At 48.6% G+C, this 143,536-nt stretch overlaps 1 protein-coding gene across 1 annotated transcript; it reads right to left on the reverse strand.

The window, feature by feature from the left end:
• Positions 1-65,405: 65,405 nt before the first annotated feature.
• On the reverse strand, positions 65,406-120,234 carry WNT9A (Wnt family member 9A). Its single transcript, XM_032131139.1, has 4 exons — positions 120,036-120,234; positions 83,401-83,660; positions 78,828-79,090; positions 65,406-68,822 (listed from the first exon to the last, which is right to left on the reverse strand). Exons 1-4 carry the CDS (start codon positions 120,128-120,130, stop codon positions 68,349-68,351), a joined length of 1,092 nt encoding a protein of 363 aa, XP_031987030.1. The 5' UTR covers positions 120,131-120,234; the 3' UTR covers positions 65,406-68,348.
• Positions 120,235-143,536: the final 23,302 nt, after the last annotated feature.

A 143,536-nucleotide genomic window follows, 5' to 3' on the forward strand; every position in this document is an offset into this window, starting at 1 on the left:
GGAGCCTCCCTGCACAGACTTGTTTTCATTCCAGGAACTGCCAGCAGCATCCTGGATTGCAAATTATTCCACACAGTCCCCTCTGGCACCCTGGGGAATTTGTCTTTGTCACTCTGGGACCTGCACTGCCATGCCCCGCGGTGCTCTCAGCCAGCTCCCTGCTTTTCCTCCAAGCTCTTGCTGGCCATGCCTGTATCTCATTCTCTCCCTGCCCTCCATAAATGGCTTTTTCCTAGGAATGCTTTGCTGCTTTCAGGAGGGTTATAATTTCCATTTCCTCTCCTCGGCCCAAAGGGGAGCATCTGATACAAGACAAACAAGCAGAGTTGTCTCCTGCTGCTCAGCTGCAAGTTTTGTGAAGAACTGTCAATTATAGCACATCTACAGTTCCACTCCCCCCTTTTTTTTATTAAAAAAAGTTTCATTTTCCAGCTGTCCTGTTCCCTTGAGTGGATTTATTTTAAGGCTGCTGCCTGACATTAGCAATGCAAGGGAGACAAGGGAACCTGTAGCCCTCAAGGGACACGATCGCACTCACCCGGGTCAGCCCGGGCTGATGGCGATCAGAACTTCAAGATCCAAATCTGTCCAAATTTTGTGCAAGGCCAAAATTCTCATGCCTTCCTTGGAAGAATCCAGGCTGGGAAGTTCAAGGTTTTGTTGGAAAAGTCGTGAAGACACCCTGAGCCACCTCAGTGCTGAACCACTTCCGAGTGCTGTTGACCAAACAAAAATAAAAACAAGATCCAGATTTTCCTTTATCCTTGGGGACAGTGAGGAACCCCATAAAATGGGCATGAGGAAACTCATGGAAACAGATTACAGGTGGAAATTTTGGCTGGAATTGCTGGGATTGGATTAGAGACAGTGAAATTATGGTACCTGCACATACCTGTAGCTGCAGCAAGGGAGAAGCTGGTTGCTACAGCAGTGATGTATGTTATGCCAAACCCTGTATGCTTGATAGAGAGTGCAGGGAAGGGCACAGATCTGGGAAAGGGAGAGATGTGGGAAGCCAGATGAAAAGTTTTATTAGGTGATTATTAAACTCTTCTGCAGTGCCAAGCGCAGCGCAAGGCTGCCAGCTCGTCTCACTGCAAACCCAAAATTAAAATAATGAGAGGGGCCCTAATCATGGGCTGGGTGGTGGCTGATTTTCTATCTGGGCTGGGTAAAAAAGCCGCACCTCCCTCCTCAATCCAAGAGGGAAACTTGGAAGTGGCAGAGAAGCTTCCCGCAAGGACGATGAATCTGTATCTGAGAAGGGAGCTGTGGTTCCTTTGTAGATACACACAACTAATCTGGTAATGGAAAGTGTGATAAGAACCCAGCCTATCCATCAGTCAGGGCTACTGGAATCTGGCTCCTTTCCCAGGGAATGGAGAAAGATGGGACTCTCTTGACCACCTACTCATGGAGCTGAATTCTTTCGTCGTGACTGCTTCATTCCACAGACATGGGGATGGCATTCAGGAGCCCTGCAGAGTGGGTGCTCTGAATGATTCATCCCTGTCACACCACGGAATCCCATCTGGGGCATCTTCATCCTCTTCATGCACTTTAACAGGTGAGCTAAATACCATCCGCTCTTCATGCATGAGATCCAGACATCTCCCATGGAAAGAGACAAGGATTTATGGAACCACAGAATGGTTTGGGTTGGAAAGGACCTTAAAAATTATCCCGTTCCACCACCAGGCCGTGGGCTGGGACACCTTCCACTAGAGCAGGTTGTTCCAAGCCCTATCCAGCCTGGTTTTGAACACCTCCAGCTGGGGTAGGTGCAAAGAGCATCAGTTGCAAACAGGGATTCCCAATGTTTGCATCCAGACCTAAGAGCTACCACAAGCAGCACATGAATATGGATATGGATATGGATATGGATATGGATATGGGTATGGATATGGATATGAATTAAAAGAGATCCAGGTCCTGGTTCAGCAAAGCGTTCTATGTCACATTTTGAACAGAACTCTAGCTGCTGGGTCACATTCAGCATTTGGCAGTGGCTTGTCAAACTGGGGTCTGAGATAAGACAAATCTGCTGTCATTCCGCAGCGATGAAGCCCAGGAGACTGATCCCAAGATGTCTGGGGCAGATGCACCCACCCATCCATCTGGAATCTCCTACAGAGCAGGGTGAGACCTTCTTCAGTGTGGGTCCCATCCCTCCAAAGGGCTGGAACAAGGTTCCCTTTCTCTGACCCCACCAACCTTAGGATTCTGCACAGTGGGACCAACCCAATTTTAAATAACACTGGCAATGCAACCCTGCCTACGTCACACCTCTGGGGACATTTCTGCTGTTTCAACTGAATTTCTCCTCTGCTGCAGGAAGAGTTCTCCACACCAAGATTTCACTTGCCTCAGCCTCCTGTTCATCTCATTACCCTGGTGGTGGTGACCTTCTCACATCCTTGGACCAGGTCCAGGGACAGGAGAAGGTCACCATCACCTCACCAGGTTGGCACAGAGAAGGCAGCACAAGCCACACTTCCTTGACCTATGATGCTGTCCACCCATGTGAGCACAAGTGTTCTGTGGGATGTGTGAACTGGCTTTAGGATCTGGAGGCAGCTTTCCATGCCTAGAACAGGCAGTCCTGGTAATTCTCCAGGAGATGAAAGGCAGGAATATATAGCGCCGAGCGGAAAGGCAGAGCCGCTCCTGGGGAACTGCGTGGGGCTGACGTAATGTTCTGTGCCGTGATATTCCCAGTAGGAACATCTGAGTTTGGGTCACAGGCTTGCAGGGAGCCATCTTGTTAACGTCATGGCAGCTTGGAGCAATCCAGCCTCCGTTTTTCCACTGCGTGCGTGTGTGTGTGTGTGTGTGTGAATCCGCGTGGTTTCGCCGGCGAGCACGGAATCAACGTGCCTGGTGCTGCCCCTCCTGAAATCCCTGCTTTGTCTTGGGCCCTTCCCAGTAAACTCCTGGCTCACCGTTAGTGGCTCTGCGTAGCTGTGCCTGTGCAATTCGTAGCTGGACGAGTTTGTGGGGTGGATGGAGAAAGAGACCTCAGGGCTTCAGCACTTGCAAATCCCACAGCAAGTTCCTATCTACTCCCACTCCTGCAGGAACTCCATGGAAACGAGCTCAAACTGTGCAAATTGGCTGCAAAGTGTTTTTCTTGAGTCAGTAACACAATACTTTTTCTTTCTCGACATCAAATATTCACTTCACCCCCAAACAGCCCTTGCCAGGTCCCAATGTGATAAGCAATTAGTTTGGTTAAGGCTTCTTTTTTTAGGAGCTAAAGCTGTGGGAATTGCTGGTCTTGGAGATGTGAAATCTGCTCTTTCCCCATCCAGACCATTCGTGCGGAACTCCACCACCTCACCTCCCGGACATGGAGATCCAAGGCAGCTGTTGGGCATGAAAAGCCTCTGGAACCTGCCATGCCTCAGACGCCTTTTCTGCTTCGAATGAAATTTCTACTCCTGATCTTTACAGCAGGAAAAGATTTGCCTTCTCAGGTCATTTAGACCCAAACCTACAAAACCCTTTTCTTTGAGGCCCTAACCCTGCAGATCTGTTTTCACCGAGATTCAAAATATCTATTTCTTAAGCAAAGGTGAAAAAGAAATCGTCAAAATGTGCTGTGAGTCAGAAATTTGAGGGCTGTCAAGGTGCTCTGAGGGCTGGAGCACCTCAGCTATAAAGAGAGCACCAGGCTGGGACAGTTGGGATTGCTCAGCCTGGAGCAGAGAAGGCTCCAGGGAGTACATGGTGCCCCTTCCAGTGTTTAAAGGACCTCCAAGAGAGCTGGAGAGGGACTTTGGACAAGGGATGAAGGGACAGGACAAGGGGGAATGACTCCAAGCTGAAAGAGGGCAGGGACAGATGGGATGTTGAGAAGAAAATATTCCCCATGAGGGTGGTGAGGTCCTGGAATGGATTTCCCCAAGAAGACATGGCTGCCCCTGGATCCCTGGAAGTGTCCAAGGCCAGCTTGGACAGGGATTGGAGCAACCTGGGATAGTGGGAGGTGTCCCTGCCCATGGCAGGGGGTGGAATATGATGACCTTTAAGGTCCTTTCCAACCCAAATCAGTCTGGGATTCCAGGATTCTATGAAAACACAGCAAAGGTTCTGAATTTCCCTCCTGGTGCTCCTATTCCATGCTCTCAGTGCAAATGCCGGACTCATCTTTAACTCGATGTCTGAAGTGGTCAGTCTTAAAATGATACTCAAATTCCACCATAGGGAAGGGAAGGGAAGGGAAGGGAAGGGAAGGGAAGGGAAGGGAAGGGAAGGGAAGGGAAGGGAAGGGAAGGGAAAAGGAAGGGAAGGGAAGGGAAGGGAAGGGAAAAGGAAGGGAAGGGAAGAGAAAGGGAAGGGAAGGGAAGGGAAGGGAAGGGAAGGGAAGGGAAGGGAAGGGAAGGGAAGGGAAGAGAAAAGGACAATTCCAGTTACAGCACTGAATAAACTATAAAGCCAAAAGGAACATCAAGGAAAAGAGCAAACAAAAGTATTAGGGCAGGTCAGCATCAATGGAGACATTATTTCCTCCATTATTCTGCCTCTAGGCAGAAAAACAAATCAAAAATTATGAAAGTCGTGTCAGCAGCAAAAAGTTGGCAGGCGCCAGTGCCTGCACGGAGTGGTGCTGGGCTGCACAAGAAAAGCTGCTTATCATGTGGAATCACTTACTAAGTCCTCAAATTTGACTCCCTCCCTCCTACTAGAGCAGCCTTTCCCTCAGCTGAAGGGGCGACGGTCCCATGATGGTTTTTTTTTCCCCCTACAGACTCCAAGATTCTCCACCTTGGATGCAAAATTGGTGCATCTAATCTGAATCAGGGAGGTCCTGTCATGAGCAGACTCGTTTATTTCTTCACTGGCAAAGCACAAAAAGCATCAAAGTAAATGGGACAAAGGAAAACCAAGTGGTTTGGGGGGAAAGTCCCTGAACTGGGAATTCTTGTGTGGCATTGGGCAGGTCTTTCACACGTGTCAGGAGTTACTCTGACTGTGCCTCACTCCTCGACACAGACATCAGGAATAAAGGCATTTCCATTTGTTTCGACAGCAAGAGTTGAGCGCGGATGAGTTCCCAGATGCTCTCCTGGATAAAACATTGACCTTTCTAGGAGACAGCAGTTATTTGGTTGTGTTCAAGGACAGCGTCCATTTTTTCTCCCTGGCCAGGAGCCTCCCTCTGCTCTCCTGCTCCTGGTGCTCACGTTCCTCCTCGTTCATTCCTCTCAGATAAAGTAACTTTTGCTTAAGGCTGGAAAATCCTTGTGAACCTTTTACTTCATGGCTAGGGTTTGGCTCGGCTGAAAAATTAGAGGCCACATCCTCAACAAGTATAAAACGGGAATCAGGCCAGCTTCCAGCAGGGAAGAATCCAACCTCCCCTGGCAAGAACCACTCGGATGGACCCGCGAGGGTTAAGGGGCTGTCACGCTTCTCTTTTAACATCATCCCCAACAAAAGGAGAACACAGAAAGGGAGCAAGAGATTTTTGGAGGGACCATAAACGTAATTACAATCCGAGGCCATTATTTTCCACGGTTTGCAGCGGAGCCATTCCCAAGCCTCGGCCATCAACAAATGCACCTTTAACTTGCCTCCCCTCCACACGGTGCTTTAATTACTTGGTGCCTAAGAAGCATTTGGGACAGCGAGGTCTGTCACCCCTTAAGCTGCCTGCCCGACTCTTCATTTCACGAACAAGATACACACAACTCCTTTAGCCAATGGCAGCCTGGTCACACAAGTATTATGTTTTTCCTCTCGCTGTCTACTGTTTCACCACTGGAGGAATTACACAGCCAAGAGCCCGCTAGGAATAATGGCTCTATTCATTTCCCCCTGGGACTAATTCTTACAGATGGCAAGCACTGTGATGGGGCAAATTAGCTTCTTATTTCATTGGGAGGCTTAAAGTTATAAGCTCATTTTGTTGTTGTTTACGGGATAGCTCACGGCAGGGCGGTGCAAGCCTGTACATTGCTGCCGGCAGGGAAGGAGGCAAATCCTGTGCCAACGGAGCTCAGAGGGTAGGGAAGGGGATGCTAGGAGGGCCCTGTCACTGCTGAGCCCCAACTCGGGCTGTGCTGGGCTCTGGAGCCAGAGCAAAGCTCTCTGGCTGCCGGGGCTCCCAGTCAGGTGCTGAGACCAACAGGAGGCTTAGCGCTGCTGCAATCCAGGATCACGGCCCTGGCACTTTGGGAAATCGGGATTTGCGAGGGTTACTGGGGAGAGGTGGTAGAAAAACAAGCACGGTTTCCAGTGCTTGGAATGATCTGGAAATGTGCTGCAGATGAGAAATGGGGAGATCCTTATTTACCTGAACAGATGGATCCGTGAATGTTTTCTTTCACAGTCATTTTCCTCTCGAGACAGTGGCAGTCTCAGGACTACAGACGATCCTTGGAAAGGGAAGGACATCTTTTTCCCTGTGGTCATCACCGTGTGGCTGTGATTGCCCACTGAATTAGGTGCTGCCGTACCTTTCCCAGATGGCATTTCCAGACGGGAAATTCCAGACTGAGCCTTCCCGTACATCGCTTGTCTGTTTTTCCAAACAGAAAATAGAGTCACGTATCCCCAGCTTGGAGTGAATCAGCATCTCCCTGGAGATTTCAATTGACACCAGTCACCAATCTGGCCCAAACTGTCACCTTTTATGGATTTCATAGTCAAAATCTCTTCTCATGAGTAGTGATGCAACATGAGGAGCAATAGGAGATGTTGGATGGGATTTTATTTGTTGGCAAAAGCCCTCACAAAAATATTTTAGACAGAAATTGTCAATGAAGCAAGCAACCATCATTCCTCAGTCATCATTCCCCATCCCTGGAAATGTCCAAGGCCAGGCTGGACGGGGCTTGGAGCAGCCTGGGATAGCGGAAGGTGTTCCAGGGTGGAACAAGTTGAGTTTTAAGGTCCCTTCCAGCCCAAACCCCAGAATTCCATGACCAATGATGTTGTTAAGAGCTGTTTTCCTGCAGCTGCTGGTCTGGATAAAGGATTTATTCCCTGCAGTGTCTCAGAAGATGATAAGGGATGTGAAACCTCTCCTTGGAGAAGCTTAAGGACAGTGAGCACAGGGAATCCTCCCAGTGAGATGGTCTCAAACGCAGGACAGACTCCAGATTCCCTGTCCTTTCTAGTGTTTCACCCATTTTTATTGGCCTGTTTTGGGGGATGAATTTCACCCTGGGTGTTCCCTCTTGTATTGACTCATTCCCTGATCATCATGAAAGTGTTTCCTTATAAACGGAGCGTCTTGCCCAGACCTGCACATCTACATCATAGATGATCTTCACCTCTCCTCAAGCATCCTCATGCACTGGGAATCCTTTGTTCCCTTCCCACCACATTCCTGATCCCCTTCCTATGCCCACCAGATACCTCTGGTCACAGCTCTGCACTCCTAACATCCATGGTAATTTCTCTTCCTTGTCTGCATCTGAGATGTTCCTAGGTCTGCATAAAAATGTGAACTTTTCTTTTCTGAAAGAGTTCCAAATATTCAAGGAGGAAATCTGTGTTGGCAATATGAAAATAACCTGAAAATGATTTTTTGAGGCAAGAGGTCACAAAAAACTTTAGATTAAATAGAAAACTCTCATATGTATGAAACAGATAAGGCCTATTATAATAATTTAAGGAATTATGATGGCTTTTACAGCACATAAAACTGTCCTCAAAATGGAAAGTCACGACAACATGAAAACTGGTATTTCTGTTTCCTGACAAAGGTTAACTCAGAATGTTTCCATCCCACAAAATGCTACATTTGCATATGCCCAGACACTCACATATGTTTGCAAAATGCAGCCTGCTCCAGACACAGCTTTTTTTCTGTAAGTGAAAAAAAAAATTTTTTTTCAAAATATCAACCCTATTTTCATCACAGAGCTGTCTCTTCAGGAAGCTGCCAGCCATAGGTGAAGACAGTGGTAGAAAAGTAAACCTGGCTGTTCCGTAAAGCCACCAGAGCTTGAGGTAACGAGCTGGATGGTGTAAACTACTCCAGACCTCCAGCTACTTGGAGTAAATACGGAAAATTAAAGGAATGTGTGGGGGCTACAGCTTCTTCACAGCTTTTCTAGGCACATCCACCACCAGCACCTTGGCTTTGGAGGAAAAGCATCCTACCTGTTCCTCAAACTCATGGTTTTTTGCTCTAATGTGCAAGTGGGATGTGTTTTCGAGCCATCCTGAGCTCAGCTGCCATCCTGCTGGAAGTCCCTGATGCTTTTCCTGCTGTGGCAGGTTTGCTCTTGGATCTGTGGAGGGATCTTGGTCTCTGTTGTAGGGAGACCACATCCATTTTCATCCAAGACAGAAGAGGAGAAGGGGAAGAAGAAGGAGAAGGGGAAGGGGAAGGAGAAGGGGAAGGGGAAGGAGAAGGAGAAGGAGAAGGGGAAGGGGAAGGAGAAGGAGAAGGAGAAGGAGAAGGAGAAGGAGAAGAGGAGAAAGAAGGAGAAGGAGGAGAAGGAGAAGGGGAAGAAGAAGGAGAAGGAGAAGGAGAAGGAGAAGGAGAAGGAGAAGGAGAAGGAGAAGAGGAGAAAGAAGGAGAAGGAGAAGAGGAGAAAGAAGGAGAAGGAGAAGGAGAAGGGGAAGGAGAAGGAGAAGGAGAAGAGGAGAAAGAAGGAGAAGGAGAAGGAGAAGGAGAAGGAGAAGGAGAAGAGGAGAAAGAAGGAGAAGGAGAAGGAGAAGGAGAAGGAGAAGGAGAAGGAGAAGGAGAAGGAGAAGGAGAAGAGGAGAAAGAAGGAGAAGGAGAAATAAAATCCCCACAAGTTGATTGTATTGAATCACAAAGCCAACATCACGCTGTGGTGGAAATTCCTCCCTCACCCCGATGCCTCCCCTCCTGGCTTTCTGTCTTTGCTTGGAGCCAGTGGTTACTGGAACCAGCAACTCCTACATTTCGTCGGGCCAAGTCCTCTCCTGTGTCCACCAGCACTGAGCCCCAAGCCCTGGAGGGGAAAGCCCAGGCTAGAAAAGTCCTCTGCTGAAAGCCCAAGTCAGCAACATTTGCATGGAGACCTCCCCACCTCGCCAGATTAACGATTCCTGCGGCGGCCTCGTGGCTGCTTTTACAAGCAGCAGAAAAAAGGGAGGAGGAGAGAGGAGGCATCGAAATTGAATGACAAAATCAAGGCTGGCTCTGCCAGGGCATTTCCTTACGTAAGTGGAGCAGTGGGATCATTTCCTACGCCCCTGTGACCAAAGGAATGTGGGAGCACGCGCTCGACCCCGCCAGGGAAATGGATCCCGATGGAGTCGGGAACACTCGTGGGCTGGCCCAGGCTCTGCCAGGGAAGGAACGAGCTGCTCCAGAGCTTCCCTAACTCCCGTCCAGGGGATTAAACAATTCACTCCAGGGTTTGCAGGGAAAAGCCTGGGGGAGCCAGCCAAAGGCAGAGCGCCGTAAGCAGGCAAGGAGTTCAACTCAGGATTCCTTGTTAAAGGGAGAGAAGGGAACAAAAATAAAGTCGAATTCCTGCATCTATAAAACAAAAGTCCCCATGTTTCTCCAGATTCCAGGATGAAGTGCTGGAAATGCGATGCTGCAGCTTTCGGTGTTATTTTATTTTTCCAAATCTCTCTCCCTCTCTCAATCTTCCTCAACCTAACCTTTTTCACTGAGGTCTCCAAAGATGAATTGCTGTTGTTACCTATCCATGTAATGCCCAGTGTCCTTAGTGAATGGAATTATAAATATATAAAGTGATAAAACAAATATTATCAGACTGACCAGCACCTATTTTCCTCCCCAGGGTAAGACAAGAGATTTATCAGCACTTCACTCCCCTAAAGTGCATCCCCAGGTAGGGGGATTGAGCACTGATGATCTCCAGGCATCTCTTCCTTTATTATTTCCATCTGATAAGGGCAGATATCACTGGCAATTCTGGCTTTAGGAAGTTCATTCTAGGAAATTAGTTCTCCTCAGCACCCATTAAAGAGGGAAATAAGGTGCTGAAATCAGCTGAGTGCACCTTGCACTGCTTGCTCACCACCTTCCAGATGTTTCCTCATGGAGTTTGCAAGATCTCCGCCCTTTGGGGAAAGACAATCTCGTTGCAACCAGCAGATACAGCAGGGAGAGGCAGGGTTTTATCAGACTGGACATGCAGAGGAAACACTAAAACCAGCTTTTTTTTTGAGGGTGAAACAGGACCAGCAAGTTTGAGCTTGGGTTCTAAAGTGCTCTTCACTTGAGCTGCTGGTTCCCATCCAAACTGCTGAAATGAAGTGTTTGGCATCACATCACGACCCATTAACTCTTCATGGGTGATGGGGCCAGAGCAGGGAAACACCGCTCCTGCTCCTGACACAAAGTTGGGAGGAACTAAACGGAGACATCTTGACTCAAGGAATCAGAGATCTACCATCAGTCCCTTTTATTTCTACATGAACCATTGGAAAAAGAATTTATTGAGCAGAGTATTCATTTGACAAAGCTATTTCTTTGGCAAAAGTTTGGATCTCAACAAAAGTTCTGCCCCCATCTCCCACACTCGGAGTCACAACAATCTCCAGACTCTTTAAATCACAGAATCAGGATCATGGAGTGGTTTGGATTGGAAGGGACCTTAAAACTCATCTTGTTCCACCCCCTGCCATGGGCAGGGACACCTCCCACTATCCCAGGGTGCTCCAAGCCCTGTCCAACCTGGCCTTGGACACTTCCAGGGGCAGCCACAGCTTCTCTGGGAAAACCAGTGATAATTTTCTATTACTTCATTCTCTGCCTTTGTAAGAGGAGCTGCCACATCAGCAGTGAAGGGCCGTGCATGAAAAAATATAAAGTCAGTTTTGGTCAATTTTTTCCATTTCAATAATTTTCCACTATTCCAATGAATAATCCTTCTCTGAGAGCTTCTATTCTAAAAACTGCACCTAACCCCAACATATTGCATCCTTCCTGGGGAAGCCTGGAGCACTCAGAGGCCTTTATTCCATATTCTTGCTGTTTCATGGAGTGTCACAGCCGCCAGTGAAGTCTGGCCATGGCTGCTGGTGAATAAATGTCCGAGGTAAGGGACACGCAGGATTTCTGCAGTGTCATGTTTCAGTTTATCCAACCTGGCTGCAGGGGCTGTTCTCAGATCAGCTGAAAATCAACTGCTCCTTTGTCGGATCCACATCCTGAAAATCCAAGTCCCTGTCTTCTTCTTCTCCGAGCCGAGTTCACGTTCCAGTGATTCCTCCACTCCGCTCTTTCACCTGGGTTTCAGAGGGAGAAAAGCGAGTTGTTTCCAGAGAAAGGGAATGACAATGGGCGGGCCAGCTTCAAGCTGGGATAGAAATGCAGCTCAATATGCTGTCAAAAATGATTTGAAACAGATCCCTCCATGCCAGCTGATAAAACTGAAATGTTCTGCTTCGGGCTGAGCCACCGCAGGTTGGAAGCTGACTTTTTAACCTTTTCCCATGGAAAAAAATCAGAAAAACACACTTTTGGGGGGAAAAGTTAAAAAAAAAGTTAATATTGAAGGCTTGCCTTAAAACATTTATAAAAGTCCTGCTGTGAGGCGAAGCAGTGGAGTGTTGGTGTCAGAGGGACGGGACAAGGCAGGGCTTGTCCTGAGGCCTTGGGTTGGATGCCAAAAGTCTGGGAGCAGAGTGCCACACATCCCAGAGATGGCTTTTAGGGATCATCCACCACAGCCTGGAGTGTTTGCAAGAGCAACTCATGGCCACCACAGCGCTGTTGTGCATCCAGCTCCTCCATCTGCCCTTCCCAAAAAGAAAGGTGAGCAGATCCCCTCATCTCACTTCTCTTAAGCCGGTAACTTATTCCACTCATGCTCCAACATCAAGGTTTAAAAAGAGCTGACCCAGCTGACATAACTGGCAAGGTTAGAAAACAAAGTTAATGTTGAAGCCTTGCCTTGAAGCATTTATAAAACTGCTGCTGTGGGATGAAGCAGTGGGGTGTGGAGTGTTGGTGTCAGAGAGGACAAGGCAGGACTTCTCTGCGGGACACTGCTGGTCCCAGTGCCTTGGCTGGGATGCCAAAACTCTGCCACACATCTCAGGGATGGCTTTTAGGAATCATCCACCGCAGCGTGGAGTGTTTGCAAGAGCAACTCATGGCCATCACAGCGCTGCTGCGCATCCAGCTCCTCCACTGGCCCAGCCCAAAGAGGAGGGTGAGCAGATCCCCGCGTTTGATTTCTCTTAAGCTGATAACTTATTCCAGTCATGCTCCAACATCAAGCTTTAAAAAGAGATGACCCAGCTGGCAAAGTTAAAAAAAAAAGTTAATACTGAAGTATTTATAAAACTCTTGCTGTGAGGTGAAGCAGTGGAGCGTGGGGTGCCGCTGTCCCGGACGGGACCCTGCTGGCCCCGATGCTGTGGCTGCGTGAGCAAATCCCCGAGTTAAGCTGATAACTTGTTCCACTCATGCTCCAACACCAAGGTTTAAAAAGAGCTGATCCAGCTGACCCCAGCAGCATCCCCCCAGCCCGTCCCTGCTGCCTCCCTCAAAGCCCTGCCTGTCAAGCCCTTGCAGAGTTGCAGCCCCTGCGATCGCGGGATCGCGGGCAGCAGGAGTTTGTGTACAAAGCTGTCACCACTCTCAGGAGTGGGTGGATTTTCCAGCTCATCTGTAACCTGAGTGGCACTTCAGCCCCGGGATCTTTCTTCCCAGTGTCAACAGCACGCCGCGGCCGAGCTATCCCCTTACACATTATCTTCGATCAAGTTGATGGGCAGGAGGGAACAGAGCCAGAAGTCATTGTGACAGGCTGGGTGTTTTTACAGGCACAATGGTTAATGGGCTGGTTAATGTAAAGGATTAGCCCCTTCAGCCCCGGGACATCTGAGAGGGGAGGAAGGGGGTGGTGCTGCTCAGCAAGCCCCGCTAGGAAATGCCACGATCGGCTCGTAACCAAATAGAAGCGAATCGGAAAAAAAATCCTTTCTGGTGTCTGGTGTTTGGCACGAGGGGTGGCATTTTGGGATGCTGATGCTCACGGCACCCAACACAAAACACAGAGCCCAAATACCACGGTCTGCAGCTTCCTCACGAGGGGAAGCAGAGGGGCAGCTCCGATCCCTCTGCGGCAGCGCCAGGACCCGAGGGAACGGCTGGAGCTGTGCCAGGGAGGTTTAGGTGGGATGTCAGGAACAGGTTCTTCCCTCAGAGGGTGGTAGGGCACTCCCATGGGAATGGTCACATTCCCAAAGCTGCCAGCGCTCCAGGAGTGTTTGGACAACGCTCTCAGGACCAGGGTGGGATTTCTGGGATCGTCCTGCGCAGGGTCAGGAGTTGGATTGGATGATCCCGGTGTGTCCCGTCCAACTCAGGATATTCTGTGATCCTCTGATCTTCTGAGCCACGCTTTGGAGGAGCAGGGAGGGATGAACAGACTCTCCGTCCTCAGCCAAGGGATAAGAGGGGAAGGCAAGGGGAAAGCTCATCTGTGCCCCGGGGACATCAGGACCGCTCTCCCCAAACCTCCTCCTGTCAGACGATGCCGAGAGCTCCGTCTCTGTGTCGGGGGCTCTAAAAAGCAGCTGCCCAGAGGAATTGCTGTGCGGAAAGCGGACATTTGCCACTTTTCCTGAGACAGCGAAGCCCGTGGAGCCGCCCCCGAGGCTCCAGCCCTTCCCTGCTGCATCCCCCTTCCATTAGAGCAGCATTATCCCGAGGAGCCCATCAAGTGCTATTGTATCACCACTAAGTGCCCAAGCTTATGGGATTTATGGCCATATGCTCGCATGGCTTACGCACTGAGGAGCTTAGAAACCCTTCCTCCGAATTCCTCAGGCAGCCTAAAACCTCCTGCCTGACTGGCTCAGCTTACAGCAGAGAGACGGTCCTGGAGAGACCCTCCCCGGGAAAGCTGCTGAGTTCCAGGAGGAAAGGGACTGGAGAGACCCTCCCCGGGAAAGCTGCCGAGTTCCAGGAGAAAAGGGACTGGCAGAAGTCTGGGATTGTTAGAGCTGCCTCATAACCTCCCAGTGAGGCAGGTAAATCACTCACAGGTGGAAATCTGGGGCAGACAGGGCTGGTTTCCCTCCTGTCACTAAGCCAGGGAGATACAAATCTGTCTGTGGCCAAGTAGTTTTCAGGTATGGTCTGGCCTATAATTATTTGGAGTTTGTGTCAGGCTATGGGATTTACCCATGTGCTCAGGCCAGATCCTGTCACCTGCACAACAAAGTGATGTTCAGCATCACCGTGCCTCATGCACGGTGCCTCATGGTACCAACTACTCAAAAAAAAATCAGTTTAAGTTGGTGAAAATTCACAGAAAAAAGTTATTTTCTTCCTTTCCTTCTCTCCCCGTATGGCGTCGTAATTTCGGCGGTAAGAAATCAGGAAGTAAAATGCAGTTTCTGCTTAGCTGCTTTTCTTTTCCTCGTTTCCATATATTTTAATTATTATTCCATATTCTGAAGGTGAAGAGAAAAATATAGGAAAATATTTTAAAAGCAAGCTGGCGATTTTTCTGTCTTTGGACAATTCACTTCAGCATCATTATGGGTCTGCCAGGCTCTGAAAAGCGAAAAAGAGATGGATCTGCACCAGAATATTTCATCTGAACCTTGGGATTTGATGGCAGCAGGGATTTGAGTGCAGGTAGTAGAGCTGATGGAACCTGGAGCATGATTTTGGAGCAGAAAAAGTCTTTTCTATTATTAAATTTATATTATTATTTTGTAATGATGACCTGTGGTGGCACCCACCCTTCGTTTCTCCATTGGGGGTCCTTCTTCCTCTATCCCAAACAGGATTTAAACTCCGCAGAAAAGCAAATTGATTTCTCCTTCTGGTTCACATGCACAAAAAAGATCCAAGTTAGCAGAGCTCAATTTTCTGCTGAAGGCAAGTCCCAGCCTCGGCAATTTTCTGTGTGTCCATCTGTGCAGAAAGGTTGAGACGTTGCTGTTGTGAAATATGAGTGTGGCAGAGAAGCCAGAAAGGAAAGGGGATCTTCTGTTCTCCAGCAGCTTTCAGAAAATTACCCAGCGGCGAAACCCCAAAGCGTGTCAGTAATATATAATTTTAATTGCCACTTCCTAAGAGGAGCCCATTGAGCTGTGGACAGTGAATGGGCCACGGGTGCTTCCAGCTCTACCTTACAGTGAGAGTTTCGACATCTGCTGTGTTTTAGGAAATAGGGAATGTTGTGGCAGGCCCAACAAAGAACAAAGTCCTCACTCAGCCAGGGGCTCCCAAAAGTGATGGAGCTGGAAATCTCCCTGGATCAAAGAGCTCAGGGACAAAGCAGGAATTCTCATGGTCATTACAGATCAAGGCACCAAGAGATGAAAGGCTGGATTCTTATAGATACAGAAATAGAAATGTATGCACTATTCTGCCTTCATAAAGGGACCCTTAAGTGACACTTAATTGCCCACAGTTATTATAAAACTTGTACGGATCAGTGCAGGATGGCCAGCGCAGAGCAATGAGACAAAGGCAGCGTTTTTCATATTTTCCATCAATTCATAAGTAAGGTAAAGAGGCAACATCACATTCCCAAGTTACAGAGGGAACTTGTGGCAAAGCTGTTAATGAAGCCCGAGGAACCAAATTTTGATCGAGGTCCTGTTGTTTTCGGGGGGTGTCTTTGTTATTTCTTTTTCTGTAGAAGTCATTTAAACAAATTTGTATTTTAGCAAAGCCTGGAGCTGTTTCAGCTGGAAGTGGCCTTTCCACAGAAAAATAATGTCCCAACTCTCAGCAGAAGTGGGGAAAAGAAAACAAATATCCTCAGGAAACTGTTCCAGCAAATTTGTCACCTTACTGATAAAGTAGTCAGGAGTTGAAATTAGACTCACCTCATTTGTAGATCTGAGTTGAATTCACCTGTGAGGGCAAAATACAAAAGAAATCACATGGAAATCTGAGTTTTCAGCAAACTTTGCAATATTTTACTTTGCCAAGCAAAACCCACCTCAGTTCTGTGTCAGCCTAAAAGCAAATTTAAACAGAGTGAACCAAGATAATGTTTTTATTTAACAAAGGAGCAACAGGTGGGGGGACAAAATGCAGGAGAACAGTTAAGAAGTAGAGTTAATTAATGTGAATTTGACTGGATCCATCCACATGTTGGTTTCAAGCCGCTGAGCTCCGGCTTTCTGCACCTGGATCTTTCGGGTTGCCTAAAACTCTAACAAAACAGCAAAACTGGTTCAACATGAACAATTATCCATAGCAAAGACAAATGACATCGATTTAGGGTTTATTTATACAAAACAAGGTGAGATTAGAAGGAGCAGATGAGGAAAGGGATGAGAAATGATGAGGGGGAAGCAGAAAAATAATTGATACCAAAGCTTTGGTTGGGCAAAGAATCTGAGGATGAGCTGCAGGTTAAGCCCACGCTTAAGGGCTCACATGGAAGTTAAGGGAGGTCCTTAATTACAGAAGAAAATGTCCCATTTATGCCAAAAGAACTGAAATATTTGTTGGTTTTGATTAACTAAATAATTAATTTAATTTTTTTGCAGCCATGTTGTTGAGACAATCATCGAATCATGGAATCTCCTGAGTTGGAAGGGACACACAAGGATCATAGAGGTTGGATTTTTACCCAGGTGAGTTATTAAACCCTGATAAATTCAACAATAAATTCAAACGTGTTTTTTAAAGCACTTCATCCCATGCATCCAACGAGCTCAGATTCCAAAAAAGCCAACAATCTCTCACAGGCTGAGCAGGACAACCTCCATGGTCTGAATTCCCTCCTTCCTCAGTGGGTGGAAAGGGATTTGATGGGATGGGAGTTCCAAATGGGTCATGACTGCAGAAATCCAGAACCAAATGCTGCCTTTAAAAACCACTTTTCACAGAATCCCAGAATGGTTTGGGTTGGAAGGGTCCTCAAAGATCATCTCATTCCACTTTCCACTATCCCAGCTTGCTCCAAGCCCCATCCAGCCTGGCCTTGGACACCTCCAGGGATGGGGATGCTGATGGCTGGGTGATGTTTCTTTTCTAAAGAAAACAATAAAATATTATTTTTTATTTTAGGTCAATGCAAAGATGATGGATAATGGTGGCCTTGCTTCTTGAAAAATTGGGTCAAACATAAAACTGTAATGCGAGGGATTTTTTATTTAATATTTTCTTTATTACATAAAATATTTATTTTCTTATTTTTTGCCTAGTAACTTTTTTTATTTAATGAAATGTCCGTTTACTCTCTTTTTAAAGCCTGAGGTTCACACCAAACAATCTCCTGGGTCCATCTGGGACAGAATTTGCTGTTTCCTGTGATTTCTGACTTCAGGAAACCATTGATTCCAGCACTGCTGGACGCTGGCTTCCCACTGCTGTGCCATTCCATCCATGGGACAGCCAGCTTGTGGTTCATCCACGATTCCAACTTCTCTCCTCCAAATTACTCCTCTATGTTTTGACATCAGTCACACAGTTCTACTCAAACCAGACCATGCTGGACATCCCCAGGCAATACAGGGAGGGAATGGATGGATGATTACCCGGATAGGTGAGGGTTGGCTTGTCAGGTCATGTGGATCCAAGTACGTTCTGATTTCATCCCAAGTAAAGATGTGTCCTGTAATTCAATCCAGTGCCTTCAAGCAGCAGAATTCCCCTAAAGGAAAAAATTCCATTGCTGAATGCTGGATGTGGAGGCTGTGTCTTCCTGTGGTGCAGGCATCTGCTCTGGACCTATGGAATAGGTGACAGCAAGGGGGACAAGGATTTCTTTATCTTTTTGCCTTCATGACCCCATTGTGGAGACTGAAATTAAAAATGAAATTAGCTGACTGTTAGCAGGGTGCTCCCATTGCCAGATAAGTTGCCTCCCAAGTTCTCCACTCCTTCTGCAAGAAGAAATACCCTTGATGTGAAGATTGTTTTCACACGTGAAAACTGGTTAAGGGACAGTGGTTTTAATCTTTTTTACTTGGGTGTGAAGGGGGAGAAGGGGTTGGTTGAGAGGGCAGAGCAGCAAAAGAGAGATGAGATGGAAAGGCAAAACGAGCAAAGCAGAGGAATTTGTGGGATTTGCTCAAGTTCATCCACCTATTAATAAAGGGCAAATGAGAAGTGACAGGGAGGTAACACTGAGCAGGCCTCAAACCATCGCCCATAATTTCAGGGAGTAGGAACTGCAGCTGACAGATTTTTGGAGCCAGCCACGGCGTTGTCATGGGACTGGGGAGAGGAAGAGGAGGGGGGAGCATGGCTGGGAGGGGGCAGAGCTTGTGGAGAGGAGCGGGAGCAAGGCTGAGGTCAAGGACGAGGTGTTGGGGGCAGCTCATATTCTGCGATCTCCCGTCCCAGGCAGAGTAAAATCCGCTGCTCGGTTGGGATGCACTGGGACAAGGAGCACGTCATAAACTCCAGGCTGGAGTGTGGCAGAGCTGGGAAAAGCTGAGTCCCCTCCAGGGTGGCTGCTGAGGCCGCATTACCTGACATTTCCCCCGCCCCAGCTCGACATGACTCAAGTGCCGGGGGTTGCATTAAGGAGGTGTGAACATCATGAGCCTGGAAAGCAGCCAAAGCTTGGAAGGGTCAAGAGACGAATTTTTCCACCAAGTTCAACTGGACTTTCAATCAATTCCAGCTTCACCCTGCGACTTTCCCTACGTGTACCCAAAAAAATGAGGTGATGTGCCACGTAACGAGTGAGACCACACAGAGCTGACTCACTCGAGGTTCCTCTCTCATGGAAAGTTTGCTGAGGACATCTGGGAACATTCCTGTTTGGGCTGCATGAAAAAGGGGTGTCCAAAAAGTTTTTTTTGTTATTTTTTCAAAGGAAGAAGTGGCCAAACATGGGCAGAAAGTTGTTCAAAATATGAAAACGGCACGGAAAATTAGGGCTGGAAAGATAAAATGGTGAGTAGCAAATCCTGGGATGAGTTTCTTGCCTTGGGGACACCAAAGGGAGATTGTCCAGACAACCAAACCTCAGCTGCTGCTCCCTCACTCAGAAATAAAAATTTCTAATGGCACAAAAGATGCTGGCAGGGTGACAACACCGAGGTCAGGGAGGGAATTCCACGCTGTGATGGAGAAGGAGTTGCTCCATTACCTTGGTAGGTCCTCGTCTGGTTCAGCTGCCTTTGCAGAGCTCACCCCAAGTGCTGAAATTCATCTTCAGCTTTGCCATCAGCCCTCCAATAAATTACCCTGGAGAGGTGTTTAGAGACCCCATAGTTCGCAACGTGTTTGGGGGAAAGCGCTAAAGAATGATGAAGAGCTGCTGAAATTTTATGTTACAAATATTTTTACAGCTTTAGCCCCTATTTTTAGTTAACAAATCATCTATGGACCAATTATAATTTCCTTCACACATATTAAGTACACAGAAGAATTCGCCAAACACACTGGTGCTAACCCCAAACATTCAAAAAACATGAGTCAGCCCCTCTCGCTGCCTTCTCCCCTCCCATCCTGGGCTTATTATGGACTTAAACTTCATCAGACTTCTGCAAAAATAAATGTAGGCTCTTTATTTGCCTTCTCATACTGGAATTTTCTGCCATTTTGCCTCTTTAAGGTTTCTTCTGCACCTCTGAGGATTGAGGCTTGATTTTCTTTTTAAAAGAAGCCTGATGTTTCCTCCTATTTACTTGTCTTCCACAGCAAGGGATGCCTAAAAATCCCTCCAGATAAAGACTGGGACAACAACTCCTGCAGTCCCTGGATTTCCCCATTCTGGCTGTATCCATGTGCTCTTACCTTGTTTTTCCTTCATTATGTGGAATATGCAAGTGAAAAAATCCTGTGATTACTGCTCCATCTTCCCAGTGGGATTGAGGGCATGGTCAGGCCCTCAAAATGTTGGAACAATTTTCAACCTTCCACCTTTTTTAAAGGGAGGCTTATTTCCCCTTTCTCCAAGCTGATCATGGTGATTAAAGGCCTTTATTCCCTTGCCCAAACAAAGGCGTTCAACACCATCTGAGATGCTCCTGAAAACCAAAGCACCCATGAAGTTTTATTTTTGTGCAGAGCTATCTTTAAACTTCAGCATTTGCTGATTTACCCACATCATACTTATTTCTCAATATCAAATATCCAGAAATTAATTCTCCGTGAGTTTCCATTTTGCTGATGGGGTCATGATGGAAAAAATGCTCAAGGAATCCTTGTTCCCCTGGATTTCACCTATTCCAGAGGATCACAGTCAATGCCTGTACGAGAGGAAAAGTCCCAACCCCTTCATGCAGCGCTCAGGGATGTGAAGCAAAATCCCACAAGGATCCCAACCCTCTTTATCAGTGCGCACCAAATTCCTTGGAGAAGCAGGAGCAGAGACCTGGATGAGTGCTCCTGGATAACCAGGCCCATGGACACCTGGAGAAGGTCCAGATGCTTCTCAGGAAGAGAAGAGCTTGAGAGAAAAGTGGAATGGGATGGGTTTCGCACCTCCCAAACCGATCCTTGTCTTTCCAAGGGATCTGGAGAGACTTGACTCTCATTTTAAGGTCATAACTTAAATATTTTTTTAACTGCCAGTATAGATAAAGACATCCACGGGCTGTGTCTGGCTTCCCACGTGGCTGGAACTTCTAAGAGGATTTTGGTGCTCTTTGCACTTGGGGACTTTCTTTTTATCTCTTCAACCAGGGCCACAGAAACGCTCAGCACACAGAGCATCATCTGCACAAAGCTTCTTTCTGGACCGGTGCGCTGCGGCAGACACTGCAGTCAATCCCTCCTGGCCTGTGCGGTTTTGTGAGAATCCAGGAAAGAAAAAAAATGAAAAAAAAGTAAAAAGCAAAATTCACCAGATCAGCTTTCTAAGCAGTGACTCTCCCTGAGCTTTCCTAGAAACCCTGCTCTGCTTTTCCCATCTCCTGCCAAGCTGTATAGAATTGGATGAGCATAATTTTTCTTTTGCTCCTTCTCCACGAGCTTGTGCCAGGGCGAGGAAGTTTATTTTTGTAACTTAACCCCCTCTTGCAAAGTGCACTTAAAGCACCTGGCTTTCCATTTTGAATTAAACCAGAACTGCCCCTACTTTGCTGAAAGTGTAGCTGCTCTTTATTTGACTTGCAGGGCTTGAAGTCAGCTGGAATGGGCTGGGGTTAAGAGAGTCTCTGGTGAGGAAAACTTAGGAGAGGAGAGAGCAGCTGGAAGTAAAATTGATTTTAAAAATCCCTGAGATGCCCAGAGACAGCCCTGTCTGACAGCCTTCAAAGTCTACCTGCTGCAAAGCAAAACCCATTTGGGGTGGTTTTGGTTGGTTTGCTTCTCTTTTATTTTTCTTTTAAACCGGTTTATAGAGGCCTTGAATGAAATCAAATCTGGAGGCTGGGGAGGGAAGGGGTGTCTGGAGGCTGTAAAGGCAGAACTGAGTGACTTGCACAGACCTCAATAATTTGCAGACATCTGATATTAAAATGAGAGAAATCCCACCCCCACGTCCATGGCCTGGGAACTGTGCCCTGCAGACACTTTTAATGGCTCGTGTGGCTCCATGCACCCCAACCTTCCAGGAATGCTGGGATATTTACTGATTCTTCTGGATCTAAACAAAAGCCCAGGAAAGCAGGGGTGGGGGAATATTAATAATAAAAAAATTGAAATGAGATGAAAACCAGCTGATAACTCAGCCTCAGAGAAATCTTAGGGCTCTGTGCAAAGACAGACATCCAAGGAGACGTGGCAGCTTCGTGGATCTGGGAGAAGCAGGTCAGGACGTCAAGTGGAGTTAACAGAGCTGGAAAAATCACTGAGCAGGAGTCATTAAGAGCACCCATCACACTAAGCCTGGTAACCAGTTCTGAAGCCTCATCTGCTCCCAGCAAGAAGCCTGTGATCAAGAGCAGAGAATAAAAATTACAGGCTTCAAAGGGGAAAATGAGTTTATATCAGAACCTGGAGCGTCCAAGGCCTAATAATTAACTAATTTGGAGGTTTCTGCCACTATTATCGCTGAGTAAATTATTGCTTTAATGTAGGAAAAAGAATTCTCAGCAAAACACGTTTGCAAATCAGAGGTAATATTCTGAAATGAAGTGTTCAGCTCACTTTGATTCACCCCTCTTCCATTCCTAATCCTCAGAAGGATGCTCTGATAAAGATTAATTTATGACAAGTTCCTGTGGAATCAGCTAATTTGCCCTCTAAAGGGAAAAATGAAACAATAGAATAGACTAATTTATGTAAGAGATCTCATTTAGATGGATATTATTGACTGAAATGAACATTACACCTCCTCTTTCCTTTATACCAGCCCCAGTTCCCACTTGGAGAATGAGGATGGTGCCATTGCACACTTCAGAGGGTGTAACAAGCCACAAAAACCCCATAATTTTGTAGCAGTGGAGACTTTGAAAACACTTCCTAGAGCACCCAGACTTACCCAGTGTTGTCTTCAGCACCAGCCCTGTCCTTTAACTCTAATTTAGGTCTGGATCTGTCATTCTGCTCCCAGAATTCCGCCTTTTGATTTCATCCCTGTCAGTGATGAGCGATGCTGAATTCAGAATCCCTGGAACAAGAGAAACAAGGGCTCTTCTTCACAGCTTTGGGTCATTTTGAAACCAGTGGCTTTTCCAGTGGTTCCAAGGAATTCTTCCAGCCTGACATCATTGCTTGTCCCAGGGCTGGCGGTCACAAGTGGGATGCCACCCGACTTGACTCATGAAAGGCTCTCCTTCATGTCAGATGATAAGATGATAAGAAATCTTTGTCCCTTTTCATCGTCCTTTCACAAAAACTGAGCATAAAGTTGGAGCTCATCCCACCCAACCTCTCACTGGCCATGAGTTCTCCTCATCTCTGACCCTGCTTTGAGCAAGAGGCTGGACGAGGTGAGCTGAAGCCTCCTCTGATGTGAATTTCCCTCCGCTATGTTCTGGCTTCCAGGGAAAGTGTTGTCTTGGCAGTGGGAAGAAAGGAAGACCACCAATACAGGTGACTGAGGATCCCACACGCAGGGATTTGGAGGGAGCCTGGCAAACCAAGCCAGCTCCCACCAGGAACCCAGGAAAACTCAGCTTGGAGGGGCTGAACCATGAGGAGACAACCACGAAATCATGAAGGGTGGACAGGACCTCTCAGATCGTCGAGTCCAACCATTGCCTCAGCACTGCCACGTCCACCAATAAACCATGTCTTGTCTACAGGTTTCTTGAACATTTCCAGAGACAGGAGTGATTCCACCACTTCCCTGGGCAGCCTGGTCCAATGCTTGACCACCCTTTCCATGGATACATTTTTCCTAATATCCGATCTAAACCCAAACTCCATCCCATGTCCTGCCGGGAAGAGTGCATGGATTAGTCACTCCAGACGTTGCGTTCGAGTCTTGCTCCTGAGGCTGTCTGATCCCTTTGCTACTTCCTAACCTTTGTCCTGCCTCCCAACGTTCCATTTGTGTCTGCGCCGCCGTTCCCGACCTTTGGCTGCTGTGCCAAATTTTTCTGCGACTGGATCACTCCATATCTGAGCTGCAAACCTCAACCACAGCGTGGTCCCCTGCTTCAAATCTATCACGAGAACATATGGAGAGCTGCTTTTTATATTTGGCCCCCAGCAATAACCTCAAAAGTTTCCCACATGCTGAGACGAGACAAGGTTCATTTTTAGAATCCGTCTTTTCTCTCCTTATTTAGAGATGTTTCACCATTGGCTCATTGGGTTTTTCGGTCAGCTCTGGAGTGGTTGGGTCACTTGGTGCCATCATGGGGCAAACAGAGCCATGAACATTTATTTCCACGTTATTAGTCAGATCTTTTTACAACCCCAAAGGTGCTGTGAACTGTGCTGCAAAGTTTGAATTGTTCACTGACCCTCAAAAACACAGCAGGGAAAGCTAAGATTGTCCTCTTTTTGTCTGTTTATTCATCAAGATTTAGGGTGAAAAAAAAGGAAGAGGGGGGAAGGAGTGAAAAGCATCTGTGACAATTTTGCTACGAATAGCACAGCGGAGGCAAAGGCCATGTTCAAAATTTGTAATTTATTTTCCTTTCTAAAAGATCAAAAGTGCAAGGCAGCTTCTCTCCAGAAGTTATCCATGGAGCAGGTTGAAGGGGACTCATGACAAAGATGATCCCAGTTTACTAAAATAAACGGGAAAATCAGGAAAACCAGGGCAGCTGCTCCTGAGTGAGGGGATGCACCTCTGGATGTGGATCCCTGAGAAGCAAAGGCAGATTTCCCACCCTGGGCACAGCTGAGCTTGTTTAAAATAGAGATAGAATTGACAGACAGACAGACAGACAGACTGTTCCTAGAGGGATCAGAGCTCTCCAGCCTCCTGCCAGAAATCCACGAGGCCAACATGTTCTAAGTTCTGCTGAGCAAGGCCATATGAAATAAGGAGAAATGACCACAAATATGCCTGTGTTTGAAATTCCTGAGGAGCTGGCAGTGCCTGGCAGGGCTGGTTGGAAGAGGAGAATCCTCAGCAAGGGGTGAATTTGCCCAGCATTGCCCGGCATCCAAACCAATCCTGCCCGGAGACATTTGGAAAAGGGATTTTCTTTTTTAAAAAACAAATTTCCAAAGCTGTGAATGGCCCTTCAAAGGAAGAACCCACTGCTGCGGGACTCGGGCACCTGAGGGGTCTCATGAACCTCTGCTCGCTCTCAACGGATCCAAACTCAAAGTTGGAGCCTTAATTCAGGGAAATCACAGCCCTGGGAGACAGAAAGTGAGGAAAGGCAGACAGTATTAACCAGAGTTTTCCAAGATCTAACAGCTTCCCTTTTCTTTAAAAATAAAGAATTTGGGGAAAAAGGGGCCACTTCTTTTGTGCTTTTTATTCTGAAGCTGACAACGAGGACACCAAGGAGGAAAATTCCACAGAGTACTGGGGGTTGAACAAACATATTCCAGAGAACAAACATATTCCAGAGAACAAACATTTTCCAGAGAATGAACATTTTCCAGAGAACAAACATTTTCCAGCCTCCAGCTGCAGCACGTAAGATAAACATAGGTGCCATAACCTCAGGGGAGCAATTTCCTGCTCCTTCAGTTGTCCCGGCCTTCCTCAGAACCTGGATTTAGAGTTGAGTCCCAAAAGGAGCCTCAAAGCCCTCGATAAGGTGTCTGTTCAAACACCAAACTGAACATAAAGTCTTCCTCCATCCTATTTTTACCAACACTCATGGATGCATCCTGCTTCCACACCATAAAGCCCATAGTTAACATCTCCAGTGGGTTGGCCAAATTCAGGGAAATTCTCCTCGTTCCTCGGCCACCATGGAGAGATGACGTGGGAGAAGTCACCAGGCTGAACTTTGGGGTTTCATTTTCACCAGCACTGAAAGACTTGAAGAAACTGCAGGTCTTTGATGGACACCTTGGACATGGAGCACCACTCCGTGCTCTTGTATTTCCATGAGGATTCAGGAAGAAATTCCAGTTTTCCACATGGGGGAAGGGTTGCATGGCCTTTCTCAATTTGGGAAATGGGCATTTTAGTCCTGACTAATATTTTTTCTTCTCTCTGCTTCCTGTCTCCTAAACTCCAGAGCATCAACCTTTTTCCTCGCTGTGGAAAGATCCAAACCCCCACTTGTCCCAGATAACATATTTTGGATGGTTTGATACCACACTGCTGTGTTTCCAATTAGGTTTCCTTGCTTTTATCTTTTTCTGTGTAATCTATTCAGTCCCTCCCCCTAATTAGAACCTTATTTGCCTTTTTCCCCCTTTCAACAGTGTTTATCCTCCACATTGTTCCCTCCATCTCTGCTCAGCGAGACTGACTTCTGTTATCTTTGTTTTTTAAATGTATGTTTAGGTTTTATTGGCACAGACATTTGTTCGAGCGATCCAACTATTCATTACAGACCTCATGATTTTCCACAGTAAATTTTCGAGACAATCAACACAGATCAACATTATTTCGTGTCTCATTCCACATTCTTTCGGAGAGTTATGTGTTATGAACAGCCCAATGCTTCAGATTATTACCTTCCATACACAAGATACCCTCGGAATCAGAGGATATCTGATGATATTCCGATGGCTAGACATCCAGATGTTTTATTTTATTTATCCTGCTTGGCTTGTTTTCTAGGCCTGAGTCCAAACCAGCCTCGAATCTCAGGGGTTGCTCAACAAATTCTGTGAGGGGCTGTGAAAAATTATTGGGGGTGGGGGGGGAAGGGGAGGGGGGGAAGTTTTGCACAACAAATAATTGTGCAAACTCCAGAACTGTCCTTCTGTATTTAAAGTAAATGTTGATTAATAACACTGTAAGAAGAGGAATGAGGAATTTTAACATGGACTTTTGGAAATTCCCAAAATAAACTGATTTCTTGCTGACACAAGTCAGCAAGAAACTTTCCAAGGGCAGCTTTCCTTAAGTGTTATTAGGAATTTTTTCCCTGTAGAAGATGGCACTTGTCTCTGGAAGTCAGGAGGGGTTCTGGATGTGTACTTGGGTATCAGGATATCAGGCCTCCATTCCCAGAAAATAAGTGGACCAAAGATGAGAGGAACAAATGTGCCACGTGCTGTGGTGGCCTCCTGCCCACATGGAGCCTCATGGAGCTCGGAGCCAGGAGCACCTTCCTGGAAGGAATTACCACATGTGCCTGAGCAAAGAGGCACATCCAGAGGTACACAAAGAGGTAGAAGAGGCCCAAGGGAATCAAAATTCAGCAGAATAAATGAGCATGCGAGTTCACAATTAAGAATTTCACCTCGGTGTGTAAAGACGTTGGCAGATTTCACTTATTGATAGGCAAGAGGGGTATTTCCATAAAATGATCTCTGGGAAGAAACCATTTCAGCTCACTCTACTTTCCCTGCAGTTCCTCCCTGGTTTTGGTTGCAAATGAGGAAATTCAGGGGCTTGGAATTAAGCATTTGCATTTAGATGGGGAGCTCTCACTTCCAGAAAAGCCTAATTCCACCAGAAAAATCACCAAATTAATGATGGACACCACCATGGTTTGCTTATCCCAAGAAAACCCACATTGCTTGGCAGCTATGGAGGCACCATCCCATTCCCTGGAGCTCATGGGCTGGGAACGTCCCCAGGTAGGAGAATTCTCTGATTCTCTGATCCTGGATCTGGGTTGGGAGGGGAGTTTGTGGTGGTGCTGGGTTACCAGTTGTTCAGACCCAGTAAATCCTGGTTTCATTTCTCACCGTGGTGAGATAAAAGCCATCCCTGGAAGTGTCCAAAGGTCTGTGCATGTGGCACTTGGGGACATGGGTTAGTGGTGGGTTTGGCACTGCTGGGTGACGACCTTAGAGGGCTTTGCCAACCTTAATGATTCCGTGATTCCACTCTTGTTTCCTCCAGTGGAAATCACAAGTTCAGTCACAGGTGAATCCCTGGTCACCTGCATTGTCTCTCCATGATTCCCATGGGTTTTCAGCTCCCAAGTCATGGATACAAGCTGAACTAACCACATAACCAAGCACACAGTCCAATATTGTCAAGTTTCTCTGGAATTCCTCTCATCGGGTTTTGTGGCCTTGGTTCCTTGCAGCAGGGCCCTCCAGCACCAGCAGGGCTCTTGGGAAAGGCAGCAAAATGAGACAAAAGAGACAAAAATAAACCAATTTTTGTGAGTGTTCAAGGAAATTTAGGAGCCTTTTTGCAATTTTTAGCCTTCCCCCCAGTTTCACGTAAATCTCTTTCTTTTCTTTCAAAGCAAGTTCAAAACTCGCAGGCTGAAATTCACAATACCAAAAAAAAAAAAAAAAAAAAGAAGAAGAAAAGGTAGGAAATTTGAGGATTTTCCCACCCCACCCCACCTTCAAGAACTTCCAAAGCTTTTTACTACGATGGCCTGAGAGGGCTCTTTATTTTTACAGCTGCTGCATACCTACTTCTCCTCGCTGGAAGACGCACACGCAGCTCCAGCGATCCTAATCTTTTCATTCCAGGAAAGGAACCAGCTGTAAATCCACTGAAGCAAGATCAGGATACAGCACCAGGGCTGTTGTTCTGCCCTCCCGCTGGTTAAGACTTCCCCTGAACCACTCTCACACTCAGCCCCGTCGTGGCTCCAGGAGCCTGTGTTTCAAGAATTCCTTCCCATCTCCCAGCCCAGCCCTTAAGGACACTGGAATTAGGATTTTCCAGATTTGGTGAGACACCCCTGGAAAGCAACATTGGAGTCAGGTTTGGACGGGAGGGGGGTGTTGGTTTCTTCCACCCTGAGAGCACCCGAGAGAGAGGCTTGGTTTGCATCCACTCCCCATTTCCAAACAAATGGCAGGGATAAATTCACTCCATGCCCCCTCCCTGTCCCTGGGTGATGCAAATGAATTTAGTTAATGATGTGCAGCACTTGAAAGCACAGCTTCTTCCCACTTTTACTCCAGGCAGGATTTTCCCTATCCCTGCTGGCATCTTTTCATAGAGCAGGCTGTAAGAACAACAAAAATATTGGCATTATCTGAAAAAAAATCCTATCAATGTTTGCAAAGAGCGAGAATTTCCCTGCACCCCTGGAAAACTGCTCAGGGAGTCACCTTGTATCCATGAAAATGTCACCTCCAGGGTGACTCCCAAATTTTCGCGGTAACCTGGTGCTGAGTGTGTACAAACACTCACAATGAGTGCTTAGCAACCCCTCCTGCCAACCCAGGCAGGGGCAGAGGGAACAAAAATGTTCGTGGAGCTCTCCAGCTCTTTCTGCAAGGAAAATAAAGCGGCAAGGAACAGTAAAACCTGGGCTGGGCTGACGGGGGGGAGGTGGAGCAGAACCTTTTTCCCTCTTTCCCTCTTTCCCTCTTTCCCTCTTTCCCTCTTTCCCTCTTTCTTTCCCTCTTTCCCTCTTTCTCTCTTTCCCTCTTTCCACGCTGTCAACATAAGCCTGGCTTTGTCTTCTTGGATTTGGCAAGTCTGATTTGGGATCCAGAGAACCTGGTGTCCTCAGTAAAAGTGGCACAAATGAAATATAAATATAAGTATAAATATAAATATAAATACAAATACAAATACAGATATATATAAACATAAATATAAAAATATAAATATAAATATAAATATAGATATAAATATATAAATATAAAAATAGATATATAAATAGATAATAAAAATAAAAATAATATAAATATAAATATAAATATAAATATAAATATAGGGGGTGGAGAGGTGCCTGTTGTGTGAAGGGATGGAGAAGGAGAAGGCAGCCCAAAGCTCAGGAGACCTGCAGGACTTTTCCACACGTCTGCTGTCCATTCTTATCCTGTCTGCATCCACGGTGTCCCAGCAAGGGGGAATGCGGCCCTTTGGCATGGAGAGGGATCATCCCTCTCAGGGCCAGGGAATGAAGAGATCCTGAGCCCAAAGGCCACCACACACCCCCCATGGAATCTGCTGGGTGTCCTCCAGTGCTGTCCGGGTGGGACAAGACCCCGCTGAAGGCTGGCCGTGCCATGGCCCAGGTTCCCCACCTTTGGGACACCCATTATAATGTCTGGTGGCAGGTTTGGAGATGGGGATTCCTATATTGACTCAGGAAGAATATCCTAACTTGGAGATGATCCAGTGCATCCACAGGATAAAATCCCATGTTACTTGAAGATATTCAAAGACACAGACTCCGGTCTAAGAGCTACTGGCCATCTGTGGGCAGCAGGGACACTCCTAACCCACCACACTGAAAGGAAATAGAGTCTTTTCCCAACCCCTGTTGGCAATGTCACCTCATTGCTGGCTTGGGGACAACAGTGCATTGCTGAATCCTTCACCCTCACATGGCAGAATAAAACCTGGTGGTTTGGTTTTCTGAGAGGCTGAGAAAATGGATTTCCTCACTGAGGGACAGTTATGGGAGATGGGCATGTGTGTCACTAGGATGATGTTCATTTGTCACCGGCTTCTCTTCTTTCCTGGAGTCTCCTCAGTACATTAAAACACCTTAAAATCCAGAGCCTGGAATGTGAGATGTTACGGAGTGGGTGTTAATGACTCCCAGTCAAAACTCAGGGATGAGGCACGGTGCAGTTCCTTAACGAGCGTTTAATAAGCACAGAAAACCTTGTGAGTTATGTTTGGAAAAATCCTTCAGATATTTGCGAGCTGGAATATATTTTAAATTACTACTCTTGGGTAGCTCCTCCTACACACATCCTCCTTTCTATTGCTGGAATTCTGCTGGTTTTCCTTCCCAGGTAATTTATCCAAATGGAGGGTGGGACTGCAGGAAACCCTCAGAGCTGGAGAACAGCAGAATCTCAGATATTCACCTGTTGGAAGGTGGACACCCTTAGCAGAGCCTCTCCGGTGTCCCTTGAAGGCTGATTTAGCTGAAGACATTTAAATTTACTCCCATCCCAGCACCATTTCAGCCTTGGGATTAATACCTGCTTTAACTTCACGCAGATAACATGACATAAACCCATAAAAAGGCAACCTGGACCACACAACACTGATTTCCTGCTCCTGCAGGAATTCCGTCCATGATCTGTCTTCCCAGCTCATGCCTGTGCTGTGTTCCAGCCGTACAAATGTCAGCTGAAAGGGACACCAGCTGCTCTGCAATCCTCAGAGGCAATTTCTAGGCACAGCTCATAAATACCAGTTCTTAAATTTGGCTACGTCTGAGCCTTTCTAGCCCTGCTCCGCTGCCCTGCTCTCCACGTCTGCAAGGATTAAAGCTCCCCCCAGCCCTGCCCCTCCCTGGCTTTGATCCTTTTGTCTGGCCTAAAGAAATCCAAGCTGAGATAGAAAGCATGTGGGATACATCAGCCTGGTAGAAAGCTCCTCCGTGTATTAGCCCTCTTCTGGAGGAGTGAGATTTTTGTGGTATGATGCACAGAGCCAAACCTGCCAGCATTCCCTGGAAAGCAAGGAGAAGGGGGGGGGAGAGAAAAATCTGAGCTCATTATTTGAGACCTGAACATGTCATTATACAAATATATCCTCATCATTAAACAAAACATCCACCCTGCTAATTTCCCCATTGCCACCCTGGTCAAGGGGCCCTGAGGAACGGGGCTTGGAAGCAGGGAATATTGATCCGTTTGGAGGATGAGGGCTGGGTTTGTCCGTGCCGGTGAGGAGGAACAGCTGGAGGGAGCATTCCCGAGCACAGCAACAGCTGGATGCCCCTGCATCCATCCCAGCCACATCTGGCAGAGGCACGGCAGCGCTGCCACAGCTCCTCAGCCTCTCCTTTCCAGCGCTGCTTCCATGGGCTCTCTCCCTCCCAAAAAATCCTCAGCCTCCCTTCTCCAGCGCTGCTTCCATGGGCTCTCTCCCTCCCAAAAAATCCTCAGCCTCCCCTTTCCAGCGCTGCTTCCATGGGTATTTCCCTCCCAAAAAATCCTCAGCCTCCCCTCTCCAGCGCTGCTTCCATGGGTATTTCCCTCCCAAAAAATCCTCAGCCTCCCCTCTCCAGCGCTGCTTCCATGGGTATTTCCCTCCCAAAAAATCCTCAGCCTCCCTTCTCCAGCGCTGCTTCCATGGTCTCTTTCCCTGCCATCAATCCTCAGCCTTTGGCTCCGTGTGCTGCTTGTCCCCAGAGTGTCCCCCCACGGCAGTGACACAGCACAGCCCCGCCCTCTGTCCCTCTGCAGGGATGACCGGGATCCAGGGATTACATCCCTTGCATCCCGCGGGAATGAGCTGCAGTCAGGGGCAGCAGGGCCATTCCCAGGAGCAGCAGATGACTCGTGGATTCTGTCACAGGACATTCTTAAAGCCGCTGGGTTCCCTCCCAAGTGGAATAACCTCCCGGCTGGAATACCAGCCCGGCTGGCATTTAACCACACAAAGGATCCCTCTCAACTCTCCCTTGTCCCAAGGCTCTGACAAATCACTTTGCCCTCCCCATTCATGTCACAAAGGGCTTGTCAACCTCCCTTGGTGACACCATCCCACCTCCCTTCATGACACCATCCCAGAAATCCTTCTCCCCCTCCCAGTCAGCCTCTGGTGATCAGAGCCAGACCACAAACCCCAGCGCCCTCGGGATGTGTGGATGATTTCTCCCTGAAAGCATCCCCATCCCACCACAGTGCCACAGAAGAGGGGTCTGGTCTCCAACCCCTGAACCAAGAACCTCCTGTACTTGCTGCAAAGCCACAGGGCTCTTTGACCATGTGAAGATGTCCTTAATTAAAACTAGAAATCAAATTCTCAAAATAGATACGACTCTATTTTGGGCTGAGTCCTGGGTTTGATTTTGTCCTGGTCAAACCGTCTCCTTTCTTCCACTGGAAATCTCTGGCTGGGAGCCTTTGGCACCCAGTGGGATGGGATTATTACAAAAGTGCTAAACAGCAGAGCAATGACTCCTGAAATCTGAAATAATGGGACAGGACACAGGAGTCAGCTAAATTGCTGGAATTTCAGTGCTCTTGCCCACCATGTGTTTGTCACCATGAAGTGTGGAGTGCTGAGGGCCTGAAATGCTTCTGGCACACCAGGTGAGCTGCTACGGACGACAAAGCAAAGGTCCTTAAAATCATGGATGTTAGAAAACCAGGAACGACAGACTTTTTATTCACATGGGGGAAACTGAGGCAAGACACCTGACTTGTCAGAAGGATGTGGTGCCAGCTTGAGAAGCGTAAAGCCTCTCCAGTGCACTAAATCCTTTATCTTCCTTATAAATCAAATTTTAAGTGGAAGAATGGGAATATTACTAACACTGACTTCAATTGTTTGGAAAAGCTCCTGGGAAAATCTGGGCCAAAGGAAAGATGTTCCCAACCTCTGTCTTTACAAGGCTGTAGGCTGAGGGGTGCAAAGCCTTCCAAGATGAATGCAATGCAAACATCATCTGCACCCGGAACAGAGCTTATGGATGCCCCATCCTTGGAAGTGCCCAAGGCCAGGTTGGACAGGGCTTGGAGTAAAGGAGTCAGGAGTTCTGGCAAAAAGCAACAAATCCCTCAACTCAGATCAGCGCTAAAGAAGAAATTCCTGCCTCCTTTCTACCTTTTTTTTTTTCCCTCTTTCTACTCTCCAGATCCTCCACATCCCAATCCACCTTTTACTTCCAGCTCCGCCATCGTGACGATTGAAACGCTGCTGCCAGTGAGGTGTTGTCACTGACCATGGCAGGAAATGGAACAAGATGACCTCTAAGGTCCCTTCCAACCCAAACCATTGATTCTATCATCTAAATCCTATGGTTTCCCTAAAACCCAATCACAATCCATAAGTGGCCTGGGGATACCAGCCATTAACTACACCCATCCAAAGAACCAGGGGATAAAATCCAACCTCAGCTGTCCTGGGGGGTAAATCTAGGGCAAATCTGGATGAGGATAAAACACTTACCCCAGACTGGGGTGATACCCAAAATCAGGCTTGAACAGCTACGTTCCACCTCTTCCCAGCCATGGGGTGGGAGAAGGGGAAAAGGAAGTTATTTAGCATATTGAGGGGCTGGAGCATGTACCGGGAAGGGAACGGAGCTGGGAAGGCTCTGGAGCACCAGGAGGGACTGAGGGAGCTGGGAAAGGGGCTCAGGCTGGAGCAAAGGAGGCTCAGGGGGGACCTTGTGGCTCTGCACAAGTCCCTGACAGGAGGGGGCAGCCGGGGGGGTCGGGCTCTGCTCGCAGGGAACAGGGACAGGAGGAGAGGGAACGGCCTCAGGCTGGGCCAGGGGAGGTGTAGATTGGATATCAGGGAAAATGCTTTCCCTGAAGGGGTTGTCAGGCACTGGAACAGGCTGCCCAGGCAAGTGGTTGAGCAGCCATTCCTGGAGGTATTTAAAATATGTGTGGATGCGGCACTTGGGGACTGGGTTTAGTCATGGCCTTGGCAGTGCTGGGGGAACGGTTGGACTTGATGATCTTGGAGCTCTTTTCCAGCTGAAAATGGTTCTGTGATTCTCTTTGCTTTCCTTTATTTGGTTTGCTTTGGTTTTCCTCGAGGTTCAGAAATGGGGATGGCCTTCTCCACAAATCCACACTTAATCAGGGTCAGAGCGCCGTGCCTCTTCCCACTTCCCAACCACTGCGTCTGCCCTGCAGAACACCATTAATTAACCCCCTGCACTAGAGCAGGGTTTGGCTTCTCTGCTGAATCCCTGGACAATTAAGGATGTTAAGGATGACACAGCCCCTGAGTGCCCTGGGAAATGGGCTGAGACCACAAATTCGTTTCACATCAGTCACCACCAACACTCTGGAGCCTTTTGCTACTGCAGCCAAAACAGGCTGCTCCAAACTAGAACAAAACAGGAGAAGGGTATTTTCTATTTTCCACAATAAAAGTGGATCCAGCTTCTTAGGTGGCACTGCTTGGTTGTCAATAGTGGGACCCTTTCTCAGAATCTCCACAGATGGAATAACAACAAACACTGACGTTTCCTTTCTTTCTAGCCAGGTGTAATCCAGACAAGTAACCCCTGGAAGACTCCATGCATTGCCTTCACAGCCATCTGTCCAAGGCAATTGCAAGTTAGAGGGAATTCTCTTAGCAGCCAGCTCCAACCCTGGAATTCCCAGCTGGATCCCAGCTCAGTGACACTGGGTGTGATCAGAAACACAAAAAAAAAACCAAAGCAGCAAAACAAGGAACCCAAAAGAAAGGCTGGAACTAGACTTAGAGCTGGTTCTTGAGAGTAATTTCTTAAATTCCACGTTTTATGGGGAGTGTGGGATCAGTTGGGATTAAAGCAAAGGTTACACCGCCCTCTTCCCATCATCCACGATGACACTGCTGAGCCTGTGCTGAGCTGCACGTAAAGTGATCAGAGAAGGATGCTAATTACTTCATTAAATTGCTTTGGGCTGTCTCTGGGTGATGATGCACCTGGGAATTGCTGTAGGATCAAAGACATGCAGAGTTTGGAGCCAACCTGGATGATGGAGAAGCAGAAGAGGCCCTTGATGGAAGCTGTGCCCCATGAGCCATTCCTGCTCATATTCTTGGACTTCTTCAAGGATCTTTCCACACCCTTTCCCTTCAAACACAAACCTTCAAAAGTACAAATACAACACTGGATGATTTTTAAGATCCCTTCCAACTTGAACCATTCTACAATTCCATTCCTAAAATCAGCCCAGCCAAAGCGCGTCCACCATCACCAGGATGTGCTGCACAAAGCCACCCTTTCTCAAGATCTCCTGGTGCTGGTAACACCATGACACACTCACTGTGCCCTCTGATCCTCTTTACACTCCCATAAAATTCCTGTATGCTGCAGTTTTAGGAGGATCAAGTCCAGATTCAAAAACGTCTCCTTAGAATCCATGAGCCATTCAGAAAAAAAACCACTGCAAAATCTGCTGTGAAGACCAAATATGGTGTATTCTGTTTCCTTCCTCTTCACCTTGGTCCATCACAGCTGGAATTATTTGTGCATCTTCAGTTGTCCCTTGGAAATTCCCAAGGAGAAAAACAGCGAATAACCCACATCAGGTCTTGCATAAAATCCAGGATTTGGAAGAGATGGAAGATCTGGGAGGAAGTTCTGCTGTCTGTAGATGAGCAGTAATTTTTTAGTTATTGCTCTCCCAATTAGTACCCCTGACAGGATTTGACTTATGCCCTTGCCAGGGGATCCAAGACAATAGAGGCAATAGAGAATAAACTAAGAAAAACAACGTCGGGGTTTTTTTCTTCCGTTCAGCACTGGATCAACCCGAGCAGGGGAGGATGGAGGAGATTCCTTCTTGCTGTGGTCTATTAGTGCTGGACTTAATCAGAGGCTTTAAGGTCTCCAAGCCACCAGTGCAGGACTTTAATCTCACATTCCCAACAGCATCCAGCTCACAGACGTGCTCTGTACGCAGCGCTCGTGGAAACGAGTCATTCTCCCAGACTAATCACCATTCCGCCATTCCTCCGGGTCCTGCCACGCCACGGCCTCAGGCTCAGGTTATTCCGTGTTCCTTTGGCTTCTCGGTGGCCCCGTGTGAGGTCTTGATGGAGTTGGAGCTGGAGGACAGCCAAAGTGTCAAAGGGACACCTTTCCTCGGAGCTGTTGAGTGGAATGTCCTCAGTTTATGAACACTGGAGCAATTCTGGCTCTACAGCCCTCGTGAGCACCATCAATCACGGATTTTCATTTCAAACTCTCCCTACTTTTTATGGCACTTCCCATGGCTGGGTAGGAGAAATGCTGTTACTCCCACCAGATCTCTGCAGTTCACTGGAGTTGCTGAGCTGGGTGCTAAACTTATTTTTAATAGAGTGGAGCCTCCAACAGATTGCTGAGGAGGATTTTGGAAATCTGAGCAAGAAAAAAGCCCTCTCGAATATTCCAGCTCAATCCAAACTTAGTGTAAAGCAGGACTCCTGAAACTCAGTGTTACTGTGGACTGTTTCTCATGGATAAAGTTACACAGATAGTCCCAAAAAAGCCAGGACAGTGATAGATGGGAGTCTGTGGGACATGTTCTTAATATCTCAGGTATTTCTAATATATTCATTTATTGATTTATTCAATATAAATCAAGATATTGATTTATTTATCTACTGCTTTATCGATCACTTGCACAGCTCTAGAAATCAGTGCTGAGATTATTAATTATAACCTCAGGGCATATTCTGCATTGTAAAATACCATAACCAAGAAAAGAAGCAAGCAAAAAAACCTGAAATATCAGCATAATTCCTTACAATTGCTCATTCTCACACTTTATGGGACATCTTTGGATATTAGAATTTTGAATTTTATAGGAATTCAAATAACGAGCACAAGGCTACCTAGTCCAGAGCAGGAGTGTTCCGGTTTTATGAAATTATTCATGAAATAACCTGAACAGACCAAAGCATTATAATGCTCTGGAGATTTGGGGTTCTTTTAAATTTTCCCTTCAAAAAATTTCTGACCCAGCAGAATCAAAACTTCTTATTAGAGCATGAAAATCCTGCTCGATTCACCTGTAAATGCCACTCAGATAAGACTGCTTGGGAATTTGCTTGGTTCCAAAGGGCTCCTGGATTATTGTTTTTGATGGAAAATATTTCCAATGGAAAAATGTCATTTCACCACAGAAAAACTCTTTGATTTTCAGGAAGATACTATCTTAGACCCTGTCAGGTTCAGGGTAAAAATTTCCCATCAGAGCTTAAAAAATATTCCCAAGCTATAGGTTGGTGCTTGGGAAAACAGATTGGATGAGCAAACCAGAGTCAGTGACCAATTTCTGGGATTTATGATGAAGCAGAAATTTTATTCTGAAGCCACCCCTCCCTCCTATCTCTTTGCCTTTGGAGCTCCTTGGCTTCCTGAAAAGTTCAGCTGACTTTAGACAAAGAAATACCAAATTTCTCAATTATCCAGGTAGAAAACAAAAAGTACCGACAGCATCTATTTATAGCTACGGATTTTAAGGGAAAATCTGAACTTGGCCCTGTATTCCATTTCCTATTGTTCAGACCCTCATGGTAATTCCAAATTCAACCTGTTTTGTTTTCCCGTGTGGCTCAGGCACAGGTATGAAGGACCTTGTTTTCCAAAGGGCGGTGGAAGTCCTCCTTCCTAGGAGAGGGCTCCTTTAGCAGAGTAAGGAGGAACAAGCAGAGGATGGCTAAGGAGCCATTCCAACCTTGGATGCAATCAGGACAAGACCACACATCCTTCCTGGGTGCTCAGGAGCCTCAGTCTTCCCAAAACCCCCAGGGAGCAGGAGAAAGGCCCTCAGCATGGACTCGCCTCCCCATGCCAACACCTGTCCTTGCCAGAGCTTCCAGAGCCAAAGCCCTGAGTTACAGTGCAAGGTTCTTTCATGGCTGTGGCACCTCCGCCTTCCCCACCCTCCTCTTTCCCAACAGGACTCATTCTCAAGCCTGCCTTGAACCGTGGCCAGTGGCAGATGAAACTGCAGAGGATTCATTCCCCTATCAGAGAGGGGGCCAAGGTGCACCCAGGAATTTCCCCCAAAAGCACCGTGACTCCGCCAGCCTTCCCAGCCATCCCAAGGCTCCGCGGCCTCCACCTCCCAAAGCCGCAGCCCAAAGAGCCCGAGGCTTTGTGCAGCCACTCCACTGCCCTGAGGGAAACAAGAAGGGTATTTTCTCTGCTCCTTCCCTAATTCAGTCGGCAAACATTCCCCACACAAAACAGCGGGGCCGGGAAGAATGGCTGGAGGCACCATCTTGCATTTGCCCAGTGGATTAGTTGGTAATTGCTGGGTGTCTCAAATGCAAAAGGGCTCCTCACTCCCGTGTGTGGCAGGACAAGGCTTGGTCTTTATTTAATTTATTGATCATTATTATTTTCCTCCCCCTTTCTCACCCTGACCTGCTCCCTAAATCCTTTTATTCAGGAGGGAGAGAGAAGCAGGGCAGGGAGGGTTATGGGGTTTTCATTAACAAAGCCTTGTGAGCCTAAGAGTGACTTTGGAAAGCAGGATATTGACCGTTATGGCTCCTAACACCACATTACAACACCTAATCCCACATTCCAGGCTGAAAAATGGGGAAAGGATGGGTAGAAGAGAAAATACCACTCATTGTGCAAAATGCCTTTGCTCCAAAGGAAACAGAGGTCACTGCAAGGGAGGTGCAGAGACGTGGCAAGAAAAAGGAACAAAATTAGATTTGGGTGGATTTTTTCTGGGGATGTACAGAAATTTCCAACAAACAGAGGAGAACTGGAGTGATTTATCATGATGAGAATTTCACCTCCTCTCCTTGGCTTCACATCACTCCCCACACCCTCCCAAAATTCATCTGCTTATGACTCTTATCGAGCATTTATCACCCAGGAGGTGGGGGCAGGGCAAAGGCTGCCCCAGCCAGAGCCAGGGAGGAGCTGGACATGAGGTGGGCAGTGATAAAAGACAGGCTGGGAAAGCTGGAGCTGCTCATCCTGGAGAAGGGAAGGCTCCCAGGACACCTTAGAGCCCCTTCCAGTGCCTAAAGGGAGCTTGCAAGAGAGATGGAGAGGGACTTTGGACAAGAGCCTGGAGTGACAGGAAAAGGGGGAATGATTTGAAGCCGGAGGTGGATAGGTTTAGATTAAATATGAAGAAGTTCTTCACTATAAAGACAAAGAAACCTGGCACAGGTTCCCAGAGAAGCTGTGGCTGCCCCTGGATCCCTGGAATTGTTCCAGGCTAGGCTGGACGGGGCTTGGAGCACCCTGGGTTGGTGGGAGGTATCCCTGCCCCACAGCAGGGGGTGGAATGGGATGATGTTTAAGGTCCCTTCCAACCCAAACCACTCTAACGTTGAATGAACAGCCCTTCCCTCTGGATGAAGAGTGGGAAAACCAAATTTATCCTTCTCTGTGGCACAACCAGTAATGCTGGAAGACAAGCAAACCTCTCCCTGTGTCCAGGGAGCAAACAGGCTCATCCCACCAATCCATCCCAAAGGGTGACAGTGTTCAGGACAAGCCAGTTCTGTCCCCATTATCTCGCTAAAATATTTCCCTCTGTGTACATTACACGGACGTTAGATTCTGATGAGTCCATGCATGTCTGAGCATTGGAAGTCTTGCTTCATGGTACTGTTGCACACATAAACAAGGAAATGGGAAAAAGAGGGATTTGGGCAGAGCAAGGAGAAACAGGCAACCCTAAATAAGCAATAAAACCTCAGCCAAAAAAAAAAAAAAAAAAAAAAAAAAAAAAAAAAAAAAAAAAAAAAGAAGAAGAAAGGAGGGACTTTATCACATTTGGGAGTCAACACTGATACCTGTGACCTGAAGAACATCTCAAGGTTTTGGTGCGTATAAAAAAAACTTTTTATAAAGTTTATAAAAAAAGCTTTTATAAAATAAAATATACATGTTATAAAATAAAAAATATATCTTATTAAAAAAAGTATTATAAAATAAATATATATTCTAAAATTAATATAATAATAATATAATAATATAATAATATAGAATAAAATACAAATAATTAATTATATTAATAATCATTATGATAATATAAAATATATATACTATAATAGTATAATAATATTTATTATATATATATTATAAAATAAAATGAAACTAGTGATGTTTCCAGCACAGCCTTTCCCAGTGGTGCAGACTGGGACATCACAACACTGACCATGGGTTGGTTGTTTTTTTACAGCTTTTATACCAGCAGCAGTGACAAAGCAAGGAACAGTGACACAATTTGTTAGAATCTTGGTGGCTGTTGAGCTCCTGAAAGGTTTTAATCTGGATGCTTGTTTTTCATGTAAAAAGATGGAAATATCATGTGGAAATAACTTGAGTTTGATAGCACTTTGTTCTAGGAAAAAAAAAAACCAGTAGAAAATTAATGCTTTAAGATGAAAATTTCCTCATCTGCCATGTGCAGGGTGAAATGATTCACGTTATTCAAGCAATGTGGGGGAGAGAGAGGGTAAGGAAGGGGATTAACTTCTTGGGAAAGTTTACGGTGTTTTTGAAGTTACAGAATTCTCTTCAAAGCCAGCGGCAGATCCCACACGTTTTGTGTGCCTTCCAGTCTGCCTCTCCGCAGATGACTGCACCGATACATCCCCATGCAGAAACCCAGACATCCAACTCATAATTAGAGTTCATTATTGCAGCCTCAAGAAGGCTCCTCGTGTCTTTCTTAGAGCCCTGACTCCCCATCATGTCTGGGGGCAAGTGAGAAAGCAGAGGTTGTGGCTGGAGATCCGAGAGCTGGGGATGAACACGCACCAAGAGATCGCCACCAGCTGCTGGAAAATCACTCCTTAGTCCCTTTCCTTGATCACATTCCGGCTCCTCTGCTCAGACACCCCACTTTTAAACCATTTTTGGTTTACGTTCATGCGAATGAAACAAAATAAACTGAAGCAAATCAGCCCTGACTAGATTTGGGTTTGCTCCCTTTCCGCAAGACGCACACCAGGGCTTTGCTCACAGCACAGCCAAAACCAAAGGACAATTAAACTCCAGATTCCCTTTTAAATTAAACATTCCCTTCCAGGTCGTGGGTTCTGCTCCAAACCAGACAGTGAATCCACCAATGGGTTGGTAAAAGAGTTCAGTGTTGTGGCACAGCTCCCTGAAAATCCCCCTCACGCCACGGATTGCAGGGATGCCGACCTGATGAACTCCTGCTTCGGGATGGGAACATCCTGATTTTTCACCAGGTCTGCAGAGGGGGAAGGATGTTTGTTATTCTTGAGGAATTTTATTATTTTTTCCTGGATTCACAACAGCACAGAGGCTTGGAGGAGCTCGCTGCTTTGCTAATGTGTGGTTTGCAACAAGAGCTGCGGAAAGGCTCCTTGAAGGAAAACCAAACTGGCTTCGGGAATGAGCCAAGCCCAAGTGTTTGGGAGGGATCCGGGGAAGAGGATGAAGAGTGGGGAGGGGGAGAGGTAACGGAGGGTAAGGAGAGCTGTGTGTGGTACTTCCACACAGAAAAAAACTCTTGAGGAACGGATTTGGGATGACTCCCTTTGGAAACAGTTGAAAAAAGGGAGCAGAAGGCTGCATTTAAGAAGAGGTTAGAAATGTTTAAAGAGCAAATAGACCCAAAAAACCCCAAACCATGTCCTTGAGGGCTCCTCTCCCATCAGCATTCCCATTCCAGGAGAGCACACTGGGTAAGGCTACGTGACCAGTGAATGCGTCCTGACCCCAGCTGCACCACAAGAATAATAGAACTCATATTGTGCTTTCCTCTGGTAGAGTTCAGAACACTTTATGGGAAAAGTTGTGTTTTCCACAAAAAAATGTTCTCCAACAGGAACTGGAACCAGGAAAACAAAACAAAACAAGCCCCGCCTTTTAGAAATTTTCCATCTGAAATATAAAAACGGGAGGGAGAAACATTTTAAAGAGGGGAAAACAGTTTTGCTTAAAATCAAAACATTTCATTTCTGAGAAAAAAAAACCCAAACAACCAGCCAAGGCACAGGGAGGTTCAAGTGGCTTGTCCAGAATCCCACTTGGGACTTGCACCTACATCTCCTAAGCCACAAGTGAGTCTGTCTTCAGTTAAACTGTAACGTCAACAGTGATTTCGGGCAAATATTGAAAAAATGAGTCCAGTTTTACCGCTAAAGGCGCCGAGCTCTAAACCAGCCTCTGGAAGAGCTCTCCATGCCCACACACGTTATCCAGCACTGGGGTGGAACAGCAGAGAAGGCAAGAAGGGCCCAGAGAGAACATTTACCCCTCTGAACACCCTGAACACACCCGCGCCTTTCCCAAGGCTCCACTCAGGCAACTCCTGGGAATGAATTCCCCTGAATGACACCGAGTTTCGGCCTCTCCAAGACCTCCAGGTTTTCTCCTGAGCAAACATGGAGTTTTCTCCTGCGTGGAGCTTTCCCAGAGCACATGGATCATGTGACACACGGAGACTCTCAAGATGTCCTCTGCCACTTCAGAGGGACTACGAGAGCCAAGAACAGCAGAAAGCCAGAGCAGCACATACCCCTGGGTGCTCCACAGCTGTGCTCCAGTCTCAGACCTGTAATTTTCACACCATTTCTCACCACCCTACATTCAGACAACTCCATTTTCCCAGCTCTGTGGTCTGAACACCCAGATCTCCACTTTTTACATTGCCTTCTCGTTCCAAAGAGTTGGCAGAGCCTGGAGGCAAAAAGCTTTCAGTGCACTGTGTTTCTTCTCGCGCTGATTTATAACGGCTTCTGGAACTAGTTCCTCTGATTAATAATTATTGGTCAAAAATAACCAAACAATGACATGGATGGGTTGATGGATGTTCCATGATGCTTTTACTGCACAACAGCTGGGAGTGAGGTGGGACACAGAACTGGAGATGAAACCACAGCAGGGTGAGGTAGAAAAAGTCCATTCTACCTCCTTCCCACCTCCTCCTTTTGGGGCATGAAGAAATCTTTGAAACATTCAGTCCTTACCCATCTTTTCAAGCTAAATATGCACACTCCTCCAGCTGACAGAGGTAGAGAGGTCCTTTGTGTAATCAAAAAAAAAAAAAAAAAATTAAAAAAGGAGGACTTGTTTATTTGAAAGGTAAATTTGTAGCTTGGCTGCTGGACCATCTGTGCAGTGATCAACGTAACTCATCTCTCAGCTGGAACCAGTCACATTCCAGCAATACCCTCACCCCAAATGAAGCAAATCTGTTCCAGATGGAGAGATTTTGAAAGAATTTTACACCTCAAACCAGCATGAGGTGTAACCAATCTAATCTTTCATCCAGTGGGACAGCAGAGGATACAGAAAAACACCTTGTAAGGTGGATTTCTTTTCCTGACTTGGTGGGAATTGGAGCAGAAGTGTTGGATCTGCCATGAGACCTTGACACAAACCCAAAGCTTGGTCTCTGCAGGAGGATATTGTTGCTTTGGATTGAGGATGTATTGTTCAGACATAACAGGGTGTGATCTCACCAGTAAATCCAATCTCCAAGGTTTTCAAACCAAACTGGGCTTGGATATTTAGATATTACTTTTTTTCTTAGTATCTAAGTGAGTTTAGGTGCTGGAGGCTCAGTGAATGCTCCTTCTAAACCTCCTGTGGACCTCTGGAAGTCCTGCTGAAACACAGCCTGGAGACAGAAGGGTTACCACAGCACCTAAGGCACGTCTCCAAAATGCAAACAGATTAAAAGTCAGACTTGTGTGTGATATACTGGCACATGCAGGCTCGGAGAAACATCATCCTTTACCAGTGCCAGTGGCCAATAACTCACTGCACTCAAATCCTCTCAGGTTCAGGAATTCCGTAGAGTAGATTCTTGGTGTGATAATCTGCAATTTTTTGCAGGATGGGTCTTTCATAGAAGCGTTTAAACAAGTTCCACATGAGGAAAAAAACCTGTCAGCAACTGAGAGCAAAGAGAAACTGCACATTGGTCAGGTCTGTCAGGGATGTCTTCAAACTCCAGGTGATCAGGGTCAAGGGAATCTGTCTCCCTGGATTACAACGAGGGGCCCATCCCAATCCTCCTCTGGGTGACAGCCTCCGTGAGATGAGGGATGAAGGTCAACTCCAAGGATTCCTCTATCAGAGGAGGATGTTGTTGTTGGTGGCACTCTGGCCGACAAAGTTCTTCTTGTGCTGGAGCCCTCTGTGCAGATCCAGGGCAGGGATCTGCTGGGGATCATCTCCTGCCTTTTTTCTCCTCCTTTTGGAGTGGGAATGCTGGCTGAGAGGGACTGCACATCCAACACTCATCCATCTCAGCAAGGCTCTTCCCAAAGGGCTCTCTTATCACCCTGAAGATGCCCATGGATATCCGTGCAAGAGCATCTGTTGAGCCAATAGATTTTGGGTCAAGATCTCAGAAATTCACTCTTCCAGGTGTTGTATCTATCCCTAAAGCACCATGATGAGCGTCCCGGAATATTTGGGGTAGAAGTGAAGAAAAATGTTTTTTGAGAGAGGGTCCCAGTGATTGGAATAAAAAGAAAACTGCGCTAATTTAAATTAGGATCAGACGTGCTCAGAAAATCAAATAAACACCAAAATCTGTCTATCCACATATGAACTTTTCTCTGACTCTTAAAAAAAAAAAAAAAAATTAAAGGAAAAAAATCCCCGTTTGGCTTGGATTGAACCAAGTTGAGTACGAAGACCAAAACGAGTCACTAATTAATGGTGTCTCGTTTTCTGGTATTTATGTGCCATAAAAATTAATAAGGGACTTCTCTGGGAAAATAAATGGTTAGCTGGAAAGCCAGCTTTGGCCTTTGATTTTTTCCTGTTACTCATAACTTCTCAGTGAGATTCCTTGAAACTTCGAGCTGGTTCCTTCCCAGGAACTTTTAGCAACTTCCCAGAGCCAACATTTCAAACGAGGAATTGATGCAGCCTTCCTGATATCAGTGGGAGTAAAATTTAACTGTTCATGCTGATTTCCAGACTGCATATCCTCAAAAAAAATCAGGAAGAACATGCATAAAATTTTCAGAAGCTGTGGATTTAGGTACATCTATATCTATAATTTTCTGCATTTTAAGATTTAGGCACCAAAGCTTCTATTTTTAACAGCGGTAATCACCTGTAGTGGTCATATGGAAGGCAGCAGGTGTTTTCTTTCCTAAAAAAGAAGGTCCAAAACTTGGGAACATCTCCAGTGAGTACTGGAATCTTACACTGATACTTAGTTTTGTCCAATTTCCTCATATAATCCATTTTGGCACAATATAAAGATGTCAGCTTAGTCCTTTAAACAACACAGTTGGGATTAAATGTTGTATCTGAGCTGAAAACTTCTGCTTTCCAGGAGGTTTAGCTGTGGAAGCAAGAGGAGAAAGCCACTGACACAGCAAACAGAAGATTTAGAGCGCAAGCTAAGATCAAAAACTGGGATATCAGGGATTACCCGCCTTGCTGGTGGAGTTCCCACACTCCTTATCAGCCTCTCAGTCCGTCAAGAAGCAAATCCATTCCACCACCACTGTTCCCACCCACGGAAGTGACCAACAGCAGCCTGGGTGGGCTGGAGAGGGGAGAGAGCACAGCAGACCTTGGGGTGGATCAGCAGAGCTCAGGGGATGTGGAGAAAATGAACGCAGGAGCTCATTTTTAGGGCTTCATGGGGAAAACCACCACTGACTCCACATCCTTGCATTGCAAACGGGAGCCTCAGATGGAATATCCCAGGTGAAATCTCCATCTGGATCAAACAGAGATAGCTTTGGACATTGTTAGAGCTTTGCTGGTTGACATCAGCCCAGAGGTGGCCCAGAATCTTCTTTGATTTTTGTTATGGTGTTGTTGTCATTATTTTTTTTCCCTCTGTACAATTCTCCTGGAATCTTTAATTCCAGCTTTTCCCCTTAACGAATCCTCTTCCTGCAGCAGCCCAGCACTGGAGAAGGAATCCTGCTTGGGCATTTCTAGGCAGCCAGGTCTTCTTTAAGGCCTGTGGAGAGCTGCGGGTGTTTGGCTGGGGATGAAAGCAGGAACGAACAATGCTGGTTTATTCCTGATATTTTGCTGCAATATTTCAGTGATGTCAGAGCCAAACCTTTGGAAAAAAATATATATGTAGTACACAGGGTTGGGTCCAGTGGCTGGATTAAAAGAACAGGATTATTTTGATTACCTTGATTTAGAGCACCAGCGGTGCTGAATCATGTTCAGCCAAAGAAATATCACGGAGGCAAAATTTACTCCTTTATACGGAGAAAAGCAGGAGAGGAGGAAGGCAGGAGGGAAAGAAAAATGACTCTGAATCAAAAGATGAAAATATACACCAGTTCAACGTTTTCTTCTTGTAATGATTTTCTTTCTTAAGCAGGCAACCACAAAAGACAGAGATGTTTAATCCATTAAAAGTGCAGATTTCTGGACAGAATAATCCGAGTTTTGTCAAGCCACCAGCCTGCTTCTCCCTGGGTGGGCCCAGGCTGGGGAGGGAATAGGCTTTCATTTGATTCCCTCGGAACAGGTCAGTGTGCACAGGCTTTAGGGATGGTATCTAATAACCTTTCCTGGCAGGTTGTCAACAGGAGCATGGGGGGAAAGTGGATTTTCATCAGGGAGTAGCGCAAATCCAAATTTCACCCAGTACCACAGTGGCAAGAGGGAGGATGACTTTGGGGAGAGGGATGAAGTTCTGCTTCTCTTTCGTTGGTTTCCTTCACCAGTCATTCCCGTTCTCTTCAAAGGTTGGAAAGGCAGAAGATCCCCCACTTCTTGTAACACATGGATTCATGGAGAGAGGTTTTGACAGCCTGGCTTGATTCAGAGCGGTGTAACTCACCTCTGGTGAAAGAGGGGTTTTCCTTGAGTATTAGCACAGGCAAGGGCAATGAATGGATGGAAATCTCTCCTGTCCCTTGATCCTCTTCTCTGGAATAGGGAGGACAACACCAGGACCACTGCACGGCACAGTTTACGTACAGACACGGAGGGCCTGATTGGAAAACATGAGTTATTGGAAGATAAGAGTTATTGGAAGATAAGAAAAGAGTTATTGGGAGATAAGATAAGAAAAGAGTTATTGGGAGGTAAGATAACCCAGGTTTTGTTGTCATGGCATGAGTACCACCAACCATCACTGTGCCTCCAGCACCTGCCCTGTGTGAGGCTGCATCTCATCTTGGACATGAGAGGTCTAAATTTGAATCTCAATTTCAATTTCAGCATATCCTTGGACACTCTTCTTGGTACCAGTTCTTGGGCTGCTCTCCCTTGGGCCTCCACGTCTCTGCTATTTTTTAACAAGTGCTCAGGGAGCTCAGTTTTGTCTTGAGGTAAGAAAAATGCATGAAGGCTCTTAAGAAAGTAGCATATTTACGTCACTTGAAAAGAAAATGTGTTTTCCTACTTGTATTCTTTATACCTTCTGCTTTCATTTGCACACAGGCTCACACAAATGTAGAATCACAAGACCACAGGATCATTTGGCTTGCAAAAGACCTTTGAGATCATAAAGTCCAACTGTTAACCTTGACAAAAGCAAAGAGGTTTCACCCCTCTCTCCTTTAGGAGAAAAAAAAACCCCAACAAAACAAAACCTCAAACAAACAAATAAAAAGAAAACCAAATTAAAAAAAAAACCAAAACAAAACCCCAGAAATACAAGTTTCATCTCTTCAGTTAAAACTTCAGTTAAAGAAGATTTCCATAGTAAAAATTAATTTTGTTCTCATCAAAATGATCATTTCTATTGCAACAAGCAGCAAAAGCAACACTGATATCCCTCAAACCCCCAGTACAGCAGAGGGCTGAGGAAATGTGGGCCAAAATAGAAATGTTCCATCTACAGAGCTGGACTCCGATGATCCTTGCAGATCCCTTCCAACTCAGGATATTCCATGATTCCCTGGTTCCCAAGAGGTCTCCACACTGAGTTCAGTGCTGCCATTTATCCCCATCTCTGGAGAGAGTAAACAGCAAAGCCCCTGTGCTGCCGCATCCCACTCTGGCAAGGGATAAGGGATCGGGGGGGAAAGTAGGAAGGATTGACTGACAAAGGTTGAAGGTTGGGATTCCCTGGAAGGAAACTCGAGGAAAATCCCTTCATGAAGCCCATCCTGGTTGCAGAAATCTGGCTGTGGGTCCTTCCTCACCAAAGTCATCCTACTCCTCTCCCCACATTTTCAGTCAATGTTGGGAGGAACCAGGTTTATCCCACCATGGAAATCACACAGAAAAACAACCAACTCCCTATTTCCAAGGATTTGAGGATCAGCATTGCCCCTCACCTTGGCTGCACTGATGCTCTGAATGAATGGACACATTCCTGGGCATTCCTGAGGGATAAAATACCCAGAAGGTTACGACTGCCATGTACAGGGACCAACCTTGCGATGTGGTCCCAAACCCACACCTGAACATGGGGCTTTGAGGGATGGAGCAGATCTTGCAATGTCCGGCCAGTCCCATGGGAAAGGGATCTTCATCGCTGAGGATTTTCCCAGAAAGGCTCCAACTGCCCCCAAAACCTCGTGCACTACCCAGGCACTAAACCACACACAAACTGAGCCCCTGAGGGCATGGAATTAATTGCTCATTTCCCAGAAACCTCAGGCAGTTTGTCACAGGCTAATAAAGAGAATAATGGATCATGGGGGAAAATCATAATTAGGTTGACCAAACATAGCCTAGGCTTCTGTTTTTGTTTCAAATATCAGTTCCACCAAAGTAGGAGTATTTTGTGTTTCTATGATTTCCTGAGTCAAATTGGGAGGAAATCGTAAAATGCTAAAAAACGCCCACAAATTAAAAGTTCTTATCTTGACATGAAAAATATTATTCAGAATCTCTGTGGATTGTTTTACTAATTTCCAAAATGGATGATCAAATACTGAGTGATCCCTCCATGGCTGCCAATATTTTTAATAGGCATCTTAGTCAATGTTAGTACAGCTGTCCTTTCAAATCAACTCTTCTGGTGACTCACACTTGGATTCGGAGATTTCCCGAGGTTTTATCTGCTCTTGGTGGGCCCGTCCTTGGATCCCATCACACGAGAGAGCAGGAGGTTCCTTCTCATCCAAAACACACAACCCACGGCACACTGAAAAGGACACACACAATTAAAAGAGGCAGGAAAAGAAGGGAAAAAGGGAAAAAAAAAGACCGGCAGGGTCATTTCATGCTCCAGCAGATCGGCATTTTTATGTAAAACTCTTGGAATGTCATATTCCTGCAGCCACCCTCCAGCCTTACTCATGGCGAGTTCACATCACCTGTTTCCCCTTGGAGTTGACATTTCCAAGGACTTTGGCTCCCTGACGTGCAGTTGGAAAACTGAAAGGCAAGAAAGTCTCCACATTCTGGAGAAAACACGGCTCCTTGCAAAGCCTCACGGAAACGCCAACAGCCAACGGAAACGGAGACGAGGAGGACATGAGACACTCGCCCTACTGCAGAAAACAACTATTAATGTTCATTTGAGGAATTAATATTCATTTCAGGAATTTTATTTCTCACAGATTGAACTTTTCCCAAGTCAATTTGACTGAAGGTTCCAGGAAATTTAATAGTGCAGTGACAGAAGGAGAAAACTTTGCCCTCTAAAACCTCATTCTTCAGGTAGAAAAGTGCTTTTTGACCCCAGCTGTGACACGAGAGAGGTTTTGTGTCGAGAGCTGGAGTTTTGTTACTGCCCAGATTGCTCTTAGTCCTGAAAAAAAAATAAAAACCTATGGAGAAGTCTCTGGGCTGAATAATTTTGAAGCCTCCAGTAGCTTGAAATATCTCCAAACCTATTAAACCCTGAAACCAAAATAAACATTTTGTCCTCCCTTCATGGAAGCATAAAGAATGTCTTAAGGCAACCCGTCCACTTGCCTGCCAATCCCAAATTGCCCTCAAGAACATATTCCCCAGGGCTTTGTCAAATCAGCTTTAACATTCCTCAAGCAACAGGGGGTTCTACCACGTTCCTGGAAAGGCTTTTCCACAATCTGGTCCCGTATCCTTTTTAAAAGGCACCGTAACGCGCCCGTTACCTGCGAGCGCCGGAGCTGGAGCGGAATCCAGCTTTCCATTCTGTGGTAAATCCCATGCTTTCAAATATCTTTCCAGTCTGGATGCAAAGGAAAGCACAATGTTTTCAAGATTTCCTACTAAACAGGGCTCTGAGGGAAAAGGACACTTGCAGTTGATATAAATGTCCATAAAGACAAAATCTGGGACTGAGTTGGGGTTCATTGTTTTTATATAAACAATATGCTGCAGCATCTAAAGAAAAAATAGGAATAAAACCACTTCCTGAAACTGAAAACCTAAACTTTTCTTTTTCAAGAAAGCTTGTCAGAATTGCTGTTTACAAACCATATCAGCTTTATCAAATTGGCTTTTTCCAACAGGAAAACATTCCTGCAGAAAATTTCCCATTGGCTCGCAGGCAGGGCTTTCCAATATCAAGGTCGCAAAGAGTGGGTTTTGTTTCTGCTCTCCACGAATTTCAACTGCATAACTATTTCTTTCCCAGGAGATGCATTTCACAGAAAATTATTATACTGGAATTGAATCCTTTTAAATGACATAATTTAAATATTTTCATCAGTGTATTCATAAGCAGTGCAGGACATATGACTAAATTCAAGCAGTGTTTACGTAGAGCCAATTCTTTATTTTCTCAGAATTTAAATTCTTATACTCTTTGTTTTCAAAATATATTGATTCAGTTAAGAACCTAAATATTGCTTAAATTAAAGAAATGTCAATATACAGCTTGAGCTACTCCAGAATTTCAAATTAAGTCTGGGCTTGAGGTGGATTCTTGAATCACAGAATGGTTTGGATTGGAAGGGACCTTTAAAGGTCATTTACTCCAACCTCCCTGCCATGAGCAGGGACATCTTTAACTAAATTGAGCTCTGTTCAACTTGTCCTTAAATGTTTCCAGCGATAGGGCATCCACCACCTCTCTGTGCCAGTGTTTTACCACCCTCATTGTAAAAAATGTCCTTTTTCCTACCTAATCTAAACACCAATACCTGACATAACCACCCATCCCCTTGGCCAAAACCCAATTCAGGCACCCTCCCATCCTAAAGGCTTCTTGAACTCCCTTCCCCACCAAACCCCACACCATTGATTAATAATTATTTGCAGAGGGAAGCTGCCTGCACTGTCAGCCCTTTAATATTGATTAAGAAGCACTCGGCAAGGAAAGGCTGGGTGGCTCCAGCTCCGGGAAGTGCCAAGGAAAATAAAGTTGGTATTAGTGATCCTCAGCGTCTTTGCTGAGAAAAAGGCAGCATTGTGGGCTGGGAGACTGCTCACCAAAGGCAGATCTTTTCCAGTTATCCAACAACAATAACAGCATTGGATAAATAGGTGGGATACTCACAAGGGGAACCGACGGAGGGAATTGAAAATGAGCAAAAGAAGCAAAAAAAGAGAGGAGAAAAAGGAAGGTGTTAAGACTTTCCAGCATTCTGAGAGAACACGGTTTTATCCTCAGTCGGGGGAAAAACAGATTTACTAAACAGGGTGACCTCACTTGTTTGCACAGCATTCAGTAACATGAATTTTATGACCTAGGGTACCTCCATGGGAGCTTGCAAAGCCTTTCCAGCAGCCCTGTGAAAGATGCCGAGTGTATGGAAAAGACATAAACCAGCTTGAGGAAGGAATGGCACAGCTGGGGGAAACAAAAAAAAGAGAGGCTAGGAACACCCTGGTTGGGTGTAAGTAAAATTGAGAGAGAAATCATTTACTGTGAGGGTTGTGGCTGCTCAGGGAAGTTGTGGATGCCCCTGGAAGTGTTCAAGGCCAGGCTGGACAGGCTTGGAGCAAGGGAAGGTGTCCCTGCCCATGGCAGGGGTGGAATGAGATGAGCTTTAAGGTCCCTTCAACCCAAACCATTCTGGGTTTCTATGGTCTTGTGAACACTCTGGGAAAATATTTATCTTCTCTGCCCAGTGAGGGACATTTGAGCTGGTGGTGGGGAGGTTTCTCCTTGCTACCTGGGAGAAAAGACCAACTCCACCTGTCTACAGAAGTGGCTCCTATGAGCTGTTGGGTGGGAGAAGCTGCCTCAGTGTCTCCTGGGGTTGAGAGCCTCTCGTGGATGGGAGAAGAGCAAGGGCAGAGCATTTCCACACCCACTGGCCCAGGGCTGAACCAGGAGGATGCTCAGGAGCGCTGCTGCCACTCTGTGAGCAGTCACCAAAGGGTGGGGACAGAAGTTCCATGGGAACAGCTTGTAGCCAGCCTTGCTCCCAGCCAGCCTGGAGAGTCCTGAGCTGTGAGGTGACCACAGGCAGGAGTGAACACCGACCAAGCAGTCACACACGAGGTAAACGATGACAGCGTTACATCCGCCGTTCCTCCTGGCCAACAGTCAGCCAGAGAACCCCAGAATCCCACAGTGCTTTGGGTTTAGAGATCCTAAAGGTCATCAAGTTCCAGCCAGCCATACAGGAGTTCATTCACTGCAAATTAAACAATCAGCGATTTTCCCTTCTTTGCTTTTCATGAGGAAATTTCTCTGTAAGAAAGACAAGAATTTTCTGGGAGAAGCAGTGGAAGCAACCGGATGAACAAACAAAAATTCCTCTTTTCGGTTGAGCATTCATCCCGGGGTGCTGTCAGCTGGCCCCTTCCAAGGAATTCTCTCCCAGCTCCACCTGGTGGCAAAAAGGACATTTGGGCCGTTGCTGTGGTCATCGGGTTGGGCTCCAAGGGGACAGGGATTGTTTCTGCTGTTGCTGCTTTGCTGCTGAGTGTCCCTCGTTCTGGGTGGCACTGATGTGTACGTAATCCACCTGTGGAGTGGGAGCAACCCTTCACTGCCCAAGGAAGTAAATTCAGTCCCCGTTCCCTGCCCGTGGTGAGAACCATGGGGAAGTCAAAGCTGGGAGGAAGGAACTTGGGAAGAAGGCATTGGGAGCCTGAGGCTGGAGCTGTTCCCAAAACTTCCCTTGGGACAGAATTGTTCTTGACCTGAAAGACCATCAAGAAGAGTTTGGACAACACTCTTGGGCACAGGGTGTGACTCTTGGGGATGGTCTGTGCAGGGCCAGGAGCTGGACGATGGTCCTGATGGGTCCCTTCCAATTCAGGATAATCTGTGATTCCAGGAAGTCTTCTCCAAGTGGGATCAGACCAATGAAATCTCCTAGATTGGCCTTTAGGAGGTCCAAGACTGAAGTCAGTCGCCCACAGCTGGGCATCTCGTGTCCTCTGAGACAATCTGAAGAGTCTCACCTGTCCTGCTTTGCTTCCCAGACGAAGGAGTGGAGGTTGCACCTCTGCCTCATGCTGGTGCAGATAACTCCAGCTTTATCAGTGTATTTGACATGACCATAATGATAAGGGGTTGTAAAAAGATAAGATACAGATATAGACACCATGAGATAACACTGTTATCAGTGCAGGACCCTTCAAAGCCCTTTGAACGACTTAAAAAACCAAATCCTGATTAAAATAGCTGCAGGATCGGGTCAGTTTCTGGTCCAAAATATGGCTCAGACCAGGCCTAAACAGAAATATCTTCAGACACAACAATTAGAACAGCAGCAGCAACATCATTGTCTGGTTTTTGCTGTTACCAACTGAGAGAAGGAAAGAGAAAGAACATGAAAAAGAGAAAGGTAGAGAAAGAAACCAAGAAGAAAGAAAATTGCAGAGAAGATCCAGGTAGTTGCGGAAATGCAAAACATTCCCTAAACGCAGGAATAAATTGTAGCTTCTTTTTTGTGTGCTAGAAATTTGCTATTTTAAAATGTATAACAGAATATATTCTTGAGAAAATAACACGAGGGGGGAAAAAAAAGGAATCACGAAAAAGTCCCAACTTTTTCCTAAATATTAAATATCTAATTTCTAAACATCAGGGTTAATCAAAAATCATGATCTGGCAAAAATTCCTGGGCCTGGCTCATGGCTAATTAAGATGCCACAGCCCCAAACATGCAATGCTTTGACTTCTATCATCAAGCTGATTCCAAACACTGTTATTTATGGTTGCTGCAAATGGCTTGGGAATGCTGGGTGCATCTATTTGGGATCTTCCCCTGGCTTCCACATGCCAGGAGCTGAGGTCACTGGTGTGAAAACATCAGGGTGTGGGAGGTGAAGGCTTTGTAGGGAGTTATAGGAGCTATAGGGGCTAATTCCGGGTTTGGAGGCACTGAAGAAGCTGTAGAGACAATATGGAATCAGGAAGTGTGGGAAAGGGAGGCAAAGCCATGGCAACGCTTCCAAAAACCCTGCATCCCACGGAATCCCATTCATTCCATAAATCACCCCAGAATGTCCTAAGCTAAGGCCCTATGGAGACCAGCAGAGCAGATGTCCCAACACAATCCCCACCCACTGGGATCTCCAGGGATGTTTCCTGCTGCTCTGTGTCCTCCACCCTCTCGGGCACATCCCTGTGGGAAGGGAGAGGTGCCGGTGTGAGGAGCAGCACTGAGGATGGAACATGGAACGCGCAGTTGGCGCTTCCCTGGGGCAGGGGAGAGCATGGAGAGAATTCCCAGTCTAAAGGAGGAAGTGTCAGAGCCACACTTTCTCCCCCAACTCCAGAATAAAACAAAATGCTAGGAAATAACCAAGGAAGGGAAGTCAGGAATCGCTCGGTAATTCCCAAGGATATTTGGCAGTAATCATAATAATTCCCATTCCAGTTGAGCTACAGCTCAGGTGGGAGCCAGGTTGGACAGAGAATTGGGGAGAAACAATTGGAATTTAGTAAAAAGGTTTCATTTTGATCCTACTCCCATTTTATGCTTTTCTTTCCTCAAAATAATCAGGAATAACCGTATTGCATTCCCTCCATTAGTGATTCCTACATCAAATGTTCCACACAGATACTTAAAATAGTGAATTAAAAGCCCTGTGTAAAGCAAGACTGTTCCAGAATGATCATTTGTATAGAAAATAAAAAGAATTTTTTTTAAATGATGATAACTAATTTAAAATGAATAATAATTAAATTATGGAAATATCTTTCCAGTTCTATAACTCCCGAATACTTAAATTAACAAGCCTCCCACACAGCTGCTTGTTTTGCATTTTGAGTGCGTTTAACCTGCTAGAACTGGCTCTGGATTTCTCGGAAATCCACAATACAGAATCCAAAAATAAAAATGAAATATGGATTTACGCAAACAACCTTCCCCTTCTGAGAGTGCTGCAGCACATCTCAGATGTGAAGTGACTTTCAGGTAAAATTGAGGCGGTTTGGGTGAGGTGGCCTTGGGATTTCAGCAACAGGAGCCAAGAAATTGGATCAGGAAGCTCCAGTATTATCCTGACGATCTCTGAGGATCTTCTTATCTGCAGAAAACCCAAAACTTCCCATAAATTCTTGCAGTGAAGTTACCTTTTGTTATAAAATATGTTCTGATTTTCAAGAAATATATTGCTATTTTCCTCAGATTTCCTCCCTGATATCCTTTCCTCTGAACTTCCATGCACTGAAAGTATTCTTTTTATTTTTTTAATGAGAATTACAGCTCAAATATCTCCTGTCACTGCTCTGAGACACAGCCCAAACTTCCTGACCAGTTCATCTCCCATGGAGGGGACATTTCATGCATCAGGATAATCTGGTGTGCCCAGGAGGCCAAACCACTGCAGAAAGTGGGAATAGAAATAATTGAACTCTGATTTTTGAGGCATCAGAGCTGCATTTTCTAATTTTTTTTCAGTTTTTCAACAACAAAAAAAATCACTTTTTGCACAGATAAAAAGGAATCAACCCAAAACATTATCCAACCCTCTGTAGTCACTCTCACCAAGGTTCTATTTACGCTGTTGAAATAACCCGTTCCAGCTCATCTTCTGTCACCAAACCATACTGAAGCTTCAGAAAAATTCACCTGTGCCTCTTCTCCCACCTTTGCAGCCTCAAACCATGACTGAAAGTGGAAACCTTCAGCTCAGCTTCTCCCCAGCAAAGCCCTCCCACTGCATATCCCACTTTCAACTCAAAATCCAGTTTACTGCCACAACAAACCAAGGAAGACTCAACCAACCATGGTTTGGGCAAGGCCACCATTAGCCCAGAGCATCCAAAAAAAGCTAGGAATGGCTTCTTTGTGTTTTTTTTTTCAAAATGGCAGCCGATAGAAGTAGGATTTTTAAGAGGGAAAATTCAAAGTTAATTCAAATGCAATCCAGAAATAAAACTCAGTTATGAACAAAGCCCCTCCTCGCTGTGGCCTTGTGGTTTCTGAACTGGGTTAGTGTCCCAGCGACTGTCACAAGGAATTAAAAAGGAAAACAGGTGCAGGTGAGGTCATTCCCACCTGAGGAAGGGAAAACTTTAGTTCTGTTGAAGTTTCCTTGCCTCAGGAGACAACAAATAGAGGAACAAGAGAGAGGTAGAAATGGAAAACACGATACCAGACCAGCCTTGATGTTTGGGACATTTGGCCAGTCTTAACCAAGACACCAAATCAGGCAAAGTGTCTCAGATGTCTTCTTTACACCTTTTTTTAAGCTCTGCCCATGACAATTTTAGTGCTACCTCGTTAGAAGTAATCAAACCCACTTTTTCCTCCTTAATTCTTACAAAAATAAGTGACATTTCAGACATGCAGAGCCTGCTGTCAGAATCACCCAGCAGGGTTAACTGGAAGAATTTCCCAGCAGATTTTGGGGGGATTTCTTAAGGCTGGAGATCCCTTTAGTCAACACCTTAATGCCCAACTACTTTATTTTCATTTTATTCCCTCAGCCCTCCTGAAAGGCCTGGAAAGCTTTTAAAAGTAGAATCCTAGATTGGTTTGGAAAGGACCTTAAAGATCATCCCTGTCCCATGGGCAGGGACACTTCCCACCAGACCAGGTTGCTCCAAGCCCCATCCAACCTATCCTAATCCTTTAAGAGATTCTTCCATGCAAGTGAGAGGGAGTAATAAGTGTTAATTGATGCTGAGTGCCCTCATAATTAGCACCTTGCAAATTAACACCACCCTAGGAAGCTGAGAAGGCCGGGAATGAAAGAGAAGCCAGGACAGAAATGCCATTCTGGGGAGATCATCATCGAAGGAGAGGAGGGAAATGGATTGAAAAGCAGGCTCTGGACTTGAATTCTTATATTTATAACTGATATTCTAACATTAGTTGTGTGGATGAGGGATTTCACACTCTGATCAGAGCCCATCAGGGTCTGTCTATTGAGTCAAGAAGATTTTGTATCAGTGCTTGAGTTTGGAATTCTGCAGGGAATGCTACCAACCTTTAACTTTATAGGATACGGGAGCGTAAATCATGGAATCATTAAGGTTGGGAAAGGCCTTTAAGATCATCAAGTCCAGCTTAACCCAGCACCACCGCATTCACCATTTAACCACACCCCAAGTGCCACAGCCGCACATTTTTCGACCAATTTCCAAACAAAGAAAGAAATAAATGAGTGTGAGACCAGACACATCAACGACCCGAGGCACAAGGAGTGGAGAAGGAAGAGGAAGAGGAGGACGAGGAAGAGGAGGAAGAGGAGGAAGAGGAGGAAGAAGAGGAAGAAGAGGAGGAGGAGGAGGATAGACACCACTTCCCTCTGATTCCCACGATTCTCTCCCCATTAACCCCAGGTGTAGGTTGCACCTCCTGCATTCCTTATATAGGAAGCTCATTTAAATAATTAAAGGAAGCTGTGGCTGTTCAGTCCTTGGGAATGTGAAATGAAGATGAACTTTCATCTCATCTCTTGGGGATTAATTTTATTTTTATCCAAATAACAGTCAGACTTTAGTCTTTCACGCCTAGAGCCTAGGAAGCGCTGTATAAAATTTGTCCCCTCTGATAACCCCCAAATGGATCACCCCCACTTTAGCATTTGATATTTTTATTTTATATTTGAGGCTTTTTTCAAGGTCTGGCCATGTTTTATACAAAAAATTATGAGTTTTGTAAGGTCTAATTATATTTACTCACCGTTACTTCAGGGGTAGCTGGAGGCTGACATGCTGGAGCAGCTCCATGGACTTGTTTCTTGCTTTAATTCCTTCAATTAATTCTTAAAATTCCTGAAGTCCAACCAGGAAGGTCAACCTCCCAGAAATGTGTTTTTTCCACCAGCAGAATCAAAGAACCAACCCAAACCACTTCAGGCTTGGATGTGCGCTTGTGAGGGTTATCTGCGGAGCACTTGAATTTCTGCACCGATTTTAGCCCATTTAAAGAGTGGCAAGGAGCATTCCTGGGCACTGGAACTTGCTCAAATATATTGCTAAGATATTAGAAAACCCCTGGTGTGCTCTTGGCTCTGGTAAAAGCACGCTCCCATGTAACTCCGTGGCATGGCTCAGGAGCTGGCATGGGCGAAGGGCCATTCCCAGGAGACATTTTGGATGGAGCCACCTTGTTCTGGAAGGCCAGGATTATCACTATCCTGGGCTCTCTGCGGCTTCTGTGCCGTGGCGCAGGGTGCAGCGATCTTCCAAGAGCGTCTCCAAAGCGAAGCCGCTCAGCAGGATCAGCCACACACAGTCACACACGTGTGCTCGCACAAGCGCACGGATGGCTTCAGTAATTGGGGTCGACGGCAAAGAGGCAGGAAGGGTCCCCGCGTGGAGTTCCACAGGAGCTCTTTAATGCAGCTACCCCATGAAGGAGACTGGGGTGAAGACCAAGAACAATGGAGAGCTCAGGTTTAAGTCCAGGAGCAGAAGGAGCGCCAGAGACCAACGATCTGAGGGCACGGGGGCGGTGCACAGGCGGGACCAGGGGATGGGAGCTAACGGGAAGCTCTGGGGCAGCGGCGAGGGGCAAAGGCCAATGGGGGCAACCTGGAGTGGAGAACTTTCTAGGAAATGGGACATATAAGGTAGCAAGAGGGTGGAGGGGCCAAGCGCCAACCAGGGAACAGGACTGGGGTAGATTAACATAACAGAACAGAGCATCCTGGGAAAAGCCTTTCGAGTCACCCTAACCTGAGCAGGTCCTTTTGGTACTGGGGACTTGTCCCACCAGTGGACTCTCTTTGTCCCTTGTAACGTAGGCTCAGCGGCCACTGCACAGGATATTTCACAGGTTGGATGTGGGCTGGTTTAGGCCAGGCGGCACCAGCATGAGGGTTACGTTTAATTAATTCATGGAGCTGTAGCCAAAATGTCCAATCCACTCCCTGTACTGACAATAACTTTTGGGAACAGAAGCAGAGATGGCCTAGGAGAGGATGTAGAAGGCTTAATGGCTTCTCACCTTTTCCAAGTAGCAACTCCTCCCACTGCCTGGATATCCCAGATCCTGAGGGAGACATCCCATTTTGCGTTCGGCAGCAGTTACAACCGGGAGCCACCAGCACACGAGGGAGTCACACATCTCCAGCTTTGGTTCCCACTGCAGGGCTGGCCATTGGCAAAAGTGGAGAGACAGCTTGAAGAAAATCCCTTGGGAAACAGGAAAATCCTGCTGCTCTCCCATCCACATCCCACAGCACAGAGGCAGGATGTGAACTCTGAAATGTGGCACGATTTGGGGCTCTGTCCTGCTCACCTGAGGTTCCCCCCACATCCCAAACAGCATTGAGGGCACTTCCTATGACCTGGCCCCAGGCCCAGCTCTCAGAGGAAGTAAAGGATGAGTTTGGCCAAGTCATGTCTCATTTCTGACCCTCTTTCATCTCTCTGGCCCTGTGTCTGTCATTCTACTTAGACTGACAAAGTTCAGGCATCGCTTCTGTCTCTTAAGCACCTCAGTTAGAACCTCTAAAAGGAGATGTTCAAAAGCACTACACGGCTTGTGCTATGTTAATGATGTTAATGATGATGATGTTAATGATGATGATGATGAAGAATCAATATCAAGTGTTTAAGGCCAGGCTGGAGCAACTTGGTCTAAAGGAAGGTGTCCCTGCCCATGGCAGGGGGTTGGAAGAGCTGATCCCTTCCAACTTCCCATTCTGTGATTCTGGGACATGACTCTTCCATCTCATCTCTTGGCGATTGATTTTATTTTTATCCAAATAACAGTCAGATTTTAGTCTTTCGTGCCTATTTAAGAGGCAGCTCTGTATAAAATTTGTCCCCTCGTTGTTTTTTCTCTTTCCCCTCATTCTATGTTTTTGGTCACATGCTTTTCAACACTCACCTGTGCTCAGTCATTGGTTTCCTAGCAAACAATTCCACACAAAACACTTTCCTCAGTGTAGCTGGAAGCTTGTAAGAGATTCAGGCAAGTCATTATTTCTTTCTAAGCTAAAGGCACCTCTGTTTATACTGGATTTTACTTCTCATGCTCCCCTTTTGCTCAGCACATCCACAGCTGCAGGCTGAAACCACCTTCAAGACATCACAGTGACACTGAGGAAAACAACGGGAGAGAAGGAGGGGGCAAGAAACCTATTTTATTTTTCTGGAGGTGAAATGTCTCATCTGATACTTGTTTTAATCCCAAATTCTTACAATGCATTCTCGTTTCACCCACTTCCTCTGCGGGAACAGCTGTCAAAACGCTGCCACATCCTCGGCTCCTGCGGCTTTACGACTCCCATTAGCAGCTCTTTAAGGGGCTGCCCAGGCTGCCTGTGAGGTTCCAAACCTGCGAGTTCCCATTACCCAACTGCCAGGAAGTGTAAATGGGAGGTCAGTTGGGAAGCTGAAGAAGGCAGGGTGTCCCTGCAGGGTTTGGTGGGAAGCAAACCAGAGGCAGATCCATCTCCCATCCCATCATCTCCAATCATCCGCTCTTCTGGTTTAAAAACTGAGCAGCCTGGTTTAGTGGAAGGTGCCCATGGCAGGGGCATGGGAATTAGATAATCCTTGAGCTCCCTTCCAACCCAAACCATTCCATGATTGTATGAAAAATACCTGGACCAAAGTGTTGTAACCACTGGACTCTCCTAGCAGGCTGCTGCTCCCTGAGAGCCCAGCGAGGGTTTCCCAGGGCCATGCGATTAATCACACCCCAGAGTCCATTTCGGATCTGGCTCCGGCAGCCAGCAGCATTGCAATGCAGTGGATGGCAAGGAAGGCAGAGAAGGGGCTCTCAGGAGGGTTTCAGATGGCTTTAACCACATCTTGTCCCCGCGCTGTTCAGAGGTAGAGAGACAGCATGAGCTGGGTGAGCAGTGCTTTTGTTGGGGGCCCAGGGGCGGTCCCTGGGTGGGGTTGGGGGACAGGAGCAAATAGGGAGAAACCAAGGGAGGGGCCAAGGCCAGGGAGGGAACAGGGGAACATACAGAATCACGGGGTTAAGAGGCCACCGCACCAAAGTGCTCGCCTGGTTCCACAGAGCTTCGAGCTGATATTTCTCATCACAAGGAGGGACAAAGCAAAGCAAAAGCAGGAGGAGCATTGGTTGTGCAGAGTTTCCCCTGATTTAGTAAACATTTCCTTGGGTGGATAATAATCTGTGAGGAGGACAAGAGGGGGATGCCATCCCAACAGCAGCACAGTCCTGGATAAAGATCAGCATTTCTGTTTGAGGATGAGCAGCGCTGATTCTGTGGAAAGGAACCAGCTCTGAAACGGTGGATTAAAAGCCAGGGTGCTTTTCCCACCACGGGAAATGAGTCTGGAAGCTAAAATAAATGAATGAATGCAAGAATTTTGTGTACATGGGAAGGAGAGAATCGGAAAACCAAAGGGAGTTTGGGAAAACCTTTGGAAATGCAAGTCAGAGTTTTCAATTAATGGAATCATACAATGATCTGGGTTGGAGGGGACCTTAAAGATCATCTTGGTGCAAGGTTTAGGCTGGATATCAGGGAAAGGTTCTCCCCCCAGAGGGTGCTGGGCACTGCCCAGGCTCCCCAGGGAATGGTCCCGGCCCCGAGGCTGCCAGAGCTCCAGGAGCGTTTGGACAGCGCTGCCAGGGATGCCCAGCGTGGGGTTGTTGGGGTGTCAGGAGTTGGACTGGATGATCCTTGTGGGTCCCTCCCAAGTCAGTAATTTAAAGCTCAGCTGCAATGACTCTGAGGAACTGAACAGTTCCAGGGATCCATTGTGAAGAAAAGGACATTTGATCAAGCAAGTCAATGTGCAGCCTGGGATAACAACAATTTTTTTAATTGTTGTCATTCACCCAGACTAAATTTGGCCACATCCAACCTATTCTGAGCTCCAGCCAGTTATTTTGGAATCACATCCTGACAGTGACACTGTGCCAAGGTATCCTGACTTCTCCAGCAAAGTATGACGGCCATGGAATCCCATGGGAAGCTGATGGAGTCCCTCAGCCTCCTGAGCTTGTCTAACACACCTAAAATGGATGGAGAGGCATTTCTGCAGCTCAGGGCACCACTTTTGGGGCTTAAATTAGCCCCAAGGCCAGGCTTATGTTTAGGAAGAAGGCTGAAGGAAGGGTCTCCCACAACCACTGGACACAGGCTTTCCCAACAGATGTGAAGAAAGAGGCGCACGCTTCAAGTATAATTTAAAATACATTTATTGTTTCATTTGTTCTGGCTTTTTTTTTTCTTTTTTTTTGTTATACAAAGATGTTAAATAACTTAAATACATTCTCAACAGTCACTCAGAATCAGATTTATACCTACAAGCTGTACATATGAGGTAGAGAAAAATAACTTAGGCTCCCATAAGACATTGGAAAATAAACAAAACAAAACAAAAAAGAAAAACAAGAAAAATACTAATCCTTCATGTTAGTATTCCCACCTCCCTTTAAAAGGAAATGCCATCCCAGGTGTGCAAAACAAATCCTAGACTTTACATTCCTGCTTCAAATTGTTAAAGACGGGGTGGTCCAAGGGAAATTCCTGGGCTGGTTTGGTGGTGGCTGTTCCAGATGGGTTCGTGCCCAAGGGGAGCTGGAAGGATTATCCACACATATCTCGATTTTCCTGAATTCAGTCCCACCTCTCTTAACCTGGGTGTCTTTATCCCCTTCTACTGTCAGCAGGGAAAACTGGCACCTCCACATGGGCCAAGCACCTCCCAGAGGTGCCTCCACTGATTGCCGACCACGGGCTCCTTGTCTAAGGGGGGATGATTCCAGACCCATTGCACATCAATGCCAACACCTTTCCCAACATTCCTGAGGGGAGGGATCTCCTGTCCTTTTGGCTCACCTTGCCCAGTGCTAAGAAGGATTTTCCCCATTTCTGAACACACTCAGCAACAACTGAGAAAAAGGCAGAATTCCGACGTTTCCCCTGACAGGTGAACTCGATGTGTCCGAGTCACTTCTGGTCTCACACCCCACTCACTCCCTGCACCTGAGGAATTGCAGTTACAGGAAGCCAGAGGTACACTGTGCTGCCAAATCCATTTTCTTTTCCTCCCCACCCACAAAACCTCGAGATTCCCTTTTTTTTAAATTTTTTTTGGTGGTTGGTCTGTTCAGAAATATTCTGTTTGTGGAACTTGTAAATAATTTGGTCAAATCCAATGTTAGTCAGTGAAAAAGAAATCTGAAAGCTATTCAATGGTAATATTCATGGCCAGAGATTGACCAGATTCAACCAGGAGGCTGGAGTGAGATGATCTTTAAGGTCCCTTCCAACCCCAAACATTCCATGATTCCTCTGGACCTGATCCTGTGCCATACTGAGCAATGTGGTCCAGAAAGGCCGTATCTTGGATTTCTTGTGGGAAAACGTCACTTTCTAAAAGTCATCACCTAATTAGCATCCTAAAAACTGAAATCCAGGATGAGCTGGCCACGGAAGCCAGACTCAACCCAGCAGATGTGCCCGCAGAGCTGGATAAACTGGGAATGAGGAGCTTTACTGCACCTGTTCCATCGGGTATGGAACAGACCGGATTTTACTGCAGCATCAACTGAGGAATTTTTCACAGGCACCATAATCCACCAGAAAATCACCTTAAGCAGCATCTACTTCATGGAAGTACCCTTGAGAAATCTGTCCCTTCATCTGGGGTCTCATCCAACCCTACCCCAGCCAAAGCACCCGACTGTATGTTCCCTAAAACAGGGCAGCTAAAAAACGATGGACAAAGGAATTCCAGACCTGGGCTGAAGGAAGGCAGATGTCAACGGGCTGGTTGACAACAAAAACTCCTCAGAAATTATTTTAGCCCCTGCTCAGGTCTCCAAACCAGCAATCCCAGAAGTTCCTTTAAAAAACAGGGGGCCCATAAATCATTCCCTGCTTCCCAAGGTGAAGGACAAACTTCCTGAACCACGGCAGATCAAATCCCCAGCTCCCCAAGTTCACACTGCCCCATTCAAAGAGATAAAAGTTGCTTGTGTTGGGTCAAGCCTGGAATTTGGTCCTTTTCATTTAACCATCCCATGTACTCTGATTATGGTTTTATTTTCCCCAACCACCTTTTAAGAGTCGTTTCTTCCCAGGCCAACTGAGCTCAGTGGCAAATCCCCTGTTACTGCAAATACATTTGGGATTTCCTCCATCCAGACCCATCTCCAAATCAGGATGTTCAGTTAAAAAAGGATAAACTTGATATTTTGGGGTAGATTTTTTTATATTTCCATTACAAGCTACTCATTTTTCATAACTCATTTTTAGTGTTAATAATGATAATAATTAAAAATCCCCCGTTGATTAAACACTGCTTGTTTCACCAACTGGAGGTTTCGATGCTGGAAGATAAGGAGAACGTAATGTTTAGGACTTGTTTTGCATTTCTCCACATCCGGCATAAATGAGTCAGTCACACAGAATAGAAGCTTGTTAAAAAACAGATGACGGGTGCAACAATTATTTCTGTGGGTTTTTATTTCTTTTAATAGAAAATTCTAATATAAAACAGCAAACGTTTTCAGTTTGCCTTGTTTACAAAAATATTATATATATATTTTTTTTATATTTCTGACATAACTAAAATGCACTATTCAATAAAAATATTCTTCCATCAGCTAGCTTCTCTTTTTAAAAAAATTAATAAAAAAGTTATATAAATAATGGTTGCACCCCCTCCCCCCCCCACCCCAAAACTGATCTGGCTGGATCAGCTTAGGAGAACCAACACTTTGACACTTGTGGGGGGACAGGGGGTGAAAGGGGGTCAGGAACCAGAGATCTCCCCTCCACCCATCCATCCTTCTCCAGTTACATCTGAGCAAAATCCTGTTTCTCTGGGGACAACAAAAGGGGGAAAGTTGTTTTGCACTTTTCTTTTTATAGATATGAAATGACACCATGAAAGAGTTCAGGGACCCAAATGCACTGCTGAAGTAGTTTTACAAAACTGAGCAACTTCATTGAATTGCACTGGAGATCCAATGGTGTGGCAGAATCAGCCCCTCTGGAAAAATCCAGTTTAATCCAGCTGGGACAAAAAGGTTTTACAGGACCTGTTTTATACAGGAGTTCCCAGTCTCTTATTTAGGGTTTTCCAGACTTGTGGATGGAGTAGCACAAGGACAAGGTTCCTACTCCACAAGTTAATTCAACTCCAACAAACCTCTCACCATCAGAAAACCCAGGCCTAGCACTTCAAAGGGTTTTGAGATAGTTTGACATCTTCTCTCCCATCTCCTACTAAAGCTCCACTGGATTTTTCCAAAAGGAGGCTTTTCCCCCCATTCCTTCTTCGACGATAAGGCAAACATGGGAAAACACTGGAACTAAAGACCCCCCACCCAAAACACACCCACAGCGTGGTGCAGGGGGGAGAAGAAAAATAACCCACATTTGTTTTACCACCCTAGGTCAAAAGGCCAAGAAGACAAGTTCTCCTGATTTCAGAGTGTTAGTATATTTTATACACTGCCTATACATTTAACACATGTGCCTCGCTACTATTTAGTTATTTATAATTTTTTTTTTAACCACAGGAGAATAAACCTTGCTATTTACAATATATAACAGGCAAGTAATATATCCACATGAACATAAATACAATTTGTGGTGGTTTTTTTTGTTATTAATTTTTTTTGTCTTTTTTTTTGTCTTTTTTTTTTTTTTTTTTTTAAATACTTACAGAAAGCATCCAGGCTTCAGTGCGTGAGTTATAATACACAGAAGAGCTCTTTCACTCAGTAGTTCATTCACTCTTTGCTGCTTTCTTCTAGTCAAGCTTGGACAATCTGCCTTATTTCCCACCCATCTCTCTCTCCCCAACACTGCCAAACACACCAAGCTTCCCTATCCCATCCCATCCCATCCCATCCCGGCATCTTCTCTGCCAGGATATCCATGCCAACACTCCCCTCCTCTTCTGCTTCTAGGGACTCACTCTCCTCTCACACCAGTGCAATGTGGAGTTACTCCAGCGAGGTCAACGGAGACAGAGACACCAGCGAAGAGAAGGAAAATGAGGCCCATGGTTTAAATATAACAATAATAATAATAATAATTAATAATAATAATAATAATGCACGTAAATTGCGGCCCATCCTTTAATTAGGAACAGATGTTTTTAAAAAAAAAAAAAGAAAAAAAAGAAGAAAAAAAAAAAGAAAAAAGAATGGAACCAGAAATAGTAATTCAGACCTCAAAATTCCTGTTTTGAGCAGGTTTGGATCTGGCTTTACTTGGGAGGGGAAGAGCTATTCTAGCACACACAAAAATGTAACAGTGAGTTTGCACATATGTGTGAGAGAGAGAGGCAGAGGGAGAAAGAGAATTAACACAATACCACATTGAAACCATACGAAGGTCCTTCTGAAGGGCTTTACAATAAATAAATGTTCAATATTTATATATATATATATATTTATGTGTCAGGGTGTGTATATATATCTATATATACACACTGAATAATAGGTTTCTAGGCAATTTATTTTTTAAACCATTAGATAAACTGCTCGGGGGTGACTTTCCCAAAAGCTGCGAGACCTTCCCGGTGCTTTGCCGAGGTGGAAGGTAGGAATTCCATGTGTGGATTCCACCTCCTCCTCCTCCAGCATTATCCCAACCTCCAGAATTGTACAGCAAATAAAGAAACACCAAAAAAGAGACATTTTTCTTCACTTTGCAGGACCATGGTGCTATTAAACAGTAACACCCTGTCCCTCCCCATGCCCCCACCTCAAGATTTGATGCCAACGAGGCAGGCTGGACTGCAGGTACTTGTTACCAAGAAAACCCAAAATCTAGCTTTTCTCTTCCCAGTAGATGCACATGAACAGCTTAAATATTAGTGGCTACAATTGGGGAGGGGAAAATTAAAAATTAAATAAAAATAATGAAAAAAAGACTTTGAAAAAGAATGGTCCATCTTGGGAAATTGCTCTCATTTCGTTTTGCTAATTTTTACTACTGGCTGAAAATGTCCTCTTTTGAACACCAGATCAATGGCTTATAGAAACTTGGTGGAAATTGCTACTACTGGACAAGCAAAAAATTGCTACCAAAAATCAAACAAAACACCCTCTGCTCCCCATTTTTTCCTCAGAAAGTTTTGTTCAGGCATTCGCTGGCTGCCTCCAATCCACTTTTATATGAAGAATATTGGCACATCAAGTCCTGGATTGTAAATCTCCTCTTCCCAGGGAAAAAGAAATGCTGGAGGTTGCCATGTGTTTCACAGCGTTGGAGTGATCAAGCCCTGCAGTCAAATTTCTGGCTTCTCTCAGGTTGTCTCTGTGTTGATTGGTTATTCCAAATCCACGAGTTTGGTAGGATTTAGCAGACGTGTTTTTAAAATACAGTTTTCGATCTAGTGGTTAAAAAAAAAAAAAAATCATCTTAAGGTCATAGGGTTTACATACAGCTTGTGTCATGTACCACTGCCATGGTTTAGAGTAAATGGAATGATGACCTAGGAAAGAAAAGTCAGCTCCTCCAGAGGTCTGATCCAGGCCACAACGGCTGCACCACAACGCAAGACAGCCCCGGGTTCCAAGATGCACTCAGATTTCTCTTGTTCTGCTCAAGAGAAACACGTCCAAATTCAGCTGGCGTAAGACTCAACAAGTTCCAGTTGAGATTTCTGAAGCAGTTACCACAGGGTGAATTCCATCAGCAAGAGGTGGGAAGAGGAGAGAAAAATAAATCATGCGCGAAGTGAAAATGAAACAAAAGTATCTAGTGGTTTAAAAAAAAAAGAATACCAATTAAATTTAAGACAGCGATAGTGCTAAAGAACCTGCATTTGGGGGAATTGTTTTAAATAAAGAACATGGGATTGGACTGAATGGGACAGGCACATCTGGTGTTCTGCTGTCTTCCCAACCTCTTTTCTTGGATCTATTTCCATCTGCAGCGTGGTGGACCCAACGTTTTCGAGCTGTACTTGGTGACAACGCACGCGGATACGGAGCTGTCATTAAAGAGCTGATGCTCCCAGTGGGTCTCTTTGTCAGAGCCTGGTTTGCTCCATGTGCAGAAACTCCACTGGAAGAACCCATCATTCCCTATAAATCCCTCTCCAGTTTTAGGAGAAATAAGTGGCCGCTTCCCACGCTCAAAGCAGAAAGATCTTTTGTATCTGCTCAGCTCTCTAAGCAGTTGGGTGAGCTCCAGGAATAAAGAAGTACAGGATATTTATGCCAAAGGGAATATCTTAGCCCAGGAGTTCATGGAGGATGGCTGAAACAATGTTCCAAGGAGAAATGATCCATCAAACTGCATAGACGACGAAGGTGAAGGTCAACTGGTGTCTAACCCCAGTGTGACAGGCACTTATTTCCACATGGTTGGACCTCATGAAAATTCAGTCTACAGGAAAAACAAAACAAAAAAACAAAACAAAACAGAAAAAACCAAAACAGCAACACAGCTGGGTCACCTGTACCCTACAAAGTGCTTATGTCTCAACACAGCTTCCAGATCCCAGAAGGTCAATCAAACCCTGTTTGTCTCCATAGGCAGTTCTCCAAGCTGGCCCGTCCCCGGGGGTGGCCGTGCAGCAGAGGCCGCAGGTCATGTCAGTCCTTGCAGGTGTAAACCTCCTCTCTCTGGGTGCACTGCTTGCACTCCACGTAGCAGCACCAACGCACCTGGCACTGGCACGGGCGCGTCACCACCCGGCTCTGCGTGTTGTGCCCCCGGCCGCAGCAGATGCTGTCGCAGTTCTTGTCCTTGTAACACTTCCGTCCCGAGGTCCCGGGGGAATAGCGACTCATCAGGCAGAAGCTCGGGGAGTCGTCAATGTAGACGAGATCCGTAGTCCTTGGGATTTGATCGCTGTGGCCGGGGATGGATTTTTTAGGCGGGGAGATGTCGCCTTCCCCCGTGGCCTCGTTGGTGGTGCTGCCCACCTTGAGCGAGGTCTCGTACTTCTGCTTCAGCTGCTTCCCGATCTCGTGGAAGGGGGAGAGCTGCCTCCAGCACGTCCGGACGGTGCAGGACCCGGACACGCCGTGGCATTTGCAGGTGGTCTCCACACCGGCTTTGATGACCTGCAGACACACACACGGCCCCAAAGAGAATCAGTCATGGCAGAAGAAATCAAGACACCAAGTAAAACACAACATTTTCTAGAAGGCGCTTCAGGGACACAAAGTTGATGACAATACAAAAAGTATCTGTTGGAAGCAGACGGAAAACACATCCTACAGGAAATACTTATTTCAAAAGGCTCTTAGTTCACCGATCATGACATTTACCTGCAAGAACTTTGCTTAATTGGCTAATTAATGATACTACAAAGGTGTACAAAGATTGTCCAGTGCTGCCACTCACTGTGTACGTGGAGATCTGAAACTGTGATGCAACTAAGAGATGAATACATATTTTAACACCTGTTTATCCTTGTCAAGAGTAAGTATAAGATATAACAAAAGTGGAGGAAGTTGGTTTGGTGGAAAGGGGTGGGGTGGCACATGCTCCAGAACAGGAGCGTGGACAGTAGGAACCTTCTCCTTACCACAGTACCCCAAACCCAGGTACAAGCAGAAGCAATCTTTGTTTAGCATCATCAACTGACTGATGCTAAACAAAGGATCCCATCCTTTTCACATCAATGAAGTACAGTTCAGAAGCTGCAATGAAGAAGCTTCACGGCACAAAGCCACATCCATCTCCTTAGAAACAGCATTGGAATGTTCCAGCTCCCCTTCTCCAGAGAGAGATTTACACCTGGGATACCTCCATGGGCAACACGAGAGCAGAGATGTTATTTGGACCGCCACAGATACCCCACATTTTGTCCAGATTATAAACACAAATTTATATTTCTAATTCTCCCTCCCTGCCCCCTCCCCAAAATTAGGTTTTATTTTGACTTTACATGGGTAAGGTACAACCACCCCTTAAAACAGCCAGGTGAAAACAGAGTTTGTTTTACAGAGCTGGGTCCTGACAAGGTCCTGTTGGAAGTGCCCTTCCTTTGGGCATCTACGGTATGTAAAAAAGAAGAAAACAACCTCTCCCCATGCCCATGATGGCATCTGCCTACGTTGTGGCCTCCTGACAGCAGAGGACTGGCTCCAGTCCATTTCCTGACCAGCCAGTCCTTAATTATTTGGCTGCACAAATCCTGCCGAGCCCCATGTGTGACCATGCAGTAGGTCATGGACTCTGAATTGGGGCCTGGCCCAATTGTGATATTCCAGAAACATTTTTAGAAAGACAATATGCATAATACAGCCTTCAGCAGAGCCCGTCCAATGGTCACACTTCATTCCTGGGACAGCCAAGACCTTTGCAAGTGCAATCCAATAATACACAGTAGCATTCAAAGCGGTGACGGGTTACAGGGGGAGATGTGTTGCTGGTTATAGTGCTCAGCTGGGATGGCTCGGGTAAGGGCTGTCACGCTTTGTGTGCCAAAGTGTCTCGCCAAGTCCACAAGAAATCCCACAATGTCAGACAAAAGCGTGCAGAACACATTTCAACACCGAGGGGGGGGAAAAACCCCAACCCTCACCCGCGCCCTCCCTTGTGTAAAGTCCCGTTTCACTGCTTGTCCAGAAGTGAGAGCTGAGTTCGTGTGAAACAAAGTTCCTCCACCTGATTTCATGCCCACACCATCAGCAAAACGGGCAGAAATTGCTGGGATACTTGGGAAAGGGCTGCACACTGCAGTCATTCATCAGTTCAGGCTTTCCTCAACCCTTCCTCCTCCCCCAGCGCATTTGCATCTGCTCCACCTGGAAAAGGCGACAACCCGTATTGTACAGGAGTTGGGAAAGCAAGAAACCAACGGGAACTGGCTCAGCTTGTAGTCATGCTCCTGGACTTGGAGCTGACTGAACAAGACAGGGTCATGGAACTCAGGAAGGGAACCTGGAGCTGGTGCTGTTCTTGTCAGGAGCCACCTCTCCTGAGCTCCACGGGAGAGCTGACGTTGCAGGAGCACTGTGGCCAAGGATCCATGTGGGGCTGGGGGATACAGCCCAACACGTGTTGGAAAACCTGATCCCGATGGCTTGGCAGCTGGCTGATGGCAGAAGACCTTCAGTCAGGTATAAGCATGTAGGTTTAGGCACTTGAAGCACACCAGACAGCCAGGGTTGACCTCACCCAGGCAAACACTTGAGTTTAAACACCTCAGTTTGAGAAACACCTCGGAACTGCTGTCAGAGTCAGGGGAGCCAAAGCAGGAGAGGACCCTGCAGTCAGGCAAACACCTGCTCCACTGAACAGGTCTCCAGGCTCCACTGACTGTGCTGAGCACATCTCCATCACCAACAGGAGCCTGGGGACCTAGCTCACATAGAAGCACCTCAGTTCCAGGGGATTCTGTGAGCGGAACCCCACCCTCTGGGCAAAACTCAGGTGTCTAAATCTCACCACCTTGCACTAATTGAGGTGCTTCAAAACATTCTCCTCACAACAGCTGTCCCTCCAGCAGCATAAAGGTCTCCCAATGGTTACTAATAAGTATATTTAGGTAGATTAATTCTTTCTCCTCATCTGGACTCAAAGTCCCTCACGAATCCCAGTCTGGATTTCCCTGACTCGTTTCTATCTCGTTTCTGACTTGTTAGGCAGTGGCTGGGACAGCTCTGGTGTCACGAACCAGTGGACCAAAGCATCAAAGGTTTCCCTTGTCCCCATCCCCATGAATGCACCAGTTCATGAAACCCAGCGTGTGGGTTTTCATATGGCTGCTGTGCAAGCGCGGGGCATCCCAACCGCCCCGTAAACTTTCTCCTGGAAGGACCGGGAAGGGCTCAAGAATGTTACGAGGCAGCAAGAGTGAAAATCCTAGAAAAATTCCCTGCCCAGGCAGCCTCCCCTGCTGCTGTCAGTCACGCTGCAGCTCCTCGAGGCGCTGCGTGATGGGGAACTGCTGCCTCCGGGCCCCAACCACCCACGAGCCAAAATGAATCTTGGCAAAACCCTTCTGGTTCTTGTCCCGCTCCCCGGCTTCCACAACGACCTCTCCTCCTCTTGTTGGGAGCTCCTGTCAGAGACACTTAAATCCAGCTCATTTCTTCAGGAAGCAGAGCAAGACTGATCCAAGTCAGCAGGTTGCTTAGAGCAGTGTTGGAGAAAGCTTTGCTGGCTGCATCCTGGGACAAACGTCTGGATCATGCTTTCAAACCTGGAGGGGCTTCCAGGATAGAATAATGTGGGGTTTATTCCCAAGAAGCTCTTGGGTACATGAGGAAGAATAAGGTTTTACCATGTAAAATCATGATTTCAAGAGCTGTAGTAGCTCCTGCTTTCTTTTCATCACAGTTCAGAACCTGATTTACCTCCATCCTACACAGAGCTGCACCTGTTCTGAACACAGCACTGAATAATCACTTCATCTACACCAAGGACGTGGCCACCTGCAGAATGGCTCAGCTTCAATCCAAGCCACAAAATATTTCATGCTCCCCATGGCCCCAATTCCACAGCTACCACACAGCAGCAGGGTTGTAGTAAGTCAGGAGTAACAGCAACAAGGAGCATCCTTTTTGTGTCGTGTGCTGTGGAGAGCTCCTGCCGTGAAAACAAAGCCAAAGACAAGTGGTGGGTCAGGGACGGCATCACACATGGAAATTCTGTCCTCCCACTCTCCTCTGAGCAACCACCTGGTTTGGCAGCCTCAAACAGAGCAGTCTGGGAGGAAAATAAGGATTTTTGAGCTATTTAGCTTGACTTAGGGACACAAATTCCCATTGACCTTGCTGTGAGAGCACTCAATACTGACAAACGCAGAATGAGGAAAACACAAAGCAAGACAGAACCATTTTTTTCCTGGGCTTTGCGGCTCGGAGGAGATCAGATAGCGCTGCTGGACTGCCTTCCCAACTGGCTTTACAAGGAGCCACGGGGAAAGGGGATCACAGCAGAGCATTGCTATGCAACATGTAATCCTTCCTCCCAACAATGGTGCGCTGCGAAGCTCAGACTAAGTGCCCCCGTCATGATCAGTCTCAGACATGGTGCAACACACAATTTCTCAGTGTTTTAGCTGAAACGCCGAGGACAGGATTCCCATTCATTCCCAGCTGGGTCACGGGGCTCTGGCGGTGGTTTTCAGACAACTCTTGTCTGGGCAGCAGCAGGCCAGGGCGGACACCCAGCCGTGGGAATTCCTCGCTTATTGCTCCGCTGTCGTCATGGCTGGGCTGCGGCTCCAAGGCTTCAAACCATTCGCTATGGTTTGGGACAGAGGAGGCAGCAAACCCTCCTCGGAGGCAGCTCATCCAGGGAAAAGCCTGCCCTGGCCTTGCCTGGCTTTGGAAAGGGCTTTGGGATGCTTCCCCACAAATCCAATCCCTTCCATCCCCTGTACGCAGAGCCCTCTTCAATTTAAATAGGCTTAGTCATTCTCTCAGCTCAAGTATTAATGTTTATTTGGACAGCAGCCACGGTCCCCACACACAACCAGAAGATCAGACTTGTCCCTTCACACTGGCCAGTGCCATTGGCTGGATTATAAAAGTTTCACAGATTGTTACAAGTTTTCCTTTTACCTTGTTAAAAAAAAACTTCTTTTCAGCCTGTTCTCAACCTGCTTTTTCAGAACAGTTTTCCCCTCCCACCACCCCTCCTTCTTTAAAAAATAGGAACACTCATATTTTAGTGACATAGGTATTAAAATACAAACATTTAAGCATAGAACAACATAACCCTACTTAAAATTGAGAACTTCAGAAGTATTTTCCCCATGCTCAGTATTCCTAGCATGCTTCCCATGCTAAAAAAGCTCCACATAAACAACCAACTGCAATCACTTACGGGACACAGCAAGCAACTTTTTTCCAGAGTATTGATTTCCAGACCTAAGAAAGGCTTTGGCTGAGCCAATCTCAGCCTGAAAGGAGAGGAAAATCCAGAGAGCATGCCTGGGCATTCCTACCTGTCATAACCTGCAGCAATTAATACCAGTGGTGGCCCTGAAAACTGATCTGTACATTAAGAGCTCTTCTCAGGCTGTTATTTGCTGGGTTTGATTTGTACCTTGGTAAACATGTGATGCCCCATTTCTCACTGCAAACACATCCCTAAAAAGCTGCCCAAAAGGATGCTTTGTGTCTCTTTTTTTTTTTTCATGAACCAAGTGGATTAAGCTCCAAAACAGCAATGATTACACACCATGAGGGCACAGCAAAACCTGGAGCTCAGCTGGAATCACGCTAACGAGTAGGAACTGTGTGAGACTGGATGGTCAGTGCTTGTAAACACTGTCTCTGCAATGGGAGAGTTGTGCCTCCCTCCGCCTGTGTGTGACCTTTAGGGAGTCACTTAATCTTTCTGGGTCTCAATTTCCCCCCTCTGCCGAACGGAGCTCCAGAAATGAAGAGGGTGGCACGCTCTGATAACGTGTTATGTGATAGCCCATGAAGTTCCTCAGACAGATGATAGCTGGGCAAACATCTCCCTGATATGGAGAGCGCATCTCCAGCCCTCCAGAGAGATCCCTGCCAGCACCGCCTGGGGGGGGGGAAAGCCATTCCTCACATGGAATTCCAAAATAAGCAAGTCAACAGCAAGGGAAAGTGCAGGCACCTCCCACTATCCTCTCCAGAGCATCCCAGATGGTTTCAGGTGTAGCTGTCTCAGGATGGGTCTGGACTTGAAGCCTACAAGAGTGACAAGGACCATGGCAGGGGGTTGGCGACCTTTAAGGTCCCTTCCAACCCAAGCCGTTCCAGGATTCCATGATCCTTCAGAAACACATGGTCTGCACAAACCAAAACATCTTGTGCAAAAACACAGTGAAGCCTCATGAAAGGAACCAGCTTCAAAGCACGAAACTGCTTAGAGGGAGACCTTGTTCTCCATTTCTGCCTTCCCATAATTTTGCCTTAAACATGCTCGACTCTGGAGACAGCTGTGGTTATAGCCAGACTTCAGGCAAAGGCTCACGTCCCTCCTTCTGGAAGGATGAAGGAAAAAGGCACTGAGAACATGATAATTCTTTTTTTCTAGGGTAACAGCAGCCCCCTTTAATTGTGCCCCTTGGATCTGTAAGACATGCTTGACCAGACATACCTCTGGAAGAGGTCAGCACTCCTGGGATTAAGAAACTTAGCAACGCTCCAGAGAGGGAGTTGGAAAGTCATGTTTAATGATACTTCGCTGAGAAACTGGGCAAATTTAATTAAAACATCACTTACTCAAGCCCAGTGGAACTAATTGAGTGCTCTAATATTCCGCCTTTTCATTAATGGGTTACAAAAGAGGGCTGCACTTGTGTGTACAAGGGGGAAAAGGGGGGAGGATGGAGAGAAGATGAGAGCTTTAGCGAGGCTGCCTGGGCTTCATTTAATATAACTCAGAAACTTCATTGCTGGCAACGGGCCTTTAATACAGTTGACTTCTCCCCCATCCCCTCCACACACACATCTCCCCCCAAAACACCCTCTCCACCCAAGACCCCTCGGAAAGAATGGCTGAATGAGGGAGAGTAGATCTGGCAAAGGAAGGGAAATTGCTTTTTTAATAAGTGGTCTATTCAGAGCTCCTGCTTTTCAATAAAGAGAAGGCTGGAGAAGTCCTGGTCTAATTACCTCATCCTCACACTAGACAAGCTCGCCCTTTCATTAACCACTGAGGTCATATCATATAACGTGGTGAGCCACCACGGGCACAACATGTTCAGTGGTTATTTCACTGGTGGCAGCAAAATTACAGGCAGCCCATCAAGGTTGTAAAAAGCAGAAGTAAAATCATAATTGAGAACGTCTACCAAAAGATACTAAAACTAGGCGGGATAGGATAATGTCACCCTCGTAGAAATACAGGGATTGTTTGCTGGTGTGACACCATGGAGAAACTGCTGTGGTGATCAGGAGGGGAGAGGGGTGCTTGCCAAATTAGTCAGTCCAGCACAGGTCCTTTTTCTACTGGGTCTCAAGGGACTATTTGTGTGTTTTGCCATGGTTGGGAGTAATTAGACGGGAAAAATGACATGTAAAGGATCAGTGAGGGACCACCAAGCTTGTGCTGTATCTTTAGTAGAGACTTCTCCGCTCCCGCAGCGAACACACACATCCACACACTGCAGCAGCTCCAGTTCCAAACTGTTCAGCTCCAAAATGGCACAAATCAAGGCTGTCTGCACTCCTGTACTGCCTTTGATCCACCTCAAATCAAATCCAGATGAGTTATTGTTTTCCAATAACCACTCTAGGTTAGTCCAAAGTGGTTTCAGACTGCTGCAGTCACTGGGTGAGCAAACCCTACTCAATGGTTGCAAAGTCTTTACGGCACGAGTTGGTTGGTGAGCAGCTTCTCTGAAGACAAACAAAACATGATGAAAATCGTATTTAACTCACTACCTTCCTCGAGGAAAATATCCATAAACTCAGCAAGAACGCAGTAATGTCTGCTGAGCAACTCTTATCCTCTGATCCCCGGACTCCCAGTAGGACCAGGAGGAAGGACAGAGATCAAACCTGGTATTAATCTACACCTGAGAGCAAGCAGTGCCAAAGACAATCCATCCACCACACCAAGAAGGCCAGCACTCAGGCTTCAAACTGGTTCCAGCATTTTGGAATCTGAAGCAAGCACTGCAAGCTTTGACCTGGTAGTCACAAAGTCAGCCTGGATCCTCGTCTCTGATCATCATCTTAGCGACACAGCGAATTGTGCCAGTGCTTTAGGGCCACGTATCCCGACCACACAGATGCGTGTTCTCCTGATCTTCAACCACCACCCTCCTGAAAGCTTCCTTCTCCGCATTCCCTTGTTCCCTGCCTGGCTCCCCGCTGGTGCTGTGAACCTGGTGGGCTGCTTGGCTTGGCTTTCAACCACGCCATGGCACAATGAACCATTCCAGCAGCACAAGCAGAGAAATCATTTCAACTGCTGCTGCAAACAGGCAAAGGAAAGCTGTCAGACAGCAATCCCAACTCGGCAGACACGTTGTGGGTGGACGAAAATAGGAACGCTGGATCACTGACCTGCAGCAAAGGTCTGTGACTTGGATTGCCAGGAGGGCTCTCAGTGTCTGGACAACCGTCACAACTGTTACTCAGCTGTTTAGCTGCAGATATTACACTGTGAAACCACTGCCAGTGCCCAGAGCCCGCCTGTGCCAAGGGAAGTGGAGGCAGAGGATGCTGGAGAGTCCTGCATCTTCCCCTGGGAGCTAACTCGCAAGGATCAGGACACAGAAGGGAAGGTTCAATCCCTCCTGCTGATCCTTGGGGTTTGTTTAGCTCAAAGTCACGCAGTGTAGAGCACAGATGATAATTAAGGACACAAATCCTAACTGCAGGAGTGGCTGCAGCCATATGGCCATCCTGACTGCAGCTCCTGGGATTGGGAACACTGGGAGTTGGGCCAAACCCATCAGGGAGGTATTTTAGCCCCGCCACTGTTGGTGGATATTCATGGAGCTACAAGAACTTGCCAGTGGCAGCTAAAGCCACAGCCCTGAAGGTTTTGATGAGACTGCAGTGTGTGACTCTGGAAGGAGAGGAGAGCCAGGACATCTCACAGAAACATCCAGCACGGAATCACAGCCTCCCTGGGCCACCTTCTCCATTGCCAGTCCCATCTGCTACACAGTCAACCCCAAAAGGAAGGGTTGAGACAGAGAAACCAACGCAAGGATTGAAACAAATTCCATCACATCCTGCAAAGCCCGTTCCACACGTCAAAGAGCTGCCACAGGAGTTCAGAGACACTGAGCCCTTTAATCCAGAGCAGGAAAGCTGTCAGCCAGAACCAGACACCAGCTAAATCCAGGGTATTTCTAATCCTGATCTCAGCGCTGTCTAGGAGCATCTGGTAGTGGGGAGAGGGGGAGACATTTTGCTGGCCAGCCCTGGCTGGTGGCATTCCCCAATGCCCCAATTCCGTCGCGAGGAATGCCATTTTATACATAGACACAGCAACAACTGAGCTGGGGTGGCCATTCCTAGAATGCACAACTGGCTGGGCTGCATTTGCCTGGGAAACTGGAGACCCAGGTCCCCCATCCCAGCCCCAAGCCTGCATCCAATCACACAGACAATAACAAGGCTCGAGGGCTATTTCTGGCCTTACAGTATGTCCCCCTCGGAGGTTGGTGCAATGAAACACTGATCCTAAGCACCTGTGCTGGCCAATCTGAGGGATTTTTGTGTAGGAGCAACTCTAGGCTAGGTACGGCCAAGCAGATTATGGGAGAAGGTGGAAAGCCCCTTCCTTTTCCCCCTTGCTGGGATGACCCAGCACTTGCAGACACTTTGTCCTTTACATCAGCCACAGAAAATGCTGAGCTGGAAGGGACCCACAGGGATCATCGAGTCCAAAGCCTGGCCCTGCACAGGACAAACCCAAAAAATCACACCGTGTGCCCCAGAGCATTGTCCAAATGCTTCCTGAACTCTGGCAGTCCTGCAGGGAAGGCCCCAGGCAGCCTCACGGAAGGTGTAAAGAGCAGGAAGAGAGGATAAAGATGGGAAAAGAAAAAAAGGAATTCTACAACCAAGCAGTGTCTTCTGCTCTAGGTGACACGGAAGGTTTCTGCCAGAAGACAAAACTGAAGGGACTTTTCAGTCTGAGGTCAACCAGAAATTATTCTCTCCACCCTGGTTCCCTGCCAGGTGTTTCTCCAGCCAGTTTTAAAGAAACCTGGCCAAGGAGATGCTACGCTGTCCACACTCTACTGAACTGCTGCAAGAGAAGCATCCCTCAAGGACGTGCTGTGGCAGCACAAATCCCTTCCTCCGTGTCCTACCTCATGTGAGCCTGAGGAACCTGTCTTTCCATCCCTTTGTGGTGTAAAACACTCTCGTCCCTGTGGGAAACCAGCATCTTTGTCCCCACCTCACATTTCCTAGACCTGGACAGTCCCACTTCTTTCCCTCTGCTCCCTCTCGAACGGTTTTGCACAACTCTTGAAGCCACAGTGAAAAACAGGGCATAATCCCTTAACTCAGACTTCTCCCCTCCAGAAGGAGGATCACTCCATTCATTTCACATCCAACACTCCTATTCCACACCCAAGAACAGCATTATTACCCCCAAAACCCCACAACGGTGTGACCCCCCCCCCCCACCCTGCGCCGCCCTCAACGCACCTTCATGCCCACCAGGTTGTTGTGGAAGTCCACCCTGGCTCGCAGGTCCTTGTTGGGCTTCCTCCCCAGGAACTCCTTGACGAACTTGTTGCTGTATTTGAGGTTGTCCCCACAGCCTCCCCACTGCCAGGCCTCCCTGTTCTCCAGGTCGGGGGCCTCGTCGCAGGTGCAGCGCTCCATGCGCCCCGCGCTGCACGCCTTGGCCATGGCGTGGGTCAGCCCCGCTGAGGAGATGGCGTACAGGAAGGCTGTCTCCTTAAAACCTGCAGGGACAGGAGGGAGAGGCTCTAATTGCAGCTTGAAGAAAGGAAAAAACCCAGGAAATGGAGGCAAAACCCATTGTGGGAAGAGTGAGTTGTGTCACAGAACAGTAGAGTGGAAGGGACGACATTGGGGCATCCGGTGCCACCTCCCTGCTCCAGCAGGGCCATCCCAGATCACAGGGCACAGGATTACATCCTGACAGCTCTGGAATATCCCCAGTGAGGGAGACTCCACAGCCTCTCCGGACAATCTGTTCCAGTGCTCAGTCACTGCACAGGAAAGAAGCTCTTCCTCAAGTTCAGGTGGAATTTCCTGGGCATCAATTCCTGCCCATTCCTCTTGTCCTGTTGCTGGGCACCACGGGGAAAAGCCTGGTCCGTGCTCCTGACACCCTCAAAGCACAGCAAACTCTGTGTGCATCACTGATGGCGAAGAGGACACGGGGAGGGCAAGGAATGATGGACAGAGGTGGCACAAGCCAGGAATCAGGAATGCCCATGGAATCTGGCCAGCTCGGGGGCTGTCACTCTTTGTCACTCACGGACAGTCTCCGCCTGAAAATGGAAAGAGTTGAGCAAGAGTTGGCCCATCCCCAGAAGCATCCAAGGCCAGGCTGGATGGGACTTGGAGCCTGGGATAGTGGAAGGTGTCCCTACCCATGGCAGGGGGTGGCACTGGATGAGCTTTAAGGTTCCCTCAAAGCCAAAGCATTGTTTGACTCCATGAAGAGCTGGACGGGACATGGAGGTCCCAGTGCTGCTACCAAGGGGATGCCAAACAGCGGGAACCCAGCACAGACTTCCAGTCCTCCTCATTCTTCCCTCTCCTCCTGAAACAAGTCACTAGGTCCTACTCCAGACCAGCAGAATTGTTGACAGAAGGCACCTGAGGGCTGGGAAGCAGGAGATGTGTCACCCGACACAGCACCTCACTCCAAAAAAACAGTTTGCACCTCAAACCTTCTATGCACAGCCCTTCTTTACACCTCCACGCTCACCTGCAGGGATGTGACAGCATCCACTCCCCCGCCAGGCAAACTGACACCCAGAGGGAGCCACGGTTCCAATCCAAATTATAAAAGCCAGAAATAAAAAGCAAACATGGCAGTATTTATAGCTGCCCATTCTCCAGCTATGGAAGCCATAAACGACTGCATATTTGAGATGCAATTCCAGAACGGCTTTGGATGGGACTCAAGAAATCCCCCACTCAAAAATAACACAAGTGGATGGTGACAGTAGGGGATATATCTGTGAGCTGGTGTGTCAACCAAGGACATGCAGAGACACTGCCAGGTCATTTTTGGAACTGTTCCTTGGGAGGTTCATGATAGACCAAGCAAACTCATGTGGCCATTCCCAGAGTCTGCCTTCCCAAAACACTCCCAGGAGCAGGAAAGGCTGGTGAAAATCCAGCCCAGGAGACTGAGCTTTGGTCCTCCCAAGGGTTCTGAGGTTCTAATTCCTCCCAACTTGTGGTAGGAATTATCCAATCATTCTACTGCTCACCTGGAAAAGGAGAACAGGAATCTTTTCCTCACTAGAAACAACGTTAAAATACAAAAAGGTTCAACTCCACACTCACTGAGGACACTGCAGAGGGTGGTGAGAGTTAAAATAACAAATTTTGTCTTCTCCCTGAAGTCAGACTACATCCTCTGACACCCCAGAAACATCTTCAACATTACAAACACTTCACTGGAAGTGGTGAGAGAAGTCTTCACTTAATTCGCCCACCAAAAAACTCATGGGTATCCAGCTGACTCCACTGAGTAGAAAATGCCTTCTAAGCATCTCTCATCCTTTGCAAACTGTTTTTTCCAGGTTATACCTTAGGTCAGAGTGCCCACATGCCTGTCAGAGGGATGCCACTACCAAACACAGATATTCCCAAGCCTCTGTGCTCCTGGATCGGAGGATTCACGCCACAGCTACACAGAATGAAGAGGTGCCAGAGTCCTCAGTGGGGTGGGCTGTGCAAACCCCGCCCTGAAGGTCTGAGACACTGCAACCATGGCATGGCTTGGCTTGGAAGGGACCTTGAGATCCATCTTGTTCCACCCCCTGCCATGGGCAGGGACCCTTTCCACTATCCCAAGTTGCTCCAAGCCCCATCCAAACTGGCCTTACACACTTAACTCACAGCCACCAGCCTTAACTGATTAATTAGGCAGCCCAGATCTCCACCCTGCTTGAAGCCCTCCTGATTTCAAGCTCTGAATTTGGAGCGGTTGTGGAATCCCAGCAGAAAGTCAGCGCCGTGTGGCCACTACGCATTCCAGGCCTGACGGAAAGCCAGGAGGAGCAGCTCATCTGCCAGCTTCTCCCTTTCCATCAGCTCTGTCTCTGCTCCTCCCGCTCTCCATCACTGAAAGCTTCCCAAATTCCCTGTGCCCATCAGCACAGGGATCATCTCACCCCCAGGCAGCTCCCAACCAGCTCCATGTGACATTTGGCTCTGGCCAGGTTTTAAAGCCATCTCCACCACGCACTATTTGATTGCACCAAGATATTTTGTAACAAGATAATGAGCTTTAAATCAATGCAGGCATTCTAAGCCCCAGCGCATTGACAGTCTGCCGGGCCTGGCTATCCAGTTTCAGCCATTTCCAAAATTGTGCACGGGTATCCAAAGAGGATAACGAGTCCCTCAAACAATCCCCTGTTATTTTAAGAAACGAGGCTGCATCAGCCCAAGTTGCAAACCAGCAGCCAGGGCTGGTCTGGTGACTGAAGTGTAAAAGCAGAGGGAGAAACTTCTAAGTTAAAAAAAAGTGGTTTGGGGTTTTTTTCCCCCCGCCTTTTTCCTTTCTCCCTGCAGTGGTCCTGGAGGGGAGGAAACAAGCCCTCAACGATGAATTTGGGAAGCCGTGTCCTAGTGGGGTGATACATGGGAGCCTTTGCCCTGAGGTGTCACTTGCAGCAGTGCTGAACCAGGAACCAGCAGCTCCTGGAGAGGAGGAGGAAGATTTACAGGGCACTGTGTTACAGCACGGCAACAGTACCTGAAGGATTTATGGCACCAGGGGAGGGCAGAGATGCTGCAGGGATATAAAACACGGGGGAATGAGACAGCAGCAGAGCCCTGCAGCCCTCAGAGCTCTCATTTATTACACAGGCCCCTGACAAGGGCTGGGATGGGGGGGATCTCCGTGGGGTTTTAACTCCAGCTTGCTCCGAAGTGCCCCTCGGCCAGGGCTGCCCAGGGGACAGGCACGTCTGAAGGAACGAGCTGTGGCCTCCAGGTGTCAGCATGAGAAAGTGCTTGGCTTCCCCAAGGCACCACTAATCCAGGGACTCCTCTGGCATGCAGGGATATTTTTAAATGTCTTGCAGCTCTGGCTGGACCTCTTGGGTTTCATAAGGACTTTCCTTGTTTCCACCAGTCAGTGACAGTGCATTAGTTAAGCCCTGGTGCTTCTGAATTACTCCTCCTCACTTATTAGCCCTGCAAACCTCTGCTCTTATCTTTAAAGACTTCACACCCTGGCTTTTCCAGGTCCAGGCCCATTGCTGAGTGTGGGACTTCCTGGAAGTCACTAAAGCCCTGGAGACTCTCGCATGCTGTCTGTAAAATGCTGCTGCAGCCTGGAAATAAGAACTGGATTTCAGAGGGAGGGTGGAGGAAACTGGACTAGACATGGTAGCACCAAGAAAGGAAAAAATACCACCTGAACCCCCAATACTCCTCATTTCTGGCCATCTCCACCTGCACTGCTGGGAAAAGGTGTGGGAATCACCCACTGCTCACATCCAGGGCAGTAACAGGACACAAACATTTGCAGGTTTTGCCCAGTACTATGACAGGGCTCCCCTTGCCCTCTCTAACAGGACAGCACAGAACAGTCTGGTTTGTCTTGTTTCCCTTAAAATGGCCTTTTCTCAACTTCTTTCCTGAAAGACCGGCATAATAAATAGGGACAATAAATAGGAAATAAATAAATAAAACAATAAAGGAAGAGGGGACTGCTTTGAGAGCTTCCAAACCCTCTCCTCCAGCAGCAGCTCAACTTCCAGCAGAAATGGGGAGAAAATGTAGCTCCTGGCTGCAGAGACCTGCACAAACACCTCCAGCCTCCAAGGAGAGCAGCCAGGGCCAGCAGTGGGAAGCAGGCAGGGCAAGCCCATAAATTACCCCCATTAGCACATTCTTTGCCTGCTGCGCCCTTCCAGGGATGAGCTCCAGCCTCGCACAGAGCTCTTTGTGGACCTCGGGGGAAGCACCACCAGCAGAGGACACCCCAGATGGACCACCAGGGAAGGAGATGAGCGCAGGGGGTGCAGAGACCCCCTGAGACCCCCAGACTCACCTCTCTTGAGGAGGCTGGCCCGGTAGCGGCCCTCGAGGGTGCAGTTCCAGCGCTCGAAGCGGAACTGGTACTGGCACTCCAGGGCGCTCATGCTGATGGCCTCCATCAGGGTCTCGGCCACGCCGGGGTCGCGCCGGCACATCCGGCGCTGCTTCTTCTCCAGCTTCAGGCGGTCACACACCTTGTAGTGGGCCTTGACGGCCGCCTCCTCCATTTCCGAGGTCAGAGGGAGGATGGTCAGGGGTTCGTTCCCCGTCAGCCTGCCGAGAAACAGAGGGGCACTGCGGTGAGCGAAGGGAAAACAAAAATTTCTAGCAAGAAATTCTCCCCCGTGAGGATGGTGAGGCCCTGGCACAGGTTGCTCGGAGTGGCTGTGGTTGCACCATCCCTGGAAGTGTCCAAGGGCAGGCTGGACACTGATCTAGCGAGTGGCATCCCCACCCAGGGCAGGGGCTTGGATCTACACGGTCTTTAAGGTCCTTCCAACCCAAACCATTCTGGGATTCTAGGAAATCCAGCCCATGGTAGAAATAGGGTCAATGATGGGATCAGGATGCCCTGGTTGAGCACTGTGGACTTCATGTCTGGGCCAGCAGTGATTTTACAGTGAGGCTCCTCACGGTGTGTGTGCAAGGTGGCAGCAGGGAAAAGATAAGAGGAAATACTTGGATTTATGCTCCCTACCAGCTCGCACAGAGCTTGTTTGGACATAAACCCCTGGCCACCTCCACCATAGGACTGTGTTTAAAACTGAAAGTGGAAAGAAATCATTTCAGGTGCCTCACTGCATGAACTCGGGGAACGGGCAAAAATACACGAGCACCACTGTCACTGTCCTAGGCATAAACATAAAAAAGCATTTTAGCACACCAAGCAGAGCCAGAACCCAGCTTGGGAAGGGACAGAGGATGATTTGTCCCATCAAAGCTCAAGAGACGCCCTGAGAAAGCACAGAAAGCCACCCTGCCCTCAGCAGAAGAGATCCTGACATAAAACCCAGCGAGCCGCAGCCTGAGCTTGGAGAGCAGGATACACTTTCCAGGAGATGCTGCCAAAAGCTTTTACAAGACAGAACAAGCTCAAAACCCAAAAAAAAAAAAAAAAACCAAAACCCGAAGAAAATTCGTGTCCCTTTGCCTCGTCCCCTCCCTCCCCTGCCTTCTCCCAGCACAAGGTCCTTGACTCCACAATGTGCAACAAAAGATGCCAGCGGACTGTTCCCGGTGTCAAGTGACGAGCTGCTGGAAAAGGACCAGGCTGGCATCGGCCCCGGGGCGCAGAGAGGCTGCAGGAACATCTGCTGGGCTCCGGAGAGCTGTGCTGGCCAGGCTGCTGCACCCCACTCTCCTGGCTCTGCCCTGTTCCGGCCAGGTGCCAGTCCACAGAATCAATGGGAATCGCTATCCGGGCTTGCAGAGCACCTGGAGACACATTCCCCGGCCAAAAAGGAAGAATGGCTGAAATCCAGACCTGGAAACACGCTGGAACGTTGCACTCCTGCGCTGGGGAGCGCGGGATGGGTTGGGGGGCTCAGGCATCTCCACTGCTGCAGGAGCACGGGGGAAAATGGAGTGATGGGAATGGGAGGGCAGCACTCGCTCACCCCCTTTGCTGAGATCCCGGGAACACTTTAAAGCCCCGCTTGTCCTTCAGGAGCAGTGATTGGCTGTTTTTAATGAGTATTTCTCTCTAATCAGTGGGATGCATCCTGCCAGGAGCACAGCTCCTGAGGGCTGGCACTCAGGATGCTTTAACTCCCAAACCTCGGGGCACAATGGGCATAAAATCCTGACCTGAGTCCCAGCCAGGGACATCCAGTACAGATCCAGTCATCACTGAGGCACTGATGAGGGGATTTAATATCAGCTCCCTATTGGAGGGAGCAAAAAAATGGCTGAGGTGGGAGTTTTAGATCAAAGACAGGCAGGAAAATGTTCTCCTTCAGTTACATTCAAAGGTATTGACACCTCCAGAAAAAACCTGCAGTGATAAAAGCACTGAGTGATTTGTGGGAAACATGGAAAAATATTTTCCCTCAAGTTTTGCTCCCCCAAAAATAATTGAAAAAAAAATTCCAAAAGGCTAAACAGCAAGGTCTGTTTGAAGCATATTTTAACCCTCTCATTTTTGGTCTGTCGCAGCTGCACCCCAAGGAAAGGGGACATCACCCCACCCTGGTGCCTCCTTAGCCAAAGCTCCCAGGAGGCTCATTCATGAGAGAGGTGCCTCAGTCTGAGCTTCACTGGAGCAAAGATCTGGAACAAAATCTCCAGGACGTTCATTCCTGGCCTTCACGGTACTCGAAAGATTCGTTCCTGCCAACTTTGGTTGGCACAAGAGACCCTCAGCTGGCAAAGGAGAGAGAGGGAGGCATCGCAGCATTTTCTAAGCTCCCTCTCCCCATTTTTTCTTTCCAGCTGAGCAGGGACTGTTCATCTAAACGGTCTGGAAAAAAGCTCCAAGGATCCTGTAGCAGATGGCTCTTGGAGCGAGGACGGATGCAGGAATTGCTCCTAGAGCCAAGATTTCTGCAGAGCAATGGGTGATTTTCACCCTCTTCCCACCTTTCCCCCTCAGGTGCTTGGCTTTGGGATACTTCAAATTACAGTTTCCCCCAGATCCAAAACTTGCTGACAGCACAGCCCAATCATGTGCATCTCCACTAAAAGTCACCTAAACACCCACAAAATAAAGATCCAGGGACAGGGAGATGGTAGGAAATAGGATTCCTGCTGCTGCACAGTGCCACAACTCTCCCCCAGCGGGTGGAAGAACGGACCACGGAACACACATGACAAACAGTGACCCGCCATCACTGCCTGCATTACTGCTCAGAAGCATCCCTGGAACAAGACAAGGAGGAAATTTAGGGGGAAGGGGTTTTTCCCTGGCCAGCAAGCAATGAAACTCCCCCAGGTGAAGAGCAGAAGCCACACACACGGACCCACACACGCGTTTTCCCTCCGGGGGCCCTCAGCTCCGCGCGCACATTCCAGAGGCCCCGGGAGCGGGTTGGGGGGGGGGGTGAGGTGGCACTTTCCAGAGCGTGGCATCAATAACAAAGCGCAGGCAGAGCCAGGGAGAGCTGCCCCACCTGACACGCTGCCTCCGAGCTCCCGCTGCATGGAACCTTTCTAATCCCATAAAGCCCTTTTATGCAACCTCGGCTGAGTGAGGTCCTGTAAGGCAACGGTGTCAGTCGAACGCTTTCTCAGCTCCTCACAAAGGCCAAGCTGTTCTTCCCAAGGAAACGTTTCAGGGGAGGGGTGTGTGTGTGTGTTTTTGTTTTTTACACGCCCAAGCCACAACTGTTACGATTAAACTGCTGGCCAGAACCCCATGGTTGTGTTCTTTTGCTCCAAGAAGGGGCTGAGTGGGAGATAAGTGGGCACCTCTAAGTGGAAAAAGGTTGGAACTGGATGATCTTTAAGGTTCCTTCCAACCCAAACCATTTTAAGCTAGATCCCAAGATTGCAAAGGACTGTGTGTGTGTGTCCACCAAGAACCTGGAGAGCGAGCAAACAGCTCATGGCACACGACCTAGGAAGCTTTAACCCCTCTGGAAGTTAACTCCAGCCTCTCTGAGAGCAACATGAACCTACAGAGTCAAGAGACTGTTTACGGAATTCAGAATTTTGAATTCCTGCTTCAGAATTTTGCACTTTGATGAACCTCATGGGTCCCTTCCAACTCAGGATATTCTATGGGGGTTTTTGACCTAATCTTGCCCAACTTCTGCTCTGAGTGCAACATCCAAACCTCAGGAAGGACCTGGTTGTCCTGTGCCACACCCACCATGCTGAGAGGAACCTTTGCAGCATCATTTGTGCTATTCCCATTCCAGCTCCACCAGTTTGAAGCCAGGAAATCAGAAAGTTTATCATTAATTGATGCAAGAAGTTCAACCCATCTGGTTTGCACACACGCTGCTGGTGTCACTCAGCTTCCTCAGCTGTGAACTTCATCTCAAACACTGCTAATTCCTTCATTTTCCCAGAGTTCAGTCGCCGGGATTTGGGAGAGATCCCAAGCACAGCCGCTGCCACTGCACAGCTCCCACCGATAACCCCAAGTTTTATCTGTGGCCAAGTTTTATCTGTGACACCATGGAATTACTGGCCTTCCAAGAGGCAATTCCAGACAGATCCTGCTTCCCGCTCGTCGCGAAGTCAAGAGTTTTTATGGCCTCATCAGCTCACACTTCCATCAGTGCCCCTGGATTTTCCCTCGTTGAAGTGGGGACTTTCCTGATGAGGATTTGAGGGGGAGGAGGCAGAGATGAGGCGCATACACAGACCTGTGAGTGCACCCTCGTTTTCGAGGCGCTCCAGAGTTTCCTTGGCAGGTGCCAGCAGAGACGGGATCCAAGGTGAGCTGTTTTCCTGCAGGGAAAGGCCTCTGCTATTCCCACCTGGAATGACAGGCCTGCTGAAATACTGCATCCCATCCCTGTCCCAGCGCTTCCTCCTGCATTAGGAAATGTCTCTTTGGCCCATCTGTACGATGACTGAATTAATTCTGGTTTTATTTTCCACGTGATTTTTTTTTTCCTGTGGTATTGCCACACTTTCAGCCCTTTTTTGTGGGAACCCAGAGTGCAGAGAATATTTCTCTGCCTGCTTTGAGGGGTTTCACCCCCTGAACAACACAGCTTTTGACCTCGAACCTTGGAAAAAACTGCCTACTATTAGAAAAGAACTAGAAACTAAACTAGTGTAAATTAGGTGATAGACTACTATGTAAGACTGGGTGAAAAATTTAGAGGTTTTGGGTTTGGTAATGTAGTAAATAGATAAAAGCAAAAAACATCAAAATGGAGGATTGTTGTTGTTCTCCAAACCTTCTTCTTCTTCTTCTACTACTCCATATTCTGCAGTAAAAGTAGTTTGGGATGATTGGACAAAGGATTCCGCAGTTCCTGTCCATGTTACCGAATAACTGGTAGAAAAGTGAAAATAATGTACGTTTTTAGTAACCATTGGTTGATTTACCTTTAAAAAGGCCGTGTAATCTTGATAATTCGACTTTCTCCTGTATTCCCTGCTTTGTGCTATGTCTGGATCACACTAGTGGCTCCTTTTCTCTGATAATACTTAATAAACAACTATCAAGAAGCAGCGAAGGCTGAGAGTCCTGTTTGTCTCTGGAACTCCTAGCAAGGACTTTAAAAACTCTCTCCCATCAGGAGAGGTTTGATTATGGCATGATCAGTGTCACTTTTTCTTCTCTTTCCACTGGTTTTCCTTTAATAATTAAAAATGCTTCTGGAAAATTGACAACTTGACCATGAATCTTCACTACGACACCTAAGTTAATTAACTAAATTAACCTACTCAAGGAGTCTGAGTTATGCTGGACACCAGGCCTGTATTATTTTATTTTGTACCCAATAACCTCCAGTTGATCTCTCTCTCTGCCACCATTGCACTCCCACACCATGAATCTTTCCTAAACTGATTTATCCCACTCCCCCTCCCACAAAGGCTATTGAATATTTGAAGTAGAAAAATCCCAAAGTCCAAGAAAAAAAAAATCTGAATTTCAGGGTGAGTGGTGAAGATTTAGTATTTGGAAGAAGAGCTGGCCATTGAAGACTCAACCACCTCATTCTGCCCTGTCTGGTTGGGGTTTTTAAGTGTTTACAGCTCTAAGTGCCCACAGGAACTCTAAACTCTAACATATCCCATTTCTCCTTAGATTACATAAAAATAAGGCTATGGATTCTCCAAACTTCAGGCTTCCAAAATGACATCTCAGCAAGTGTTCACAAAGATTGTTCTGTCACAATTCTCCACTCCGACCTCAACCCTTTCCCGGTGTAATTTTCCCAATGATCTCCTGACAGGATGCTGTGACATCGTGAGGGTCAATGAAGGTGACAGGAGGAAAAGTGTTTTTCCCAACCTGAGGAAATCCAAACCATCCAGGGCTTTACAAGACACAGCTGAACCCCACCTAAGAAATCAAACCCAGCTTTGCTAAAACTCATCTTTGCAAGTTCCACCGTGCCAGTTCTCTTCCCTCAGGACCATTCCCAACCAGCTCTGCCTTGGGCTCACGTCTCCCTGTCATTGTCCCTGAGCAACGGGGCCTGGCTGTGGGAGACCATTAAACAAAGCAATTGGAAACTCCAGGAAGGAGCACAGCAATTCCCATCACAATTATGCCCCAATGGCTGTTTCGATCCTTATCTTCCTCTCAATAGCGTGGCAAACACTGGCCAGAGCTTTCTTCAGGTGACAACCTCTCAAATGTCACTTCCTCCTTAGTCTGCAGCACCCAAATCTCAGCTGCAGCTTTTATACGAGTCACAGCCTCCAACACAGCGGCTACTACAACTCGATGCGCTCCCAAAAACACAAAGTAGGGGTGATAGGGCCTTCCAACCCCACAGTATCCAGGTGGGAAGCAGCCAAACCCCACAGTCCTGCTCCAAAGGAGAGCATGTGCTTGATGGGTTCATCAAGGGGAAGGCTCCGGGATTTTAGGGATAGAGGGAAATGCCTGTAGGTTCTTGGATCAGCTTCTGAGTGATGGGACGGAGGAGGAGAGAGAGGGTGAAAGCTACAGCACAGGGAAACTTCCAACCCAGTAGATCCCACTTACCAGGGAAAGAAGCACCAGCCTCCATCAGATTCCTGATGGAATCTGCTCAAACAGAATTTTGGGGCTATTTTTTTTAGGGAAAAAGGGTGCAGATTCTTGTAGGTTTCAATCATTCAAGCCTTTCTTCAACCATGCCTGGATAGATCCATACCGTGGTTTCCTGGAGCCTCCTCCCTGAGCATCTTAGGATGGACACGTGGACAGGGAAGGGCCCTGCTCCACACAAAGCTGCCACAATCTTGGGTCCTATCAGGAGTTATTTCCAGCACCCAGCAAAAGGGGAAACAACAGCTGCTTCTGGACAAAACAATCCAACAGTGCAAACCTCCAGCTTTTCCCCTCCCAACACAGCTTTCCTGAATGCTTCCAGCACTCACAGCACCCACTCTGATCCCAAAGCTCATTTTGGGTGTCACCACAGAATCTACCATTTTCGCCTTAGATGAAGCTTATATGGAAGCTGGAAGAGTCTCCCAGGCTGCTGAGCACAGAGGAATTTCCCCAGGCCTGCACTGAGGAGAGCACTGGACTCCAACAACCAGCAGGTTTTTCAATCAGTCCAGGCAGGATTTCTCTGGGAATGGGACAAGGCACGGATGGTTTTCTCCCAAATACAGGATGGTTGCTGCACGTGTAAATAAACTCCCATCCAATTTCCTGCCAAAGCAGGACCTCACCTTCCCCTGGACAAATTACCAAAAAAAATTTGGCATGTAATATAGAAAGGAAAAAAATCTCTCAGTGGATGAGCAGGGAAGACATGACTCAGTTCAGCTGGGGAGGGCTGGAGATGTTCCCATTCCTGCAGAGGACTTTGTGAGATCAAGGTGCTGTGAGGAACAGCTCTTTTGGCACCGTGGCAATCAGGAGTATCACAAGAAATTCCTTGAAGCAGCTGCAGCATTCCCCACTCCTGCAAAGCAGGAGACCTGCACAGGTTATTAATTACAACTCATGGAAGGAAAGATTTGCCTTCCCTTCTCCAGTGATGGGGGAATAACCTCCCAGAGAAAGAATCAATTTTGGGTCTTTGGTGGTGCATCTGAACCACAGGGCTGAAGTCATTTTCTCCCTTTCCCCACTCCTCTCGCTACACCAAACTGCATTCAGGAAGTTTCCAGCCCATCAGAGCAAAAGATCTTTTTATTTTGGGAAAACATCTCAGCCCGAAGACCTAATTCCCCTGGAACAACGCACTCTGTCCACAAACAAGCAGAAGCAGAGAAAGAAGGTGGTGAGGGAAAGGTTGTTTCCTCTCCCCTTCATCCTCTCAAGAATGAAACAGAAATCAGGGAGATTTACAAAGGATTTTCAACCGAACGGTGCCAGTGGAATGCACAGGCCAAAGCAGCAACAGGGGCTTTCACTCCCGATTTAAGAGGCATTAGCTCTGCCCCTGGCAGCTTGTGCCAGGAATTATCCCCCCACACTGTCCCCTCCCTGGCTGGACAGCTCCTGGACCCCCAATCCAAGCCCCTGCTCCTTGCCCAGCCACTGCTTATTTTTATTTAATTCATTTTTTTAGCCTAGCATCATTTCTTTTGGCCTGGAGCCCACTCAAGAGTAGGCAACACGGAGCTGGGAGTTTCGGTGCAGGGAAGCAGGAAAATGGGGAGCAGTGGGATGGAAGATGAAGAATTAACCCAGAGAAGAAAATAAAAAGTTTGTTTTAACCCATTAACTCCACATGGTCTAGAGGGGAGGAAAAAAACCCCCAAAAAACCAGAAAGAGACAGATTTTCAGAATATTGGGGCTTTTGCTTGGGTTGTTTTTGGGGAGGGGGGAAGAGTTTGTGGGTTTTAGGGTTTGTTTTTTACACTACTGAATATCCTTTCATCCCAGGATCTCAGCTCCATCCCTGACATAGGGTTAGAGAAATCCATGCTCTCAGGCACAAGGTGAGATTGTTGAGGTGTCCTGTGCAGAGCCAGGAGCTGGACTCAAGCCTTGCAGGTCCCTTCCAACTCAAGATAGTCAATGATTTTTAACCTAAAATGACACAGAAAATGAAGGACATTTCTAGATGCCACTTACAGAAAACATCCATGATCATCCCTGCCTTGGTTTTGAGCAGTTTTTGGTGGGATTGAGGACCAGGAGAGGAGCACAAAGGTCATGGATCACATGGCAGAACACAGCAGAGGTATTTATACCAGATTTTAAAGACAGGAGTCCAAAGGAAGTGGCCCAGGTGCTCAGTGGCCTGATTTTCTTGCAACAAAGTTGAGCCAGATAGAAACTGTTCCATCTGCTCCTACCACAAATCCCAAATTCCTAGAAGCCAAAATGTCATCTATAAACCTGCAGAAGTAGTGATTTTTTTTTTGTTGTTGTTGTTCCAAGCAAAGAAAATCCAAGTTGTTCATGGTCTTTCTCACCAGCTTCCCTTATCTGGGAAGAGTTGCACAGAACAAATGATATTTGGCATTTGAAACCTAAACAAAGGCACCCCAAACCCCCATAAATGTTCGTTCCTTATGCTTCTTGCACTGATGCTGCTTTTTATTTCTTCCAGCAGGTTTACCAAGAAGGAATGGGAAAACATCACCCAGGGGGCAAGGACATTCCTTCAAAAAAGGGCAACGCCAGTTCCTGAAGCACCTCCGGCCCATCCTTCTGGCTCTCCACAGCTCAAGCTCCTGCCACAAGGGCCTGACCAAATCCTGCAGATCCAGCCAAGGCTGGAAGCTCCACAGGGAGAACTCTGCTCAGGGCACTGCAGGGATCAGACCTTCTGACTCAAGACCAGGCACAGCATTCAAAAAATAGTAATAATAATAATAATAAATGGCAGACATTGAGAACAGAGCCTTTTTTTTTTTCCACACTGCACATCATTAAACGTCAAGGCTCGCTGCCTCCGGATGTTGTGAAGCCCAAAATGATGAACAGACTCCAAAAGGGATTAAACAAATTCAGGAAAGGGAGGTTCATCCAGATGGGTGATGAAACACAAGGGCTCAGGAAGCCTTTGAACCACAGACTGCCAGGGGCGAGCAGGACACGTCAGGAGCCACAGCACTGGTCCCAATTCTCCTTGGATCCCCCAGAGGTCCAAGTCTGGCTGGAGAAACCTTTGTTTTGACCCCATATGGCAGCTGTTGTGTTCCCAGCCACCTGCAAGATGCTTCTTGCTCCAGCCACAGCATTTGGACGTTTAACATTTAACTTGCGTGCACTCTGGAACCCTTCGGATGGCGGCAAGAAAAGCCCCAGAGGTGGCAAGCACACACCACATGGATGTTTTTGCAATTGGGGCCTTAAAGAGGGCTTATAAAAGAGAGAGAGTGACTTTTGACAGATAATAAGATAGGAATAGGACAAGGGGGAATGGTTTTAAATAAAGAGGAGAGATTTAGATGAGGTGTTACAAAAAAGTTCTTGGCTGGTGAAAAAACAGGTTGTCCAGAGAAGCTGCGGCTGCCCCTGGATCCCTGGAAGTGTCCACGGCCAGGTTGGACACTGGGACTTGGAGCAATCCCAGTACCACCCTCCCAGGCCCCAGCACGGCTCCCACCCACGGCAGCCCCGGGCACGCCGGGCTGTGGGCACGGCTCGCACGGCTCCCGCGGCCATGTGTCAGTGTCACTCTCCCACTGCCAGGGAATGCATCTGACTTCCCACTGAATTCCCGTTTGTCTCCCTAACTAACACCTCAGCCAGCCCTTTTGTCCACTCTGGACGGTGAAGGCTGACCAGCTCTGCAGCAGCAGGACCTGGCGTGGGCCTGTCCCTGCCTTATCCCATCTGTGGGATAAATTGTGCCGTCCATGCTGAACACTGCCCCATCTGTTCCCGGCAGATGCTGCGGCCACAGAGCTGCCCTTGCCCAGACCACAGAGCATGGCAGCCAGGGAAGAAACTCCTTGGAGCCAAGGCAGCAGCTTCCCTGGCTGCCTGGAGATATCCCTGTGCGCACACACACGCTCCAGCAGTGCAGCAGCTAAAGAGAAAGTCAACTTTACTCTCCAGACAACACAAATGAAATTAAACCTTTGAGGGAAGCACAGCGAGTGCAAAGAGCTCATCGAGTTCATTGGGACAGAAAAACAGCTGGAGAATGAGCTTCTTCCTCCTTCCCCAGCCCTTGTTTTATATCCAGGACCTGGAGGTCCCAGCTGGAAGCAGAGACTGGCTCTTGGTCAACTTCTGGATAAATCACAACTTCTAGAAACAAGCATGTGGATTCAGGGAGGAGGGGGGTCAGCCCCCCTCCCCTCACAATGTTACCAGCCCCTATTGGATATCCCTGGGAGGTCAGCTCGTGGAGGATTGGGATGGTTGGGCGGTTTGACACATCATCTCAGCTATTTTAGGAGCAGTTTACGGGTCTGCAATTCCTCCCCTGCACGGCCCCGATAGCTTTTCCACTCTAATGTCACATTATCCTCGTGGCAGGTTCCAAAACTAAACAGGTGAAAAAACAAACTTTCAGGGCACTGGACAGAGCAGGATGCACAAGAGGCATTGGGGTGATGGGGTGGTGGAAGTTCATCCTCGTCCGGAGCCCCAACACGGGTTGTGGGAATCAGTTGTGAGCACAGAGGTTGATTCCTCAGAAAACTCAACAGGAAGACACCCAAAGGCTCTTGCAGAAAACTCATCCCATGACAAAAGGTGTCTCGTGAATGACTTCCTGAAGGAGCCTTGCAGTCCTGAGGCTTCACAAGCCTCAGATGAGACTTTAATGGTCAAATCTCCAGCTAAACAAAGCAGCCCTGGCCAAGGCTTCAAACTGAGATAAGGACAAGCCACCAGTTCTGGCTGCTGTACCCTGGAGCAGCTTCTCAGGGAGTCATCAACACCACAAACCATTTTCGGCTCCAGATTCAGGGGTACTGCATGGGCCTTCCTTCCCTGCCCTCCCCCCCCAGAGCTGCTCTTGCCCTGGGACTCCCCCAGCCCCCAAAGCCCTGCTCCTCCACACCTCAGCTTGTCCCAGCAGAGGCAAAGGGAAAGAACAAACAGTGTGAACATCTGCCCTCAACCTCCTGATGGTCCTTCACCACCACATCACAGGCCCGTGTCCCACAGGAGCGGCGTCACCCTCCTCCAAGGGCTGAACCCACACCCAGTTTGGTGGAAGGGAAGCAGATGCTGTGACAGGGGTGAATCAGAGGGGACAAACAGACCAATACTGATGTTTTTAACAGACTTCAGCTACCTTTTGAATGTGACTTGACTACAGAACATTGGCAAGGACCTCAGCCAGACCTACCCTGGCCAACACTTCAGGTGAACACCCTCAGGATACTTGCTGAGTTCAGCACATGCCTGGGTTTTTTTTATACTACATAAAGTCTGTCTGAACAAAGAGCCACATTAACCAAAATACTCCAGGCCAGGGAAAGCTACAGTTTTATTCTGTGAGTGCTGCTGAGCAGACAGGACTGCATAGCACCCATAAAAAATGGGAAAAAAGAGGGAGAGCCTTTTTTTTATACAGTGCTAGGATAAGCAGGAGTTTTAGACTAAAAGAGGAGATATTTTGATTAGATACAAGGAAGAAATTCTTCCCCATAAGGCACCACCACAGGTTTCCCAGAGAAGCTGTGGCTGCCCCATCCCTCAAGTGTCCAAGGCCTGTTGGATGAGCAACCTGGGATAGTGGGAGGTGCCCCTGCCCGTGGCAGGGGGTGGAATTTTAAAGTCCCTTCCAACCCAACCCAACCTCTGATTCTCTGATCCACTTCAAAGCAATGCATCTGTGCTCAGTAATGAAAAGGAAAATCCTTTGTGCCTTGCATTAAAGCAGCACGTGGGGCACACTCCACCAACCAGTATTAAGGAAAGCATTTCCTTCCTGTATTGATCACCCACCCACCCCACAAAGTGGCATTAAAAAGCCAGGGGGGAGGACAACAAGCCAGGTGTTATACCTAGCAGATTCTGATTAGATTATGAAACTTTAAGAAGATCTTAACAAGTGGACAGTGTGCATTTTACATAATTAGCTTGTTACTTATAAATGCCTCCCATAGTGCCAATGGCAGATTTTCACCACCTAAAATAGCCTAAAGCTGTTGGATTCAAGAGCTCCTGCCATCCCAATTTAGATCAACTCAAATACACAAACCACGAGGTGGTTTCCTTACACCAAGATTAAGAATTGAATCGGCTCTTGTGTGCCTGGATGGTGGAAGGGGTAAAAGATTACAGAGGGCAAAGACATATTATGTCACTGTGTGCTGTGCCAGCCCAATCCTCTCTGAATGTGGCAGCTGTTCCTCACGGTGTTTTGGGAGATTTCGGGTTACTCTGGGGGGGGGACAGAGCCTGGCTTTAGGGCTGGATGTGGAGTTGTGGGATGCCACAGCTGCATCCATATTCATCGAGCTGAGAGCTGCTCCCTAGCTCCATGAGACTCATCCTTCATCAAACTGGGACTGTTTCACTTCAATTCCAAGAACCAGCTCAGAGCGAGCCTCGAGTTACAACCGCTGCCTAAAAAAAGGTGACCTCAGGAGCAGCAGAGCAGGTAAAGAAACCATTTGATTTGCAAGCTGGTCATGTTTGAGAAGGAAGTCCCAACAAAAGCAGAGCTACACTCTTATTCCTCTGCCAATCCCTGCATCCCTCTTCCCTGGTGCCTCAAAGGGAGAAACATTTTCAATTCTCATTAAAAAGTGCAAGAAAACCTGCTAGGAAGTACCTTGAGGAAAAACTCTCATGGAAAGAGGGTCCACAGGTTTAGAGTTACCCCAAAAGACCTTTGAACAATCTGTGCAAGTTCCCATTTCCTAAAACACGCAGCAAAAGCTCAGAAAAACAGTGGAGCAGAAAGGCAGTTCCTAAATCATGGGTTACCCAGAAAAACGATGATGTGTCTTCACCTGCTGAACAGCACTGAGGGATCAGTAAAGCTGCCATGCTCTAACACTGTGTCCTTTCAATATCCCACACTGGGCACCTCCAAGTCCCAAAGAACTTGAGGAAAAAGGAAAATGCTTCTAATACCTAAAGGGAGCCCTCCAGGAGAGCTGGAGAGGGACTTTGGACATGGGATGGAGGGACAGGACAAGGGGAAATGGCTTCCAACTACCAGAGGGCACGGTTAGATGGGGTATTGGGAAGGAATTCCTGGCTGGGAGGGAGGTGAGGCCCTGGCACAGGGTGCCCAGAGCAGCTGTGGCTGCCCCTGGATCCCTGGCAGTGTCCAAGGCCAGGTTGGACGGGGCTTGGAGCAACCTGGGATGGTGGGAGATGTCCCTGCCCATGGCAGGGGAGGTGGAAAGAGATGATTTTATGGTCCCTTCCAATCCAAACCATTGTGTGATTCTATGATTTCCCTTTGCCTTAACAGTTTATCTCTTTAGACCTCAGAAATGGGGCTTGGGGGGAGGATCTATTCTCCAAAACATCTCCAGTATGGGGTTTGAATCTTTTCCTTTAAAAAGACTGTTGAGTTGCAGCTGAATGGAGGGCGTTAGGTTTCGTCTGTGAGAAGCTACAGTGAGGCCAGAAGTCCCAGCTGAGAGATATCCCAATAATCAACACATTTGGGAAAAGCCAACTGGAAAGAGCCAAAGCCAACTGGTGCAATTTCTGCACTCAGCACAGAGCGTTGACGCAAGAGGACGTTCCGCCTCACAACATTAATTGCTTGTGTTGAAAACACAGCATCCATTCCCAATCCAGGCCGGGAGAATCAGTTTTTTTAAGATTCAAAGGCATTTAGCTGACATCTCATTTGAAATAATTATCTACATCCCTAAATTTCTCTGCAATCCAGAGTGCTACAGAATCCATCTGTGAAAGAGATGAAGAGATTTGAAGGTTTGGTGTCTAAATTATTCCTTGTGAATTCCTTTGGGAAGTAGGAGTGGAAGAAGCAAAAGGAACAAAACCATTACATAAAAATTACCTGTATTTGAGTAACTCCAGGGCCAGGAAACATCAGCATAACTCCATGTATGAAATTCAATTCCAGTTAAAAGAATAGAAAAATGGCCATATTCTGCAAGGGAGCAGAATCCTTTTCCACATTCCCATCTTGTCCTCATTCCCTCAGGATAACTAAAGGGAAAGGAGGCAGTGGGGCAACAGGAGGAACGAACTCATTCTTGGGAATTAAAATTCATGCTCGTAGTGCCATAATAAAAGGCAAATTCAGGGAAAGAACATTCACAGTTGTTCCCAAGTCATCACCATTCCTCATTTTCCAGGCTTTAGGTTTCCCTGGTGTGACAGCTAAATATGGGATGACCTATAATAATCCCAAGTACTCCAAAGTAATTAAAGGAAAGCTGACTTTCAGCATCAGGAGGGATGCTGGAGGCAAAGTGGACTCTGGACAGCTTTCTCTGAGCTCTGTCTCAGACAGCACCTTAAAAACACCCACGAGGACCCAAATGTGTTTTCCATGGAATACAGAACATGGATAATGTGCTCTAAATCAGCCCTGGGGCCAGGCAGTTAATGAGAACAGTAAAGAAATATTCAGTAATTGCCTGTTCAGTGGAAGAGGTGAGGAATTGCAGAACATGCCTTGCATGGAAGCACGGGACAGAATTCCATGGCAGGGCGCAGGCACGGAGAGGATGATTGAGGTAACGCCTACAGTTCTCCTCTGGAGCTTCCCAAATTAAACTGGGAACTCTTAATTAGCAGTAAAAGGTGTCTCCAGATACCTGAGGTGCTGGCACGGAATCACAAATTACAGCTGGATTCACCTGCAGATGCACTTTGGTGGCTACGCTCAGCTTTTCATGGATTTGCCAGGAATTGTGTCCAGCACTACAAGGGACAAGCAAATTCCAGGGAAGTCCAGCCTATACCTGGGGGTACAGACACACCAGGGAACTCCTGGGGCATGAATAAATAAAAAGTGAGTATTTTTGACAATGCAGGTGGAATTTGTCTGATAGGGAAGCACGACAACAAGGGAAATAAAAATTAAAGCCCCCCATCGGGCATATCCCATGAGCAAGAAGACATCATTGCTGGAAGTCTTCACAAACAACCTGAATCCTCCCTTTTCAGTTTAGCTCTTGATATCCCAACACGAGCAGGGACAAAGAACACTGAGAACCCCTCTTGAACTACTCCATCAACAGATGCTCATTAGAGCTAATCACAACCAGAGCAGCCCCAGCCTGAAATGGAGTTTCCATCTGTCTCCGAAATGCACGTGGGCTTAGCTGTACAAATCCCACATCCCACCTATTTCTGCGGATCTGGAGACTGAGTCATTATTCCCAGGAGGATACAGGGCACAGCTACATGGAGCCTATCAGAATTAGAGTTAATAAGCCAAAAAAAAAACATATTAAAAAAATAAACCCAGAAGGATCTAAATGGATTTCCAAGTGTCACAAAGGTGATCAGCTATAGAGTAAAATCTCAAAGAAATATGAATAATGATACTGAAGCAAGAGTAGACTTGTATTTCCAATTTAAAAATTTAAAGAAAAACTCGCCTGTGGATAAATCTTCCCAGCAGGGAGCATAAGCAGGACCAGAGCTGCCCACTCAAATACACGAAGACAATTCAGGGCAAAAGAAGTTAAAATCTGGCTGAGCCCTGCTTGCACTCCAAATTAGCCTGAGTCTTTTTTTTTTTCCTTGAATCCTGTGGCAAAACACATTTAAAAGGAAGGGTATAGATGTAAACTGAAGGGAAATTCAGGAGATTCAAGGAAGTTTGGAGTTTAAGCACCCCAGGGTGAGCTCTCCCTTTGATTTCTTGGACAAACTGAAGCTTTTCAAGCAAATCCTGCATGACCACGTTGCTGAAGCAGCAGCTGAAACCCAAAAGCTCTGTGACAAAACTTGGCCACGTCCTTCCCTGGGAGCCAGGCTCACATTCCCCAGCCCCTCTCTCTGAGCCCGAGACTTTCCCGTTGGCCCCGTGTCAAGAGCCCTGTCCCACCCCCAGCCTTGGTGGCTCATCCCTGCGAGAGCCTCTTGCCAAACCTCCCCCGAGCCCTCCCCGGGGTTGGGGAGGATCCAGCACCCCCTGCCCTGCATCCCCAGGGACACCAACCCGCAGGTCTCACATCTCACTGCCCTGAAACCCCGCGAGCGATGCCGTGGACTGAACCGCAGGAACAAGAGCGGCAGGAGCTCGCCGGCTTCGCCAGCTCCCGCTCCACCACAATCCCCAGGGAGCCGTTTGTTTTCCTGGTGGTGGAGAAAGGAATCCCTCCAGTTTACCCCTCTCCAGCCCCAAAATAGCAGTGGTTGAGAGCGCCCCAAATACGTATGGCTCACAGGCGGCTGGAGCAATGAAAAACACTGAAACCAGAATCACGGAGAGACATTTCAGAGGGAGGGAACGATGGGAGATGTTCACTTCGTTGTTACAGGTCTCAGGATGAAGGGAACAAGAATAACCCATGCTAGCACAAAAATATTGCTGTTTATCACCAAAAACACTCTTTGTATTAATTTCTTCCATCCTGTGTCACTTCAAGCAAGAACTCAAGACTACTTTCCTTGGATCGTGACTTTCCACCCAACTTTCTGCTGAAGGATATCCATGTTGAGGGCTTTGACATTCTGGTAACAAACCCTGATCCATTCTAGAGCTGTCAAGAAGCAAAGTGGACTTCAGCAAAGCAAATGGCGACTTCGAGGAGGAAAGTAATGCCCAAAGAACACAAAGATAAGAGGAAAACCTTTCTAGGCTAATTTCTTTGTGAATCAAAAGCATTCTTCACCCTGGAATTTTCCTCCAAGGTAAAGAGGGCCTTGCTGCTAATTAAAAAAAAAAAAAAAAAAGCCCTCCAAGTTTCCAAAGCATTTCAAGTGATAAAACCCAAGTTGGAGCCTGAAAATAAATCACAGCAGTAATGTGCACACACTTGAGCAAGAAGGGAAGGGGGGGGGGGGGAAATAAAAAACAAACCAGATATAAACCTACACTGGAAAAATCTTACACTTAAGTGTAGCCAAAATGCTACATGTCACATTTGGGCGCTCCAGGCAACGCTATCACAATGGCTAACAGGGGCAGGCAGAGCTCCAAGACCAAAGCCCAAAGCCCAAGAGGAGACACAGGTGCTCCCCGGAGCCTCGGAGAACAGTGATGGCATCTCAGGCCTTTTGCTGAGGCTTTCACACACGTTCAGCATCTTGAGCGGCGGCGCGAGTCAGAGCAAGGCTACGACCTTTGGGAGGCCGTTTCCCGGCTAATCCTGCCTGAAGGAGGGCCCCAGAAAACATTTAGATTGAGGGATCCGTGAGATTTAGATGTTTATCCATCCTGTGTTCTGCACAGTCGGGATTTCAGTGTCTCCTGGCTGCATGAGCTCAGGAAGACCAAGGGCCAAGAACAAGAGCGGGAAAGGATAGCAACGCTAACAACTGCTCCGTGTGTTTGCTGGAAACCTGTCCCCAGGCTGCAGACAAAGGAGTCAAACAGGATCAGGGGAGATTTTCCCCGCATGGAAACACCCTGGGAGGCCGAGCTGACACAGCTGGTGGGGGCAGCAAGAACTTAGAGCACAACGTGAGGTTCTACAGAGTGAAAAGATGAGGTTTTACAGGTGTTTCCTTCGGGCTTTGGCCAGGAAAGGTGCCATGAACCCCTAAAGGTCACCCCAGGCTATCAACAGCTCAAGACCCCTCAGAACAAATGCCAAGAAGGTCAATTAGTTTCGTGCTCTGGCTGGAGAAAATAACTTCATGCAGAGGTGAGGATCTTCCTTCCTCCCATTCCAACCTGGGAGGGCATTGGTACCACAGTCCCAACAGGGAAACCTCATGGAGATGCTCAAATCATGGAATACCCTGAGTTGGAAAGGACTTACAGGGATCATCCAGTCCAGCTCTGACCCTGCACTGACACCCCAACAATCCCACCCTGTTCTGAGAGAGGTGTCCAAACGCTCCTGGAGCTCTGGCAGCCTCGGGGCCGTGCCCATTCCCTGGGGAGCCTGGGCAGTGCCCAGCACCCTCTGGGGGAAGAACCTTTCCCTGATCTCCAACCTAAACCCTTCAACAGCTTCCTGCTGTTCTTCTGGATCCTGTCACTGGTCACCAGAGAGGAGATCAGTGCCTGGACCCCTACTTCCATCAGGAGGAAGCTGTTTACTGCTTTCCTGGAGGAAAATGCTGGGCTCTTCCAAGGGAATGAAGGTCTCCAAAGCAACTTTGGCCACGTGCCACAGGAAAACACACCTCGGACAAAGTGGAGGAGAGTTTAGGTGAGACAATGGGAGGGAGGATGAAGACATCTGCAAGAAAAGGGAATTTCCCAATGCACATGGAATGAGAAGACAGGGATTTATGGAAAAGTGACCAGTAAAACCTTTCTATCCCACTTCATCCTGGAATAATTATCATTTGTAGAGTGCCCATTGCAGTTTGATAGCTCCAGGTTTAGGAAGCTCCCACCAGACAGTCTGGGTCACAGATGATGAGACACCACAACTCTGTTCCAGCACAGAAAATCCACACCAAGCTACAACTGCACTGCAGTTCCCAGAGGCATTGTGGATTCCCCATCCCTGGAAATGTCCAAGGCCAGGTTGGACAGGGCCTGGAGCAACCTGGGAGGGTGGAAGGTTCCCTGTCCATGGCAGGGGGCTGGAATGAGATGGCCTTTGAGGGCCCTTCCAACCCAAACCATACTGGAATTCTACAGTCATGCCTCTGGATGCTGCATGGCAGGAGATCCACGAAGGAACAGGACAAGTCAAGCAGTGCTCCCATAAAATTTCTGTGCCAATACCTATGGTGGCTCATTTAGGATGATGGGAAGTGGGTCCTGGGCAAGGATGGTCCCAGATAATTCTATGTTCCTCCACATTTGGTCATAATAAGTGGACGGGTGGATCAGAGAGAAAGTCAGGACACCACTGGACATTCCCCAGCCAGGTTTTACAACTTCCGAAAAAAACCCAAAAAAACCAAAAGAACCAAAACCCCAACCAAAAAACACCACAAAACCCCCAGCACTGGTTCCACACTAAAGGTCCCAAAGCTTGTGAGGCAGGTTTAATTTTAGAGCACACTCATCGGATTTGCTTACATAATTTTCTTGATTTGGAAAGCTTTTTATTTTCCTTAGTGAGAAAAGCTGTCCAAATTTATCACGTTAAGTAGGGGGCTGCTTGCCCAAAAGGATCTTAAAGTACATTGGCTGCGATTTTCCTTTTAAAGTTTGCATATCACAATTAGGGCAACATGGAATTAGAGCAGCTTTAAAGAGTGAGGTGGGAAAGAAACCATTAAAAAGGACAAATCCTTACCAAATTATCCTGGCATCTAAATGCAACGGCCCTCAGGTTGCCCAGAGGCTGCTGAAAACAGGGCAGCAAGAGATCAAGAAGTGTTCCAGTGTGAACCCATTAAGCAGGATGTATATAAATCCCACAGCAGAGATTTTCAGTGATTTTAAGAGTTTGCAGACCAAGCTCTTGTCCAGTTAGATGAGGCCAACATCTTCCCCAGTAATTCCAAACAGAAGGATGATGTTCTCCAAATCACTGAAAAGAAATTTCTCCTTTGGGTCCTCAAAGTCACAGGGACAGGACTTGGCAGCAGCTGTGATTCTACCCCAGATTTAATTCTGTTCAGCTCCTCTACCCAACCACCACTTGATCCAAGAACTCAAGAAGTTCTTAGGTTCTTCAAACCTTCCTAGGTTTGTCCCTCCCAACCTGAAACCACAAAAAGCCATAAAATCCATACACCAGCATCTCACTCGATCCACTACTCCCAATTTTGACACTGACTAGTTCCTCTTTGCAGATGGAAGTTGAGGCTCTCCTGCAGCAGAGAGTTTCCATCCCTGTGGAAAAGCTGCAGGAGTAGAAAGAAGGGGGCAACTTGCACAGAAAATAAGGAAAACCTCACCAATCCCATGAATGGCACGGGTCAAGATCTCTCAGATTTAAGGGTTACGGGAGGAAAAAATCAGTTTAGGTGTTGCCAGGTATCTTCTGCTGACTGAAAAGCCATTTTAGGGCCACTCCAGCAGATCCTTTACCCCCCCCACCCAATGGTCACAGCAACACACGATGGAAGAAGGGGCACTGCAAGCGAAATCCTTTAACGCGGGTCTAAAATGCAGCTCCCAGGTCTTGCATTTAGGTTCCCAGTGCTCCTGACTCCTTACAAGAGCAGCTCTGGAGCTCTACAATTCCCCCAGGAAGCCACGAGGGATGGACAACTCCACTGGGCTGCTCTTGGATGTGAGCGATTCCTGCCTCGAAGGCAGCTTGTTGGACTCCCTCTTTAGGTGATGGTCACAAACTCAAACTTCATCAGCCTGACCTCAAAAAGGCCTCCAAAAAGCTATCCTGGAACAGGCAGAGAATCATGGAATGGGTTGGAAGAGACTTTCAAGATCATCCAGTTCCACCTCCTGCCATGGGCAGGGACACCTCCCACTATCTCAGGCTGCCCCATCCAACCTGTTAAACACTTCCAAGGATGGGGGTCCCTCCCAGGTATCCCTAAGAGAGGGGAAGGTTTTGCAGGATGTATTAATGCACCTCTTTATAGATCCTGAGACTGGAAGACAGCATAATTCCCAAATAAAAACCTGTCCTGAGGTGAAAGAGTTCTCAGCAACACCTTAGTGTCTCCTCAGAAGTGAAATTACAGGTTGGACACTGACACAAAATCGATGTGTTCTCAACAGTCTTTGTTTTCAGTACTTCCCAGAGCAACTGTCCCCAAAAAAGTCTTAAGAGACGCTAAAGATGAAGTTAATAGCCTTGTGCCTTAAAGAAGAAAACAGCAGCACCTCACGGTGCTAAACTCACCAGGCATTGCCACCAAAACCTCAGGAGGCAGAGCTCTTGGCTCAGGTAATTAAAAATTAAAATTAAAGAAGGTATTTCTTTCTGAGGGTACTCTTTGAGCAAGAATAGAGATTTGGATCAGATGTTAGAAAGAAATCCTTCCCTGTGAGGGTGAGGAGGCCCTGGCACAGGGTGGAGAAGCTGTGGCTGCCCCTGGATCCCTGGAAATGTCCAAGGCCAGGCTGGATGGGGCTTGGAACCATCTGGGCTAGTGGAAGCTGTCCCTGCCCACAGCAGAGGGTGGAACTGGATGATCTTTAAGGTTCCTGCCAACCCAACCCATTCCATGATAAGCACAAGAAAAAACCTCCCCAAATCTGGCCACTGATTTCCATCACCGCCCCAGAAAACTCCACCAGAGAAACCAGATTTAGTGCACAACAACAGCAGCCACATTTGTCACTGCTTGTGCCAAGCTCCCAGCCAAGCCTGAAGGCCACCAGGGACTGAGGAGCAGCTTGGTGATGTCCTTGGGCTGTTGTGGAGAGGGAAGGAGGAGTTCCTTGGTGGCAAGAAAAGGAGATTAAATCAGCTTAGGGTTCAGGCAGAGCCGTAAGCGAGATACAGCCTTTGCAGGGCAGCACAGAGGGGCCTTTGAGGGATTTCTGAGCTGCAGCACAGAGAGGTCTCACAGCCCCAGCACATCAGGGCAGCAGCAGCATCCATGTCCTGCCTGTGTGCAGTGTCTGTTCCCTTCTCCACAGCCTTGTGGGGACTCTTCAGGAGAGCCGTGAAAAACCCAATCCAAAGAAACTCAGGGTTTGTTCCAACCCCCCCCCAAAAAAATCCTTCCACGGCTGCCAGCTGCTGCTGTGGCCACCCAAACTGCTCCCCCAGGTCTGAAGTGATGCTGAACTAAGGAGAGGAGCTGAAATATCCTAAGCAGGAGGGGAGGGTGAAGTTACACAGGGCTGTTAGTAAAATAAACCTTGCTCTGGCACGCCGGAGAAGCCTTACCCAGAGCAATGCTGGCACTCGCTTCGGTCACTGCGTTTAACCCTTCCTCTCCTCGGCCAACATCCCCAGGAAAGGTGGCAAAGCTGTGCCAAGCAACCTTTCCCTCCACAATCTGCTGGAACTTGCTCTTCGTGGGAAGGGCAAGGGGTCAGGCTGGTATTGGATCGGGTAATGGGGTGTAGGTATGAGGACAAGAGTGAAGAGCCCATCTGCAGAGGGGGTCAGTGCTACCTCTTCTCCCCTTCAGAGTGAAAACGTTTAGCATCAGCATGAAGGGAAAAAAATAATGTCATGATCATTTTTCCCCTCAGGGATCTTCCCTGGCACTGGCAGGATTCCCCTCTCTTCCTCCACACCCACATCATCCAACACTTCAAGTGCAGAGGAAAAGCCCTGTCCCACCCAGCTCCTTCCGAAGCAAGAATTATCCAGGGCACCACATGGAACGACTGTTTTTCACTCAAACTTGAGGAAAACAGAGGCCAAAAACTCTTTCACAACCACAGCTCACCCTCAACTGGAGAGAAACTCCTCAGCTGAAGGAGGAGTGTGCTGTTGGTCAAGTATTCCCAGTTCATCCAGAGACTTCAGGACAGCGGGGAAAAGCTGACGTGTGGCTCCCTGCCCTGCATTTTTAAGTGAAAAAGCAAAGAGCTTGGTTTGAAGAGTTAAAGGGGAGAAAAAAAAAAAAAAAAAGGCAACATCAGGAAAAGAAAATAAAAGTTAAAAAAAAAAATTAAAGGAAAGTAAACACCTCTAAAGCACCGATTTTAAGCAGTGGCTCAGCAGATGCAGGAGGTGTTCAGAGGAGCGGGTTCACACATCAGCTGAGGTAAAACGTCTCTATCTGAGACGCTGCCTGTATTAGTCACCGGTAAGGGGACACTCCAGCAACTCTCAACTGGAATGAATCGAGCCCAGGAATGCAAAGTGGGGTGGTTAAACCACATCAGTTTTGGAGTGTCTCCTGTTTAGCCTGCTTTGCATTGAAATCAAGTCTGTTAAAGTGAATTAACGATCTTTAATCCCCAAGGAGAGTGTTTCCACCAGGGCTAGTTAAGAGTAATTGAACTAATCCACTTTAAAAGTCAGTTCAGATTAGTTGTGCTAAGTGGCTGTGCAGATGAGGCCTGGGAGCACTGGGACTGTCTCTAGCATGCAATAATCCCATCAATCTGCCTCGGGGAGGACAGCTCTGGCCTGGGAGGGATCCAAAACACTCCAATAAGAGCACTAATAGAAATGTCTCCTTGTGCTTGACAGGTGCCATCTGGTTGCAACCAAAGGCATTTTCCACACAGATTTGCTGGGCGGACCATATTTGCTGGGCATGGCCAAGGGGAAGTTGGGTTTTATGGGCAGCTCACCGCTCCAAGAAGTGCTGGCAGCATCTCCCACTCAAGCCACGCTCGAGGCTCACGTCCCCTCACTGAAGCACGGAATACAGGTCTCCCTCCATTCCCCCTGTCCCGAAGGGGTCAGAGGATGCATCTGGGGTCTGTGCAGGTGGGAAGGGGCCAGCTCCACCCCACACTGATGGCTGGGGGTGGTTGGATCCTCCACTTAGCGCTACCACACCCACCCCGCTCTTCTGCGAGCTCCCAGGGTGTTTCCCGCTTTCCACTGGTTAGAGCAAAAGCAGGTCAGCCTCACACCATTCCCACAGAAACAGGGATCAGAAAGCCAAGAAGGGGCAACGAAAAAAATCAAACAGAGGGCTACCAACCACCCCAAACCACATCCTGCCTTGATTTTCACTCCAGCCCCCCGCCCCTGACCAGGCAGCAACGCAGGGCAGGCTCAGCCCAGGTTTGAGCCTTTCTAGGAAAGCACCGAGCCCCTGTTTCACGCAAGGCAGTTCTTCCCCAGCTAAGAATAATCCCCCCAGCTGCTGTTTGATGTCCCCATCGCCATGGATGCAGTGTTTTTTACCGGGGAGATCCACAGGGAGAGGCAGCGAGGCTGCGTGTGTTCGCTCCCGTTAATGTTTCCTGTGCGGTTCGGGTTGTTTTACCTACAGGTATGTTTATTCCACTACTTTAGCAAACCAGCAGACTTTTTAATGGAACTGTTGATATTTTTCCTGGCTGCTGCTCCTCCTGGAGAGGCGAGGCAGTGTACAAACGGAGTTCATTCCTAGCTCCAGCCTGGAGCTGCTCTTCTCCTCCTGGGACCGTGGGGAATTGAAGGTTTCCATTGCACTGGTCAGGTTTCTTCCTTCTCCCAGCCTTCAAGTTTTAGACACACAAACAGAGGAGCTCGGGCAGCTGACAGGAGCAAGAGCAACGTGTGGCTGGTGCTTGAAGCAAGGGCAGCAGCTGCCCTGCAAATCCAGCCACACATCTCCCAGCCAGGCTCTGGAAAAGGAGAGCAGGTGCAACGCTGCACCCCGAAAGTGAAGCCTGCACCACTCATCTTGTTTTGCAGCCAGACCTCATGAGCTGAAGCTTGGTGTTTCCTGCTTTTAAACACTTCAGAGCTCACCAAGTCAGCAGGAGGACTCCCATAAATTTGTCTTTGGATCCCCTTTACTGCTGCAACAGGAGGAGAAACTCCAACCCAGCGGGCTCTGCTTTGTCAGGCCCGAACTGAGGGCATTTCCAGATATAATCCATAGTCCAACAGCCCTTTGGGGCTCTAAGAAGAGCCAGAGGATGTGCACCAAATCCCTGACTCGGCTCAGAGCCTGCTCACTGTGAGAGCAGTCCTGTGTCCCAGCTGAAGCACCCAAAGCCACGCAGATCCTGAGCAAACTCTGCTCCCTTCACCCACAGCTGGGTAAAACTGAACACATCCAGACGGGTCAGACGCCAGCTTTAGAGCCACTGCAATCACAAGCACTTGAAAGGAGCCTCCAGAGAGCTCTGGGAGCAGAGTGAGCAGCCCCAGGCAGGCAGGCAGGGAGGGAGGAGCAGCTGTCTGGACAAGGCCACTGACCCATCCCTGCCTCTGCCCCTGATGTGTCCAGCAGCAGCAGAGCATCCCTCGGAGCAACTCGCCTCATTCCAGCTCTCTGGAGCCTCTGGGAGCAGAGGGAGTCACCCCCCACTCCTCTGCCCCAGTCTGTAAGGGGGAACATCCAGCCCCTGGCAAAGAACACCCAGAGCCATCGTGCAATGGGGTCACCGAGCCCATGCAGTCCCAAACTGAGGCGTTTTTGTCCCCGTGAGTCAGCCAAGGCCCGGCTGTCAGCTCAGCTCCCCCCTCCCAGCGCCAGCCTCAGATTTTCCATGAGCCTCAAGCAGCCCAGGGGTGCAGTGCTGAGGGAGGATGCCCTTCTCCTACCCTGGTGCCTCCCACCCTGCATGCCTGGGACAGCCCTGCTGAACCCAGTCCGTGCACGGGGAACACAAAATCCCCACAGACACTGCCGTCACTTTTACAGCATCTCCATGACATCAATTCAGGGTTGCTGATCCCTCTGCAAGCTCAGGAGAGCTGTCGATCCTGCAAGCGCGGAATTATGGCTGGCCCCACTCCCCTCCAAGCAGCATCCCAACATCCATCCTACACCTTGCAGAGAGGCAGGACTCTGCCTGGAAACCCATTTTCCTCAGCTCCACAAACCAGTATGGACATTACAGCTCGTAACACTGACCACAGGGGCTGCTCAAAGCCTTCCTCAGTGCAGCTCACACCCTCCCAAGGGCAGCTCTTCAGCTCCAGCCCTCTCTCCAAACTCATGCTAAGCCTCCGGATTTCCAGAGTCAACATGGGACAAGCCAGAAGATAGAAATAGTCCCCAGGGATGCAACACAGCTGTGCTAATGAGCCAGAGGAAGTGTTGGATCTTTGGTCAGAGCCTGTAATTCAGCTCAAGTGGCTGCTTCACCTCTGGCCTGTCAGATCAACTTGTTAACCACAGACTGGGAAAGAGCTCCCTGCTTGCTCCCAGCAGGAGATTTATCTTCGGCAGGGGCTGGAAACACCCCTACCCCCCTCACCTTTGGATTGCAGAGAGGCCCAGAGATGCAGAGAGAGAGAGCTGAGCTCCAGGTTTGCCAGGTATTTCACAATCTCACCTTACGCTGAGAGAGGATTAGGGCTAGAAAAGAATTTTGTCAAGATTAAGCCAAACAAGCCAGTTCTTTTAAATCAAGTATCAGTTCTGGTGAACTGTCCCCAGAGGGGTTTTTGGGCTGCAGGATTGGGTTTCCTGTCAGAGGAGATGGGCAGCACTGGAGAGCAGCTGAACTCCATGTTCCTGAGCTGGGAAAGGTCCCTGAAGTCATGGATTGCCCTGGGAGAGGCCCTGCAGCCAACACCAGTGGATCCAGTCCAAGGCGGACACTCATCCCAAGTGCAATCACTGAGCTGGCTCCCAGTCCCACCAGGATGGGCTGGGATACCTCATACCATTGAGCAGGATGTAGAGAAGCTGAGAAACACCAAAATACAGTGGGGCCTTTCTGTTAAACCCGAGTGGAAACATTTTCTTTGATTATCTGAGTAATTTTCAAGGCTTTGTCTGATGAGCTCTCACCCCCTTCCACTGTAGGAGAGGTTCTGTGCCCATGGGAGACACAACTGCCTGGTTTTCCATGGGAATCAGCAGACAATGAGCCCAGAGCAAGATCTGGGGAGAAACAAAATTGTTCCCCCTCTGGGAATCTGGCAGAGCTCCTGCAAACAACACAGCAACCCTTCCTGCAGCCAGCAAGGAGCTCCAGCACCAAGGCCCCGCACGGTAAATCCACTCCATAAATCTCACCCCGAGAGCAGGCAGCTGCCAGGGATCTCCCACAGATCCCAAGTGTGGCATTGTGTGGTCACCTGGGCAAAACGAAGCCACCCCAAGCTCAGCTTCAGCCACAGCCAAGGAGAACCATACAACGCCCAGAAAATTAAACTTCACACCTCGGACACTTCAGGGAGAGAGGTGTTTGCTGACAGTGGTCCTAAAACAGAGCTGAAAAGCCCCACAGGGTCCTCTGGAGAGAGCCACCTTCACCTAAAATCTTCAGCTGCAATCTCTAAAAAAAAAAAAAGTGCAGTCGCACCCCCAGGGCTGCCTGGCTTTGTTTTGTTGCAACACCGAACATCAGATCATCGATCTTAAAAAAAAAAAAAATAATCAACCTGCAAAAGGAGGTGACAGTGAGGATATTGAAACAGTCAAAAAAAATGCCCCCAGCTCAGCAGGGGTTGACAGTGGGTTCCCACTGAGTTCTACACCGGGAATTAGCTGCAGGAAAACTATGAGGAGCAGGGCACAGCGATGCCTCTGTGCTGTTCCTTTTAGGATCAGGTGAGGGAAGGCTGCAAAAATCCCAGCAAGTCATGAGAAGAACCTGCCACGGGCAGGGACACCTCCCACTACCCCAGGCTGCTCCAAGTCCCATGCAGCCTGGCCTTGGACACTTCCAGGGATCCAGGGGCATCCACAGCTGCTCTGGGCACCCTGTGCCAGGGCCTCCCCACCCTCACAGGGAAAGATTTCTTCCCAGTATCCCATTTTATCCTGCTCTTTGGCAGTGGAAGCCATTCCCCCTTGTCCTGTCCCTCCAGGCCCTTGTCAGAGTCCCTCTCCAGCTCTCCTGGAGCCCCTTGAAGTACTGGAAGGAGCTCTAAGGTGTCTCCATGGCCAGAGCAAAGAGGTGCTGAAGATCCAGAAGCAGAAATCCCAGTGTCAAGCTGTGGGCTCTGTGCTCCAGAACAATTCATCTTTGTCACCTGTGTCACCTCCTGTGCATCACCCAGGGCTCAGACTCAACACAGGCCCATGTACTTCAAAATAAGCTCATTTTTGACTATTCTCTCTTTTGCTCATCAATTGACCCCTTCCAAAAGGATTTGAGCCTTGAAAACAACCATGCCTTGATCCCCTTGTGCTGGGAGGCTGCTCCACAGAAATTCCAAGAATTTCAACAGCAGACCAAGGTTCTGGTTAAACTTCTGCCCATTGCTCCCAGGATTGCCTCAGCCAGGACCATCAGGAAGAGTTTTAAGCTAAGCTCAGAAATCCCTGTGGGCTTCTTTCAGTGCTTCATTCATGTCTAGGGGAGATCATGTGTTTCCCCACATCACAAAAAGCCACCTCCTGCTACACTCCATGGCCGATTTTGCTGCTTCACTCTCTGGAAGACTCCAAGAAGTTTTTCCAAGAAAGGAAAGTTTTGCTCCAATTGGGAAACTCCTCCATCCAGTGTGTGGCAAATGCGAAATGGGAGCAAGTTTCACCCCAAACAACCACGTGGCTTCCCAATTAACACTATTTTAATCACCTAGGCCAAATGAATCTGCTCATAAAATTCCTGCCAACTCCCATCCAGCTCATTGGGAACCAACAGGAATTGGGTATTCCATGCTGCATCCCAAGCCAGCATAGACTCAGCATTACTGTCAAGACACTGCTGAGTTTGCATGTTCTGTGGTGGATGGAGAGAAAAGATGTTTTTCTCTGTTCTTCCCAAAAAAAAAAAAAAAAAAAGCTCAATATTTTTTAACCTGTCATTTTCTCTTCCCCTAAAATCCTTCAGCAACTGAATAAATAAAATATTCCCCACACCTTAGAGAATAATTATTTATGATCACACCGGACTGGGAGGCTACAGAGGACATGCAGGAGCTGCCTGATCCATCTGAAACAAGAGTTCCCGGCAAGAGCTGAGGGGGAAAAAAGAAGGAAAAAAACCAAAAAAAAGCCCAAACAACAAAAAAAAAACCAAACAAAAATCAGGATAGATTTTTCTATCAGCTCCAGCAAACCCTGTAACTGCTGTGTTTATCCATGGAGTCAAAATACTCCCTGTTCCACTTAGGGAAGTGCAAACACACGTTACAATAAAACGTAAAGCTTGCTGAGCTGATAAACTTCATAAGTGTGTTTTATGACAGTATCTGGAGAGATAAGGCTCATTAGCACTTACAGCCACCATCTGAAGGAACCTTAAAAAGCAGAGTTAGGAACAGGAGAGGAGAAAAAAAAAAAATTTGCATCTTGACATCAAAAAAAACTTCCTAAAGGGTTAACCCTTTCCATAAGAATAATCCTAATAATTTCTGGGTCCTCTCAACTTGACCTGAGCTGGCTCCTGAGCTCTGGAAAAAGTCAGGAAAACAGATCCTACCTAGCTCATGTTGGCCCAGAACCTGCAGCCACGTTCTGCAGCAGGAGGAGCTGTGGCCCCCCCAGACCATTTAAGAGTGCAAACAACAGGTCCTGTGCTCAGACCGAGGAACCAGTTGTATGAACACAGCACAGGCCACGAGAGAGCTTTTTTGGCTGCAGAGAGAAGGGGCTGCGGCAGTGTGGAGGGGAGCCAGAGGCTCAGCAGGTTTGAGGCTGGAAAACCAGGTCCAGGAGACTTCTTGGATTGCTCCAACACCCCCCAGAAGCTGGGAACTTGGGAAGTTTGTGTCTAATAAAAGGTTTCAGCATGAACTCAGAGCCATCCCACCCCAGAGGGGTCTCAGGAGGCAGCTGGAACCACAGGGGCAGAAACAGAGAGAGCAGATCAAGACACTTCTAATGCACGAAGTCCTCTCCTCAAACATCAGGGAAGAGCTGACCCCTTTCTCTTCTACAGAACTGAGGTGGCCACAGGATCCAAGCCCTGAAGGGGCCACGTTATTCCACATAACTGGAGCAGGGAGCATCTACATGGAGCTTCTGGCAGCAGAAGTCCTTCCACCTCTGGTGACCCCAGAGTTCTGAGGTTCAAAACTCTCCCCCCAGTGAGGATAGTCCGATTTAACATCTTTGCAATCCCCTTCCAACCTAACTCCCTCTTAGAAGGCATCAGGGCACAGGGATGCAACAGGAGACAGGGAAGGCAAATCCCACCTTTGATTCCATGTCCCACCACCCCTGTGCAGCTCTGGACCACAAATGCCTCACTCCATGGAAACCCCAGTGATGTCCACTGGTCCAGTACCCCCACTGGCTGCCCAGCCACCTCCGTGATATCTCAAGTTCAGCAGTTTCCTCTGACCCAGATCTTCCACTTGAAAAAAAAAAATCTTAAAGAATGTTTAAATATCAACATTTATTAGGAATAACGACACTGTCAGCATGTCCTTAAATGAAGGGAATGGAATGGAGCACCCTTGGACCAGGAATATCTACAAGAGAGATGGGGAGGATTTTTTATACAGGTAGATAGCAATAGGATAAGTGGGAGTGTTTTAAAGTGAAAGAGAACAGGTTTAGAGGAGGTATTAGGAAGAAATCCTCCCCTGTGAGAGTGAGGAGGGGCTGGGATGGAATTCCCAGAGAAGCTGTGGATGCCCCTGGATCCCTGGAAGCGTCCAAGGCCAGGCTGGACAGGGCTTGGAGCAGCCTGGGATAGTGGAAGCCATGGCAGGGGCTGGAACTACAAAGTTTTTCCCAACCCAAACTATTCCACAATTCTCCAAGAGGCAACTACACCAAGTCTGCCAGCACAGTGAATTGACCAGACAGAAGCACGAAGAAAGCAGCAAAAAACTGACAAAACTTGCTCTGGTCAGAAAGACTCAGACTGAGCAGCATCATGGAGGCTTCTCTGTGCAGTATTCCAGACTTTCCACTTAACTCCCTCCCCCTTCCCGATCCCACAGCCTAATTCAATTACCTGCCACTGAATAAGCCCTAAGGCGATTCTCATTACCCCGATAAAGCACAAGGCCTTTAATTATTAAACACTCAGGGGCTTTTTGTGTTGGGGTTGTGGGGCTGGACTCCCTTTTATTGTTGTCAGCAGCTTCCAGAAATCAAGTTAATCATTGACCAGGCCTTTCAGCAGGAGACCAGAGTCCTGTGGATTCCTGGTCTCTGGTTCTGCATCGCCAGTCAGGCTAAAGGAAGTCACTGGCCTCCTGCTTTGCCAGGTATCCACTCAATATTCTCCTAACAAGCCATCTTCCCCCTCCAAGGTGTCATTTACAGTTCTGGGAAAAAGAAAGATGCAGTATTTGGACATGGAGGCTGCAACAATGCTCATCATTAACCTGAGTTCAGAGAGAAACTGCCCCAGGTGAGGGAAACTGAAGCACAAGGCAGTGGTTCCAAAATGTCAAGCAACATAGTCAATCCGCTACTTAAGCCAAAAAAATACTAATTCCCGCCTGAGTTAATGCTCCTCCATCCTCTGCAGGCAGGAGGAGCTTCCAGGTACTTCCCAGCCTGATTTGGGACTAATCCTGCTCCCCAGGGATGAAGATGCAGGTCTGGCACAGTTGTTTTTCCAAATGTTCCTGGCTTTGTCACCACCCTTGTGGCACCTCATCATCAAATCCAGGGCCACTTCCAAGCGCCTACAAAGCAAATGCTGCTTCTGGGCACGGGGTTCTCTTTCCAAAGAAATGGAGGTTAAACACTGCTTTGAGTTGACCCAGAGAGGCCAACTTCGGGCGAGAAGCCAGGCAGGACTCGCAGCAGTGACAATTCACCCAGCTCCAAAAAAGCAAGGGAGAGGAAAAAAAAAAAACCCACACGAACCAGGCAAACCCTTCCAGTTTTCCAAGGAAAACCCCAAATCCAGCACCTTAACCCCAGCAGAGCCGTGTGGAAGAGGCAGAACAAGAGGCAGAACCGCTCAGGGCAGGATGGCCAAGCCGCCTTCTCCGGGCGCTGCCTCCGGCCGCTCCAGCTGTGTTTGCCTGCGTGCCGCATTCCTGCCCCGCCAGCCGAGGCCAGGTTTTGTTTTTTTGGGTTGGGCTGGGAAGCTGGGAAGCAGCTGCTCCATCTCACACACGCCAGAGCGCGGCGGGTGCGTCTGCAAAGCCACCGCGGCCTGGCCACGCCGTGGAGGAGCGCGCAGGCCGCGGCCGCCGGCGCGTGGCCCCACACCACCCTCCAGTGACAGGGACACACACCCAGGACCTGCCACGGCTGGGTTAGTCCCACGTGCTGGAAAAACAGGCGGCAGAGCCCGTGGGATTGCTTTTATTGGAGGTGACATTCCAGCTGACGCCACACGGAGCTCGGGAACTCGCGCGGTGACTTCTCGCCCCGCTCAGGAACCCGCTCCTGAGCACCCCTTCCAGTCTAACATGCCGCGCTTTTCCAAGGCTCTCTTAACAAAACTACAGCCTGAACGCCGAGGTTTCTATCCTACAGCAGGGCAGGGCACCTATTCTGCACCTGCCAAAGGGAATAAAAATACATCGCGCTTCCCACACTCCAAACGCCACAGCGCAGCTCCCAGGAGCGGTGTGCTGGTAAATTAGGGCAAGCTATGCTTCCCCTGCCTCCCTCCCTCTCCCCCCGTGAGCATTTGAGGGTTCCTGTTGCCTGCGTGCAGGGGACAGATCAGTTACATTTATGCAGAACATTGCAATCTGTCAATATAAACACTATGTAAGCATGAGCCACTTGTAACATTACTACTGTCTTGACAAGTGTTTGCAGAGGGGGGCAGAGCTGCTGGGATCCTTCTGCTCCCGTAGGGGAAGCACAGCAAATCCCAACCTGCAGGAAAAACACTTCTTCCAGCAAGAATTAAAAAAAATTTTTTTTTTTTTTTAAAAGAGGTGCATCAAAACTGAATCAGAGTCTAAATCAGAACCCCCAGAATTAGAGGAGGGGGTTGATTTATGGCCCGGGTCACTTCAGATCCACTGATCAGGCCGCTCAGGAAAGCAGCGGCTCCTACGGGCTGGTTTCCCTTCCCACCAGCACAGGACACAGCAGGATTGAAGTTCCTCAGCCTGCCTGTCACCCCAGCATGGCTAATCCCGTCATCTGCCGCTTCCAAAGCCCAAGGGCGCAATTCCCAACACAATTCCCAGATGCCGCTCTGGCATTTCCACCACCCCCGGCCACATTTGAGAGAGGAAAAGGAGGGAGGGGCGGTGCCCACGCCCAGAGCGTGTCAGGCACCGGGAAAGCAGAGCAGGGAGGAAAACTGAAATGCAATGCTTTCTCAGGGATCCCGGCAGTCTGGGGCTGCTCCAAACTCCCCCCAGCAGCCAGTTGGAATATGGTGCAAATTAGTGCTCAGACAGCCCAGCTGCAGAGGCCGTGGCTGGACATAAAAGCAGCCTCACTTCTGGAGCAGCCAGTGCATCCCAGCAGGCTGACACCGATCCCGAGGCAATGCCTCCCCCTCTGGTGCAAGCTCAGCCTGGGACAGCCTCCCACAGCCATCCTAGCCCAAAATTCACCCCCAGTCACCTGATGTGCAGCTCTAAGCGTACAACAAGCCAGCAGGGCTGTGCTCAGTTTTGCAGACACGCTTTCTCCTTTCTATCAAGAAGTTTCTTATCGGACAAGGCTTTGGAGCTGTAGCATCACCACATCCCTGCAGCCAGGCTCCTCCAGCTATTTCCCAGGGGTTAGGGCTGAGCCAAACCCCTAAAAACCCCTCCTGAGCAGGTGTCTGCAGGGTCTCAGCTCTGCTCAGTGCTGCACACCAGCATCACCTCGGGTCCTGTGGAGCAGCTCCAGGTCAGGCTGGCACCTGCTCCTCTCCTGCTCCACAGAGATCAGCAACACCCAGGCTGCCAGAATTCCCCTCAGGAAAAGGGAAAACCTGCCCATCCCTCCCTGGACCATCGCCTTCAGCACATCTCCGAGTCAGGCAGCTTGGGGATGGAGCAAAACAGCAGCAAGAGCTCCACCTGTGCCCAGGCTTTAACTTACACACAGCCCCCAAACTCTGCTTCCAGAGGGCACTTATCCTACTTGGCTGCTTGTGCATCCCTCCAAGAACACCAGAGCCAGACTTCCAGGGAAGCAGCAGCCTCCAGCCGTGGTCTTCCCAGCCCAGCATCCTTCCCACCGCCCCCCAGGACAGGCACAGACATAACTCCATGCTGACACAATCTCGTTATCGTGTAACCATGCCCCATTTCTGTCCCCGGGTACTAATTCCCCACCAGCCCGCACATTTGGAGACACGGAATTCTTTCCCTGAAATAAGACATTGGGGCTGGCGGGGGGAAGGGATCACCCACAGCTGTCCCTATCTCCCTCCAGACTGCGGAAGGGAGCAGCCAAGCTGCAGCCCCAGCGTGACATCTGCTTAGCACAGCCTCGCTCTGTGCCCCACCACCTCTTTCCAGACAGGGATGTCAGCAACCAGAGGGGCCAGCAGGCCACCAAAAGGTGGTTTTGGTGATGCCTTGGACTCAAAAGGAGCATCCCTTCTCCCGCCTGGAGGGCGTGTTGTAGCTCAGGTGATGCAGCCAGGTTTTTAGCAAGGGTTTATCAGAATGAACAGATGTGCTGCCTCACCTGGAGCAGCTCCTGCATGCACCTGGCATAAGAAAAAAGATCAATACCAGCCTTCCCAGGGCACTTGCAGAGCCACCGAGTTCTGCAGGAACATCCAGCTTCTACCAGGTGGGATTTCTTGCCTTATCAAGGGACAGAAAGGCTCGGTTCTTCCACACACATTTGTTGGATCTCGCTGTGGATTATCAGGACCTGGGACCTCAGCCCTGACTATTCCCCGTGTCCCCAGCAGCACAGCAAATGCAACCTCTGCTCGATGCCTCTTGCAAGAACAAAGAGGGGATCAGCAGCAGATGCTGCTCCTTCGCTGGGGCTTTAACCACAGACAAGGATGCTTTGCGTAAGCAAACTCCACTGCACACCACGGCAGCCCTGCAGCACTTGGAGCACACATCTGGCTGGGTGCACATCTGGCAGCATCTCCTCTCCCCTCCTTATTGCCAGGGAGGGAGCCTCAAATCAGAAACAGCAGCGGCACAGAGACAGAATAACCCAGAGCGGTCAGGACAGACAGACACTGCCCTTGGCTCAGGATGTCCCTTCTTATGTTAAAACCTCCATGAGCCAGGAGAGAAATCCCAGAAGGAACTGGAATGAGTTACCTGCTGCTCCAGAGCAGATACCAGCACAGCAGGGATTAATAGGGGAGTTAGAGCCAAGCTCCTTCCAAAGCCTGTCAGTCCCCAAGGCACAATTCGGCTGCACAGTGCCGGTGGTCCTCGGCAGACACATGAGCCAACGGGCTGGGAACAGCCCTCTGTACACTGCCGAGGGAGAAGAGGGCTTTTCCTAAAAACCTGCACACACAGGACAGGCTGTTTCCTTAGAAAACCAGCCCCAGCAGCAGGAAGTGAAACGGTTCTGGAGCTGGAAACAGAAGATGTAAGTAGCACTGTTTGGAAAAGTTTGCCAGACCACAAGCAATGGACAAGCCTCAACACCAGGATTTGTTTTACTGGAAAGAAGGGGGGAAAACCTCAAGTCTGCTAAAACATTCTCCAGGGCTGGTCCAGTGGCTCCTACCAGTGGTCACAACACAACATCCCAAATAAAAGGGGGGGCAAAAAAAAAAAAAAAAAAGAAAAAAGCAAGAATCACCACTCTTGTGTAAACTTACACCAAAACCTCTTACACAGGTGCTCGCGTCCCACTCCCCTCTCAAACCGACAACATTTTGGGACAAATGGTTTAAAATTAAGGATAAGAGGCAGCGACACCCCATAAAGCAGAGGGAAAGCCCCGCACGGAGCTGAGGCCCCGCGACGCGGCTGCGGGGGGCGTTGAAGAGGAGCGGGGCGCGGGTTGATTTGGCTCCTCCAGCTCGCCCCACAGAGACGGGCCAGTGGGATAAAGGGGATAAAACCACGGGGATCGGGATGGGAGGGAGCGGGATCAGGATCTGGATCGGGATCGGGATCCACCTGCGCGGCGCGCGCCGGGCCGGGAGCGCCCCCTGCCGGCCGCGCCCCGCCCCGCGCACAGGTGAGCGCCGGGGATGCGGCGGCCGCGCAGCGCCCGCACCCGCGGAGCCCCCGGCCCCGGCCCCGCAGCGCCCCGCGCACCCCTCCGCCCAGACAACCAACAGCGCCGCCGGCGCGATGGCAGCACCCGCTTGCCAGCGCCCGGTGTTAAAGCACGCGCTTAAATTGCGGGGGAAAAGGAGTTTTTTGGGGCTGTCCCGTGCTGGGGGAGGGCGGGGGTTACAGGGTTACAGCCCCCGGCTGGTGCGCTACAGGTCCGCTCCGTGCGGGTCACCCCCGCGGGGAGCGGGGGAACGGAGCGCTCGCTCGCCCGCGGCAGCTCCTGCCCGCGGCCCCGGGGCACAGCCCGGCAGCTCCCGGGGGGCTGCGACCCGCGGCTCCCGGAGAGCCCGGTCCCGACTTGGCAAATCCAAGGGGATTCCAGGCGCCCGGCTCCGAGCGCTGGGACGCGGGACAGCCGCGGACACGGCGCTGTCGCTGCCCCTGTCCCGGGCCGGCTGTCAGCGCCCGCGGGAGGGGATGCCCGCGCCCACCGAGGCACGGAGGGTGCCCGCAGGCGCACGGCAGCATCCCCACCTCGGGCGGGACGGGCAAGGCGCAAAACCTCTTCAGCATCAAAAAAAAAAAAAATAAACTCGGGCAAAAGTTGACGAGCAGGAGCGGGGGGCACCTACCCGAAGTAGGCGGCGGAGGGCCGCGGGGCGCAGGCGAGCAGCCCTAGGAGCGCGCAGGAGGAGAGCCATCCCAGCAGGACGTGTCCATCCAGCATCTTGCAGCGGCGCCGGCGCTGCTCATCTCGTTCCCCCGCCGCGCCCGCTGCGGCCCCGCTGCCCGCCCCGCTTCTTATAGCGCGGCCGGCGGCGAGAGCCCGACCGGCGGCGGGGCGGGCCGGGGAGGGGCCGCCGGGGGGGCGGGACACGGCGGAGGGGCGGGGTGGGACCAGGGGACACGCCCCGGGAGGAGGGACGGAGCGGCGGGGCGGGGAGAGCGCGAAGGGCCGGGAGCGGAGTGGGGAAACGGGGATCCCGGGATGGTGGGACACGGCTGGGGGCGAAAGGGATGGGGGGACGAGGGTTGAGTGAGATGGGCAGTCGTGAGAGGGATGTGTGTCCTAGGGGTGGGCGGCTGGGCGAGGGATGGGTAGTAGTGCAAGGGCCAGGTGTGCAAGGCGCGGATGTTCCGGGCGTGGGCAGCTGGGCAAGAATGGGGTGTGCAAAGGCTGGGTGCCAGGGATGGGTGGTCGTGCAAGGATCAGGGCAGTTGTGCGAGGAGTGGATGTGCCTGGGGTGGGGGCCGGGCAAGGGCCACGTGTGCGAGGGGTGGATGTGCCACGTGTGGGCAGCTGTGCAAGGGTCAGGCAGTCGTGAAAGGGCTGGATGTGCCAGGGGCAGGCAGCTGTGCAAGGGGTAGATTTGCCACATCTGGACAGCCGTGCCGAGGCTGGACGTGGGAAGGCACTCGTGTGCACACCCACACTGCTGTGAGCAGCGCAGGGACAGGACAGCGAGCGCCCCGGGTGGGAAGTGGTTAATGCCCTGAATGTCACCCTTCTGGCCGGGCTCGCTGGCAGCGTTTTTCCAGGTCTGTCGACGTCACTGCCATCGTCATCCTGGAGGTAATTCCAGCACCCAAGAACAGGAAGGTTCCCCTCCTGAGCGTGTGCGTGTGTCACGCTGCTGAGCCACCCCGTGTCCCTGTGGGGACAGAGGCAGGAGGACCACTGGGCTCTCAAAAGCCGCCATCCCCGGGGCTTTAAGCTCAGCCCCACAGAGCTGTGCCCAGCAGGTGACATTTGGGTGTGTGATGAGCAGCAAGAGGCTTGAGTGCTCAGAGTGGGGTCATCGGTGTTTCTGACCCCCAGAATCTGTGGACAAACCAATTCACGAGCCACACAAGGAATGGCTTAATGGCGATGAACCTTTTGTCCTGGAATAGCTCCTGGAGTGACACTGGGAGCTCGGTGAATTTATTCTCACCACTGACCTTGCCCTCGGGCATTTCCAGTTTTCCCAGCACTGTGCAAACTGTGTGGATTCTGTTTATTTTTGGGGTGGGAGGGGAAAGATTTTTTTTTTATTTTTTAATGTATAAAACATCTCAGCCCAGTTCCTGACCAAATTTTTGCCAATTAAAAAAAAAAAAAAAAAAAAAAGCGGCCTCGTGGAAAAGCACCATTCAAAGCTTCCCACATCCACTCGTACCTGGGATGTGGTGCTCCCACTGTGGCTCTGCATCAGCACCCCTTGGGATGGGGGCTGAAACTTGCTTGGGGGGGGTGTCACATCCAATCCAGCTTCCTCAAATCCCCGTGATTCACCAGTATCTGGGAAATCTGGGAATATCTCCATTTCCTTATCCCGGCAGTTGGGATGAAGTGGCACCGAGTCAGCCCCCCGTGGGTGCTGGGGGTGAGAAGCCATCACAGCCTGGCAGAGGCCAGAGCAATATTGCATTAAAGCCCCATCTAGAGGCCTTTCCTCGAGGAGAATTTGGGAGATAGGAGCAGTGCTGGGGTCATGTTGGGTGTCCTTATCCTGCCACCCGAGCTCTTACAGCTTGGGAAAAGGCAATGAAGGGCTGTACGTGGAGGGCAGGACGAGCAATGTTATCACTGGCAGGCTTTGCCTGAGCGTTTCTGTGGTGGAAAAAAGCAGTTTAAGAGTCATTTTTCACATCCCCAAGAAGCTGGTGATCCCAGCACGTGGAAGGAAACTCCGGTTCCTCCAGGCAGCCCCGAGGCAGAGCTGTGGGTCATGGAAAGGCAGTGAGACCCTCGCTGTTACTCATTTTCTCTGCCCACAGCGAGGTGCCGGATCCGGGGTGATGCCCTGGGCGTGTGTGACTCTTTCCAAAGTAAGGCAGCACCAAAAATAGTCCCCACTTCTGCTTCCAGCCAGGGAAAAAGGGAAGCCCAAGCAGGCATTGGGGCTTTGGTGCTTGTCATGCCTGGGGACCATGGATGCAGCATCCTCCTGGAACAGCCTTGCGGCTTCCAGGTCCTTCAGGAATCCCTCGGGTGACATAAATCTCGGTGTTTCTCCTCAGAGCAGTGGCCGTGGGCGGTGTCCCCACAGCCACCGACAGCAGAGGGCAGTGCCACACAGGCGCAGTGCCGCGGCTCTGGCTGCGGGAATTTCTCTGTCCGGGATGGGGGGCACACAGCAGAGCCGGGGGGACACAGCAGAGCCAGCGGGAAGCAGCCGAGGAGTTGGATGGTTTAAGTCGCAATTCCAAAGGGTCAAAACTGTCTCCTTTGGGATCAAAAGGTGCCGGGTGCAGGGATAATGCTGGACACGGAGACCCAGAGCGGTTGTCACCTCTGGTCCGGCACCGGCACAAGCCCTGTGTCCTCCCCTTAACCCCACCCCACGGAATGAGCTCCTGCCCGCAAAGCGGTTGTGGGAGTGACCTGTGAGGATCCAAGTCTGGAACCCTGCGGAGGGTCCCGACATCCCGCTCCGGGAGCCGGGGTGAGCGCCGTGTCGCAGCCCTGCGGGTGACACTGTCTCACGGCAGCTCAGGTGACAAGATCTCAGCCAGCACTGCTGTGTCCACACCATCAGCCTCTTCCCAGGGGAGTCTGGAGGGTGACTTCATGTTTTCCTGCTCCATGACTCAGCTCCCTGAGGCTTCCCCATGCCGGAGGAGCCCTCACTCCCATCCACGTGTTTTTTGCAGGAATCCCAGCACATCGTTTGGTCAGGACTCCCCTAAGGCTTTGCTCCAGGTGTTTTTTCTCTGCAGTGCGACACCAGGTTCCACCTCCCCTCCCCAGTCCCTTCGGAGAGCTCGGGATTTTGCCCGTGGAGGTCTCTCCGCATGAACCCAACCTCTCCGGGGCAGCGACTCCAGCTCAGCGGGGCGATTGACTCACAGCAGGGTGAGAGGGAAGGAAAATACCCGTGAGCTCATCCCGCTCATCCCTCACTGCCAGTCCTGCATGGATTCCCCACCAGATATTTGGCAGCGACTCCCAGGTTGGAGGGACCCAAGCGCGGCAGCGAGAGGTGGGGACCTCACCAGGCTTGGGCTGGGCTGGGCTGGGTGTCCGAGGCCGTTCCCGGGATAGCTGAGAAGCCTCCGGCGGCGTTTCCTCCCGGCAGATCGCCTCCGAGAGCAGCCACTCACATTTCCCTTCCTCGGTTTCCTGAATTAGAAGTGGGCCTGGCATTTCTCTGCCCTCCGGACAGAGGCTGAAATAACAGACAAGGGCCGGGAACGCCGCCTGCCCACGGGACAGCGTCTGTTCCACTGGCATCACGCTGCAACCCTTCCCTGCCACCGCCTCCTGCATTTCCAGGCACTCTCTTTTCACCACCATGTGGACTTCCAAGGTGTTTCCTCCCTTCGAGTGACCACACATGGCCTGGCAGCCACATTCCTGCTTCTTTTCCATCAAGAGTCACCCTGGGGACAGCTCTGAGCTCCAGCTACTGGTGCTGTTACGGCTCCATCCCTTCCCTGGGTCAATAATTCTGAGGGGGAAAACTGTGCTCAAGACACGCCTGTTCCTTTCAGCTGGAATGCTGAGAGCATCCGGGCTTCCCCAGGGCTCTGGATGGTGCAAACCACTGGAATAAGGAGCAGAGTGGCCCTGGCCCCCAGTCCTGCCCCTTCCCACTTTCCCAAGTGAACAAAAGACTCCGGAGCCAGTTGCAGTTTTATGGAAAACAAAAAGCAAATGAGAGCAGTTTTCCATCCTGGAGCCCACTCTTCCCATGCAAAGCAGAGCTGGCTGAGGGATATGGGGGTGTTGTAAGGCTGAGTGTGTCCCCCGCTGCAGAAGGTGTGGAGCCACCAGCTTTGCCCTCTGAGATCCATCTGGGATCCATCTGGAATCTGTGGACCCGAAGCTGTGGCTCATTGGGCTGCACATGTTCAATTTTCCCTTGCTCCTCTGTAAATCCACCCCAAAATGGGGCAATCTGGTGGAAACAGAATCAGCCAGGGCATCAAGCTGGTCAAAATGACCCCCAGCAGGGCCCCTCAAACCTCAGCAAGGTGGAGGTTTCCCTAAGCCCTCCCTCCCCCCAGAGATCCCCTCCCTCAGTGGATTACAGGAGACAGAATAAAATAATTTGGAAGTACCTCGTGCAAGAAGAGGAAGGGGTGATTTGCAGGATTTTCCTTTCCCTCTAATTTAGGAAGCTGCTGCTTCCAAGTTAAACAGAAGGAAGCACCAATTCTTTGCCTTTTTGTATGAAGTGAGCTCGAGGTGGCTGCACAGAGAACCATGGAAGCATGAAAAGGTTGGAAGGGACCTTAAAGCTCATCCATTCCACTCCCTTCCATGGGCAGGGACACCTTCCACCATCCCAGGCTGCTCCAAGCCCCAATGTCCAGCCTGGCCTGGGACACTTCCAGGGATCCAGGGGCAGCCCCAGCTGCTCTGGCAATTCCAGCCCAGCCCCTCCCCACCCTCCCAGCCAGCAATTCCCAATTCCCAATCTCCCATCCAGCCCTGCCCTCTGACACTGGGAAGCCATTCCCTGGCTCCTGTCCCTCCAGGCCTTGTCCCCAGTCCCTCTGCAGCTCTCCTGGAGCCCCTTTGGGCCCTGCAAGGGGCTCGGAGCTCTCCCTGGAGCCTTCTCCTTGCCAGGTGAACAGAGGGGCTCCAGCCCTTGGAGCATCTTCATGACCCTCTTTTTCTCTCTTCTTGCCTCTCTTAAGCTCCAATCCTTTTGTTCTGGCACCAAGCACATCTCTTTTCACTGATGTTTCCAAGAGCTGGCAAATTAGTTTTTAAAGTACCTAAAAAGGGACTTTTTTCACCTCCTGCTTCCATGCACACCCTTCCAGAGTCGTGCTCTGCCCTTGCAAAGCTTTTTCTTCATTGCATCCACACCATCGAAATAGCCCCTCTGAGGAATTCTTCACCTGGAAATCACCTTTCTGCTGGTAATTTCATGGAGAATCATGGACTTTATAGTCTGCACCAGAATGATTTTAAATACAATTAATCCCAGCACAACGTCAGGTCTTTGTCTTTATGACAATGGGGCGCGTCAGGAATGAAGGAGTTTGGTGAGGCAGAGCTGCAGGAGGGATTTTTTAGGTCTGAAGGAGCAGCGCCAAGGAAGCTGGGACTCTTCCCACTTCTGAAAACACGTGGATTAACCAGCCATTATTTGAAGGATTGTGAGGACAGTTGGAAAATTGTCATTTCCTGATGAGAATCAGGTGGAAGAGACAGACCTGGATTTGTGCACAGGGAGGGAGAAGCCCCTGTGTGAGCTCAGCACCTCCTCCCAGCTGATTAATTCCATTATAGTGCCAGCCCTGAAACATTCCCCAGCTGTGACACTCCTGGGCTTACTGGGGACATACTGGAGGTGGCAGGAGAGCGACTGGAAGGGAGAAATTAAGAAACGGAGGTTGTGGGGGCAGGAATTGGGGGAGCAGAGGGACACTCAAGGGTTATGGGGAGGGTAAATATCCCAATGCCCTCTGCAGATCTGTAGGGGACAATGACAACTCTGCTCCTCCAGGACCTCTTGTTTACTCACCCCGCGGGTGACAGGTGACCTGTCCCTCTGTCCTTCAGGTCACCCACCTCTGCCTCTCAGGGACTGATGGCAGTGGCCAGGGAGATGCCCAAGTCAAGGCTCTTTGACCTTGAACATCCATTAAACCACTTGACAGCAGCTCCCTGAGAGGGGAGAGGAGAGATGAGATAATGTGAGAAAAAAGGGAAAGGAAACAAAAGGGAAAAAAGAGTAGAAAGTGGGGAGTAGATGCTGGTTTTTTGGAGTTCAGCTGTCCCTGGCTGTGGTCACTGCTGTCACCTTGGAGAGAGGTAACATAAACCTCTTTAAATATCTACAAATTCATTTCTGGTTGAATTTTTGTAACAGTTTCCAACCATCCCCGTTGTCTGTGGGGGCTGCATTCCACCATGGTTTGGTGGGGTTTTTTTGGAAGTTCCTCTAATTGATTACTGCTCTGATAAAATGATTCCAGTTAAAAAATCCTCCCTCCATTGGCTCCACTGGGAAGGGACATGGGATGTTTGATCAGTTTTTAGCACAGCAAGAATAAAAAAATCATAAAAAGCAGCGGATGAGGAGCAGCACTGGGCAGTGCTTTTCCTCTTTTCTTTTTGCTTGGTTGATTGGTTTTGGTCTTTTGTTGGGATTTTGGTTTTGTTTTGTCTTTTAATAGTGAATTTTTTGAGAATGGAGATTGGCAGGGAAGAGAAGATATCAAAAAAATCCACGCTGAAATTCCGTGGGTGGCACAAAAGGTGGGAGAAATCTTCTATGGGGGAAAAAAATGAAAGTATTCCCAAGGGCGGGTCCAAAACATCAACAGATTTCCTTGGATATTTCAAAATGGGACCTTTTTGTCTGCAAATTACACTAAAATCCCTGTGTGCAAAGGAAAAGCTGGAAAGGGTGGAGTGAAATGCCCTCAGATGGGAACAAAACTGAGCTCCCATGGATGTCACAGGCTGAGCCAAAATGACGTTTTCTGTTCTCCAGTTTCACTTTTTGCTGGAAAGCCTCAGGAAAAAAAAGACCAAACTCCTTTGGGTATTTCCAACCTACCCAAACTTCCTTGTGTCACCCTTCCCCTGCCTGTTTTTGGGTTCAGCCTGTCCCTTGGGAGACCCACGTTGTCCAAAGCCACTCCCCAGCAGCTCCTGGATGGCAGGAGAGTCCCCAGGGACGTGTCCTCCTCGTGCTCCTCCATCCTGTGGGCAGCCACACTTATTTCAACAACAATGGGAAAAGTGCTGCTCCTCGCTCCCGCTATTCCCTGTCCAAAATGCTGGAGAAAAATGAAATTTTGGGGTTTTTTTTTTTAAGCAATTTCTCTGAAATTGTTGACAGTTGCTGTGGCTCAAAATGTTGGGATATTTCTAGGACATTTAGGGGAGTTATTCCCCGAGTCCACCGTCTCTCCAAGCCTTTTGGGATGAGCAATCCCATCTCATGGAATGCCAAAGGAAAAGGGATCCAGCCAAGAGATCTGGCAACCCTTCAGCTGCAAAACAGCCAGAAACAAACAGAGCAGAAATATTTTTGTAGCCACAACATCAAACCCACCCATCAAAAGCGTGTCGGGGATTTTCCAGCCCTGCTGAGAACTCTCTCTCTTTGCTTTTATTTTTAGAGGACGGGTGATGCCGGTGGTGTTATTTCACTTTTTTTGGACGTTTCGTGCTAATAAAAGTGTTTTATTTCACTGTGTTTTGCTTTCTTTGAAACTGGGCTTATGATTTCCTGCTGGAACTGAAATGTCATTGTCCTGAAGGTTGTCATCTGTCTGGTCCCCAGCCAGAGTGTCTGAGAGCTGGGTGTTGTCACCTGGCTTGGTTTGTGAGCACGGCCAGGTTTTGGCCAAGTTAGAAGAAGGCTCCTATGAGTGATTCCCCGCTCCTGTGAGTAAAATGAGCCTTTTGAAAGAAAACTCACATTCAAAAGCCCTTTTAACAAGGGCCTGGAGTGACAGGACAAAGAGGAATGGATCCAAACTGACAGAGAGGAGGTTTAGATGGGATATGGGGAAGAAATTCCTCCCTGTGAGGGAGGTGAGGCCCTGGCACAGGGTGTCCAGAGAAGCTGTGGCTGCTCCTGGATCCCTGGAAGTGTTCCAGGCCATGTTGGACGGGGCTCAGAGCACCTTGGGATAGTGGGAGGTGTCCCTGGGTGGAACTGGATGATCTTTAAGGTCCCTTTCAACCCAAACCGTTCTGCGATTCTGGAGTGTATTTTTCTTGCCGCTCTACCTGTCTGCTGCCAGTGGTTTTGCCTCCCTGCCCAGCCAAAATACTGAAATAATCATTTTACAAGTTCCAGTTGCTGCTCGAGTTCTGGCAAAGCCCATCCCAGCCTGCTACGTCCCTGAAATCCTTCCCTGCTTGTTTCCAGCTAAGCAGCAGAACAAAACCTACAGCTCTCAGCAGGTAACTCACAGCTGGGGAAAATCTGAGTGTCACCAGGGCCTTCTGTGTTCTCTGTCACCCTTCGTCATCTGCCTCAGCTCAACACCAAATCCACTTCGGGAGACAACGTGAAGCCCTGGAATCTTGGAGCATCCCGGTTTCTGTGCCCTCAGGGCTGGATGTGCCCACCTGTGTTGCCTGGTGGGTGTTTGGGATGTGACATCACCATGTGGGGGGTGTGGATGGTTGGGAAGCAGAGCAGTGGGAAGCAGGGCCCATCCCAGGGGAAAGCTGGGATGGATGTGCACACTCCAGGGCAGGATACTCATCCCAGAGGTACCAACTGGGTCGCTCCAGATCTGGCCCAAACTCCGACTGCTGTCATATATTTGCTTAACCTGACAAGGAATTTTTCAAGGGATTTGTGGGGGGAAGCAGAGATGAAGCTCAGTATGTAGGGGAGTTCATCCTTATTTGTTTCAAATAAATGTTTTTCTCAAAGTTTCAATTCAATTCACAGAGTCATCAAGGTTGGAAGAGACCTTCAAGATCATCCTCTCCAACCATGAACCCAGCACCAACATAATCACCCCAAAACTGGATCTCCAAATGCAGGATTTTCACCCTTTTTTTCACTCTTCTTCCTAGCCCCAAAAGAAATCTTTTGTGTTCTGCTTTCATGTCCACTGTACTAAAGAACTTTGGAAATCCGAGTCAAATGCAACTCCAGGGATCTCTGCCTTTGGGGGACTTCCTGTTTCAGCATTCCTGGGAAGCCTGAGGTGACCAAAGGAATATTCCATGTACCAAATGTACCCATTGCAGAACATCCCCCCAGTCTGTATCCATGTACCCGCCTTGGAAGGGGAGAAAAAAAGAGGGAATCTTCCCATCACAGTATCCAGTTTCTGTGTCACATCCTGATTTTGATGACATCCAGACAGAAGAATTCCCTCCTTTGTATTATCACATCACTCCCTGATTTTCCAGTGGCACCCACCAAGGAGAACGACAGGGGATAATTATGGGACAGCTGAGCGTGAATGAGCCCAAAATAAAAGTCATGGAACTGGATGGTGTTTAAAACACGAGAATGATGGAATTAGATGGTCTTTAAAACACAAAAAGATGGACTCTAAAACACACATCCAGGTGGAAGTGGGTGGATTTTAAAACACAGGAGCGATGGGATTGGATGGTGTTTAAGGTCCCTTCCAACCCAAGCCTTTCAGTGATTCTGTGGTGGTTTGGTTGGGGATGAATCTGACAGATGCAGCCAGGATGGGATGGAACACCATTATCCCCAAAAAAGGCTTTAATTAGTAATTATTAGATAGAGAGAAATGATTAATTCCGTCCCATGTGTTTGGCCAATGCCTCCAGATGAGTAAATCTGGCTGGTCTAGGAGCTCCTGAATTCCCCCACAGCATTCCTGCAGCGTGCAAAAGAGTGGCAGCTCCTAAGCCTCCCGAGATTTGATCCAAAGCATGGATTTGGGCAAGATCAACTTCCAGGGGCAGATGGAAAGGTGGGGAGCAGCACGGGCTTGGCTGCATGAGAGCCCAAACCGAGTCATTCTGTGGCAAAATCCAGCCGGCTCTGTCCGAGAGGCACTTCCAGGATGAACGGGCAGGGCTGGTTTCTGTGTGGAACCCATTGTTCAGCGGAGCAGAGGCCTTCCTCTCGGGTTAATGGCTCAGCAAAGTGTGTTGCTTTAATGGTTAATCATCTACTCACATTGTTCAGCGAGGAAAGGCAGGCAGATAATGCTCCTGGCCTGCGGTTCATGTGACAGGCTGACTTCCCGGCGGGAGCAGGGAAAGGATTTCACACTGGGACAAGGAGGGAGAGGGAAAGTGCCAGGCTGGGAGGCTGTGGTGGTTACAACGTGAGCAAAACCACGCATAAATCCGTATGTGTCTGTACAAACACACATTGCACGCACAAGCAACAAGGTGTGTAGAGCAGAAACACGCAGAGATCCACGTAAAATCAATATTGCCACCCCACATGATTGTGGAAGAGTTAAATGAGCTGATTATCAGATATCACAGAATCAGAGAATGGCTTGGGTTGGAAGGGACCCTACAAATCACCCAGTTCCAGCCCCCTGCCATGGGCTGGGCACCTTCCCCTAGAGCAGGTGGGATGATTTCGCACAAATGGCTGGGAGCTGACAGGCAAAACTCACTCCAAACTCTTTTAGCAGCGGGTCAGACTGAGGGCCATCACCACTCGGGATTTCAGGGTCTCAGCGTTATCTGCTCTTACTCTGATTGCAAGTCCTTGCATGTCACACCCCACACCTGAATAGGTCCATCAGAGATGTTGTGGGGCAGTCAGGGGGTCCAGTTCTACTCACTGGTGTGATTTTGGAGGTGTCTCTCACTTGGGCATGTCTAACACATGGAATACTCCACTGTGCCTGTGACAAATTTGGAGGAAAATATCCTCTGATAGAAGGCAGGTTACAACCAGCCCTGCCTCACCAGGTTCGGGAAAAAAGAAATTTTTCTTGGAGGAAAGTGAAAGAGATAAAAAACTATTTATTTAACAAACACACAGGAAAAGGATAATGATGCTAAATAATAAAACCTCTCGCCGTGGAGAGAAACCTGGGAGGATTTCAGAGTCCTTCCATAGGTGTGGTCTCTCTCCTCCTCCTGGCAGCTGGGTCGGTGTGGGCCCACCTCTGGGGCCTTGGTGGAAAATTCTCCCGGTGTGTTCTGATGTTGAAACAGTCCAGAAGAGAAGAAGGGAAAAGCCAAAGTCCCAGGAAAACAAAGTTCAACTCTCGGTCTCCCTCCAGAGAAGAGGAGCCGAAAGCTTGGCTGGAAAGCAAGCAGGGTGCTTCCTCTGCTCTTGCTGCTGCAGCAGGAGAATGCAGAGGAGTGTGTGTCCGTGTCCTTGAACAACTGCTTTCAGAAATTTGCTCGGGTTTTTTTCCTCTCCCCCCTCTCAGGGTCAGTTTACAGGTGCAGAAAGGCACAAAGTTAATTTCTGGGCATAGAGCAGTGCTAGGGGATACACATCATAAAGTCACCCCAAGACATTCACTATTTCAATGTGAATTCCAGGAATTATTAAGGTTGGAAAACCCTCTGAGATCATCAAGCCCAACCACTCGCCCAGCTCTGCCACAGGTGCACTGGCACCGTGTCCCCAAGCACCACATCTGCTGTGTCCCTGGGGACATCTACCTGGCCACCTGGACTCATCCATATGAGAAATCAGAGTTTGTCAGTGTCAAGGAAGGAGCCTCTGGGTCAAATATTCTCCCTTAGTGTATTCAGTAAATATCAAACTTCATTATTTCATCCTGACCTGAACATCTCTGTGTGGCAGTGACAAATGTGCACTTTCAGCCCAAGTGGAGGGGCAGGCACTGAGCTTTTCTCTCTCTGACAGTGACAGGACCCAGGGAATGGCTGGAGCTGTTCCAGGGGAGGTTTAGGTTGGGTTTAAGAAAAGGTTCTTCCCCCAGAGGGTGCTGGGCACTGCCCAGGCTGCCCAGGGAATGGGCACGGCCCTGAGGCTGCCAGAGCTCCAAGAGCGTTTGGACAATGCCCTCAAGAATGCCCAGGGTGGGGGTTGTTGGGGTGTCCTGTGTGAGGCCAGGAGCTGGGCTGGATGATCCCTGTGGGTCCCTTCAAATTCAGGATATTCTGTGATTCTATGATTCACCCTAATTTGACAGGAGTTTGATTCCACACGTAATCAAAACTAAGCATCCCACTTCACTCCCCTGAGATGGTCACTTCCAGAGCATCTGTGCCTTCCCACAGGGAATTGATAGGAGCAAACACCACCCCAATACACTGGGAACATGTCCGTTACAACTCCCCTTGATCCATTCCCATCACCCTGAGCAGGATATAGCAATTCTCCTATCTCCTAAAACACACAGCCCGGCCGCCCAACACCGGGAAACCACACCCGAGAGGGAAAAAGTCACATCTCAGCCACTCAGGGCTGAGAGAGCAGACACAGGACTGCCCTCAGCAGCCTTGAGATCCGTGTGACTCAGCAGGGTCAACACTCTTCAAGTCCACTCCAGGAACGACGGCCTTGACTTTTTGTCATCATCCCAGAAGGAGAGAGGCAAGAGGAGAATGGTCTGCAAACACTTGGAGTGTTTGTTCCTCCCCGGAGGAAGTTGGGAAGTACTTCCAGCCTTCCAGGGCAGGGATGAGTAAGCTTTGAAGTGCAGGTTCCCTCCCCACCTGGAGAGGCTCCACCAGCACCGGATTCTTTTGTCATTGAGCTGGTTTTATTGTTGTTAAGCAGCAAACGTTGCACAGGATGATTGGGGAGAGGTCGTGGCCACCAGGCTGGAGAAGAGGTTCGGCAGCAGGAATTAGTCCCTGTCTCCAAGGGGGGAAATGTGCTGAAGGTTCTAAAATCAGGGGGAATGGGACATGTTTCTCCTCGAGGAATTAGACTGAGATAAACACAGCCAGCCTGAGCTGGCAGGGATCTTTCTGCCATGGGTCCAGGCAGGAACTTCTCCATGTGCCCTTGTGCCAGAGGTTTCTGCATTCCTGGAGTAGCCTGTGGGACAATGCCCACAGCACAGTACTGCAGATGATGATAATAACCTGGTATCATCATCATCATCATCAATAATCATCAATCATAACCATACCAAAGATGACAATAGTATATAATAAAATACATAACCATAACAATCATACTAATAATTACAACTATAGATAATAATAAAACATAAAATCATCATAATCATAATCACCATATCATAACCGTCAGTCATAAAGGTAATCTCACTGCCCTGACCGAAATATCCAACCTTGCAAGTGGAAGATAACGCAGCAAATCCGCCATCAAAGGATAACAGAGATGGCTTTTCTTCTGCTCAGGGACAGGAAGTCAGAGCCCTCTCACCCCACAGCCCTAAATCTGACCTGTTTCAGGACCCCATCCTCATCCCAGCACAGGAATCCACCTGTTCTTCCTAACAAAAATCCTTTCTTCTGCTCCAAGGAAGGATGTGGCCCCCCTGGAGAGGGTCAGAGCCCAGGAGCTGAGATGAAAAGAGCTCTCAGAAGATGCCTTGTGAAGGGCAGTGGAGGGACAGCCTTGTTTGGTGTAGGGGACACCGAGAGGTGATGGGGTCACTGTATCCACTGGCACTGCTGGGAGCAGAGGGAATAAACTTGTCCAGAGGGGAGGGAAAACAGGCTCTGAATGCAGTGACACAGGCTGGAGTTAAACATTAGTGTGACCTGTCTGCAGGCCTGGCTGGCAGCAGCAGGGACAGGGCTCGGGCATGGAGGGGTCACTCAGAAATCACCAGCCTGGCTTCCAACCCCAGGAACCTCAGGACACCCAGAAAACTCACTCAGGAGCTAAAATTCACCACGGCAAGTGGCAGAATAACAGAGAGTATTTTACTCAAGGGAGCAAAGACAAAGCTGACATGAGAGAAATGCAAAGTAACACAAAAAACCATCGCCAGCACAAAAAATTAACCTATTTAAAATAAACACAGTCCACACCTGCCTGTTTGTCCCCTCTGTTTGTGCCCAGCTCCTCTCCATCCAATCCCAACAAACCCTCCAGCCTTTGGGATCTCATCCCCTGGAAGACACCTGTGCTTTAATTCCTTTGATTTCAAGCCTTTGCTGCCAGGCTGATGTTTTCCACTGGGAATCCAGGAAAAACCTGTCCGAGGAGGACCTTAAAGGCACATTAATGCCTGGTACAAAATCACAGAGTGGCTTGGGTTTGAAGGGCCTTAAGGATCATCCAACTCCCTGCTGTGGGCAGGGACACCTTTCACGATTCCAGGTTGCTCCAGCCTGGCCTTGGACACTTCCAGGGACGGAGCAGCAGATGAGAGGCACAGGAGCTTTCTCCAGTCTGACCAGCTACATTTTGTGAGGCCACTTGTCCTTTTTCCGAGGGTCCAGCCCATGAACTTCAGTTTCAATTCAAATCCCAACTCTTTTTCTGCTGATGAAATCTGCAAGGTACAGAAAATTTGTGATCTGGCCATCCATCAGTCGTTTCTATATCAGTCCTCCCTGCAGATCACTCTGCTCCTTCTTGTAGCCAGTCTCCAGTTTCCTCATTTCACTCTTTTAAAGCTTTTTTGTCTCCTTTTCACCATCCTAACAAAAAAATTCCTGGCTGTTCCAGGGAAGGGAGAGGCTGATGATCCCCAAAAATGCCCAGCACAGATCATTGCAAACCAATAAAAGCAACCAGTAGGTCTGTCCCCAGCCAGGTTTCTCTCTCCAGCAGCTCTAAATTGTTTGCCACACTAATTTTCAGCTAAATAAAAAGCTTCAGGGTTTAAACTCCCAGTCCTTTACAAAGCCATTGCTTTTGACCAGGTGATCCCTGCAAAACCAGCTTGGGTAAAACTCCTGACATTGATCCTTGGGGATTCCCCTTCTGAATGTTCCTGCAGCAAATGGTTTTATTTTATCACTTCCCAATAAAACCTGAGCTCTGGGGCTCTCAGGTCTGTGGCCAAAGGAGAATCTGGCAGCAGCCCAGGGCAGCTCATGACTGTTTAGGAGACTCCTGGTGCCAGAGCTCATGCCCAAGAAAAGGATGCGGAGGGTGGAAAAGCACCCCCAGGTCCCAGGTGCCAGAAATTCACCCATTTGGCTGTTTTCTCCTCGTTCACCACTGCCCCTAAAGCTCTGCTGGCCACAGGAAGCCTTTGGATGAACCTCCAAACCTCGAAAAATGGGATTTGGATGCACATTGAAACATCTAAATCTTGGTGTCTGCACCTCGAGGCACAGTGGGGTTTATCCACAGCGACTTCCTGCCATCTAAAATCCTCCGTGGGATGCCCCACCGGCCTCCAGCTGCCTTCCCACCTGGATGCAGACATCCAAGAGGTTTGATGTCCTGCAGGTCAGGCTCACGTGGATGTCCTCGATGCCCCACAGTGTCTCGGACAACATTATACACTAAGGCAGCTGATTTGAGATTTGGGGTCTCCATGTGAGAGGAAATCTAAGGTTTCATTATGGTCTGGGGGGGGTCTGACCCCCTCACCAAACACGTGGGCAATCCCTCCAGTGATCTTGGACTGCCTTTCTCCTGCTCATGTCTGGACCCCCTCGAGCCACATGGAATGGCCCAAATGTGAGGAAAACTTCCCTGAATTTGCTGGATTCAGCAAAGCCTTGTTCTGGGAGGTTCCTGGCTCCCAGAGGTCCACAAGGGGCTGGATAACTTGCACATCTTTGTCTGATGCCCTCAGCTTGGACCTGGAACGAGAAGCGGAATTTGACCTTGGAAGGAGCCGCAAACCAAGTGTGGCTCTGCATTTGCATCTTTCCTTCCCCAGCTGCCAGAGAGGCACCCTGATCACTGATTTCCAGTTTATCTCCACGTTACTTTTACTCTCCTTCATCTTCTGGCTTTTTTGAATCCATTTCCGAGGCCAGGATAGCAGAAAAATGTTCTGGTGTGTGTGCTGGAGCTGCCGGGCACTCAGGTTTGTTTATGTGCCTCCAAAATAGTCATATCAGGACACTGGGCTGTGGGCACGAGTCACACGTCGGGTGGTTTTTGCTTGGGAATACTTTCCCAAGGTTTTTGTGGTTGCCCGAACCTTGTGCACATCTGGAGCAAGGTGTAGAGTTTGTCTATTTGTATATGGATATGAATACTCTGGGGTTTTGGATGGGATCTCTTATTTTCCAGAGTATTTTAAGGTAAAATTAATTTCCCAGGAGCCAGTTTGGGGCAGCCCCCCTGTTTGGAGCGGGGACACCGTGGGGGTGTCTGGGTGGGCTTTGTCCATGCTCCAGCTTGGTTTATTTAGTGGCACAGGATCCTGGCTCAGACCTCGGGTTTTTGGGCAAGCACAGGCGGTGCTGTGAGCAGCCTGGCACACCTGAGCTCCAAATGCAGTGAGATACTCTAAAACTGATGCAGGTTCGATGCCCTGTTTGGTGGGCAGGGTTCACCCCAGGTTCCTCCTGCAGCTGAGTGCCCACCACCCTCCTCTGCCCTGTTTTGGTTGTTCCTAGACCTCCACGAGGAGCACGAGGGAAGCAATCTGCTCTCCTCTCACATGGTGGCACTGGATGGAGAGGCAGAACCCATCCCCTGCCCCGCTCCCAGGGCGTGTAGCTGCAGTTTGCAAGGGCATTTTGGCCCCTGGCAGTGTGTGTGGGCATGCAGAGCTCTCCTGGCCTGTAAATCATTGTCAGCACTCACACAGAGCAGGCCACAGTTCAGGGGCTGAGCAGTGAAGCATCCCCTGCCACCATCCCCTCCTGAGATGGTTCCTCACCCAAGCTCAGTGGGGTCCCAGGTCCTGGGACCATTTTCAAGTGGTTCTGTGGGTGCAGGAGGTGCAGCTCTGTCACACTGAGATGCTTCAAACTGGCAAGTGCTGGGTTCAGCAGGAAAGAAGTGACGGAAAGGACACAAATCGCCTGCAGAGAGGCCCCTTGACCACTCGGCTGCTCTCAGCATGGCCCCGCTCTCAAACTTGTGATTGGTGTGGGTAAGACTTGGGCAAGGCACAGGACACCCAGAGCAGGTGCTGGGGTCTCCTTGGGGTGATCTGCTGAGAGACTTTGTGCTTCCTCAGCACAGCGGTGGTTGTTGATGTGAGCCTGAGCCCGGCAAAGAGCAGTGAGGGAGAAAAACACAAAGATCATCAGGATCACCTCGCACAAGCCCCTCTTAATCCCCTTTTATGAGCCCAGGTCTTCTCTTCCCTCCACGCCCACATTCTTTCTGCATCCCACCTCCAGGCCAAACAAGGGTCTCACATCCACAACCAGACACTTTTTGAGATCCCCACCAGCCTGGATCGTTCAGCTACAGCTTCTTCCTGAGGGGAAGGGGAGGAGCAGCTATGGATCTCTTCTCTCTGTCACAGTGACAGGACCCAGGGAATGGCTGGAGCTGTGTCAGGGGAGGTTCAAGTTGGAGATCAGGGAAAGGTTCTTCCCCCAGAGGCTGCTGGGCACTGCCCAGGCTCCCCAGGGAATGGGCACGGCCCCGAGGCTGCCAGAGCTCCAGGAGCGTTTGGGACAGCGCTGCCAGGGATGCCCAGGGTGGGGTTGTTGGGGTGTCTGTGCAGGGCCAGGGGCTGGACTGATGATCCCTGTGGGTCCCTTCCCACTCAGGATATTCCATGATTCCATCTTTCTGCAATTATCACTAACTGCAGTCCCAACCCGTCCTAGTTAGGCCGGGGCTAGGCAGGGTCTCCAGAGCACCACGGTGGCGGCAGGAGGGGCTGCCGTGGGCGTCCCCAGCTCTGTGTGGTCCCACGTGGAGGAGAGGCTGCAGCACTCGGGGTTCCTGCAGGGAGGATCCCGCGTGCCCTGCGTTCCTCCACTGGGGCACGCTCAGAAGCCAAAAAGGCGTGTGCAGCTCCCAGGAGCGTGTTCCTGCTGGCCTGGGCTGCTGGGCAGATAAAAGTAATTCCCATCTCATTTAAGCACTCGTTTTAAATCCTCCAAAGTATGTGCGAGGCGGCCAAGGCTCGCTGGCACTTCCAGCACAGGCTGGACCTCGTCCATCCTTCCTTCAGGTCCTGTCTTGAAGCAAAGCCACGCTGAAAGTTTAAGTGCTCCTGCAAGTTGCAGCAAAGCCTGGGACTGGCAGGCCAAGCTGGAAAACGCTGGGATAAGTCTCCAGCAGCAGCTTTTGTGGTGAATGAAGGTTTAGGTGCTGAAGGTGGCCTTGCTACTCAAAACTGGTGCTTGGGCCTGAAGCAATAGGAGGAGCCTAAAATTTGGGAAGAGGGTTTTGGGTGAACCAGTTGGCCTTGGGAGAAGGTGAAGGACATGGGGACTGATGGGAGAGAAGAACTGGGGTAACACAGCCTTTCCTACGGTGCAGAGTTGGGGTATTTTCTCCCTAGAGGTCCCTTATTAAACCACAGTGTGATTTTTGGGGTTGTCCTGTGCAGGACCAGGATCTGGACTCCATGATCCTCGTGGATCCCTGCTGGCTCAGGATGTTCTGCGATTCCAAGCGTGACTGGCAGTAGCCTTGTAAAACTCCAGGACTAGATCTTACCTGTGCTGCTGGCTTATGGCTGCGTGACTCAGCCTTGTCCTGGGCTAAAACTGCTGCTTGCTGGGCTTTCCTTTGATGTTCGGGGTTTTTCACTCTGGTTTGGGGGCTTTCTCGCCTTCCCACAGGACGTGAGTAAGAGCTCAGCAGCCCAGGCCATGAAATCCACACACAGGATGGTCCCAGGCAGGCCAAAGCAAGTGCCAGCACTGCTCCCTTCCACTTGGCAACTGGATAATATTTAAGGATTATTAATCAGCAGGAAAATTCCTGCTGTAAAAGGTTGAATACCTTTATTTTGCTTTTTACAAGTTGAGGTCTTAAGGCGCAAGGGATTAAAAGTGATGAAGACGGAGTAAAAGAAGGGCTCTTATTTGCCTCTGCAACAAGTGTTTCTCCATTTTTTCTGCTTTTCCAAATGTGAGGAAAAAATTGGGTTTTTTCTGTCTTTCTGATGGATTCTTCGCTAGTCCCAGATCCCCAGTCTGGGAAACCTGTGATTCCTCAAAGTGCCATGGCTCACTAAATTATTAATAACTGGCTTTTCTCAAGGCACAGAGAAGTCCTGTATCCCCACAAGCGGAAAGTTCAGGAACAGAGAGGATGGTCCTGATGGGCGTGGAAAAGGTTGGGAAAAACCTGTGCTGTTCTCCAGGCTGGGAAAGCCTTGCTGCTCCTCTGAGGAACCAACACTGCCCTCGGGGAGTTTTTCCAGGTTTTTTTGGCAGAACTGGCAGGTTTCATCATGGGAGGAACGGGATTTGTTGGAGATTTGCTCCTGCCTGCCTGCTGGTCTTTTCCAAGACCTTTTCCACTGACCTTTCTCCTGACACCTTTTCCTCAGCACAGCCCATGGAAACTTCATCCCGGAGACTCCAGAGCCACCTTGCTGTGGGCACTGGGAGAAGCTGCTGGAGGGATCTCCAGGTGGAGGGTTTGGAAATGGCCCCATCTATTGGCCACGAAGCCGACCCGGAGCACAGGGAGCTCCAAAGCACGTTAAAATCAAAATTGGTCATTGATGTCAAGATAAAAACCCTCAGTCTCCCACTTCTCCCATGATTTCTGTGGGCTTCTAGAAGCTGGAAAGGCAGATGAACATCTCCAGTGCAGAGATAAACAGCAATTAAATAAAATAATCTGATTACAAGACGATTACACTTACTCCAGGTGCTTTTTCTCCTTGGGAAACAAGGCTTTGAGTCGAGGGAGCGAAACGCTGCAGGAAGGAAAAAAAAAGGGCTTTTCCATACATTTACAAGTGAGGAATCCACCCTGCATGGTCTGCACTCGCTCTGCGGGAAAAGCTGCGAATTCCAGGACCTGGGTGGGAATAAAGCTGCCCTTGGGGCTCCTGAGAAACCCCAAACCTGCGGGATCCTTGGGAAGGAGCGAGTTGGGGATGAGTTTTAAGGCAAGCTGAGGAGCTGGAGCAGCTGGGATGGATTGGGATGCACCTGCTGCTCCACAGGCGGCTCCATGGAGAGCCAGTGCCATCTTCTGGCAAACGAGACCTCTCCCAGCACAGCCCCAGCCCGAGGATCTCTGGCTGGGCACTGCAGAACAGCAGATTTTAGGGTCTTTTTGGGCAGGGAGCGTGTCCAGGGAAGGGAATGGAGCTGGGAAGGGGCTGGAGAATTCCTGAGGGAGCTGGAAAGGGGCTCAGCCTGGAGCAAAGGAGGCTCAGGGGGGACCTTGTGGCTCTGCACAAGTCCCTGACAGGAGGGGGCAGCCGGGGGGATCGGGCTCTGCTCGCAGGGAACAGGGACAGGAGGAGAGGGAACGGCCTCAGGCTGGGCCAGGGGAGGTGTAGATTGGATATTAGGGGGAAAATTCTTCCCAGAAAGGGTGGTCAGGCACTGGAACAGCTGCCCAGGGCAGTGGAGGAGTCACCATGCCTGGAAGTGTTCAAAAGCCGTGTGGGGACGTGGGTTAGTGGTGAACACAGCAGTGCTGGGTTACTGCTTGGGTTTTATGATCTCAGAAGGCTTCTCCAACCCTAAAAATCCCAGGGATGCTTTGGTGAAGTTCAGATTCCCTTCCCACCTCCTCCGGAAATGCCAAACGAAGGGACAACAAAATGCCTTCGCCCGTGACTCCGTTTAAGCTGAAGTTCTTCACCTGAGGCCAGGTGCTCATCTCATTTCTCATTTCCATCGTGATTGCCTCTCAGCAAGCCAGAAAAGGAATTTTCGGGAGCTGGGAGCTGTTCCACGGTCACTAGATGGCGGTGGCCGTTTACATTTGGCAGCTCTTGACGGGTGAGGAGCAGCCAAGGGTGAGAAGGACAAGTTTGTGGTTGCCAGTTTGGGAGCCAGTGGCTAAAAGGTTTCAGTGCTGTTCCCATCCCTACCTGAGAGATGTTCCTACGCTTCGGTGTTCCACACATTGTTCATCGGTGGAACTCGCTGCTGCAAGACGCTGAGGGGAAAAACACCCTGCCCATAATTAATTTACAATTAAAAAATGATTTCCACTTTTATCCTCCTTGCAAAAGGAGAGGAGACACAAAGCAATGATGGGACAAAGGGGACTGGCTTCAAGATGAGAGTGGAGATTTAGATGGGATTTTGGGAAGGAATTCTTCCCTGTGAGGGGCTGGAATGGATTTCCCAGAGAAGCTGTGGCTGCCCCTGGATTTCTGGGAGGGTCCAAGGCGAGGCTGGACGGGGTTTGGAGCAACCTGAGATAGTGGAAGGTGTTCCTGGCCATGGCAGGGAGTGGAATGGGATGGTCTTTAGGGCCCAACCCATTCCAACCCAAACCATTCTGGGATTCCATGATAACAAAAGCCAGCAAAATAAAAAATTAACATTGTGACAAGGTGAGGAAAAAATTCTCATTCCAGGACAGAAAGGGACCCGTTGCTGCTCTGAGTGATGTCCCACAAGATCATTTCCAAGGAGAGCCCTTAACTGGGCTTAATTTGTGACAGCAATTAAAGGAGGTAATCAACTACTCTGGTCAATTATGGTTGACCCAATGTTTGCACTCTCACCACGTGTATTTATCTCCTGAGGGGAAAAAAGCCTCAGGTGCTGTAGGGATGCCTGTGAGAATGTGGGCCTCAGGACGTGGAGGAACCCATGGAACGTCATTCCTTGGGTGTCCACACCTGGACATCTTTGGAGAGCTGGCCTGAGGTGCTGGAGGCACATCCAGCACGAGGCTGTGCCCCTCCGGACACAGAACATCCACAGACCCCGACAGGTCCTCTCCTGGATTGGTCCTTGGTGTCTGGCACTGGTTTCCCCAGCTCTACAACCAGTGGGATTTCTCTGGGATCCCCAGTGGGCATCCCAGGGCCTGGGAAGCAGAGAGGATGTTGTCCACGGTGTTGGCTAAAGCATCCTGAGGGATGGAGAGGAGGAGGGGGAAGGAAGGGACCCACTCCCCATCTCCTCTGCAAGGGCAGCGCTGTAAGTAATGGTGGTGGTCACTGCCCTGCAGACAGCCCTGGAAAAGGGAGGAAAACATCTTAAAAATAAACTTTTTGTGCAGTCATAGGACATTCCTCCCATTCTGCAAGTTTTTCTTGAAAAACCTGAGACAAAGTTTTCAAAATTCTTCAGACTCTAAAGAGGAGTTGGAAAAAACATTCCCAACCTGTCCCACAGAGCAAGGCTGCCATGGTGCTTGGGACTGTAAGGGCCTACCCTAATAACAGTGTGAAAAATCAGGCTTTTTCCAAAATTATATGGCTCAATGTGATTTTCAATTATTGCATTTTCCTGCCCAAATACCACCAAGTAACACAATCCTTGGGGAAAACAAATTATTCACTAATTTGGTCTTGTCAGTTTTCTAATTTTTGATTTTTGAGGTGTGGAGGAATTTTATTGCAATTTTTGGGGGATGGTCTGATCCCCAAGATTTTAACGGAAGCTGAGACTGGACCTCTCTGAGGGTGCCCATGAGATGGGCACAGGACAGCAGGTGCTCATCTGGGATGTGGGGTTTTAATTTTGAGTGTAATACCCATTAATATTCTATAATTACCCCTGGTGACCAATGAATGCTCATGCACTGAGCGTGGGGGGAAGAAAATCATATTTATTTGCAAGATCTCCTGCATTTTAGCTGTGATTTTGGCACTTGGGATCGAGTGCCATCACTTTGGGATCACAGAGCAGCCCCACACCCAGCAGGGACCAGACCTGAGGCTGGACATCCTTGAGGATGAAAGGCCCAACCCGGAGACTCCAAGCCATGCTGGAGGTGTTATTAAACTTCTCCAAAACAAAATCTGGAATGATTTGATTTATCAAAGCATCAAACTGCTTTTTCACTGCTTCTGGGGTTTGTTCTTTTATTATTAGAACCCCGAGCTGTCTTGTGGCAGTGAGTTGCTCCGCTTAATCATCAGCCATCTGTAGAGAAGTGGCTGCTTTGACCGGTTTTCATTTCATTGCTTTTAATTCCGTTGGGCTGGATCGTGAGTCAGAACAAATTACAGCTTCTTGACTGATTTCTCTGCTGTTCATTTTGTCTGCAGCTCTTACTCACCACCCCTCAGCAAAGAGCCCCTGATATTTTTAACCTGCTCCTCTTTTCTGCCTCTCTTTCTCTTCCTTTTCTGTTTTGACAGAGGGTGAGTGGAGCTGAACAGTTTCACATTTAGCCAATCTCACGAGGTACTCCCAGCCTTATTCCCATTTTCTTCCTAGATCTATTCTGACTCCATTTCTCTATTTTTGGGGGATCATCCCTGCACAGGGAGCTGTCCATCAAGGACACAGCTTTTTTTGGAGCAGAAACCCTGCGTGGTGCCCACCAACCCGGGTTCTTCAAAGGCAACATCACCTGCCACCTGTGCTTGGTGACATCAGCCAGTCTCATTTGCACAGTGATAATTAAACCCCAATTTAATTTAGCCTAAACCATCACGAGGTTTTTTTACCACTTTGCTTCCACGTCCATCACCTATTTTTTAACCAAGTAGGACTTGGGTGATTCCTTCTTCCTCGACTTTAACCGAAAGTGGCATTTTCCCTCTGGTCCTCCTTTCCTTTTTCCTGCTCTTCCCATCTCTTCATCTTTCTATTTCTCTCAGCAGAATTCAGGGATTTCTTGCTGGTTTTGCCAATTTTTTTAAATCTGGCCAGCTGCTGGTTTCTCCATGAGCCATGATCACTCTGAACCCTGGAGAATCCCTCCCATATTCATAGTCCATGGCAACCCTTCAGTCTAAAGGAGGTGAGAAGCCAAGTCTACATCCAAGATGACACAGAAAGCTTGAAAATGCTTGAAAAGCCTTT

Source organism: Corvus moneduloides, chromosome 1, assembly GCF_009650955.1.
Source record: "Corvus moneduloides isolate bCorMon1 chromosome 1, bCorMon1.pri, whole genome shotgun sequence".
NCBI classification, from domain to species: domain Eukaryota; kingdom Metazoa; phylum Chordata; class Aves; order Passeriformes; family Corvidae; genus Corvus; species Corvus moneduloides.

Bases quoted from the DNA above. Each gene is read 5' to 3' on its own strand.
- WNT9A (XM_032131139.1), bottom strand. From the start codon at position 120,130: ATGCTGGATGGACACGTCCTGCTGGGATGGCTCTCCTCCTGCGCGCTC. The intron at 79,091-83,400 runs GTGAGTCTGGGG...CTGTCCCTGCAG, and splicing joins GGCCAGCCTCCTCAAGAGAG to GTTTTAAGGAGACAGCCTTC. The intron at 68,823-78,827 runs GTGCGTTGAGGG...GTGTGTCTGCAG, and splicing joins ACAACCTGGTGGGCATGAAG to GTCATCAAAGCCGGTGTGGA.